Below are 144179 nucleotides of genomic sequence, written 5' to 3' on the forward strand. Positions count from 1 at the left end.
CATATGCCTATTTCAGTACCAGTACCATGCAGTTATCAGCACAATTGCCTTGTAATATAGCTTGAGGAGAGGGATAATGATTCCCGCAGATGTTTTTTTGTTGTTGAGGATGGATTTCGCTATTCTAAGTCTTTTGTTATTCCATATGAAATTGCACATTGATATTTCCAATTCCATGAAGAACTGGGTTGGAATTTTGATGGGGATTGCATTGAATCTGTAGATTGCTTTTGGTAGGATGGCCATTTTTAAGATGTTGATTTTTCCAATCTATGAGCATGGGAGATCTTTCCATTTTCTGAGATCCTCCTCAATTTCCTTCTTTAGAGGTTTGAAGTTCTTGTCATACAAGTCCTTCACTTGCTTAGTTAGAGTCACACCAAAATATTTCATAGTTTTTGTAACGATTGTGAAGGGTACGTTTTCCCCAATTTCTTTCTCCACATGTTTGTCCTTTGAGTACAGGAAGGCTACTGATTTGTTTGAGTTAATTTTGTATCCAGCAACTTTGCTGAACTTGTTTATCAGCTGTAGGAGTTCTCTGGTGGAATTTTTGGGGTCACTCAAGTACACTATCATGTCATCGGCAAAGAGTGATGTTTTTATCTCTTCCTTTCCAATTTGTATCCCTTTGATCTCCTTTTGCTGTCTAATTGCTCCAGCCAGGACTTCCAGTACTATGTTGAATAGGTAGGGGGAGAGTGGGCAGCCTTGTCGAATCCCTGATTTTAGTGGGATTGCTTCAAGTTTCTCGCCATTAAGTTTGATGTTGGCTGTTGGTTTGCTGTATATTGCTTTTATTATGTTTAAGTATGGGCCTTGGATTCCTGTTCTTTCTAGGACTTTTAACATGAAGGGGTGTTGGATTGTGTTGAATGCTTTCTCAGCATAAAATGAGATGACCATGTGATTTTGGTCTTTGAGTTTGTTTATATGGTGGATTACGTTGATGGATTTTCTTATGTTAAACCATCCGATGCTGCATCCCAGGGATGAAGCTTACTTGGGCATGATGAATGATCGTTTTGATGTTTTCTTGTATTCGGTTTGCAAGGATTTTGTTGAGTATTTTTGCATCAATGTTCATAAGTGAGATTGTTTTGAAGTTCTCTTTCTTTGTAGGGTCTTTGTGTGGTTTAGGTACGAGGGTTATTGTAGCCTCAAAAAATGAGTTGGGTAATATTCTATCTGATTCTATCTTTTGGAATCGTTTGACGAGTATTGGTGTTATATTTGTGTTATATCCTCAATAAAAGTCTGATAAAATTCTGCACTGAACCTGTCTGGACCTGGGCTTTTCTTGGTTGGGAGGCTTTTGATGACTTCTTCTATTTCTTTAGGTGTTATAGGGTTATTTAGATGGTTTACTTGGTCTTGGTTTAACTTTGGGACCTTGTATCTGTCTAGGAATTCATCCATTTACTCCAGATTTTCCAATTTTGTGGAGTATAAGTTTTTGTAGTAGGATCTGATGATTTCTTAAATTTCCCCAGTTTCAGTTGTTATGTCCCCACTTTCCTTTCTGATTTTGTTTATTTGGATACTCTCTCTTTGCCCTCTAGTTAGTCTGGCTAGGGGTTTATCAATCTTGTTGATTTTTTCAAAGAACCAACTTTTGGTTTTGTTGATTTTTTCAATGGTTCTTTTTGTTTCTATTTGGTCTATTTCTGCCCTAATTTTGATTATTTCTACTCTTTTTTTGGGTATATCTGCTTCCTTTTGTTCTAGGGCTTTTACCTTTGCTATCAGGTTGCTGATGTGAGCTCCCTCCAGTTTCTTTTTGGAAGCACTTAGGGCTATGAGTTTTCCTCTCAATACTGCTTTCATTGCATCCCATAGGTTTGGGTATGTTGTGTTTTCGTTTTCGTTGAATTCTAGAAAATCCTTAATTTCTTTCTTTATTTCTTCTTTGACCCTGCTATCCTTTAACAGAGCATTGTTTAGTTTCCATGTATATGTGGGCTTTTTGTTGTCTTTGTTGTTTTTAAAGACCAGCCGTAGACTATGGTGATCTGAGAGGATGCATGGGAGTATTTCAATCTTCTTATATCGATGGAGGCTCATTCTGTGTCCAATTATGTGGTCAATTTTCGAGAAGGTGCCATGGAGTGTTGACAAGAAGGTGTATTCTTTTACTTTGGGATAGTATGTTCTGTATATATCTATTAATTCTAGTTGGTTCAAAGTCTCTGCTAGTTTTGCAGTGTCCTTGTTCAGTTTCTGTTTCCCTGATCTCTCCATTGGTGAGAGTGGGGTATTAAAGTCTCCCACTATTATTGTGTGGGGTGAAATGTATTTTTTGAGCTTTAGTAGGGTTTCTTTTATGAATGTGGGTGATTTTTTATTTGGAGCATATATGTTACGGATTAAGAGTTCCTCCTGACAGATTTCCCCGGTAATGAGTAAAAAGTGTCCTTTCTTATCTTTTTTTGATAACTTTTGGTTGGAAATTTACTTTATTCGATATTAGAATAGCCCCTCCAGCTTGCTTCATGGAGCTGTTTGCTTGGAAGTTTTTTCCCAGCCTTTTACTCTGAGATAGTATCTGTCTTTGTCTCTTTGATGAGTTTCCTGTATGCAGCAAAAGGCTGGATTTTGTTTATGTATCCAGTCTGATAGTATATGTCTCTTTATTGGGGAGTTGAGACCATTTATGTTAATAGATATCAAGGAATAGTTGTTTCTGTTTCCTGCCATTATTGCTTTTTTGGGTTGAGTTGTGTCTGTGTTTTTTTCTTCTTTTAGTTTTCTTGTTTAGGAGTTTTCTTGTTCTTACTAGGCTGTATTTTCCCTCATTGTATTGGGTTTTCCACCCATAATTCGTTGTAGTGCTGGGTTTGTGGTCAGATATTGTGTGAATTTAGATTTGTCTTGAAATATCTTCGTCTCTCCATCGATGGTGATTGATAGTTTTCCTGGGTATAGCAGCTTGGGCTGGCACTTGTGCTCTCTTAAGGAGTGCATGATGTCTGTCCAGACTCTTCTAGCTTTCATAGTCTCTGTTGAGAAATCGGGTGTGAGTGTGATTGTTCTGCCTTTATATGTTACCTGACCTTTTTCCTTTACTGCTTTTAGTATTCTTTCTTTACTTTGGTTGCTTGATGTTTTTACTATTATGTGTCAGAAGGTATTTCTTTTCTGGTCCAACCTATTTGGAGTTCTGAAGGCTTCTTTTATGCTGGTGGTCATCTCATTCTTGAGGGTAAGAAGTTTTCTTCTATGATTTTGTTGAAGATATTTACTGTGCCTCTTAGTTGATACTCTTCTCCCTCTTCTATTCCTATTATCCTTAGGTTCAGTCTTCTCATTGTGTCTTGGATTTCCTGGACATTTTGGGTTAGGAGCTTTTTGATTTTTACATCTTCTCTGGCTGTTTTGTCTATGTTTGCAATGTTGTCTTCTGCCCCCGAGATTCTCTCTTCGATCTCTTGTAATCTATTGGAAATGCTTGCTTCTGTGACTCCTGATTTCTTTTTTTTTGTGTTCTGACTCTAGGGTTATCTCTTTTAGTGTTTTCTTTATTGTGTCAATCTCTGTTTTAATTTCCCTCTTCCATTCCTTTATTTCTTTGGTTCTGTTTTCCTCTAGTTCTTTGAGTTCTCTGAGTGTTTTTTTTTGTTTCTTCTTTAAAAGCTTCTGAATCTTTTTGCTTTTCCTCTCTTTCTTGTTTAAGTAACTCTATCAGCGTCTTGAGGCATGATTTTAGGTTTGTGTCTCCTTTTTCTGGAGTGTTTGGAATTCCGATGTTTGCTGTTATGGGAGAGCTGGGCTCTGGTGTTGCTAGATTGTCTTGGTTCCCTTGGGATATACTCTTTCTCTTTCCTCTTGCCATTTTGTTGTCAGTGATATGTTCTTGCCTTTCCCTTGTATCTGGTCTGTGTCCGTGGTTCTCCACTGGTTGAGGTGTCAGATGGTTCGAGCCCTGTTTTATGCCTCAGAGTCGTTGGGTGTGAGCAGAAGTTTCAATATTCTGTTTCTGTTTGCTGGATCAGGCACGGCAGGGCAGGGCAAGGCAGGGGGTGCACTTTCCGTGTGTACTCCACAGAGATCTTTCTGCTCCCCTGCAGCCCAGGTCTCCCACCCACCAGTTTCTGAGCCTCTAAGAGCCTCCTTCCAGGTGGCAGATGGGCCAGGCTCTGCTTTGTGTCCTAATGTCGCCTCCGGGCAGAAACAGAAGTTCTAATTTTCTGTTCCCAATCGCAGTTGCTCAACCTCTATGAGCTGCCGATCCGGGTGGCAGGTAGGCCAGGCTCTGCTCTGCATCTGGAAGTCGCCTCCGGGTGGAAACAGAAGTTCTAATTTTCTGTTCCCAATCGCAGTTGCTCAGCCTCTATCACTTCTTCTATTTCTTTAGGTGTTTTGAGATTATTTAGATGGTTTACCTGGTCCTGGTTTAACTTTGGTATCTTGTATCTCTTTAGGAATTCATTTATTTCCTCCAGATTTTTTCAGCTTTGTTGAGTATAGGCTTTTGGAGTAGAAGCTGATGATTTATTGAATTTCCTCAGTTTCAGTCGTTATTTCTCCACTTTCCTTTCTGTTTTTGTTAATTTGGATACTCTCTCTTTGCCCTCTAGTTAGTCTGGCTAAGGGTTTTTCAATCTTGTTAATTTTCTCAAAGAACCAGCTCTTGGTTTTGTTGATTCTTTCAATGGTTCTTTTTGTTTCTATTTGGTCTATTTCAGCCCTAGTTTTCATTATTTTTTGCCGTCTATTTCTCTTGGGTGTATGCTTTCTTTTGCTCTAGAGATTTCAGCTGTGTGCTGTCAGGTTGCTTTTGTATGCTTTTTCCAGTTTTTTTTTTTTTTTTTTTTTGGAAGCACTCAGAGCTATGAGTTTTCCTCTCAGTACTGCTTTTTTGCATCCCATAGGTTTGGGTATGTTGTGTTTTTATTTTCATTGAATTCTAGAAAATTCCCAATTTCTTTCTTTATTTCTTCTTTGACCCTGTTATCGTTTAATAGAACATTGTTTAATTTCCATGTGTATATGAGCTTTTTGTTGTCTTTGTTGTTATTAAAGACCAGCCTTAGATTATGGTGATCTGAAAGGATGCATAGGAGTATTTCGATCTTTTTGTATTGATTGAGGCTCATTCTGTGTCCAATTATGTTGTCAATTTTTGAGAAGGTGCCATGAGGTGCTGAGAAGAATGTGTATTCTTTTGTTTTAGGATGATATGTTCTATAGATATCTATTAATTCCAATTTGTTCATAGTCTCTGTTAGTTTTACAGTGTCCTTGTTCAGTTTCTGTTTCCATGATCTGTTCATTGGTGAGAGTGGGGTATTAAAGTCTCCCACTATTATTGTGTGGGGTGAAATGTATTTTTTAAGCTTTAGTAGGGTTTCTTTTATGCTTTTGTATTGGAGCATACATGTTAATCATTGAGAGTTCCTTCTGACAGTTTTCCCCTATAATGAGTAAAAAGTGTCCTTTCTCATCTTTTTTGATAACTTTTGGTTGAAAATCTATTTTATTTGATATTAGAATGGCCACTCCAGCTTGCTTCTTGGGTCATTTGCTTGGAAGGCTTATTCCCAACATTTTTTTTTCTGAGATAGTGTGTGTCTTTGTCTCTGAGATGAGTTTCTTGTATGCAGCAAAATGCTGGATTTCGTTTATGTATTCAGTCTGATAGCCTATGTCTTTTTATTGGGAGTTGAGTCCATTTATGTTAATAGATATCAAGGAATAGTGGTTTGCTGTTTCCTGCTATTGTTGCTTTGGTAGGTTGAATTGTGCCTGTGTGTCTTTCTTCTTTTGGTTTTCTTGCTTAGAAGTTTTCTTGTTTTTACTATGAGGTGTTTCCCCTGAGGGGAACCACCTTATATACCTTTTTCTGAGAAAGTCTCTGAACCTCAAGGGGACTGTGATGTAAATGCCCTATTTAGGATTGACTACTCTGAAGTTTCATACTCTCTGAACAGCTGACCCACCGGTTGTGGGTCTCTGAGTAAGTCATGAACTACTATAAGAAGAAACTTATGCGTGTTGAGAGATGCTCTGATCTATGGGTAGAGTGATCTATTTTTAAGTGTCATTTTAATGCTATGTTTCTTTAGCAGAGCAATAGTAATCATGGGTTTTCTATTAAGGCCAATGATGCTTGACCTTTTTACCAGTGCTTGGTTTGTGCTTCGCTTCATCAAATAGTCCTTAAATTAATTTAAAAAGTACTTGGTTACCACTATACCATTCATGCCATTGTTTCACCAATGAAATTGGCTTGCCAGGCAGTATAGCTTATAGTACTCATCATTGGTTAGATTGATGATTACTTTTCTTCTTCAATAGCATGCCTAGCATGTTCCAGCTCTGTGAAAGTTGCCAGTGGGGATGAAGCTTACAATTCAGTGCTCACTTGATCTCTCCATGTTTATTACTCAAATGCATTGTACAATGATAATTGGATGAATGTATTTATCACCTGTGGACATTTTCTGGTAGGGTCATTAGGGTCTTTTACATGAAGAATAACATTATCTTAAAATAAAGATACTTTTACTTCTCTAATATTTTTTTTTTGTCTCCTTAATTATTTAATTGTTCTAATTAAGATTTCATGTAGTATATTAACAGAAATAGAGAGAGTATACATTCTATTTGTTTAGCATGATATTGGTAGTAGGGTTGGTATTAATTTCCTTTGTTTAGATAATCTCATGTATCCTTAGATTCCCAAGAATTTTTATTAGAAAAGGACACTGAATTTTATTAAAGCCTTTCTGCCTATAATGAAGTGATCAAATAGTTTCTGGCCCTTTCTGCTTCTATGGTTGAAGCCAATTTTGATCATGTCAGATAATACCTTTTGTGTACTTTTTAATAATTAATGAATTTATTCACTTTAAAGCCCAATATCAGCCCTTTCTTTTCTCCCAGTACCCCTTCCACCCATTCCACCTCCCCCCCTTTTTTTGATAAGGCAAAACCTCGCTGTGTGTGTTAATTCCTCCACTAACACCGCCTCCTCCCCAGCACATCAAGTTGCTGCAGGACTATGTGCATCCTTTCCCACAGAGACCGTATAAAGTGATCTATTTAAGGGTGTGGGATCCACAGACAGGCAGGCTAAAGGCTCGGGGATAGACTCTGCTCCAGTTGTTAGGGGACCCACATGAAGATCAAGCTGCTCATCTGCTGCATCTGTGCGGTGATCTAGGTCCAGCCTGCGCATGTTCTTTGGTTGGTGATTCAGTCTCTGGGAGCAACTAAGGGTCTATGTTTGTTGACCCTGTTGGTCTTCCTGTGGCTCTTTGCTGTTCTTTTTAAATGTGGTCTGTGAGTATTTTATTGAGAATTTCTGCACCTATGTTCATTGAGAAATTTGCCCTTCATTTTCCTTTGCTATTGCATGTTTGTCGATTTTATTATCATGGCAATGCTAGACTCATGAAAAGAATTTGAAGATAGTCTTTACTTTTCTATTTACAGGAAATTTTGAGGAGTGGTGGCTTTTCTTTGGAGATTTAGTAGAATTCTCTGCTATATCCTCAGCTTCTTTTTGCTATACCCTAACCTCCTTTGAGTTGGAAAACTTAGTTGCTGCTTCCATCTCATTGGTTTTTGTCGATCTTTAAATTATTTACTTCACCTTGATTTAATAGGTGACATATATCCAGGTGTTTATTTACTGCTTGCCGGTTTATCAGTTTTGTGGAGAAAGTTTTTATAGTATATCCCTTGTCTCTGAATTTTCCCAATATCTGCCTGTAATGTTTTCCCTCTTGGTCTGTGCTCTTAATTTCTGTCCTCTCTTTCTTCTTTTGATTAACTTGGCTCACAGTTCGTGAATATCATTGATCATTTTCAAGAATTAGTCCTTCTGTTGATTGTTTCTTTATGTTTCTTTTCATATTTATTTCGTGTTCTGTGTATTTGATGTGTTGTTTTCATTTTTGTTCAGCTTTAGGAATTTTTAAATTTCCTCAGTGACTCCCTTGATCCAATTCCTATTCATCAGTGGGTTGTTTCATTGTCATAACTTTGTATATTTTCTTCCACATCTATGGTTGTTCAGCTCCAGCTGTGCCCCTGTGTACCCATAGGAATCATGGTGTCATTTTATTTTTTCTCTACACGCTGAGGCTTGTTTTGTGTTCTAATGTGTGGTCAGTTTTAGAGAAACTTCCAAGAAATTAAAAAAAAATTATTTATTTTTACATTCCAGATTTTATCCCCCCCCACCCTGGTTTATCTTCCAACTGTTCCATATCTCATACCTTCCCCCATCTCCTCTCGGATATCTCCACCTTACCTAGACCACCAGACCTCTAAACTCCTTGGGGCCTCCAGTCTCTTGAGGGTTAGTTATATCTTCTCAGATTGAACCCAGAGCTTTGCTGTATACATGTTGACCTCATATCATCTGGTGTATGCTGCCTGTTTGGTGATCCAGTGTCGGAGAGATCTTGGGTGTCCAGGTTAATTGAGACTGCTGGTCCTTCTACAGGGTTACTCTGCTCCTCAGCTTCTTCCAGATTTTCCCCAATTCAACCACAGGGGTCAGCAGCTTCTGTCCATTGCTTGGATGCAGATATCGTCATCTGACTCTTTCAGCTGCTTGATGTGTCTTTCAGCGAGCAGTCACATAGGTTCCTTTTTGTGAGCACATCATAGCCTCAGTAATAGTGTTAGGCCTTGGGGCCTCTCCTTGAGCTGGATCCCACTTTGAGCCTTTCCCTAGATCTTCTTTTCCTCAGGCTGTTCTACATTTCTATCCCTGCAGTTCTTTCAGACAGGAAAATTATGGGTCAGAGTTTTGACTGTGGGATGTCAACCCCATCCCTCACTTGATGACCTGTCTTTGTGTTGGAGGTGAGCTTTACAAGTTCCCTCTCCCCACTGTAGAGAATTTCGTTTAGGGTTCCTCCCTTTGATTCCTGCCAGTCTCTCACCTCCCATGTCTGTGTTCAATTCTGGATGGTCCTCTCAATCTCTTACCTCCCGAGGCTGTCTGTTTCCATTCTTTCTGCTCGCTCCCAGGGCTGCAGTTCTTTTTCTTCACCCAATACCAGCTCATGACCCCCCCAACCTCTGTCCATAGAATTTTTAAGAAGAAACTCTATTTGTTAGTGTTTTGGTAGAATGTTCTGTAAATGTTATCTTCATTTGATTTATGATGTAATTTATCCCAAGATTTTTTTACTTACATTTTGTCTGCATAACATGTTTACTAATGGGAGTGGTATATTAAAGTCGCCCATTACCAATGTGTTAGGATCAATCTGTGGTTTTATATCTAATCATGTTTCTTCTTATGAAACTGGGTGTTCAATGTTTGGAAGATAAATGTTTAGAATTGTAGTATTATTTTGACATTTTTTTCTTTACTTGGAATGAAGTGTTCTTCCGTATCTCTTTCCACTAGTTTTGATTTTGAACTTTATTTTCTAAATCAGATATTAAAACAACTATTCTTGCTTTTTTTTTTTTTTTTTTTTTTTTTTAGTTTTGTTTTCTTAGAATATACCCTTTTATCTCTTTACACTAAGGTCTATCATTGATGGAAAGGTCTATTTCTTATAGTCAATAAAAAGATGAATCTTTAAACAATGTTTATTAATTCTTATTATTTTGTTACTATTGTTGCTGGTGATGGTGGTGATGGAGGTATGTGTATGTTTACATTTATTTATTTATTTATTTATTTACTTATTTAATTTCATGTGTGTGGGTACACTGTCGTCATCTTCAGACACACCAGAAGAAGACATTTGGTGCCCATTACAGATGGTTCTGAGCTACCATGTGGTTGCTGGGAATTGAATTCAGAACTCTGGAAGAGAAGTCAGTGCTCTTAAATGCTGAGCCATCTCTCCAGCTCAATGTGTGTACTTTTTTTGGTTGACTGTTGTAAAATTATTTATTCCTTGTGCCTTCCTGAGTGTTTTAATCTTTTGCTCAGATGAAGTAGTCCCCTTAGTTTCTTCTGTAGAGTTGGCTTTAGTGGACATAAGTTCTTTATATCCATTTTATCACCAAACACTTTTTCCTTGATTACAACTAGTTGTTTGGCTGTATATCAGGGCTTGCACCTGTGACCTTTCAGAATTTTTAGAACGGTAGCCCAGTCTATTCAGGCGTTCAAAATTGCCACTGAAATGTCAGGTATTACTCCAATGCACCTGCTTTTACCTGTGACTTGACCTCTCTCTCTTGTTTTATATATTGTTCTATACATTTAGTTTTCTTTAAAATTATGTGTTGTGAGGAGTTTTATTTTTGGTCTTTTCTATTTGGTATTCTGTATGCTTCTTGCACCTAGATAAATTTGGGAAACAAAAATTATAGAAGAAAACTATTAAAAATATTTTCTCTCCCTTTTACTTGGGTGTTTCTTCTCCTCCTCATCTCTCTCCCCTTTCTCCTCTTACTCCCTTTCCTCTTCTTCTCTCCTCCTCCTCCTTCTTTCATAGTATCCCAGAATTTTTGGATACTTTTTTTCTGTTTAATTTATTTAATTTTTAATAAAAAATTAACATTTTTGATTAAGTTATTTCTTCTATCTTGAGGACCTGAGAGTTTTTCTTCTATTTAGTCTAATTAGCAAGGATTACTAGTAATCCTTTTAAGTTACAAGTTATAGCTATAAGTAAGTCTATTGGTAAGGATTTCCTCTAAACTTCTTTGACCTTTTATAGTTTTCATTTCAAGTTTTAGTTCAGTTTGGATTTTTTTCACAAATTCTATTTCTTTATATCATTTTCATATCTTGAGTTGCTTTCATCCTTTCACTTAACTGTGTGTTCAGTCTTTATCCGTGCATTTATTTATAACTTCCTTGAGTTCTTTGAATATCTTGAATTCATTTAAGATAAGTTTGATTTCTTTACAGAGAATATTCAATACTGGTACTAATTTCTGGAGAAGACTTATTGTCTTAATTATTCATGTTGTCTGCATTTTTGCAATGAAATATAGATATCTGGAGTAAGGTACCTGGTGGTATTTTTTGATAGAATATCCGGTTTTGTTTCTGTTGAGTAGGTGTTTGTACCTTCTTTTCCTATTATGTTTAGCTTTTTGGTTGTGCATCACTGTGTGAATGACGCTTTGTTTTCAGTACTATGGCCACCTTGGGGTTCTTGGTGAGATTCTTGGAGCAGTGAGTTTGGGGAGTTCATAATCATGTGGGTGTGGGGACTCAGTCTAGCACTTTTTACCTGGCATTCTGGTTTAAATTCCATGAGATAGAAGGGCTATCCTTATTGATATGGATATATCCTTATCCAATATGCAGGGCTGTTGACTGGCAGGTGGGCAAGGCAATGGGGGACTGACTGAGTTGGAGTACACATAGTTTGGACCTGAGATTTGGATGGGGTGGTTTATATGTAAATGGTTAGGAAAGTTGGCTCTGGGGTGTTCTTACTGTGCATTCTATCTTTGATCTGTATCAGATAACCCCTGTTATGTTCATGTCTCTGTTTCATGGTCTGTGAAATTACCTGACATGCTCCCATACCTAGTATTTTATGTGGGTGCTGAGGATTCTCATGCTTACACAATAATCACCTTACTCTCAAAATCATCTCCCACGGAGATAATTCTAAAGACAGGAAGTAGAAAGTTACTTCAATGAAATTAATCACTTTCATCTATTTTATTGTTTGCTTTTTGAATAAGATTTAGTTAGGGGTAGCAAGAATTTCCTTAGTTATTTAAAGATATTTTATTACAAGCAAACAAAATTCTTTGATTAACAGTCTTTTTGAGATTGTCTCCTTAAATTATGCAAATCCTTCTCTTTCTTTTCTACTCTCATTAAACATTTTTTTAGTGGATATTCTCTGTATTTACATTTCAAATACAATCTTCTTTCCCCCAAAACTCCCATCGCCTTGCCTCCTACACTCTCTTCCATGAAGGTGCTCCTCTCCCAATCACCCTATCTACCTCAGTGCCTTGGCATTCCCCTACCCTGGGATAATGCACCTTCACTGGACCAAAGGCCTCTTCTCCCATAGATGCCAGACAATGCCATCCTCTGTTACGTATGCAGCTGGAGCCATGGGTCTCTCCATGTGTGCTCAGTGGTTGGTGTTTTAGTCCATGAGAGTTCTGGACAGTTTGTTTAGTTGGTAATTTTGTCCTTCCCATGGGGTTGCAAACCCTTTCAGCTCCTTCAATCTTTTTTCTAGCTTGTACATTGGGGTCCCTGTGTTCAGTCCAATGGCTAGCTGCAAGCATCCTCAACTGTATCTGTATGACTTTGGCAGAGCCTCTGAGGAGGCATTCATATGCAAATCCTTCTTAAATAAAAATGGGAATCTTGGAACCAGAATAGAGAGAGTCTAGTCAGAAAATAAATTCAAACTCAAGATGAGTAGTTGATATGTCTTAATAATTTTAGTGTCTTAACTTAGTTTTGTTCATTTACTGACACTTTGTTGGTAGTCATTGTTCTTGACTTTAGAGGAAGGTTTAGAGGTTTCCTGAGACTTCTTTAAATTCAAATATTTTACATTTGAAAACAATCAAGCTCAATTTCAAAAATGTTACAATGTGCAGAAAATTTTGATGTGCACTTTTTTCTAAATATGAAGTATCAGACTACATAATTTTGGTGTAAAAAGAACAAGCAGAAGGGGTTCTAAATATCAATATCTAGAAATATATTAAAACAATGTGACCTACTGAGATTAGGGTCCATCTATTGAGAGATGTTGGGTCCAAATCGGCTAGTTGGCTTTTATGTAACTGAGCTCTTTTGTGTTCATAGAAAAAGAAGTCTTATTTAACACTCCCAGGGCTCTCTTTCTCTGCAACATTTTCTTCTCTCTGTGTATAATGATGAGTTCTATGCATAAAATCAGGGCAGACCTTCCTTTTTTGGCTCTAAGTCCTGTTGTCTTTCTACTTATTTGGATCCTCATCTACATGTCTTTCTTCTCAAGCCTTCTTCTCTTCCTCTAGTGTTCTATGCCCTAGCAAATGGCAAACCTAAAAATCTGCAGACTCACTATGACTCTCACTCACTAGTCATATCCCATTGTTTAAAAGGAATTTGACTGTATCTAAGCTAGTTTCTTCCACTCTTATTTCTTCTTTCCATCTCTAGTGATTTAAGTTCATGGCCTCATTATCTTTCATTAAGATTCAGGAAGTTTCTTCTCCCTGGGCCTCATGCTGTTTAAGATTAATCACTACTATTGGAAGAATGTTTCTTCTAATTCATTCTGTGTCAAAAATGTATTTGGAAAGTTTTGGTGGTTTCCAGTGTCCTAGTTAGGTTTCTTCTTCTTTTTTTTTAAAATTGAACAACTTCATTTTAAAAAACAAAGATAAATGTGCAGATTTTAAAAGCATTTTTTGCATAAAAGTATATGAATACATTTTTTTCAGTACTTGATTTTTTAAAAAAGATTGATAGTATGCCTTAAAATCTTACTACTTACAATGAGCAAATAGTACATGTAAAACAAGATATAACCTGGAATTAGTAAAAGTTTTCTTGGTGTGTTAGGATTGAGCATAATGGTTTTTCATTTTATTTTATATTCTTGAATTTCATATAGTCTGTGAGTTGTTTCTGGGATGTTCAGAGCTGGCTGGGGTTAGTATCTAATTATCAGTGACTGCATATTATGTCTGTTCTTTTGTGACTGAGTTATCTCACTCAGGATGATATTCTCTAGATGCATCCATTTTCTTAAGATTTCATAGTCATTGTTTCTCATAGCTGAGTACTACTCCATTGTGTAAATATACCACAATATTTGTATTCATTCATCTACTGAAGGACATCTGGTTTCTTTCCAGTTTCTGGCTGTTATAAATAAAGCTGCTATGAACATTGTGGTATATGTGTCTTTGTTGTACGCTAGAGCTTCTCTGGGGTATATGCCCAGAAGTGGAATAACTGGGACTTAAGGTAGTACTATGTGCAATTTTCTGAGGAACTGACAGACCTATTTCCAGAGCAGTTGTACCAGTTTACAACCCCACCAACAGTGGAGAGGTGTTCCTCTTTCTCCACATCCTCGCCAGCATCTGTTGTCATCTTAGTTTTGGATCTTGGCCAATCTGACTGGTGTGAGGTGGAATCTCAGGGTTGTTTTGATTTGCATTTCACTAATGGCTAAGGATGTCGAGCACTTCCTTAGATGCTTCTCAGCCATTCAATATTCCTTAATTGAGAACTTTTTGTTTAGCTCTGTACCCCATTTTTAATAGGGTTGTTTGATCCCCTGGTGTCTAACTTCTTGAGTTCTTTGTATACCTTGAATATTAGGCCCCTCTCAGATGTGGGGTTGGTAAAGATCTTTTCCCACTCTGTTGGCTGCCGGTTTGTTTTCTTGACAGTTTCGTTAGCCTTACAGAAACTTTGCAATCTCATTAAGTCCCAATTGTCGATATTTGACCTTAGAGCACGAGCCACTGGTGTTCTGTTCAGGAAATTTTCTCCTGTGCCTATGGGTTCTAAGGTTATCCCTACTTTCTCATCTAGTAGTTTCAGTGTATCTGGTTTAATGTGGAGATCTTTGATCTACTTACACTTGAGCTTTGTACAGGGAGATAAGAAAGGGTCTATTTTCATTCTTTTCCATGCTGAGTGCCAGTTGGACCAGCACCATTTGTTGAATATACTGTCCTTTTTCCATTGAATGTTTACTGCTCCTTTGTCAAAAATCAGGTGACCATATATGTAAGGGCTCATTTCTGGATCTTCTATTCTATTCTATTGATCCACGTTCCTATTTCACTACCAGTACCATGCAGTTTTCAGCACAATTGCCTTGTAATATAGCTTGAGGTCTGGGATAGTGATTCCCGCAGATGTTTTCTTGTTGTTGAGGATGGATTTCGCTATTCTAGGTCTTTTGTTATTCCATATGAAATTGCACATTGATCTTTTCAACTCAATGAAGAACTGGGTTGGAATTTTTTTAGGGATTGCATGGAATCTGTAGATTGTTTGTGGTAGAATGGCCATTTTTAAAATGTTGATCCTTCTAATCCATGAGCATGGGAGATCTTTCCATTTACTGAGATCTTCCTCAATTTTCTTCTTTAGAAGTTTGAAGTTCTTGTCATACAGGTCCTTCACTTGCTTAGTTAAGAGTCACACCAAGGTATTTCATAGTTTTTGTGACTATTGTGAAGGATATCTTTTCCCTAAATTCTTTCTCCACATGATTTTTTTTTGAATATAGGAAGGCTACTGATTTGTTTGAGTTAATTTTGTATCCAGCCACTTTGCTGAACTTGTTTATCAGCTGTAGGAATTCTCTGGTGCAATTTTTGAGGTCACTTAAGTACACTATCATGTCATCTGCAAAGAGTGATGTTTTTACTGCTTCCTTTCTGATTTCTATCTTCTTGATCTCCTTTGTGATCTAATTTCTCCAGCCAGGACTTCCAGTACTATGTTGAATAGGTAGGCGGAGAGCGGGCAGCCTTGTCGAGTCCCTGATTTTATTGGTATTGCTTCAAGTTTTTCACTGTTAAGTTTGATGTTGGCTGTTGCTTTGCTGTATATTGCTTTTATTATGTTTAGGTATGGACCTTGGATTCCTGTTCTTTACATAACTTTTAACATGAAGGGGTGTTGAATTTTGTCAAATGCTTTCTCAGCATCTAGTGAGATGACCATGTGATTTTGGTCTTTGAGTTTGTTTATATGGTGGACTACATTGATGGATTTCCTTATATTAAACCATCCATGCATCCCAGGGATGAAGCCTACTTGGTCATGGTGAATAATCGTCTTGAAGTGTTTCTGGATTTGGTTTGGAAGGATTTTGTTGAGTATTTTTGCATCAATGTTTATAAGTGAAATTTTTCTGATGTTCTCTTTCCTTGTAGCATCTTTGTGTGGTTTAGGAACGAGGGTTATTGTAGCCTCAAAAATGAGTTATGAAGTATTCCATCTGATTCTATCTTGTGGAATAGTTTGGAGAGTATTGGTGTTATGTCCGCAATAAATATCTGATAAAATTCTGTACTGAACCCATCTGGACCTGAGTTTTTTTTGGTTGGGAGGCTTTTGATGACTTCTTCTATTTCTTTAGGTGTTATGGGATTATTTAGATGGTTTATATGGTCTTCGTTTAACTTTAGGATCTTGTATCTGTCTAGAAATTCATCCATTTCCTCCAGATTTTCCAACTTTGTGGAGTATAGGTTTTTGTAGTATGATATGATGATTTCTTGAATTTCCTCAGTTTCAGTTGTTATGTCTCTACTTTCCTTTCTGATTTTGTTAATTTGTATACTCTCTCTTTGCACTCTAGTTAGTCTGGCTAGGGGTTTATCAATCTCGTTGATTTTCTCACAGATCCAGCTCTGTTTTTTGTTGATTCTTTTTTTGGTTCTTTTTGTTTCTATTTGGTCTATTTCTGCCCTAATTTTGATTATTTCTTGCCATCTACTCCTCTTTGGTGTATCTGCTTCCTTTTGTTCTAGATCTGTTAGCTGTGCTGTCACGTTGCTGATGTATGCTCTCTCCAGTTTCTTTTTGGAAGCCCTCAGACCTATGAGTTTTCCTCTCAGTACTGCTTTTATTACATCCCATAGGTTTGGGTATGTTGTGTTTTCGTTTTCATTGAATTCTAGAAAATCTTTAATGTCTTTCTTTATTTCTTCTTTGACACTGCTATTGGTTCACACAACGTTGTTCAGTTTCTATGTATATGTTGGCTTTTTGTTGTCTTTGTTGATAAAGACCAGCCTTAGACGATGGTGATCTGAGAGGATGTATGGGAGTATTTCAATCGCATATCGAGTGAGGCTCGTTCATTGTCCAATTACGTGGTCAATTTTTGAGAAGGTGCCATGGGGTGCTGAGAAGAAGGTGTATTCTTTTACTTTAGGATGATATGTTCTGTAGATATCTATTAATTCCAGTTGGTTCATAGTCTCTGCTAGTTTTACAGTGTCCTTGTTCAGTTTCTGTTTCCATGATCTGTCCATTGGGAGAGTGGGGTATTAAAGTCTCCCACTATTATTGTGTGGGGTGAAATATATTTTTTGATATTTATTAGGGTTTCTTTTATGAATGTGCGTGCTCTTTTATTTGGAGCATATAAGTTAAGGATTGTGAGTTCCTCCTGACAGATTTTCCCGGTAATGAGTAAAAAGTGTCCTTCCTTATCTTTTTTGATAACTTTTGGTTGGAAATTTACTTTATTCGATATTAGAATAGCCACTCCAGCTTGCTTCTTGGTGCTGTTTGCTTGGAAGTTTTTTTCCCACCCTTTTTCTCTGAGATAGTGTCTGTCTTTGTCTCTGAGATGAGTTTTGTGTATGCAGCAAAATGCTGATAACCTTTGTCTCTTTATTGAGGAGTTGAGACCATTTATGTAAATAGATATCAAGGAATAGTGGTTGGTGTTTCATGCTATGATTGCTTTTGTTGGTTGAGTTGTGTCTGTGTCTCTTTCTTCTTTTGGTTTTCTTGCTTAGGAGTTTTCTTGTTTTTACTAGGATGTAGTTCCCCTCCTTGTATTGGGTTTTCCCCCTATAATTCATTGTAGTGCTTGGTTTGTGTTCAGAAATTGTATAAATTTAGATTTGTCTTGAAATATCTTCATCTCTCCATCTATGGTGAGTGATAGTTTTGCTGGCTATAGCAGCTTGGGCTGACACTTGTGCTCTCTTATGGTCTCCATGATATCTGTCCAGGCTCTTCTAGCTTTCATAGTCTCTGTTGAGAAATCGGGTGTGATTCTGATTGGTCTGCCTTTATGTTACCTGACCTTTTTCCCTTACTGCTTTTAGTATTCTTTCTTTGCTTTGGGCACTTGGTGTTTTGACTATTATGTGTTGGGAGAAATTTCTTTTCTGGTCCACCCTATATGGAGTTCTGAAGGCTTCTTTTATTCTCGTGATCATCTCATTCTCAAGGGTAGGGAAGTTTTCTTCTAAAATTTTGTTGAAGATTTTTACTGTGCCTCTTAGTTGATATTCTTCCTCTTCTATTCCTATTATCCTTAGGTTTGGTCTTCTCATTGTGTCCTGGATCTCCTGGATATTTTGGGTTAGGAGCTTTTTTGTTTTTTCATCTTCTCTGGCTGTTTTGTCTATGTTTTACAATGTTGTCTTCAGCCCCCTAGATTCTCTCTTCCATCTCTTGTAGTCTATTGGAAATGTTTGCTTCTGTGACTCCTGATATCTTTTTTAGGTGTTCTATCTCTAGGGTTATCTCTTTTAGTGTGTTCTTTATTGTGTCAACTTCCGTTTTAAATTCCCTCTTCCATTCCTTCATATCTTTGGTTCGGTTTTCCTCTAGTTCTTTGAGTTTTTTGAGTGTTTTTCTTGTTTCCTCTTTAAAAGCTTCCGATTCTTTTTGCTTTTTCTCCCGTTTTTGTTATCTCTATCAGTGTCTTGAGGTATGATTGTAGGTCTGAGTCTTCTTTTTCTGAAGTGTTTGGCATTCCAGTGTTTGCTGTGATGGGAGAGCTGGGTACTGGTGTTGCCAGATAGTCTTTATTTCCTTGGGATATGCTCTTTCGCTCTCCTCTTGCCATCTTGTTGTCAGAGATATGTTCTTGCCTTTCCCTTGTACCTGGTCTGTGTCTTTGGATCTCCACTTGTTCAGGTGGTGGATGGTCCAAGCACTGTTCTTGCTCCAAAGCCGCCGGGTGGGAACAGAGTTTCCAATGCTGAGTTCCTGGTCCCTGGTTTAGGCAGGGCAGGGGCACGTTTTCCCTGTGCACTCGGCAGAGATCTCTCTGCCCCCTGGCTGCTCAGATCTCCTCCTCACCCAGCCTTAACCTTTGGGAACTCCTGCTCCAGGTGGCATATGGGCCAGCCCTGTTCTGCACCCCAAAGCCGCCAGGTGGGAACAGAGGTCCCAATCCTGGGTTCCTGGTCCCTGAATCAGGCAGGGCAGCGGCATGCTTTCCATGCGCACTCGGCAGAGATCTCTCTGCTCCCTTGCTGCTCGGATCTCCTTCTCACCAGGCCTTAACCTTTGGGAACTCCTTGCAATCGTTTAATAGAGTATTGTTTCGTTTTCCTGTGTTTATGGACAATTTTATTGTCTTTTTTGTTATTAAAGACCAGCCTTAGACTATAGTGATCTGATAGCATGCATGAGAGTATTTCAATATTCTTATATTTAATTAGGCTTGCTTTTTGACTGATTATATGGTCAATTTTGGAGAAGGAGCTGTGAGGTGCAGAGAAGAAGGTATATATATATATATTTTTTTTGATGAAATGTTCTGTAGATGTCTGTTAATTCCAGTTGGCTCATAACCTCTCTTAGTTTCACTCTGTCCTTGTTCAGTTTCTGTTTCCACTGATTAGAGCGGTGTGTTGAGGTCACCCCCATTATTGTGTGGAGTGCAATGTAATTTTTTGAGGTTTGGTAGGGTTTCTTTTATGAATATGGGTGCTCTTGTATTTGAATCATATATGTTAAGGATTGAGAGTTCATCTTGACAAATTTTCCCTGTAATGAGTAAAAAGTGTCCTTCCTTATCTTTTTTGATAACTTTTGGTTGAAAATCTACTTTATTTGATATTAGAATGGCCACTCCAGCTTGCTTCTTGGGGTTGTTTGCTTAGAAGGTTTTTTCCTAACCTTTTACTCTGGGATAGTGTCTGTCTTTGTCTCTGAATTGAGTTTCCTGTATGCAGAAAAATGCTGGATTCTGTTTATGTATTCAGTCTGATAGCTTAAGTCTTTTTATTGGTGAATTGAGTCCATTTATGTTAACGGATATTAAGGAACAGTGGTTGCTGTTGTCCCTGTGTGTCTTTCTTCTTTTGGTTTTCTTGCTTAGGTATTTTCTTGTTTTTACTAGGATGTAGTTTCCCTCCTTGTATTGGATTTTCCACCTATAATTCCTTGTAGTGCTTGGTTTGTGGTCAGAAACTGTGTAAATTTAGTTTTGTCCTGGAATATCTTGGTCTCTCCATCTATGGTGATTGAGAGTTTTGCTATGTATAGCAGCTTGGGCTGACACCTGTATTTTCTTAGGGTGTGCATTTTTCTGTCCAGGATCTTATAGCTTTCATAGTCTTTGTTGAAAATTCGGGTGTGATTCTGATTGGTCTGCCTTTATATGTCACATGACCTTTTTCCTTTACTGCTTTTAGTATTCTTTCTTTTCTTTGGGCACTTGGCGTTTTGACTATTATGTGTTGGGAGGAGTTTATTTTCTTGCCCACTCTATTTGGAGTTCCTTAGGCTCCTTTTATGTTCATGGTCATCCCATTCTTAAGGGTACAGAAGTTTTCTTCTACAATTTTGTTGAAGATATTTACTGTGCCTCTTAGTTGATATTCTTTGCCCTCTTCTATTCCTATTATCGGTAGGTTTGGTCTTCTCATTGTGTCCTGGATCTCCTGGATATTTAGGGTTAGGAGCTTTTCCATTTTTGCATCTTCTTTGACTGTTTTGTCTATATTTTCCATGTTGTCTTTGGCCCTTGAGATTCTCTCTTCCATCTCTTGTAGTCTGTTGGAGATGCTTGCATCTGTGACTCCTGATTTCTTTTTTAGATTTTCAACCTCCAGGGTTGTCTTTTTTAGCATTTTCTTTATTGTTTCTGTTTCTATTTTAAATTCTTTCTTCAATTCCTTCATCTTTTTTGTCTGTTTTCTTTTAATTCTTTGAATTCTTTGAGTGTTTTTCTTGTTTCATCTTTAAAGATGATGGGGTTACCTACAGTGTGTTGAGCCCTCTTACACTAATACCTAATCGAGAAAATGTACTAAAAACTTGACATAGGCAAATCTTATGGAGGTATTTTCTCACCCAAGAGTCTCTCTTTCTAAACTTATCTCTCTAGTTTGTACCAAGCACTAAAACCTCAATACCTAATAACATAAACACTAAGTTTATTTCATGGCATGTAAAGCCTTTTCTGAGCAGTCTTTGTTTGCTGGCCCATAATTGTATTTTTCTCCTTCTCTTTAGTATTCAATGTCTGAACAATGTCAAATTATTTATAAGTTTCAAAGTATAATAATCTGTTGCTCAAATGTTAGTTCCTCAATCCCTTCCTGCCCACTACATCTCATACTGTTAACTTCTGTTTACCTCTCCCTTTCTGTGTTATCTCCTTTGGTCATCACTATTAACAGCTGACATACTTTTACTTGTATATTTTTCCAGTGCTGGGGTCTTACATATTCTCCCACAAACCAAAAACAACAAAACAAAACTAAAGAAAACAAAACAAAAAAAAACCCCAACAAAACCCTCTTCCACTAACTCATGTATCCAGTCGAATAAAGCTTGCATGCTCCCTATTTTAATTAGATATTCCTTTTTCTATAAGTTCATAAACTATAGTCATCAGAAATGCACAAATTTCTCATCAGTTTTGTTAACTGGTATACTACCAGTACTTGAGAGTGGGCATTAAATCAACATGGATCTAAAAATCAATTGTTTCATGAAACCCTTCTTTCTATTCCTTCCTTCCTGCTTGACTATGGGAAATGCAGCAGGAGTTGGTATCTTAGCAGTCAAATAACTTCTCATTAAGTTGTCTTGTCTTGCTACAGACATAGTCTATTTCTATGGTACAGTATGCCTGCACGTTGGGATATTTCTGTATTCCTGACAAACTGACTCTAGGGTTTCAAGTGCATTTTCATTAGCCTCTTTCGGAACTATAACATTCTGTCACAGAGGCTCAGAAGGCTTGCTTGTCACAATAATTCTGTAAATTGCTCTCATTCATTGCCCCCTCCAGGCCGAGCAGACTGAATCCACTGGACCTCTCTGAAAGTCCCCATTCACACAGTGAATTTCTTTCCCCTTGTAGTTAATCCTGAAGCTGATTGGTGTTCCAGTTCTCCAGTCTGCCTGCTTGAAAGTGGAAGCATACTTTGCTCTGTGTGGATAAAAATTGTCATTGATGAATGAATTAATTTATTAGTTAGAAACACATGTTAGCTCCATATCGAGGCATTCATAATAGCAGAAAAGGGTTGTACATTAGGATTTTAGTTATTTTGTAAATACTGCCATGGCAGTCTGACTAAATCAGCTGCTTAATCTTGGGTAGTAGGTAGTGTGCTGTAATAGGAAAGGGATGTGTCAGGAAGATGGTCATAAAGTTGAGTTCTGATATACCATATGACTTTGGGATGATCGAATAATCTTCCTTAATCCTATTTTACTGGTCATACCATATGACTTTGGGATCATTGCCTAGTCTTCCTTAATTCTATGTTACTGGTCAATTAACATTTAGATAAAAATACCTTTAGGGACTTGTGTTAACATTGCATATGATTATACATATATATATATATATCATAATTCATATATATGTATAGGCTCATACATTTTAAAAAACATTCTTTGTCAAAGATGTTGTAGCATTTATGCATAATGGTAGTATTTAAAGGGTTTAACTCTAGAAGAAAAGACCAGAAAGTAAACAATAAAATAAAATTTAAATTGGCTTACTGTGTTCTTTGTCTACTTGCAGGCTCTGTGGGCTGTAATACATTTATACTATCAAAGTTTCATTCATCTAGATGGGTATTATTCTTATGCTACAATTACAGAGAAATATACTGAATTCTTTTTATGACTTGCTTTTCTCATGGTCTCAACTATAGGAAGTAATGAAGCTTGTGCTTGAACTCAGACACTAGTAGTTCTCATAATATGAGCAAATATCCAAGGGCACAGAGACATATGTAGTCATGATGAATTATGTATATACTGCACCAATTTTCTACATGCTAAAACTTCTTGAAGCAGGTCAGTGAGAGCTTGCTGTCCCACAAGCATTGGCATTAACACTATAACATAGATTTTGCAAAGAATGGTTTATTCTAGTTCTACAGACACAGGAACAGGAAGCACATATAATTTTGTCTTGTTCACCGGCTGGTGGAAAAGAAATTTATGTCATCAGGGTAAGTAAAGAAACGGAAAGCTGATGGCTTGTAAATAGTAGAGTTGGTAGAATAGTCAGTGGTCAGTGCACAGGGACAATAGAAATAGAAGGCAGTAGAATTTTTCTGCCTTGCTCACTGTGGTTCTCCTACAAGTGTTGAGGGCATCTCTCTCTTCTGTGTGCCACTTTCTGCTTCTTCAGGTTGTACTTATTGGAGATTTTTGTTTCTGCTGCACTTTCAAGGTCATTTTTGCTCAGAGCCTGAGATTCAGCAACTGTGTTTTGAAAAGAACAATGTGCAATCAACAGAAGTGACCATTTTATGATCTGACTTTAAAACTAGTCTTATTTCTTACTGATACAAACCTGAGAAATTCCATTGTAAACCCACTGGATTAATCTGTCTTTATCCTCCATATGACAAGGGGTAATTTTTTAAAGAAAAAAATTTCATTGGATATTCTTTATATTTACAATTCAGGTGTTATTTCCTTTCCACCAATCCCATACCCCTTCCTCATCTAATTGCCTCCATGAATGTGCTCCCTCTCCCAACCTCCCTCTCCTAACTCAGCATTCCCCAACACTGGGAAAATGAACCTTCGCTGGCTCCAAGTCCTCTCCTCTCATTGATGGCAGAGAATGCTATCCTCTGCAGCATATGCACCTGGAGCCATGGGTCTCTTCATAACAACTCATTGGTTGGTGTTTTAGTCCCTGGGAGTTGTGGTGGGTTTGGTTAGTTGATAATTTTCTTCTTCCTGTGAGGTTGTAGACCCTTTTAGCTCATTCAGTCCTTTCTCTAGCTCCTTCACTGGGGTCCCTGTGTTCATTCCGATGCTGCAAGCATCCTCCTCTGTATCAGTTTGGCTCTGGCAGAGCCTCTGAGGAGGCATCCATATCAGATTCCTTCCAGTAAGCACTACTTGGCATCAGCAATAGTGTGTGGGTTTAGTGGCTGCATATGGGATGGATCCCCAGGTGAGCCAGTCTTTGGATGATCTTTTCTCCAATTTCTGCTCCTCTATTTGTCCCATTATTTACCCATGAGAGTTTTGTTCTCCCTTCTAAGAAGGACTGAGGCATTCAAATTCTGGCCTTCCTTCTCTTTGAGCTTCATAATTTCTGTGAATTGGTTTTTGGGTTTTCTGAGCTTTTTTGGCTAGTATCCACTTATCAGTGAGTACATACTATGAATGTGCTTTAAGTTCCATTCATTTGCCTAGGAATTTTATGAATTCATTGTTTTAGTAGATGAATAGTACTCCATTGTGTGAATGTACCACAATTTCTGTATCCATTCCTCTGCTGAAGGACATCTGGGTTCTTTCCAGCTTCTGGCTATTATAAATAAGGCTGCTATGAGCATGGTAGAGTATGTGTGACAAGGGGTAATTTTCTAAGATAGATGAAGAAGGGAGCTTCAAAGAGCTATTTGTTGTACACTTGATGAGTGCTGGACTGTGGCTTGAGCCATGTATGCCCAAACACAGGGACTGGGGAGTCAGTTATTTACAGCAGACAATGTGGCTTATGGTGAACATTTTGATGGCATAATCTGAGACTGTTCATCAATTCTAGAATTGAAAAGTAAAAATCAAGTAAGAACAATGTAGCAAATGCAATGGAGTAACATTCAAATTGAATACAACTGAGTGATGGGATTTATCAGGTTTGATATTGGATATACAAGCCAATAAATAAAACCCAAGCAAATGCTGGAGCATATAAAAGGGTCCTCTTTTAAATACTTAAAAATAATCACATGTGTGTATGTGTGTTTCTGTTTCTGTCTGTTTGTATCTATGTGTGTTTATGCACATATGTTCTCTCCTTCCACCATATAGGTCCTGGGATTTTTATGATTGGCAGAAAATACATTTAATAACAGGGCTATCTCACCAGACCCAAAATGATGTTTTTTTGTCTTCTATAGTAATAAAGCCTCATGTCTATTTGAGACAGAAATGCTAAAGGTAAAATTTGGTGAACATAGCTGCAGATAAGAGAGAAAGGTCATGGATATGAAAGATGTATACTGCAGGTGTTATTTTATTACTGAAGTTGTACTTCAATCAGTCTTCTAGGAGTGAAGGGGGAGAAGCTAGAGGTTGGTGGAAACTACATTTTATCTCAGAATTAAATGATTTACACATTTAAGTAAACATTCAACATATTAAGTCACAGAATGCTGCTAGCAATTTTACACATTTGCTTAATATATTTCTTGAATAACATCTAATGGAATGGCACTATCTTCACCAATCTAGTCACTGAGTTGCCCTGTCATGATGGTTGCTCCCTTTTGGTACACATATGCAGGTAACCAGCTTCATTCACATACAAGAATCAGATGCTGTATTGGGCTGCGAGTCATGAGAATAGAATTTTTGTTTTTTTTAAAAACCTTTTCCTATATGACAAGGGGGTAATTTTATAGCCACATTTATCTTACTTTTAGAGGTCACCATCCTTTCATGTCCTGAAGAGAACGGTTGAAGGCACAGAAGTTGCTGAGATCAACCGTTTCCTGTTAGCCCCCAAGAGGAAAGTGAGCTAACAGTGAGTCAGGCTGTACCTGCCCAGGCAAAGCTGGCTCAGCAGGTAGGCTACCAGATTGTTTTCTATTTATCTGCACCTGCTCAGCAAAGTTTAGTATTTAAAGATGTGGTATTATGTTCTACTGTTTTATTGTAAAGGTAGACTTAAAGAAAATATTTGAATGCCTTTCAGACTTCTGAGCCTCTAGATACTGATATGGTAGCAGACAATTTTATGACTGCTGATACTGTTTGGTTTTTGTTTTGTTTTGTTTTTTGATACTTTGTTGGACTAATATAAAACCATTGTTTTTATTGTTTATTTATTCATTTATTTTTAAGGCTTTGCAACCTTCGAGGGAAACTACAACTCATAAGGAGGTACCAGACACAAAGAGCTGCGAGACTATAAAAGGACACAAAGCCTGATGTTCCAAATGCTGCATCTCTACTTAGAAACTTTCACACAAAGCTCGAGAGAGGAAACTGAAATGAGGAGCGAGGAAGAGCTGCTAAGTAAAACACTTGCAGACTTATAAATAAACAAAGGCAGTATGAATTTCTCCAGACATTCTCACACTGTTATTACCTTTCCCTAACCCTTTCACCTGATTAGCATTCGGTTGTCATGCTAGCCTTAAGACATTGACACACAGGGGTTTTTCAGGACAATACTCTGCCTAAGATCATTGCAAAAATGTGCCAAATTTAAAAGAAAATCACAACGGAGACTGAAGAATAACAACATTTGGGCCATCGAGATTTCTGGTAGGCTTTTGTATTCCCCCTTTTCCCCCAAAGCAGTAGTTCAACTGCATTTATATTTAGGAACATGTTTTTTGGGGTCACAGAGTTTTACACATTCTAAGGCGATATTAGTGTAACTTGCTCAAGGTAGAATTTACATGTTGTAAGCTAGGACTCTTACAACACTTGCGGCAAGGCTTTGACGTGATTTTGTTTGAAGAACATGAAGAGTTTCTAAGAGCAAGTCTGCCTTTTACAAAATCCCAGGTACGAGGAAAAACGGAAAGGAAAAGGCTTCTTAGCCCATCCCTGTAAAGGGTGGCAGCATGCAGTTTCTTGTACAGTTTGTGTCATTTCAGGAATTGGTCCTGTTCTGCAAACCCTGGAGGTTTGATCTGATTTGTTAAATTATTCTGGCCAGTTTCTCCATCTTTGAGAATTAGGTCAGTGACACAGCCAGTGCCAGCAGAACATAAAAAGCAGTCTCCTGGCCATGGGTGATCTCCAGACAGTCCTAATAGTAAGGGCAGGATAACTTTGTTTTTAACCTTCTTCTTTTTCCATATCTTACTTATTGAGGTGGGGCTGGGTTTGACTAGGAGGTAACAAAGCTGAGGAAGGCAAGCCAGCAGGGTACCAAAAGGAACAAAAAATACAGTATACATTGTGCCCTGTCCTTGACAATGGTACTGAGGAACTAACCATACAGGAAAGCTGCTGACGTTTGGACTTCTTATTCTTGAAAAGCCTCCATTTAATTAAGTGAATGTTATCTTAGCTTCCTATTTCTTGAGGCTGAATCCATCTTCAAGCAATAACAGCAACTCTAGTAACAGAAGCTTATGATAACAAGGCAGTGGGGCTTTTTGCCAAGACTAACACCCTGAGGTCACACAAGATGGAAAGAGAGAAATGACTTCTTTAAGGCCTCCACTGACTTCCACACACTTGCATGCTCTGGTAGTCCTGTGTCTCCTAAACCTGTTAACAAACAGATAAAAGCAATAAAAAAAATTAAAATACTCCATTAATTTCATTGTGTTGCTTTATTCATGACTAATGTGCAGTAAAAAGTGACAATGTACAGTCTAAGAACTTGAAACTTCTCTCAGTTTATGTAGTAGTTACCGACACCATTCGGACATAGGGAGAACTCCAAACCTCTCTCCCGATGTCCCTTTAAAATGGTAATCTCTTTTCCCTATCTCCAAAACCCAGTCTTGTGTTTAACCGTAGGTTTGTGTTTTGAGACTGTAATAAAAATGGGATTATGTAATATGAAACTCTGAGAGTGGCTGAATTAGTTCAGCCAGTGTTTTTGGAGATTGATTCAAATTGATATGGGTATTACGTTTGCTTCTATTTAAAAAATTAATTTATGGATATCCAATTTGTTTAATCAGTTGTTGTTAAAGGGCATTTGTTCCAGTATGGAGGGTGTGGTTATTGTTCTTAATTGTCAGCTTGTGGGGATTTAGAGGCAATAGAGCTGACATACCTCTGGGTATTCTAATGGAGATGTTTTCAGAAAGGATTAACTAAGTGGAAGAGACTCACCTACAAAGTATGTGGCACCTCACAAAGTTTAGTCCAGATAGAAAGAGACTGAAGGAAAATGTGTTTTGTGCCTGCCAGCTCTTCTTCCTATACCCCTGTCTCTGCGCTGCCATGGTCCCCTGTTGACACAAACCTCGGGCATCATCAGCGTTCCAGGCTGGACCACATGTCACTGGTCCTCTCCATGGCCTTCAGCAGTAGTCTGCAACTGCTGCAGCATCTAGCTTCAAGAACTGAGCAGCCAGTTTTTCAGCCTCTCTGCTCTACAAACAGCTTTTACTGAACTTCTCAGCCTCTCATAAGAATTGCTTTGTGTAAGATGTGTTATTGGCTCAGTTCCTCTAGAAATCCTGTTGAGCACAGAGGAACAAAGGCTTTTGTAAACAAATGAATACCCAAGGTCCAAACTGTTGAATCACATGGTAAATAATATTTTACTTTCCAAGAAGCTACCAAGCTATTTTTTAAAACTTTATTTTAAAAAACAAAGATTAAAGAAAAAGAATTTTAATAAATGTATACAAATATATATTTTAATAAATTATACAAATGCATAAATGTATACAAATACAATTGTGTCAGTGCTTGGCTTTTTTTTTTCTTTTTTTTTAAGGCTTTTTTCCCCTTTTTTTTAAGGTTTGATACTCTGCATTAAGGTCTTACTAGTTACAATGAGCAAAAAGTACATATAAAACAAGATGTAACCCAGAATTAGTCAATGTTTTCTTGGTGTGTAAGGATTGAGCATGACTTTCTCTTTTTTGTTTTGTTTTCTTTTTTTCTTGAGCTTCACACAGTCTGTGAGTTGTTTCTGGGGCAGTCTGAGTCTCTGGGGTTAGCATCCCACTATCAGTGACTGCATATTATGTCTGTTCTTTTGTGACTGGGTTATCTCACTCAGGATGATATTCTCTAGATGCAACCATTTTCTTAAGAATTTGGTTAAGTCATTGTTTCTGATGGCTGAGTAGTATTCCATTGTGTAAATGTACCACAATTTTTGTATCCATTCATCTACTGAAGGACATCTGGGTTCTTCCAAGCTAGTTTTCAAAAGGGCTTTTCTTCTTGCATTGCAGTTGGCAACAGATGAGCATCCCAGTCGCTGTACACTCACAAGGCTTGATATGGTCTTAACGGAAACAGTTTATACCATTTACAAGTGGAATAATGTCAATATGGCTTTTTGCTTTTTCTGGACATGTTTGTTTTGTTTGTTTAAAACAGGGTTTTTCTGTGTAGCCCTGATGGTCCCGGAATTCACTCTGTAGACCAGGCTGGCATAGAACTTGAGATCCACTTGTCTCTACCTCCCAAGTGCAGGCATTAAAGGTGTGTTCCATCACACTCTGGCAAAATCCACTTTGGACTTTTAACTATTACTAATTTTAGTTTTTGGTATGCAAGTGTTTAATATATGCTCCAGATTATATAGAAATACTATATCCAATAGTTTTATAGTTTTGTAAGAAGTATTTTAAGTTGTATTATTTCCAAATTTTGGGATTCAGTTGTTTATTTTATAACTACTATTACATAAAGATATTGTTGGCCTGTGTTTTCTTTGTATCTTGTTATCTTGCTCAAATAATTTATTGGTTATAGAAGTTTTAAAAACTGATTTCTCAGGATCTTTATTTTTAATTTTTTCACATAAACAATCATTAGATCCATTAGGCTGGTTAGTTTTATTTTATTTTATTTTTTTATTAACTTGACACAAAATAGCCCTTATTTTGAGGCTGGCCTCAAACCCCTGGCCATCCCTTCACTGCCTCCAAGGGCTAGGATTGCAGGATAAAGTTAACTTATTTGTAGTATCTTTTCAAATTTTCATTCATTTCTATAGGTTGCCACTTTTCCAATATTTTAAAAGTAGAGTAAGCAGAGTTTAAATTCCACATAGAAAGTTGTTATGTTTATGCTAATCTTACAAATAAAATAACTGTATTAACAGCAAATAATTTCTGTATAAGAACTAAACAGGGTTTTTATATGCAAATTGAGGTTTTTCTCTTTCTCCTTTTGAAATTTAAATTTGAAGTATACAATTTAAATAACTTGTGATTGTATCCTGGATATTTTGTAAAGATTCTTTTGGAGATTTAAGACCTTTTCTCCTGACAAGATGGTCCTGTTGGAGAGAAACCAATGCTGTGTATTCCTGTTCATCCACAGAGCAGAATACCAAGGTGTTCTTCTACAGAGCATTTGTTTGTATTTTACTTTTAAAAATTAATCGATAATTAATAAACTTATTTTAATTAATCCTTGATTGCCTGGTTCAGAATTTCTAAATACAATCAACCAGAACGGTCAGATTGAGCATACTTCCAACATCATATATGGAACTGAAAAAGCAGTATTGTGTTTAATAGCTGCTACAATGATTGATATTCACTATGTATATAGTACCATGGTGTGCATTTGGCTTTCTATGCATCATTTTTCTCTATTTCTTAGCTGTATAAAATTAAATGGCGTCCTTTCGGCCATGGCAGCCATCTTCCAGTTAATTCGTCAAAATGACAAACACAAAAGGAAAGAGGAGGGGCACTAGATATTTGTTCTCTAGGCCTTTTAGAAACATGGAGTTGTTTCTTTGGCTGCCAATCCACAAGAAGGGTGATCTTGTAAACATCAAGGGAATGGGCACCGTTCACAAAGGAATGCCCCGGAAGTGTTACCACGAAAAAGCCGGAAGTCTACAACGTTACCCAGCATGCCGTGCGCATCACTGTAAACAAGCATGTTAAGGGCAAGATTCTGGCCAACAGGATCCATGTGCAGATTGAGCATATCAAGCAGTCAAAGAGCAGAGACAGCTCCCTGAAGTGGGTGAAGGAGAACGATCAGGAAAAAAAAAAAAAAAAAAAAAAAAAAAAAAAAAAAAAAAAAAAAAAAAGAAAAAAGCCAAAGAGAAGGGCATCTGGGCTCAGCTGAAGCGCCAGCCTGCAAATTCATGGCCTAATGTGCAAAAGAAAATAAAGGACCCCAACTGCAAAGTATTTTCCTTAAAAAAAAAATTAAACGCCATTTTTTGTTTTGAGATGGGAAAATTGAAACTTGACTGAATTAAACCATACCTTCAGGTTTACACAGTTAAAAAAACAATGTTCTACCAAAGCACCAAGCTATCTTAATGGGACTCAAACATTTATTGTTAGTTATTCAAAACTATCATTAAATTGTCACTAAGAGTTTACAATAAGTCACAAGAAGAATACAGCCATATGTTAGTGAAATTCAGGTGCAGCAAACATTTTGCTGAATGGTCTTTGCAATTCATATTGGGTTACTAAAGAATTTCATGTTGGAGATTGTATTAGCATATAAGAGTATTTCCTTATAAAAGTTATAAAAGTTGAATGTTTGAACTTTCTGTATAGCTAGCTCCTACTTTTCTCTTTGTATTTTCTCCAACGGATTTCTGTAAAAGTTCTTCTTCTCATCTCTTTTGTGACATTTTCAGGCTGTGTGTCACATGGTGTCCACCATGTCAGTAAGTAAGGAAGCAAACATGACTTACTACAACCTAGTGTGTTGTCGTGCATTTTGATACACTAACTAAGACATGATTCTGAAAGTTCTGGTGAATGTGTTGATGTTTATTTGCTCAGTCTTTGATGACCTTTTCATCAAAATATAACTGGGCAGCATCACCTTTGTCAAATTTAACCTTCCAATGAGTCTTTAGTCAGAAGGAAAGCCTGCTACTTCATACATGCAAGATCTGTGTCTGTTTCTATACACACAGACTAATGTGAGCAGAGAGCAAGGCAAGATGGTACATGTCTGTAATCCTAGCATTTGTTACGGAGAGGCAGAAGGGTCAGGAGTTCAAAGTCAATCTCTATTACCAACTGATTAGATGCTTTCAATACTCCTACCATAGAAGATAAGACACAAGCTCTCCAAGACAAAAATCAAAGCAAAATTGTACAAATACTGGGACAGAGAATATGGGCTTCAATTCAGTCCTGTCTTCCTCATGAGTGGCCTTGGGTAATACATTTATTTCATTGAATCTGGTTCTTTTATATCCACGGAGTTATGGTAATGTTGCCACATTTCTCATAGTTTAATATTTAAGTGATATCACACATGTTAAACACTTTGTTTCATGCTTGGACCCTGAGTTATTAAAACACACATTGTTTATCTGTTAATTCTGGCTGTGCCAAGATGAATTTTGCCCATAGTTCTGTATTCCTGTGACCGTCAAAGTAACAAATTGATCTTATGAAAGCAAACAAGTACATCTATATCTATAAAGTGTGATTGCAACTAAATTAAAAAATGTAAAAAACATAATTTCTTGGGGCTTATCAAATTCAAATTCAAATCGAAATTAATTTCCCCAGAGGCTGTCTCAGCTTGTGTTTAATAAAGTGTGGGGTGTTCACACACAATGACCCTGCAAAGTAATTTGTTTTCTAGCATCAAACAGCAGTCACAGTTAGCATGGAATCAGTCATTAATTCTGTCTGACAGACATGAAGAGAGTGTGGGAATGAAGGTTCAGTCTGCCTTTCACATGCTCCAGCTGACTTAACTAATGACATCATTCTACCTTCTACTGTCCAATCGCATTTGTTCTGAATTCTGACCGATTCATGCCAGCCCCAGAAAAGTAATTTTCCAAATGACCTATAGCATGACAAATAACATTTATGTCTGAGGTTTCCATCTGTCTTGCATGCCAAATATAGGCAGAAACTGATTAATATTTTCCAACTTGTGCTGGCTACGACTTGTAAGAAATAACTAGACTTTATTGAAGAAGACCTGGTGTTTATTACTTAATGTTGTCTCTTCTCCTTTTCTTCTTTGTAAAATTGCATATTCATTGTGAGAAAAAGGCCTAATGACTGAAGCAACTATTTTATCTCTCCAATTTATTGCAATTTAGCCATTTAAATTATATAATATATATTCCAAATCCACAGGTATCATGTTATGTTTTTTCAAAAGCTTCTATTAAAATGATGACATTAATATGAATGAAGGACACTTCAATAGGGCCCACAGCTGCTGAAGATAATCTGTTAATTAAGTTTTATAACAGAGTGGCTTCTTCAGTCAAACATAACTGAATGTGGGAACAGAAAAGTATACACGATAACTTCTCTGTTGTTGGAAGAGACACCATTAAAGAAAACTTTAAAGGCTTATGCCTAGATAAGTAAACTTCCTCTGAGGAAATGTATTAATAGAAAGAGCAAGTGGTGAAGGGAGGAAGGATGGGAATTAGAAAGGGAGGCTGGGAGGAAGAAGGAGAGTTACTACTGATGTCTGAAAGAAAAGCAGGTTTTACTTAATCTCACAACCAGCCAGTATCCGGGTAGGACTCATTGTGCTTTAGGCACTGTGAACAAGACTCACAACTTGTGCACAGGTGGAATTTAAAGTTCACTATTAACTTATGAAGAGTTTAGTTTGTTAGGTATCTGAATGGAGCCACGGAGTCAGCCCCAGCTAGAAGAGAAGGACGTGTAAGAAGGAAGTGGATAATGGAGATGAGAATACTGGAGTGGTACTGTGTGCTTCATCTCCAGCAGCTCCCAGCCTTCCCGTCTCCTGCAGTCAGATAATCGTATGCTTGCACACCACAGAGACCATGCTTCCCCTACATAGTCAAAGTTCAGGTTATGATTTCCAATTCCCATCCTCTTTTCTTGTAATCTGATTGACTTAGGGTCCCAAGCCTCAGTGTTTTATATTGGGGCAGCATGGCATTCAGCTTCCTCTTTTTTTCTTTTCCCTTTTTCTTTTTATTAGATACTCTTTGTATTTACATTTGACATTTTATCCCCTACCTGGTCCCATCCCCCTCCTCCCCATTTACCTTCACAGCACTCCCTCCTAATCACCCTCTTCATCCCATTGTGTTGCCATGCCCCTGCATTGGGAAAACATACCCTCTTTAGACCAAAGGCCTTCTCTCCCATTGATGCCAGACACTGCTCTCTTCAGCTACATATGCAACTGAAGCTACAGGTCCCTCAATGTGTGCTCAATGGTCTGTGTTTTAGTCAGTGGGAATTTTGGAGGGTTTGGTTGGTTGATAATGTTATTCTTCCCATGAGGTTGCAAACCCTTTCAGCTCCTTCAGTCCTTTCTTTAGCACCTTCATTGGGATTCCCGTGCTCAGTCCAATGGTTAGCTGCCAATATGCTCAGCTGTATCTGTGTGACTCTGGCAGAGCCCCTGAGGAGGCATCTCTATCAGCTTCTTGTTCAATAGCTGTCCATCTAGGGGCAAACATGATTTAAGATAAGAGACGTATTATAGTCTTACATTCTTAGTTTACTGAAGACAGTAAGTTCTTTGTCTTATCTGCTTTCCAACAGCAACTCACTGTTCCCCATTTCAACTAGTTTTCAAGGTACAAGAAATATAAACCATGAATAGCACTTAATAGTTGAGGTCTTGGCAGTTTTCCACATTGGGGTTTTCCCGGGCCTCAAAACTATCCTCAGAAGACTGATCCTCACACAAGCAACTTCAAATTTTATGTTCATACTTCATTTTGTTGTTTATACTTCTCCAATTGGTTACTAGCTGAAATTAAAGATTAATGAAAAACATCAGCAATTTAAGTTGTAGGTGGCCCAGATCATTTATACATTAAAGTAAATAGTAGAATAACAATGCAAATGTACATTTTGTCTATTTTTCCTAAGATTATGCTGACATTTCAGGTTATAGGTGGCATCTTTGTTGCTACGCTATGTTTCTAGACTCCCTAGGGGTAATATTTGTTTATATGCACTCAGTGAAAAGTTGGAGGGGAATATTCCAGGGCTTCTTGATTTAAGAAATAAAGTGTAGCCCAGATAATTTGCATCATCCACTCTACACCTTTAGTGGGTAGCTAGAGAGCTCCAGGTCCTTCCTTGACCCCTCTGACACTTTTGTGGTCTCCTTTAGAGGTGTGACCAAGGACTCCAGGAGAAGCACAGGAGCTGAACCATTAGCCACAAGATACAGGCACAACTGAAGCAATTTTCTATTTCTAACAGTCATCCCTGGAACACCAACTGAAAAAAGCCTAGCACATGCTCTGATTTTCCCCAAGGATTTCATCTAGTGTGCTTAGTAAGGACTATGCTTTTTCATTATAAAGTGTCTTGATTTTCAAATTTTCTCTTGGGGTTGGAGAGATGGCTCAGCAGTTAAGAATGTGTCCTGTTCTTGTAGAGGATCTGAGGTTGTTTGGAGCATCCATGCATGTTCCCCACTCAAAAGCACTTGCATATTCAGCTCTAGAATATATGATGATCCTCTTCTGGACTCTGTTGGTACCTGTAGGCACATGTGGGCACGTATATGTACGTAACAAATACATACCTCACAGATACATGTAACAAAAAATAAAATAAACCTTATATTTTTAGTAGTTTAAAGGTTTAATTTTTTTATTTTATGTATATGTGCACATGTACATGTGTGTGTGTGCATGTGCATGCACACTCATTTGTGTATGTGTATAAATATTACAAAATGAATAGGAGCCATGATTTTAATAGAGAGAATTTCAGTGGCAGTACATTGAAAGAACTGGAGGGAGAAAAGAAAAGGGACGTATGATGTAATTATATTTTAGTTAAAAAAGAATTTTATGAAAATAGAAAGAACTACTAAAATTAGAATTGTACTTTGATTCTTGAGTTAGTGGCAAGGGTTGGCATGGCAATGGTGGAAGATGGAGGCATAAGAGATGTGCTTGAAATCTCTTGTGGAATGATTAAGAACACAAGTTTGCTTAAGTTGAATAAAATTCTTTTGACTCCTGGCACTTTTGTTCTAGATCTAAAAGAAGTTAGCTAATAAACAAATAAATTGAAGATGACGAAATATTCTCTCTAAAATTAACAATATCATTATTGTACATAAAATTGTCATAACTAGCTAATACAACCCAACATAATTCAGTTCCATTTAAAATTCCACAGTCACTTCAGCATGACTTCAGAGCTTTTCTTGTCCACTTATTACTAAATTTGTGGTATAATAAATGAATCTGGGAACCCAATGTTGGCATAGCTTGAGTGTTTTTTTTTTAAGGAGAGAAATATGAGCTGCATATTTGATATTTGAAATTCTGTTTTCTGAAATGTCCGACTAAAGCTTATAGTTATGGAAATTGGCACAGAACATCTGAGATTTGATTATAATTGACAGGATGTAATTGGAGAAAAGTCATAAAGCTACATTGGTACTCAAGGCAGCAATAGAAAAACCTTCTGAATGTAGCCTTATTTAGGACCGAATGGCATGAATCAATCCTGGTAGTTATGAGGTGTCCGCTCTGACTGTGAAGATATAAGGGCACTTTGGAAGGTCATACCTTATACACATTATCAGACAAGCCATTCCTATTTAATGCTATGCCATAAAGCTTCTAGGCTGCATATAAATTGTGGCAACACGCATAAGCTCTTGGGGTCCTTTCTATCATTGCTTGCCCTAAAACTGCTTAGTGCAGCCCTCTGCTCTCCATCAATGCCATCTACTGATGACTGAAGACAAATTGCTATGGTGCCTATGCACAAAGTGCTGTGTAGCTCTTAAGAGAAGCCTTAGGCGGGTTTCCAGATTTTTCCATCCCGGCCCCTTCACAGCCTTTGCTATCATCAGCAGATACTCTGTGATTCTTTCTCTGTAATTTTCCCTACTGCTCTGACTCAAGGTGGAAACCGCCATCACATGGCAAGCCTGTGGGAGGAAAGTACCTCATTAGCAATATTATTTTCTACTCAGACACAAGGATAGAATAAAGCAAAAACCAGCATAGCACAGCAGCAAAAATCTTCAGTGAGATGGTGTGATTTAAAAAGTGGCTCAGGTCGTCGAAGCATTAACCTTGGGGAGAAGGCTTCATAAAAATGTTTCATGACGCTTCTGCTTCAGCACCTATAAAATTGGAAGTAAAACACTGGAATTTCCCAGGAAAATAGAAATCAGACGAGCCAAGCATCTGACTATTTTATGTATTATAAATGGCTTCATATAAGCATAATATTGGGGGGGATTTCTGACTACCATGGCCAGCAGAAAGTCAGCTCAACCTGACTCAGTTACAAGTGTTAGTTCAGGTTCCTAGAATCTTACACCAATTTATTTTTAGCATATTTCGATACAGCACAATTTAGAAACTCCTGAATCCCCAGTGTACATAAAGCCTGAGATGTGACTACACTGAAACTCTTCAATTTACTTCGTGTATGTGGATACACCATTGCTAGTCTTCAGACACACCAGAAGAGGGCATCAGATCTCATTACATGTGAGCCACCATGTGGTTGCTGGGAATTGAACTCAGGGCCTCTGGAAGAGCAGTGAGTGCTCTTAACTGCTGAGACATAAACTTCATCTGGGGAAGGATCTTGTATTGACTCAGTCATACAGATTTCACAGAGATCACCAGGCTGTTAACAACCCATAATGATGGCTTCTAATGACTGAGACAATGCGCACTATAAAAGTCTAGGAGTGTGACTGAGATAAACATAAGAATATGGGGAAGCCAGGTGTGATATTGTCATGAAGACGATAACGCTGAGATCGCCAGGCTGGTAAGCACATCCATCTCCAGCCTTCTGGTTGGAAAACAGGTTCTACATCTCTTCTTTTGAAGATACAATAATGCATGTCAAATATTCCTGATTTCCCTTGTGCTTATCTTTGAGCACAAAGACTTCTGTGCTCCCTACAATATCTTAGTATTATCAGCATGATTCTGAGAATTTTATTCAGAATAGAAAAAAAGTAAAAAAAAATGTCTACATGGCTCTCTCAAGATATTTACATGAATCAAGTTACATAGACTTCCAACACTTTTGTCTGGGAGACTTTCAACATATGGTGATGATTTTTCATGTCACTTCTTCAATTATGGGCCTTGGAGTATTTTAATGATTCAGAAAAGATCTTTGCTATATTTTATCTATTGGGAACAAAGCAGTTGATATGAATCTATCTAATATAAATGGACATGGACTCTGAAGCAAGAAGAGGTAGAGAACCTAGCATGTTGTAGATGCAGTCATTTGGCTCAGACCTTTTCTGACAAGACCCACCGACACAAGGAGGATTCCCTTAAGTGCTTTACAGAATGTGAAGCTGTTTATTGGCTCCTAGGTAAGTGTTGGTTATTCCTTGCAGTTTCCCCAAGCAAAGCCTGGATTCCAGAAGGGAAACAATTCTGTAACCCCCAAGCAAAAATCTAAATAATACTCAATCTAACCTGTTCACCAAACTCAATTGAGAATTTCACTGAGTGTCCTGGTAGAAAGCTAAGAAAAAGCAGGGCCTTTACTTAGGTGGTTTATGGGGGGGCTTAGAAAAGATTAGATAATAAAAAAGTATGAAATGAATCATATGTGGTAAGAGGTTGAAATCAAACTCTTTCAAGGAGAAAGTCTCTTAGCTCTCATTTGCTGTGCTGGAAATCCTCAACATCTGATGTCAAATCAAGTTAAAGGATGCACTTCAGACAGAAAATTGGATTCTCCGGTGACTGAATGTTTAAATCTCTAGTTCTGCTGTTTGGGGAGGAAGCAGAGAGGGAGAGGGAGAAAAGGACAGGAACGGAAAGAAGAGGAGGGAGGGAGAGAGAGAGAGAGGTGACAGAGAGAGAGAGAGACAGACAGACACACACAGAGAGAGAGAGAGACAGAGAGAGGGAGAGACAAAGACAGAGACAGAGAAACACACGCACAGAGACAGAGAGACAGAGACAGAATGAACAACAAAAAGTGAACCGGAGTCACGTGGACACCTAGGTAAGAGCAGGTGGAGACAGGTGGCTGATCAGAGATACTACCCAGTGCTCTAATTTATCCAGACAATAAGCTGCATTGTCTGGGTCAAGGCAGAAATAAATGAGTGTTTACACAGAACAACGTTACAGCCTTTCATTTAGCTATAAAACCGAAGTGACAGCAGCATTTAGACTTTACAAATAAAGAGAACAGTCTCACTGTGATAACACCAGTACTCACCTCATTCACTGCACTCTTTATTTTACTTTATTTTAGGTTTTGGATCAAAGCTTGTAGATCCCAGCATGTCAGCCCTGGCAGTCTTCCTGCCAGGTTCATGAAAACAAGGGCAATATGGTAGAAAGGACAAAAAACTAGGCTTCCCAGGGGTTGGTGAAAATCGCTGGTTGGGAAGCAGAGATTTAAAATTTCCACAACAGCTCTATGCAAACAAATCCTCTGGTCAGGATTATGCAAGCTGGATTTGCATACCTTGGGTGAGCTCATTAGGAATCAGATGTCCTTCATGGGACCATGGATTTGCTGTTGTTCTGCACCTGGTCAGTACCCTGCTAAGTCAAATGAGTGGGCCAGTCTAGGCTAGTGGCTTTTCAGTTTTATGCTATGATTCATTAGTCGATCAAATCAAGTAGAAAACAAGTGAATATTCTTTTTAAAGCAGATGCTTAGTTTCTTGTTACATTTGTATAGATTTTTGAGGGGTTTAATTGTTCTCCAACAGAAAGAAATGGGCACATATATATATCATCTCCATTTAAATGCTACCAATTCTAAAACTAACTTGTTCCGTCTTCTAAAAAATCTCAGCCTTCTGGCTTCATTTTCACACAGGTATTCTCCTGTCTCCTGTTTTGTTTTGTTTTTTTCCTTTTCTTTTTAATGTGGAGGGATGTTTTGTTAGCTCAGAGTAGGCTGCTTTCATCCCACAATCCTCTTCCCACTCCCCATTCTCCATCCTCCTTTCTTAGCTAATACAGAGCTGCCTGCCCTTGTTCTCTTTTGCTCTCAGCCCTTCTCCATTTAGACACTGATCAAAAGAAACTCACACCCAAAGACTGAACTGTTTACTACTTTCCTCTCCCCTAAACCTCAGCCCACAGACCTTCACAGCAACTTCTCTCAGGTATCTCAATGTCACCACAAGGCGAAGTTTCCTTCTTCACCTCTCACACACGTGTCTTTCTTCTTTTGCAGAGTCAATTTTAAATATAATGTGGAGATGCTGACTTGTGCTTTTTGTACCAAGAATTCCTTAAGTGGTTTCTTCTGGTTTTGCAAATATAAGGCAAATAGACACCTGGTGGAAAAGTATAAATGACCTTTTCTATTTGCTTGCTTATTTATGCCCCCCCCATTTGGAGGCTTAGCACAGTGGTTCTCAAAGGGTAGACCCTACACCAGCAATGTCAGCATTACTTGCAGAGGTGTTAGAATTACAAATCGAGAGGTATTACCTAGAATACCTCTTGGAAATATGGCCAAGCAAATTATGATTTAACAAGTCTCCCACCGATTTCTGATAAATATGCCCTAAGGTTTGAATTTATTGATTCATTCTCCAGAAATGTTATGGCCTCATGGGAAAGATTTCCAGAATGCCTAGCTTTACTTTCTGTGCTGGTAAGGTCTTGTCAGTTTGACACATGGTAGTGTCTTCTGGGAATAGACCTACTTGTGTTCATTTAGTGTTGTGTATGTGCGCATGTGCATTTGTGAGTATGTGTTTATGGCAGATCACTTGGGATTGAACAATTTATCAGGGGGCTTGTGGGATTTTTCCCATCACATTAGCATGTCAGCCAGGGTTGTCATTATTCAGGTTCAGTCAAATGTACTGTTGAGATTTTTCTTCTTGCATGCAGTTTCCACGTCATATATAGAAGACACTGTCTCACAGCAGACATCCTGGTCCACTAGCACTTATTGTCTTTCTGCTCTTTCTTCCATGATGTGCCCTAAGCCTTACGTAGGGGTTTGTAGTATAGAAGTGACAATGGATGTGAGAAAGGATGGTCATCCCACGGATATGTAATCAGGATGCATTTAGACATTTATATTGGTTTTGAAAATTTGTAATAGTAGATTATCCTCTGTGGTTCACGACCTCACCTGGCACTGGTAGTTGGCCTGGTTCACAGTACCAGCCATGAATTCACTCCTATTGATTGAGCCTTAAACTCAATTAAACAGCTGTTGGCTGTTCCCAACACGAACATGCCACTGATATACTCTTTGGGACATCTTGATTCACGGACTTTACAGCGGGGTAGGGCTATTGATTCCTTTTTCACTTTTAGCAGTTTGTTTAGCACCTTTAGATACTGTTAACAAGAGGGAGGAGTCTTATATAATACTAAAGATGCTTGAAAACCTCATATGGAAACATTGTTTTATGTTTACCCAAATCTGTAATGTATATTATACAACTACATCTACATACTTTGAAGTAATTTTTGCCACCTGGGGTCATAATAGTGCAATCAAGAGTCATAGATTACCTAACAAAAACTCTAGTGCTGAGCATGAGAAACCTCATTACAAGTCATTGATCAGGGAAATTAAAGAGGCTCCCAAAATAATGTATGCTCTTGCTTTTGCACTTGGTTGCCTTCCAGAACTTGGAGTGAAGGCCCTATTACTGAAGACACCACACACGTCAGACCTGAGACTTGGAGGAATCAACCTAGGACTGGTGTGGCACTCCTCCCTGATGATTCATTCTCATAGTATCTGAGGTCATTATTGTTAGAGTGATCTATCCAGACTAATAGAGTGGACCTACTTTTTTCCCTGGGCACATGGTCTTTAAAAAAAAATTTAGCAGTTATTCTAGAAAAATCACTTGGCTAAAGCTCAGTCTTATTTATCCAACCACTCATCTTCAAAGTTGAACTAGTGAGGACCACATGCCCAGTACATCACTGCAGCATCCTGGTGAGGACCACATGCCCAGTACATCACTGCAACATCCTGGTGAGGACCACATGCCCAGTACATCACTGCAGCATCCTGGTGAGGACCACATGCCCAGTACATCACTGCAGCATCCCAGTTCAATACCTCTTCTGACTTTGGGTTATCGTCCCTTTTGTGTTGGTGTGATCTTTAATTTTATGACATCTTAATATATTTTACCTATTTAATGTTGAATGTTATTGGTCTTTGTAGAGTGGCTCTGTAGTTGGTGGGAAAGAACATTCATTCTATGCACTGCATAGGAGAGGTGAACCACACATTCATTATTTCTCTTCCAGGTCGCTGCCAGTTGGCACCTATCCCCAGCTTCAGAGAGTCAGTGAATGAGCTGAAACCCTCTCTCTTTTAAAATAACACTTAGCAGAAACAATGAGCAGAAAGATATATTTTATTCAAGAGGAAGTATAATACCTTTCTAAAAAGAGAATTTGGTTAGAAATTATTTCAGTTTAAAGCTCACTAGGGATTAATTAACAGTGAAGCTGCTTCCCCAATGGACTTATTTTTACAGCAAACTCCAAAGCACAGTGTAATACGTTTGTTTTCCAGTCTGTTTTTATTTAATCAGCTCCATGGTTTTGATTACTTTTTAGAAAGTAATTTTGTTTCCTGCTACCAATCCTCTGGATCATTAGTTTGAAATGAAGAGAGCAGAAAAACCGATTTCTTAGATCGTGCATTTAAGTTCCATTATTTATTCTCACCACACTTGTGCTTGGACCAGCAATATGACTGAGGCAATGGGCTTCCGGAAATAAAGATTTTTCCTTCTGATAAGTATGTATACTTCAAGCTGAAAAGAGATGTGTGTGCGTGCGTATGTTTGAGTGTGTATGTGTGTGTGCGCACTCGCGAGCATGTGTATGTGTGTGTGCCTGCGTGTGTGTGTGAGTGTGGTTTAGCCCTTAAATTTTAGACTCATCTTTTATTCTGTCTTGAACACCCTGTTCTTATAAAAGACAACTTTCCCAGAACTGCTTTTTGTATTTCTTCCTTCAGTATGAGCAAGGCACTTATTGAAGCTGGGAGCTGATATGTTGTCTTGTACTTTAGCTTTAAACAGCATATATGAGCAACATTTTTTCAGTGCTTCAGAGAGTTCTAGTTTTTGGAGTGTGTATGTGTGTGTTCCCTGAAAACTCACATACTTATATTATCTTCCAGTGTGATATGGTCTGTCTCTCTGTGTCTGTCTACCCCTCCCTCTCCCCCTCCCTCCTTCTCTCCCTTCCTCCCTCCCTCCTTCTCTCCCCCCTCCCTTCTTCCCTCCCTTTTTCTCTTCCTCCCTCTCTTTCTTCACAGTGAGAGATAGGCTATTTACAAAGGAGAATGAAACTCCATAGGAAAAAACTATAGTCACTGTGAGATCCAATGTTCGAACTTCAGAATGGTCTACAAAGTTTCCTGCTGCTTAAGGAATGCAGTTTGTGATGATACAAAAGCAGACTTCTAAGTTGTACCTTCCATAACTGCATAACTTCTGAGCCTGAGGGCTGCCACAGCTTCTTGAAGTTGTAGCTGTCTGACTGTGTTCTCTCGTCTTGTTAGACAGTTCAGCTTTTTCATTATCTGTGTAAATAATCAGTCCATCAGGATGAGGAGATGTAAGGCAGCAAAGCCACTGTAGGTCTGGAGAGATTTGCCTGGAAGATGAATGCTCCCATACTCCAGATATGGGAGTTTCATGTCGGTTTCATCCTTTCATTTCTTAACAGCATTTTCCTTGTCCACAGCCCATTATTGTATAACACAGAGATGCCTGTTCTGACTCCCCTAGACCTTACCATTTAGACATTGCTGTTAGCACATCTCACTGTTTTTATTTGTCATTAAATCTTCCTAGGTCTTATGTTCTTGGCACTGCAGTACAATTGACAGGAAATTTCTATTTTCTTCTACCGTTTTCAGCCTTGGATTTTATCTTTACCACATCTGGGTCCTATCAGAAATATTTCTCTTACCCTGTACTTTTGGTCGCCTTTAAGTGCTGTCTGATTTATTTCTGATTATCTATCTTCCATTTTGATGTTTTGTCTACATTCTGATGGCTTACCCAAAGAAATAGTGAGATACCTACTAGATGTTTGTCAGCAATCAACTTTATGATAATTTCTTACACATAAAGGTAATGTAACTGTAGACATTTTTTTCAGTTGTCCATTAAAAATGCCCTTCTCTGTATCTTATAGACTTCCTTGTGGTTGTCTATTATCTCACATTCACTCTACTCCAACCAAAAGTAGCTTTTTTTCCCTCCAAGGGATTTTTCCTTTTTATGTAAGTGTTTTCTTAAACATACTCTCAAGAGTCTTCTCTGTTCTGCTCATTCTCCTCAACCCATAAGTCACCAGATGTTGTAAAATTTGTCACAGAAAACATTTTAAAATTATTTCAGACCATTTATCATGTTGTTGCAATAAATTGCAGAGCTTTTTTCTGGTCCTGATTTTTTACTGATTGTGTATAATTGCACAAAATGATGGCTTTCATGGTGATGTATTACATGTGTATACAATATACATAGCATTCACCTCCACATTACCCTCCTTTTCTGCTAATTCTCCCTTCGTTTCCCATTTCTATGTTACAGGGATCCATAATACACTTATATATACCCACACCTTCACACAAACGTGTTTCATGTTTAGATTATATATATGATGTAAAACATGTGTTATTTCTGTGTCTGGATTATTTTGATTAACATGATGACCTCTATTTCCATACATCTTTCTGTAAATGACTTAATTTTATTCTTTATTATTGCAGACTAAAACACAAACCAGGCCATCTGAGGACCATATGAAAACCAACCAAAGAAAATTTCTTCTCCCTTGTCCCCAACAAGACTTAAAATAATACAACAAACAAAATTTAAAGAAATCAAATATCATTACGTTGACTTTCCTCTTGGATAATCTGATTGAATTTAAAAGGTTTTAGATAAACAAAGAAAGTTATACATTTTAATAAACACTTTTAAAAGGTTTTATATTTCAGTCTTGTGAAGTTATTCTATCAAGGACTTCTTGGGGAAGTGGAAATAACATTAAAATATGAACAGCTTCAGAACAATCTGCAAGGACCTGATGGGTTTAGTGCAGAATTCTATCAGACGTTCATAGAAGACCCAATACCAATATTCTCCAAACTATTTCACAATATAGAAACAGAGGGAACACTACACAACTCATTCTCTGAAGCCACAATTATGCTAATTTCTAAACCACACAAAGATCCTTAAAAGAAAGAGAACTCTAGACCAATTTCCCTCATGAATATAGATGCAAAAATATTCAATAAAATTCTTGCAAACTAAATCCAAGAACACATCAAAATGATCATTCACCATGATCAAGTAGGTTTCATACAGGGATGCAAGGATGATTCAATATATGAGAATTTATCGATGTCATTCACTATATAAACAAACTAAAAAAAAAAAAAAACCCACATGATCATCCTAGATGCTAAGAAAGCATTTGACAAAATTCAACACTTCTTCATGTTAAAAATCCTGGAAATGTCAGGAATTCAAGGTTCATACCTAAACATAGTAAAAGGAATATACAGCAAACCAGTAGCCACCATCAAAGTAAACCGTGACAAACCTGAAGCAATTCCACTAAAATCAGGGAAAAGAAAGGTTGTCCACCCTCCTTACCTATTCATTACAGTACTTGAAGTACTACCCAGAACAATAAGAAAACAAAAAGAGGTCAAAGGGATACAACTGGAAAGAAAGAAGTCAAATTATCACTATTTGCATATGATGTGATAGTGTACTTAACTGACCCCAAAAATTACAGCAGAGACCTTTTAGAGCTAATAGACACCTTCAGGAAAGTGGCTGGATAGAAAATTAACTCAAACAAATGAGTAGCCTTCCTCTACTCAAAGGACAAACAGGCTGAGAAAGAAATTAGTGAATCAACACCATTCACAATAGCCACAAAGAATATAAAGTACCTTGGTGTGATCCTAACCAAGCAAGTGAAGGATCTGTATGATAAAAACTTCAAGTCTCTGAAGAAGAAAATCAAAGAAGGCCTCAGAAGGTTGAAAGATCTCCTGTGCTCATGGATTGGAAGAATCAACATTGTAAAAATGGCCATCTTACCAAAAGCAATCTACAGATTCAATGCAATCCCCATCAAAATTTCAAATAAATTTTTCATAGAGTTAGAAAAGGCAATTTGAAAATTTATTCGGCATAATAAAAAACACAGGAGAGCAAAAACCATTCTCCACAATAAAAAACTTCTGGGAGAAACACTATCCCTGACCTCAAGCTGTATTACAGATCAATTGTGATAAAAAGTGCCTGGTATTGGTACAGAGACATGCAAGCAGATGAATGGAACAGAACCTAAGACCCAGAAATGAACCCACACAACTATGGTCATTGATCTTTGACAAAGGAGCTAAAAACATTCAATAGAAAAACGACAGCCTCTGCAAGAAATGGTGTTGGTTCAACTGGCCGTCAGTATGCAGAAGAATGCAAATTGATCTTTTCTTATCTCCTTGTACAAAGCTCAAGTCCAAGTCAAAAATCCCTACATAAAAGCAGGCAAGCTTAAACTATTAGAAGAGAAAGTGGGAAGAGCTTAGAACACATGAGCACAGAGGAAAATTTCCTGAACAGAAAGAATACCAATGGCTTATGCTCTAAGATTAAGAATCAACAAATGAAATTATAAAGCTTCTGTAAGGCCAACAACATTGTCAAAAGGACAAAAATGGCAAGCAACAGATTGGGAAAAGATCTTTACCAAGCCTACATCTAATAGAGGGCTTGTATCCAATATATACAAAGAACTCAATAAGTTATACTTTGGAGTATCAAATATTCCTATTAAAAATGGGGTACAGAGGTATACAAAGAATTTTCAATTAAGGAATTTAGAATGGCTGAGAAGCACCTAAAAAATATTCAACATTCCTAGTCATCAGGAAAATGCAACGTGAAACAATTCTAAGATTCAACCTCATACCAGGCCGGATGTCTAAGATAAAAAACTCTGGTGATAACAAATGCTGGAGAGGATGTGGAGAAAGAGGAACACTCCTCCACTGTTGGTGGGGTTATAAACTGGTACAACCACTCTGGAAATCAGTCTGTCATTTTCTCAGAAAATTGGATATAGTACTACCTGAGGACCCAGCTATACCACTCCTGGCCATATACCAAAAACCAAGTTCCAACATGTTACAAGAACACATGTTCCATCATGTTTATAGCAGTCTTATTTATAATATCCAGAAGCTGGAAAGAACCCTGATGTCCTTCAACAGAGGAATAGATACAGAAATTTTGGTACATACACACAATGGAGTACTACTCAGCTATTAAAAACAATGAGATCATGAAATTCCTAGGCAAATGGATGGAACTTTAAGGTATCATCCAAGATGATGTAACCTAGTCACAAAAGAGTACTTATGGTATGTACTCACTTATAAGCGGATACTAGCTCCCAAAGCTTGGAATACCCTAGAAACAATTCACAGAACTTAAGAAGCTCAAAAAGAAGGAAGACCAGAATGTGGATGCCTCAGTCCTTCTTAGAAGGAAGAACAAAACACTCAGGGGAATAAATATAAGCTCAAAAAGAGGAGCAGGAATTGAGGAAAAGAGCTACAAAGACTGCCTCATCTGAAGAACCACCCCATAGGCAGCCACCAAACCCAAGCACTATTGCTGATGCCAAGAAATGTTTACTGGCAGGAACCAGATATGGATGTCTCCTCAGAGGCTCTGCCAGAGTCATGTAGATACAGAGGAGGATGCTTGCAGCTAACCATCAGACTGAACACAGGGACCCCAATGAAAGAGCTAGAGAACAGACTGAAGGAACTGAAAGGGGTTGCAACCTCATGGGAAGAACAACATTATCAACCAACCAAAGCCTACAAAACTCCTATGGACTAAAACACTGATCATTTTGCACAAATTGAGAGTCCTATATGCCTTCAGGTGCATATATAGCTGAAGATAGCAGTGTCTGGCATCAATGTGAGAAGAGGTTTTTGGCCCATGGAGAACATGTTTTCCCACTGTAGGGGAATGCCAAGGCAATGGGTGGAGAGGGTGATTAGAGGGTGATTAGAGAAGAGTGCAGCTTTGTGAAGAAAAGTAAAAGGGGAGGAGGGATGGGAGCCAAGTAGGGGGAGTGGATAACATTTCAAATGTAAATACAGGGAGTATCTAATAAAAAGTGGAAAAAAACTGACTCAATATGTTAAATCAGATTGTATACAATTGTGCATCACTTTTGAATATCTGCATAGTTTCTGTGCAATTACTTCGCAAATAACTAAAAACATAGTGAAACTAGCTTAGAATAATATAATTTAATAATATTTTAAAAGTTAGATTTCATTAATTTTATATGTAATATAACTGATTTTTACCTAAAAATTAATTGTTGGCTATGATTTGGCAAGGAATTTTCTAGCTTACTAGGCAATACTAAGATGATTTTTCTGAGTTTTCTAAAATGTTGGTAGAATTTCTATTCTATGGGTTTGCATGAAATAATCATGTTGTATACAACATGTATTGAGATGTATATATCCCCCTCTAAGGAAAATATTCTGCTTTATTTTGCTGAATTACTGATTCCAAACTTCAAGATGAAATCAAGTATTATAATCAGCTTGAAAACATTTAGAGAAATGTGTATCATCAGACAGACTTAAAAGACGGCATACACATTGTTGATCTAAGTTTTAGACACAACTTTATATAGTGAACTTTGAATAAATGCAACAATGAAAATTGTTGTGGTAAGTTTAGAGTTCAACAGCATTTTTTTCTTCCCTTGACACAGGACACATAACAGCTGGCAATCTTTAAAAAAAATGGCAACGTTGATTGTTTCCTGAAAGCACTTATGTGACAAAGCATTAAGTAGCTTACCTTCACAGACAGTGATAGGAAACTATAGAAACTCTAGAACTTCAGAGCGTTTCTATAGAAACCTCAGGGTTCTTGCAGTGTTTCTGGTCATGGCAAAATTGATGAAAATGAGGAAGCTCAAATAAAGCTGCAGAATGTGACTTGCCAGTTTGGTTGGAGGGACTATTTGCATTTTGCTTATAAAAACAATGTTTTTTTAATTCAATGTACTCAAGTACAGATACCAAGGGGTAGTAACTACTTAATAGCCCAGCCACTGTTCAATTCAAAGAAACTAATTCTTTTCATTTGAAACTTTATTTCTCTAGTCACCAAACGGTGACAGTATATTGTGTGTGTCATTTTTCATTTAGAGATGAAGTCATCAGCCAGTAAATTTTTTTGACATTCCCAGTCTCGTTTAATTTGGAAAGAGTTTATTGCTAAACTTAAAAATGTTTTTTCTTCACTTATTTTTTAGTACTTGTATTGTTTGCATGACTGCAATTAATCCAACAGTACAGATTTGCTTTGCATATGACATACTAAATAAAACTTAAGTAAGTTTTTAAGTGAATTTAGTCTATTTTTTAAATTTTCTATTGGATATTCATGTATTTCTATTTCAAATGTTATCCTCTTTCCCGATTCCTCTCTCTCCCATTTTCCTCTCCCTACTTCCGTGAAGATGCTCTTCCTCTTCCACCCATCCACTCCCACCTCAACATTCTGGCATTCCCTCACACTGTGAAATCGAGCCTTCTTAGAAACAAGGGCTTCTCCTCCTGTTGTTGCCAGACAACGCCATATATGGAGGAACATATACGTTTCTCCATGTGTACTTGTGTACTTTTTGGTGGGTGCTTTAGTTTCTGGGAGCTCTGGAGAGTCTGGTCGGTTGATATTGTTGTTCTTCCTATGGGGTTCCAAACCCCTTCAGTTCCTTCAGTCTTTTCTCTAACTACTTAACTTTTATGAATGTGAAATAGTTTATACTCATTACAATGACCATGTGCATGTGTGTATTTAGTCATCATATAATAACACTTTTGTTATTAATATCATTTCCCTTTTCTTATTTCAAAAATTGTTGTCTTGATTTATGCATTTGAAGTCACTAAGTCTCAGGTATAGTGTGGTACATGCCTTAATTCTGGCACTTGGGAGTTGGAGACAGGCAGATATTTATAAGTTTGAGACCAATCTGCTCTAGGTGGTGACATTCAGAACAACTAGAGCTACATAATGAAACTTTATCAGAAAAAAAAGCAAACAAAATATTTATTGAGGCTATATTGCTTATTCATAAAGACATCATATGAATAAGAGTTTAGATGTATACATTATATATATATATATACACACACACACATACTTGTACACATATACATTGATTGCTCTTATCCTACTTAATCTGACTCATTCTCATTTGCATGAACACTCTGAGACAGTGCTATACACTTATTTTTTTTCCCTAAGAAGGACTGAGGCTTTTACTTTTTGGCCTTTGTTATTCTTGAGCTTCATATGGCCTGTGAGTTGTTTCTGGGGTATTCAGAGCTTTCTGGGGCTACTCTCCAATTATCAGTGATGCCTATTATGTCTGCTCTTTGTGACAGTGTTACCTCACTCAGGATGATATTCTCTAGATGCATCCATTTTCCTAGAAATTTCATAAAGGCATGACTTTGTAAACTTCTTAGGCAAATGCACTCACTGATAAGTAGATATTAGCCCAAATGCTCTGAACACCCAAGATACAATTCATAGACCACATTAAACTGAAAAAGAAGGAAGACCAAAGTGTTGATGCTTCAATCCTTCTTAGAAGAGGTAACAAAATACTCAAGGGAGGAATTATGGTAACAAATTGTGGAGCACAGAGTGAAGAAATGTCTGTCCAGAGACTACCCCACTTTGGGATCCATCGCATACACAAATACCAAATCCACACATGTTTGAGGATGCCTGGACATGCATGCTGACCACAGCCTAATATTTCTGTCTTCTTTGAGCCTCTGCCAGAACCTGACAAATAGAGAGGTGGATGCTCACAGCCAACCATTGGACTGAGAACAGGGTCCAGGAGGAGTTAGAGAATGGAGTGAAGGAGTTGATAGGGTTTGCAGTCCATAGAAAGGACAACAATATCAATCAACCAGGTTTCCAAAAGTAAACCGCCAACCGAAGAATACACATGGTGTGATCCATTGCTCTAGACACATAAGGAGCAAAGAATGGCCTTGTGGGACATCAATGGGAGGAGAGGCCCTTTGTTCTGGGAACGCTTGATGCCCCAGTGTAGGGGAATGCTCAGGCAGGGAGGTGGGAGTGGGTGTATTAGTGGGGGAGCACCCTTGTAGAACCAGTGAGAGGAAAGATGGGATAGGGGTTTCCAGAGGGGAAACCTTTAAATGGGATAACATTACAATGTAAATAAATAAAATATTTAATAATAAAATCCATTTAAAAAGCCTCATCACATTAAGTTTACATGTAGTTTTTTTTCCTGTGTAATTATAGCTACTAAAATTAGCACAGTCATGTTGAAGAGTAATTTGCAGTAAACCTGTGACAAGTCTTTGGCTTGTAGAGATGAGTCAGCATGACAATCACAGATCTGATTAGTTCCCATGCCCTTGAGTTTTTTCACTTTTATGTATGCCTTGTAGTGTTGAACAATGATGTCCAATGACAATATTACTTTTTTATAATTGTATAACACACACACACACACACACACACACACACACACACACAGTGTCTTTATATGTATTTAGTGTCTTGAGTTAGTCTGTTGGCAAACACCACCACCAAAATGGTACTATGAGGAATTTCAGAGGAATAAAACAGACCCCCAAAACAAAACAATACAAAACCAAAACCCAAACCCATCACCACCACCAACAAATGACTTTTTGTTTGTGTCTCTGCTCTCGGAGGACGTGTTTTCATCAAGAACATACTGCAGAAGAGCTTACAATGAGAAGCTTCCTGTTTGAAGAAATGCTCTTTTGTCAGATCATTACTGTAACAAACTGATGACATACATTCAAGGTGAGGCTTGAAGTGTTTTCTTTAGTAAGCCATATTTGGGATCCTGTGCTTTTGGTTTGGAAAGTTTGTCTCCCACTTTGCATAGTCAATGCTCTGCTTTACCATTTAATGACACAGTGCACATTCTAGATGGGTCTTTACATAATGGTGGAGACTTTTCCTTAGGCAGCAGAATAGTTCCAATGATGACCTGAATTGGATTGAACAGATGGTCATTTTTTAAAGTTCCTTTTGTATTTTTAAACATTTGGCTTTAGGTATCAACATTTTGTCTGGCTAGGCAGATATATTGGACACTTGGGGTAATTGTCTGATAAGAAAATCAATGACCATTTTCACTCCTTTACAGGTGCAGACAGTGAGGTCTGTCCTGATGTCACCGAGATCTAAATCTCTGATTTGGTAACAGCCACAAAATGTGCTTAGATTCACACATCAGGCAGCTTGAGAGAGTGATGGGCCTAACCGCCCTGAGAGGTGTCTTTCTGATGATTTTTCCTATGTAACTTCCTATGTAACTTCTTAAAAAATGTGTATGTAATCCAATTGCCTGCCTTAAAATGCTTTAGTACTCTGTTTAATTTAAAGTGATATGTCTATTGCTCAACCTGAAAATCCAGGCATGCTTCCTAAGACATGTGATACCTCAGTGGGCTAGTAGATTTCCATCATCATATGACTAGAATCTCAACTGTGTTGTTGAACGCAACCTTGACCTGACTTGAGCCACACTAATGAAAGTCATGAGAGAATCATGACAAACCGTAAGACCAGCTTAGCAATTTATAATTAGAAATAAATAGATCTGTCAAGATAGTAAGTCCAACTGACCAGCATACTCTATTTCAGAATAGAATAGCTTGGTGGATTATAAACAATGTAGAGTCTGGGCTACTCTGCCAGATTCAGAGGCTCCTTCTCACATGGTAGAATAAGACCAAACTGATGAAACGCTAGATCAAGCTGTATCTTTGCACATTTTCATATCAGCTTTTTAATGGTATATGTCTAGGATTATGTTTCTTTACATTAATGATATATTTATGTTATTTTCTGAATAATCTTTAATTTTCTTTATTTGAGGCTAAGCATGTTCTTGTTTAGTTGGCAACATCTTATTTATAATCTATCCTTGTGTTATTTGGGACAGGCTAGTGTCCTGAACATCTTTTATTACCTTCTATTTGCTGATTTTGTGTGTATGTGTGGGCACTCACATAGTGCAGTATGGATGTAAAGTCCAGAGAATAGCTTCTGGGGGTCAATTTACTCCTTATGACATATGGGTCCCCTGGATAGAGCCCTGGTGGTCAGGGCTGGTGGCAAAGCCTTTCTCTGCTGAGCTATCTTGCTGGCCCAACTTACTAATTTCATTATTTATATTTCATTCTGCTAGTAGAAGTATTTATATTCTGGAGGAAAGAATTATGAATTAGATGGATTCATATTATAATGAATATTTTCCATTGATGGTCAATCCCACTTCCAAATAGAGGAGATACTACTGAACATTTTTATACTTTTATACTGCTACTGTTGATTTGGGACTTATGATGCTTTGTGAATATTCTTTCTGTTAGAGCTCATGTGGCATATGACACAGAAGGGAAGAAGAGTATCTGTGTGGACAATTCCCCTCTTTTCCTGGATGGTGACACACTTCTGGTGTATTTGAGGAGCACTGAGAATTGGGGAAGTAAGTTAGGTGAGGTTAAAGAATCATGGTACTCCTAATAGCCATATATGAAGGTTTGAAAAGATGTGATAATGTAAAGTTTTTCTGTTCAAAACACACACACATACATACAAACACACACACACATACAAACACATACACAACACACATACAAACACACACACACAAACACACACATACAAACACACACACATACAAACACACACATAACACACATACAAACACACACACATACAAACACACACACACATACAAACACACACATACAAACACACACTTACAATCTGGGGGCATGATTCAGTGTTAGAGTGCTCATCTGCTATGCTCAAGGCTTATATTTATATTTAATTTCCTACACTAGATACACACAAACACACACAGAGAGACACACACACACACACAGAGAGAGAGAGAGAGAGAGAGAGAGAGAGAAAGGGAGAGGGAGAGAGAGAGAGAGAGAGAGAGAGAGAGAGAGAGAGAGAGAGAGAGAGAGAGAAACACACAGAGAGAAAGAGAGACATTGAATGTTTATACCATTAAAACCATCAAAGTATAATTATTTTCTCTTCTGGGTGACAGAAAGAATTCTGGGGCCAGTATTATGAATATATATTAGAACTTTAGGTCAATAGTCCTTGACAATGCACTGCCTGGTCAAGGTACTTGAGAAGCCAAGAATATTAGTCAGCTTCATAGCAGGATTTTAGCATATTCACAGGTGACCTATGGGTTAAAATAAATTACTAAATATCAATGAATGCTAAAAATTTAATTATTTCTTAAGGAGATACTCTCATCTTATAAAAATAGAGTTGTCACTTTTACATTATGAATTTGCAAATATTTAGATGTTTAAGATAAATATGACCTAATATTGATCTCATTTTTAAAATTATAACAAATAATTGCCTAAAATCTTCAATTATTTTTTTGAAGATTATGTTTTGTATACAATTTATTCTTTTGTTTCATTTAAAGTAAGCACCTTCTATCTTTGTGGCTTTAGATAGCTATTTAGGGCTGGTATGCTTTTTACATTTTTAATCAGAGATTAGTAACATGTGAACAGAATTTTTTAAAATGAGGCAACTAAAAGTTCTAGAAGAGGGATTATTTTTAATTCTTTCGAAATCTTTTTCTACATTTTGGCTTTAAAGATGAATCATGCGTAACACTGTCTATGTACGGCTCCAGTCTATGGATCCCACTTATAAGTTCAGATCCATTTAATGAGCAATCAGATAGTTACTAAGGACCATCTGAAAGTTGCAAACAGAGAGATGTGTCCAATATTCTGTTCCCTGTTCATCATATTCTAGTGAGGGGAAGTCATCAAAAGTCATAGGAAAGGACAAAAAGTACACTGGAAGGGGGGGAACAGTTAACTCACACTACCATGTGCTTGTTCCCGTGTCCCCTAGCCACATTCCTGTCCTTCAGCTCTGTGATATCACATTGTCCCTACTGGCATCTCTCCAGCTTACGAAGTTCTATGTACTTAGCAAAGCCTAGGTAACAGAAGCATTCTGTTGGATATGCACTTTTACAGAACAGCTGGCTCTCCACTTCTTTTGGAGCACACAAGAGTCAGCAGAGAGGCCAGAGGAAACTGAAGACATGGTTCACTTACACTTACTGTGATATATGTCCTCTGGTTTCTACTCTCCAAATGCATAGACACTTTTGACTTTTACTAAGAGAGATGATTAAAAATCACTGTGTTAGTTGGCAGGTTCTCTGCTTTAAATGACATCAGAAGCAATAAACTAACTCGCTGCTAAAAATGTTTATTGACATTTGTTAGTGTGCTTCATATTTTTTATGACTTAAATGTAAATCTTATCTTCACACCCCTGTACATATTTCTATCCTGGGTACAGCTTCAGTGACTTTGAAACTGAATGAGGAATAGCTCACAATAGAATTCTGTACAAGTTACATGCCCCAGCCAATACGAACACCAAGTAAATATTTTGTTAACAAAACAAAATAAAACTAAGCAAAATAATTAAGCTTCAGGTTTGAGTATGTTCTAAGTAAAAATTGTTTTATCATAATGCATATATATATAATACATAATCCATAATAATCAACTCTAGATACTGGGACACTATTTTTAACCACTGTTGAAACAGCAACTTCTCAACAGGTTTTTTTCTTTTTTTTGTAAATCTTAGGTTTTTTTTTTTTTTGTGCTGTTTCCAATTTTGCAAGAAGCATAACACTTTTTACTGATTAAAAAAATAGCACTTTCCCAGACTAGGAATGCAAGTCAGTGACACAGCATTCACTTGCTGCAGTGAAGCCTTGGGACAGGGAGAGAGACAGAAAGATACAGACACACTGAGAGAGAGAAAAAAGAGAGAGATGAGACACAGAGAATGAAATCTGAGGAGAAGGAAAATAAGAGTGTGAGGCTTCTTGGCAGATTACTGCTGAGGTCAAAGACGGACATACTCTATAGTTTTCACAAGGAAGACAGAAGAGAGCCCAGCATCTTGCTCTTCTCCTCACTCCCTGTGTACTTTCCTCAAATCAGAGGCTTAAGAAAAAAGATAATTTTTTTACTGTTGTTCATGGTTCCTGCAGCTGGAAGTATGTCAGCTGGACATCCACAGTGACTTTTGTGTGCACGTGCTTAACTCTTCAGTTTCTGTAGGGATTAATTTCCTCAGAGAAAAATTGGATCTTCATGTGCACGTGCACACATATCCATGTGGAAGCCAGAGGCCTCAGCTTTCTTCATTAATCACTGTCCACCTGATTGCTACTGCCTCTACCTTCCAAACATCAAGATTACTTGTTTGATTTACCATAACTTTTACATAATTTTTGAGACAGGTCTCTCACTCAATTTCTTGCTCATTCATTTAGTGAGGGCAGCTCACCATCACTCCCCAGGGACACACCTGTCTCCACAACTTTGTGCTGGCACTACAGATATGTATGACTGTGCCCAGCCAGGGTGAAAAGAACCTACCTCAGGTCTCCAGGCTTAGTTAGGTCTCCATGGTTACCCTTAGCACTTTACCAACAGAGGCATCTCTAAGCATTTTTCTTGTTTAAAATCATTCAGTGTGTGTGATAAGGTACTAAAATACTTTTCTTAAAAAGTATAGTTCAGTGACTTTTGCCAAATTTTCAGAACCACATGAAAACTGCCAATCCAATTTTGGACTCTTCTAGTATGCTGACTTCTAGAAAGCCTTCTATGATGGAGCCGGTGTTACTTGAAGATTCACTGTCTTCCTCAGCTACATAAATCTCATTTGCACATTGACATCGCTGACAACCTGTAAATTTATTATTTTACACTCACCTTCACTCTGTTCAAATACGTTTCAGGGAAAATTCCATATGATTTATTTGACCCATAGGTTATTTTTAGAAATTTGTTAGTTAATTGAGAAATGTTTTCCCTGCATTTCCTGTTCTAAAATAAAGCTAATGTAGTTTTGTTCTAATCAGAAAAATTTCAGATGTTATATCCATCCCCAATCCCTTCTCCTTCTCCCTCCCATTGCCTCCATGAAGGTGCTCCCTCTTCCAACCACCCTCTCCCAACCTCAGCACCTTGGCATCCCCCTACACTGGGAAAACTAGCCTTCACTAGACCAAAGACCTCTTCTCTCATTGAGTCAGAAAATGACATCCTCTGCAGCATATGCAACTGGAGTCATGAATCACTTTCCATGAGAACTCATTGGTCCCTGGGAGCTGTGGTGGGTTTGGTTAGTGGATCATGGGGTTGTAGACCCTTTCAGCTCCTTCAGTCCTTTCTCTAGCTCCTTCATTGGTGCTGAAACTCTTTAGTAGCATGAAATCAGCTGTATTTCATTGTGTTTGTTTAAGAGGCCACATATAAATCAACCTTCAAAATTCATATTGTTTTTCTGTTAAAAATAATTTTGACATGGATATGCATTAATAAACAATATATTGCTTGGGATAGGTGTTTTGAATGTTTCATTACTTGGGATAGAGTTTACAATCTTCAGCAAATTGATTTACATCCCTCCAATTCTCTCTTAGAATGCACTGAAGGGAACTCAAGAAGGCTTTGGATGTGTTCTCTGAACTTCTGCTTTTGCATTCTAAGCACAGACTTTTCTATATCCCACCCTGGAAGCTTCATCTTACGATCCACTGGAACTGGATCCTTAGAACTGAAAACTTCCTTGCGTTGGTGGACATTTGTCTTACAGTTTCTTAAGCTTGAGGCCTTTCTTGACAGGCTTCACTTCTCTTTGGATCACAGAGTGGCCTGAAGCGTTATGACCTCCCACACGGGGCACTGGGTAACAGCAAACATGAAGACATGATCAGAAGACCTGGCAGCCTTTATGGAAATGTTCAAATTGGCAACAAGAAATCAATTTTCTTCCAGTCTCACACATGTTGAGCCTTCATTTTGATATTAATCTTATTTTTAAAATGTAAGCTTCTGACGTGCTAATTCAGTGTACTCACTGGCTATTTGGGACCAAATAGTATTGAAGAAAATGCATGGGATGGATAAATGTTACTGTTTTACATGTAATGCAGAAAAGTATACTCCATTACCAAGTTTAGTTCAGTGTCATTCAACTATGTAACTTGAATTAACTTTCCTGGTAGAAATGGAATGTCTTTACATTTGATAATCTTAATTTTTCTGGAGTCTGAATATACTGGATAATGTAGTTAATTCATACTGACTTGTATGCACTTAAGAATATTTTTGGACTTCAGCAACAAATGTTATTTGTTTTCAATTTCTGTTGGCTTTGTGATTGTCACCTTAAAATATTTCTCCTCTTTTTTTCATCAACACACTAAAACTCAAAGTGAACATATGCCTCTGTAAGTAAACATAAATTCAGTTTTCCAAAAATTCAGAGTTAAGGCTAAATATAAGCCTGGTTTGCACCCATCAGATGTTTGACATCTGTACTGATTTTACACTTACAAACTAGATATTTCTTAGAAAATTCTCATGCAAGAAAGTGATACATTTGAAGACACTTAAAATACCCACTGCTTCTTCAGCTGTCTGAGAGAAAGTTAACTTTCTTTAGGGTTAGAATCCACAGGAGGTTGTCCTTGCCTCAGTGGGCAGATAAATATAGGCAAAATTTATTGGCCTCAGTAGGTTTTAAGTATCTCTCTCTCTCTCTCTCTCTCTCTCTCTCTCTCTCTCTCTCTCTCTCTCACACACACACACACACACACACTTGAGAGGACATGAATTTAAGAGGGGGAGGATTTGGTCAAAATAAAATACATTTGATTATGAAGAAAAAAGTAAAAAGTTGGGATTAAACAAAACAGTGTTTCTGAGAAACGGTCTCCCTAGTGCATGACTTTATAGTTCTGACCACTCCATTTTCTCACAGATTTATTTTTCTTCATGTGTATATGTGTGGCTGGTCTGTGTATGTGTGTTTACTCTTGTGTGGGTACATGAGGGTTCACACACATATTTGTACACTTATGTATATGGAGGCCTGAGACTGATATCAGCAAGCTTCCCCCACTTCTCTTCCATCTTATTCTCCTGAGGAACTGTCTTTCAGTCAAACCACCATTGCAAATATGGCCAGTGTCAACAGCCAGCTTTCTTCATGGACACTGGCTCCACCTTCTGAGGCTAGAATTAGAGAGAGTTGCCACCACATCCTGTGTTTATGAGGATTCCAGATATTTGATTCTGGTTCTCTGTCTTGTTTGTTATGGCCACTGAGCAATCTCTCCAGCACCATGGCTCTGTCTTTAATGAGTGATTTAATCTGGCAGCCTTCTATACCACTCAAGAACTTTGCCAGCTTTTATTGTTCTCTCATTGCCTCACTAGCTACAATTTTTCCAGTAATCTATATTGATCCTCCAAGTATTAGCATAACAATTAATATAGAAAAACAAGTAAGTGATAGAGAGTCTGAGCACTTTCAAAATTTAAATAAATCATTTAGTATTATGTTTAAGTAAAAAGCACATCATTAAATGAAAATCATGGAGTGATTTTTTTTTGTTCTAGTACTTCCTTTATTATAAAAATGCCCTTGAATATAATGTGCTTTTCTCTGTATCTCCTTTGTATTTACTCTGACAGTCTCCGCTAACCTAGGAATTCTACTGTCTATTATGGCTTAGGCTTTAACCTTTCTTTCCTTTTGCTTCGCCACCTATGCTTTGACTCCTTCTCCAAAATTAGTATGAATATATTTCGGAGAGGTCAAATATAACTAATTTGATATTTTAGTGGTAGGCCGTCTAAGATTGACTGGGATGTTTCTGCCTTTTGATGTTCCCCCTTGCTGGATGTTAAATTGTCATATTCCTTGTTCATATTAAACTTCTTCACCAGCATCCTGTTCTTGTTCGAAGTCAGCTTCCCACATGGCTTTCAATTTGTCTCCAAAACAACACGGCACTGGCATTTAAAGATTCAATACTTTTTGTTTCTGTTTATGAGAGTTTTGTAAGTGTTAATGTGAGTCACAGGCATATCTGGTGCCTTCAGAGTTTATAAGAGGGTCCTGTATCCTATGAAATTAGGGTTTCAGGTGGTTAGCTGGAACAGATCTGTTTCTCCAAGAATAGCAATTTCTTTTAACCCTGATTCACATTCCAGACCCCAAACTGGATTTTAAATGTCTTTCCAATCTCTTCCAAATTCAGTTGGGCATCTCACCTAAGTTACGCTAATCATAGATTTGATCTGGATTTACTTTTTTCTACTACTAATTAAAATATTGGACCAGTATAGGGCAGGGCTGTTTGTGCACACATTGGGGGCATTCTTTTGAGTTTTAATTTTTATCTTAAATGGATATTTGTAACTTGTAACTTTGGTGGGTCTATTTCCATGTAGGATATCACACCCTTTCCTCTACATAGGAAGGATGAAAGCATACTAGACAGTACAAGCTATTATTGATTATATACTTTATAATAAATATCTTCTGTGAAGTGAACAGACCTGAACTTTTTTCTCTTCTAGTGTTAGGAAAAATCTTTGCGATGATAACCGGAGCTGATTGACTGGTATTTGCAAACCACAACCATCTCAGAGAACTACTGTGTCTCTGTTGTTCTCAATGTTTGTTTGCTGTGTCCTATCTAGACAGTTTATCCAGAAAGCTTAGCTCTCAGGCCAAAGCCCAGTCTTTTATTTATATATCTGTTCAATCATTACCCAATATTCCCTTTTGATTATCCCCAAAAATCAGTGTTTAATGACCTTAGCCCTTTACTTCTTAGAAAACCCAGCGAGTACATTTTTTTTTAACATAGCAACTGAATTCAAAGGATTTTGTAAACACAAACAAAAAGTTAGCGGGGTGGGGTGGGATACTGTTCTGAAATTGTCATTTCTAACACACCTAGACTAAACTTGCTCTATCTCAGGCTGACCTTGAACTCAGGAATCTGCCTACCTTTCTATCTTCCTGACAAACTGGCTTATTAGTGCAGCTGCCTTTTTTAGTTTAGCTTTCATATAATTCATATTGTATCCTTATATTTTACATAGTTGAGAAAGCCTGTTTATATATTTTGAACGTATATTTTCAGAGTTGTTTCCCACAGCCTTAAGGGCTGTCCTGAAGGTTGCAGTGTTTGACATTTTGGTAAGGACATTAGACACACTCTTGTTTCCTGGACTTCTGCTGCTTCTAATTATCATGGAGTCATTAACCTTTGTAGAGAGAGCACTCTACAATAACATTGGAAGTTAGAATATTTTTTAAGGAAGAAATGTAAGTAAATTATGTACATTATAATTTTATATTATTATATAAATAAACTTCAATACTAGAAACTGTCAATACTTGGAGAAATTTAAATTCTTTTGGCTCTGCTCCAGAGGCAGGAACCTGTATCATGCCATCCCTTCTAAGGTCATACAGGATATGGCAGTAGTGTACCAAGTAAAAAAATCAAATCTATATCTAAGGTCCAATGGGAGACTGACCCAACCTGTCACTCACATATTGTATATTCTTGTTTTTTTTCTTCTTATATTTAAGTTTTTTTTTGTTAGCGTTTAAAAGAAAAACTTTAGGGCAGGTAAACTATAAACTCAGCAGCTGTCTAAAGGACCACTATGGAGAAGAGAAGGAAAAAGAGCCTACAAAGTGTGAAATAGGTTACATAGAGGTTAACTACTGAAGGACCCTAGGGGCTTTTGCCAGCCTTACACCCACTGCCATAGTTCAAGATTAGGCCAAGTTCTATGTTCCATCCACAATTCTCTGGAGGAGCAGGAGCATTATTGAAAAACTGCAGAATGTCCCAGATAAAGTTCAAATGTGTGTCATATGCTTGCTAACCAATAGATTCAAAGGTCAACATGCTTAGCCAATAAGTTTAAACTGTAAACTTGCTGATGTGACCTGTACCCCTAAAAAGTATAAAAAACTGCTTGTTATGCCCATGGATCGGAAAAATCAACATTGTAAAAACGCCCATCTTACCAAAAGCAATCTACAGAATCAATGCAATCCTCATCAAAATTCCAACTCAATTCTTCATAAAGTTGAAAGGAGCAATTTGCAGGTTCATCTGGAATAACAAAACACCTAGAATAGCAAAATTCATCCTCAATAACAAGAAATGTTCTGCAGGACTCACCATTCCTGACTTCAAGCTATATTACAATGAAATTGTATTAAAACCCACATGGTACTGGTACAGAGATAGGAAGGTTGATCAATGGGATAGAATAGAAGATCCAGAAATGCTGTTGGCTCAACTGTCAGTCAGCATGTAGAAGAATGAAAATAGATCCATTCTTATCTCCTTGTACAAAGCTCAAGTGCAAGTAGATCAAAGATCTCCACATAAAACCAGGTACACTGAAACTATTAGAAGAGAAAGTGGGGAAGAGCTTAGAACACATAGTTACAGGGGAAATTTTCCTGAACAGAAAACCAATGGCTTGTGCTCTAAGATCAAGAATTGATAAATGGGACTAGATGAGATTGCAAAGTTTCTGTAAGGCCGAGAACACTGTTAAGAAAATAAAACAACAACCAACAGATTAGGAAAAGATCTTTACTGATCCCACATCTGATAGGGGTCTAATATCCAAATATATAAAGAACTAAAGAAATTAGACTCCAGAGACTCAAACAATCCTATTAAATTAAATGGGGTACAGAGCTAAACAAAGAATTCTTAATTAGAAATATTGAATGCCTGAGAAACACCTTAGGAAATGCTTGATATCTCTAGTTATTAAGGAAATGCAAATCAAAACAACTCTGAGATTCCACCTCACACCAGTCGCAATGGCTAAGATAAAAAACTCAGATGACAGCACATGCTGGTGAGGATGTGGAGAAAGAGGAACACTCTTCCACTGCTGGTGGGGTTGTAAGCTGGTACAACCACTCTGGAAATCAGTCTGACAGTTTCTCAGAAAATTAATGATAGTCCTACCTGAATACCCAGTTATTCCACTTCTGGGCATATACCCCAAAGATGCTCCACATACAATAAAGACACGTGCTCCACCATGTTCATAGCAGCCTTAATTATAATAGCCAGAAGCTGGAAAGAACCCAGATGTCCTTCAGAAGATGAATGGATACAGAAATTGTGGTATATTTACATAGTGGAGTACTACTCAGCTATTAGAAACAATGACTTTATTAAATTCCTAGGAAAATGGATGTATCTAGAGAATATCATGCTGAGTGAGGTAATCTAATCACAAAAGAACAGACATAATATGCAGTCACTGATAACTGGATACTAGCCTCAGAAAGTTCTAAATACCCAAGAAAACAAATCACAGACTATATGAAGCTCAAAAAAGAAAAAAAAAATGGCCAAAAAGTGGAAGCCTCAGTCCTTCTTAGAAAAAAAAATGTATATTACCCTCTCAGAGTGGGGTACACCTAGACCTTAAACCATTAATAACTCAAGAGCTAAGAATATAGCCTTGTGGAAATTTTTGGTAGTTAAAAATCATTATGTTAAATCTTTACACACCAAAAACTTTGACCATTTTCATGTTACATTTTGTTTTACATATACTTTATAATCTTTGTAAATAGTAAGATTTCAATGCATATTATCAAACCTTTAAAAAATCAAGTACTGTGAAAAATATATTCATATATATTTATGCTAAAATGCTTTTAATTATATATATATATATATATATATATATATATATATATATATATATATTTTTAAATAAAGTTGTAAAAAACAACCTGCTTGCTAGAGCCAGTCATTGTCCAATTCTCTTCACTTGCCATGAGGGGCTGGTTGAGGGTTGACCCTGATGTGCTGGAAAATAAACCTAGTGCATTTGTATCAAACTCTGGTCTCATGTTTCAATTTGAGCATCTCTGGGTAGTTAAGACTCACTTTGAGTTTTACACTATGAGGTGGTGGCAGGCAGCAGCAAGTTGAAGAGAGGAACTTTAGAGATTGAGGAAATAACAGATAAAACGAACTTTTGGGAGCCATGCCCACCCCCTAAAGGGTTAGCTGAACTGCCTGCTTGTGTGCCAATGTTCTTCTTACTGACACAGGTTACAGACTCACTTCAGGGGATGTTGTTTCCACCAAGCAGCTAGGGAGTTTGCATACTGACTTTGTAGCTGTTTATCTTGAGAGCTGAACTGAGAGAGAAAAGCAACATTTTGTGTTGTATCTTTCGTTTTTACACCCTCAGACCTTTGCCTGATTCAGAATAGAATGGCAGGTGCCACTAACTAACAACCATATTTTTGGTCTGGGCAGAATCTGGAATAATTAGAAAGAGAAGAAGGATCAAAAGCAAGCAGGGCAAACAGAATCTCGTGAACATAGCAGGGACTGCTTTTGGTGGTTATTCATATGGTCTACAAAAATAGAGACTCAGTAAAAAAGAGCTTTTGCTATGCAGAAGTTGACTCAGAATTATCTCACCAAAGGTGAAGATTGTTTGACTATCTCCGTATATACTGTAGTCTAGAAAAGAGTAAATTGAAAAATCCCCTATGAAATGGAGCCAGTCAAAGCAGACAGTACCCACCATCATTGAGGATGATTATCATAGTAGCTTTAGGAGACAAGCTTTCCTCACAGAACTGCAAACTGGCAGCTGAGTTAATATAAGGTTCTAAAGTTTAATATTCTTAGAATTAGTGGTCAGAACATGGATGTTTCTATGTCTAAACCAATAACGGCTTAATACAATGACACATTTACAGTTTTTTTTCCATTTTCTCAGACTTATTTACAATTATTAGAATTACAAATATTGTATTCAAAGACCAGGATAAAGCCTGACCCCCTAACAGGTAAAGTAGAAGACCCCTAGCAGGTAAAGTAGAGCCAAAAATGTAGGCTAGCCAGTTCTGCAATACTATCCTTCTGTTCCAGGAACTGGCTGACCATAAAAGAATTCATGGCCCTAAGGTCAGGGTGACTCTGCTTCAGACACTGACTGACCGTAAAACCATAAAAGTTAAATAACACATCATAAACAATCTTGAGAAACTTGATGTTCCCCTCACAGTTCTTCACTGGTAATTTTCACCTTATAGGCAATCTTGAGAAACCAGGTATTTCCCTTATGATTCTTCACTGGTATTTTTTGGTATTCTCCAATGACGAACTCCCTCCCCCTTGGTTGTGGTTTTTTCCATTTAAAAACCCCCTCTCCCAGCCACTCTGGGTCAGACTCCTCTACCCCTGGTGGGATATGAGTCTTGACCCCAGTGCACTGGTTCATTAAAAACCTCGTGTAATTGCAGCAAGGACGGTCTCTCGTGAGTTCTTGGGGGGGGGAGTCGTGTTATCCCGAGACTTGAGTGAGGGTCTCCCCTCTGCGGGGATCTTTCAGTATCTGTTAAGTCAGTACTCTAGCTTTACTGCCTGTCTTAGGGTTTTCACTGCTGTGAAGAGACATCATGACCATGGCAACTCTTATAATGGAAAACATTTAATTGGGCATAGCTTACGGTTTTAGAGTTTCAGTCCATTTTCATCATGACATGAAACACTATAACATGTAGGCCCACATGATTCTGGAGGAGGTGCCAAGAGTTATACATTATAATTTTAAGGCAACCAGAATACTCTCTCCTCTCCTCTTGGTGGAGCTTAAACATAGAACTTCTAAGTCCACCCTCATAGTGTCCCACTTCCTTCAACAAGATTACTCCTATTTCAGCAAGGTTACACTTCCTAATAATGCCACTTCCCATGGGCTAAACATAATGAAACAACTGCAATGAACACCCTGGCCCCCTTAAACTTGATCAAACACAGGAGTCGATGGGGCCATACCTAGACATAGCATAATGCAAAATATATTTAGTCCTATTTGAAAAGTCTCCGATGTCTATAACAGTCTCAGCAATGTTAAAAGTTTAGAGTCTTTTCTGAGATTCATGAAATCTCTTTACTGTCATCCCCTCTAAAACCAAAATAAAAAGCATATCACAGGATATGCATTCTATTCCAAAACATCATAGGAAATATTGGACAAAGCAAGACCAAAACCAGCTGGGCAAACTCCAAACTCTGCACCTCCATGTCTGAAGTCCAACTTCTTTTCATCTTTGCTGGTTCCACTCCCTGTTAGCAGCCTTCGTCAGCAGATATCCCACAGCTCTAGCACCTCTAACATCTTGGGCTTTCCAAGGCAAATTCAACGTTACAGATTCTTGCTCTAGCATCTAGGATCCACACATGACATTCAGGGCTCCTCCAAAGGGCTTCAGTCACTTCTCCAGCTCTGCTCTCTGTAGCACTCTGGCTCTGGTTGATTCCACTTCACTGCCATGGCTGTTCTTGGTGATCGTCCCAAGATGAGGTGATTCAATATGGTGGGGTTTTCCACTACAGCCAGGTTTCACTAGTAGCCTCTCATAGGCTCTTTTTATGGTGCTAAGCCACAACTTCTTTGTATGACCCCCTTCAGTCCTGGGCCTTCACCTGCTACTGATGCTTCACCTTCACCAACGACCTTTCCTGCCCTCTCACTGTTCCAAGCCTCAGCTGTTCTCCATGACTCCTTTATGTCTTCAAAATCAGTACCACCTGGGTGATTCTTACACATTACCCAATCCAGCTGCAGCACAAGGTTCAACCTTGGCAATTTCTGGAATATAGCTTCCTTGTGCTCTCTGAAAACATTTTTCAGATTTCACTTTTGTGACTCTAGTCTTTTCTTAATCACTGCTAATTTCTTAGTTCCAGATGACCAGTATCAATTGTCCTAGTAACCCCTTCTACTATTTATCCTAACACCAGAGCCACATGGCCAAAGCTGCCAAGTTCTGCTGTTTTTGGAAGATGGAACATGGCTCCCCTTGTTGTATTACACCACACCAGCTTTCTGTCTTCCAACTAGTTTACTGTTTAAGCGTGACTGTCCTGGAACTTGCTCTGTAGACTTACCTTGATCTCAGAGATCTGTATTCTGCTATCTCTTGAAGGCTGGGAGGAATGATGTGAGCCACCATGCTTGGGTCAAAGTTTATCTTTACCTGGAACTTGCTGTGTACCTGTTGGACTCGAATTCACAGATCTGCTGGCATCTGTTTCCTGGGATTAAAGGTGTGTACCACCATGCCTGGTTCTAAGTTTTTCATGGCCACTGTGCTTCTAGAAGCTTGTGTTTTCCACCCTATAGATCATAGTCCTGCATTTCTGGATTGGAGTTCATTCCAGATCTAGTCAAGTTGACAACTAAAACTAGCCACCACAATCCATCCCTTTTAAATTTGACACACAATAATATCTCTTTATGTCCAAATGAAAACAATAGCCATGTCATAATGCCTAGAAATAACTATCCTTTGTTCATTGGAAACTCATAAACAATAAGCTTATCTGGTTGGGATCTTACCTGGAGGTTAGCACTCCCTTAATTCTATTTTATCCTAGAATATGGGGTTTAGCTACATTGCACTTTCTGGTTCCCCTCTAATACTTGACCATACTTTGCATTTTTCATTTCTAAGCTTGCTATTCTTGATCAAAACTCTTTTTTGTATTTTTTTTCTTTCTTACAACTTTATTTAAAAAAAGAGGGGTACATATACAGATTTTTAAAGGCATTTTGGCATAACATATATGAATGTTTTGTCAGTACTTAATATTTTTAGAGGTCTGATAGCCTGCATTGAAATCCCACTAGTTACCATAAGCATAAACTACATGTAGGACAGAGCGTAACCTGGAAACAGTTTTCTTGGTGAGTATAGGTAAAGCATACTGATCTTTGAATACCAAAAATGGTGGCAAACACCAGTAGGATTTACTGAAGGAGGTAGAGGCAGGATCATCAAAACTCTCTATGAGAGTAAACCAGAGGACAGAATCTAAGTTTTTGTTTTTTTTTTTTTTTTTTTTTTTTTTTTTTTTTTTTTTTTTTTTGTGATCTCCTTCCTCAGTGTAACCATTTTGAATCTCTTTACCTTACCCCCATGCAGACTCTAATGAAACATGCAAAAGGCAGCCACTTACTTCACTAAAACATTGTAAGAATGATCTCCAGGTAACATACTAAAATTCCTCTCCTGAAACCTCTTAAGCCAGGCCCCCACAGTTTAAACAATACCTCAGTGTCTGGTACTAACTTCAGTCTTAGGTTTTTATTGCTGTAAAGTGGCACTATGACCAAGGCAATTCTTATAAAGAGAAATATTTAAGTAGGGCTGGCTTACAGTTTCAGAGTTTCAGTCTGTTTGCATCATGGCATGAAGCATGGCAGTGTCCAGGCAGAAGTGGCTCTGAAGGAGGAGCCAAGAGTTCCGCATTGTAATCTGAAAGCAGCCAGGGAAAGAGTCTCTCTTGTGCCCTGGGTAGAGCTTCAGTATAGGACCTCAAAGCCCACTCCTGCAGTGACACACTTCCTCCAACAAGGCTACACCTATTCCAACAAGACCACACAACTTAATAGTGCCACTTCTAATGGCACTGTATTCAAACCACCACATTGCTTTTGCTACCCTGAACTTGATACTGACTCCCAAAGGAGGATGAGTTTCATTGGGTTACTTCTTTCTCTGGAGCACATATTCCTTTTTGTAGGTAGATTTTAAAATAAATTTCAGAAACATATTACATACTGTAAAAGCAGCTACTTGTTTTCTATCCATTACCAAATATTATACATTAACCTAAGTTCTACCCACACCAATATGAAATGTTATTATCTGGATCATTCAAAATGATGTGAAAGAAATTAAAGACATAAAATACTGTGTAATACTGGGCAAGTCTCTACCCAGGATATCCAGTAGGGCTTTCCATTTATCTTTTTATTGCTTCCTCTCCAAGCACCGGCTTATTTTTTCCAAGGTACATACATTGGCTTTATTTTAGAAAATTTTCATTGACTATTATAAGTGAAAACTAAAAGTAGTACATTAAATAACAGATTGTCTGCATTTACACTCATTTTCTGTTTGTGGATTTCTTAGGTCAAGTTAGTTAGGAGCGCTACATCCCATGTCCCCCACCAAACTCAAATAATTTCTATTGGTAATTCCCAGCAACATTTGCTCATTGAGATGAGTATTGTTTCCTTAGGAGCATTGTATGAAGGCATACTGTATTCTTTTATCAGCACAGTTAGTTTTAACAGCAGGAATCATATTTCCTCTCTGAATGCTTTTGTCACCCTTGTGAAAATGCCATTTGAGCTCAGTGATCTTCTTACATATAACATGTCAGTTGTCCCCAGATGCGCTGTGCCATGGCCTTGAATTTGTTCTGCAGTCAGAAAGGAACCTATTACTATGACTATTACTATTAAGTAAAGATTTATCTTTTAAACTGTATGTTTTATCTGATGATTGAAAGTTTACAAGCAGCATTCTGATTTTTCTTAAATTACTGATCTCTTTAAATAAATGTTTAGTGAAATTTAGTCCAGCATGAAACAGAGATGTTGGGAGAATATCCTGATAGGTCATTTTCATTGGAGTTTCTTCCACTCCTTTAGATAAACTATAAAAATAAATTTCTATAAAAGCCTCATTTAATAAGTGTTATATAATGAGTTAGTACAAATGTATTTATTATTACTTTCTAGTTCCTAATATTATACTAGTATTTCTATAAAACAGTGGTTTTTAATGTCATGATTATGGACAACAGAACATTTAAGAATGAATATTGTGTTTGAAAATTAATTTTCCAAAGTTCTTTATATAATCGTAGTTTTTTGAAGTGTTAAAATTTGTTAGTTCAGGTAAGCACTTTGTTCTGTGACTGGTTGACTTGATTCAACACTCATTACTCTTTTAGGTTGACTTTTTCTTCATGGATTTTTCTTTGTTTCTCTCTCGTTCTTTTTCTCCTTTTCACCTTCTTGCCCTTCCTCCTCTTTCCCTGTCTCCCTATTTCACTTAAACTCATCCTCTTTTGTAACTACAGAATACTTTGTTTTATATTGATATACCAGAAGACAGTTTCTAATGTGGTCTGGGTTTGCTGAATAACGGCTTAAATGTAGATTAATTTATTTTTCAGAAACACAGACTGTCCTAGAACCATATATACGCTCAGAACATTCTGTGCTTTGCAGTGTTTACTCTTTTGTTAATGCCACACGTGAATCATTGCCCTTTAGAAAATTCAGTGCTGATAAGAATCTGGGAATATTCATTATATCAAATGGCAACCACAAGTTACAAAATAGAGGATGTTTAAAAAGAGCATTTTGAAGATCAGCTGAAGATCAGTTAATCTCACTGGGCTAGTTATAGTAATACCGTTGATAGTACTGATCAGGGAGTTAGCCTTCTGTGGCCTCTGCTCTGGCCTTGGGTGTCACAGCAACTGTGTGAGCGAGCATCCCTCCAGTGTTAAGTCAGTTCCCTTCTGCTCTTGATCCTTGCATATTAAAAGTGACCTCAGGATGGAAGTCTCACTCCATAGTACATTTTTCACCATGTAACACATTTTGGTTCATATTCCTAACTTCTACCACAATTGTACAAACAAGAAAATAGGACAACTTGTCCCTCTACTTGGCTCATTATTCCAAAGTTTTATCCAGCACCAATATGAGCATAGGACAGAGAAAACACTAGGGAAAAGTCCTGACAATCCTACTGTACACTGAAGACCAGGTGGTTTAACAGGCAAAGAACTTTTTGCACAAGTCTGAGGACTGGCGTTTCCCGGGACTCACAGTAAGGTGGAAAGCATCATTTGACTTCCACATGTGTGTCCTGGCCCATTACCCAACTATGATAAACGTACAAAATAAGTAAATTAAAAATGAATTCCAAATAATCATGTAAATAATCAAAAATCAAAATATTTAAACCTTATCTTAAACATTTATTTTTAAAATACTTTTTATTTTATTATTTTTATTTTATTTTTTTAAACGACTTTATTTTACAAAACAAAGATCAATGTACAGATTTTAAACATTTTTTGCTTAAAATTATACATTTTTGTCAGTACTGTTTTTTCAGACATTAAAATAATTTTTACATAAAACCATGTGAATATATTTTTTAGTCAGTACTTGATTTTTTTCAAGGGCTTGACAGTATGTATTGAAAACCTAATAGTTACAATAAGTGTAAAGTACATGCAAAACAAAACACAACATGGAAATAGTCAAAGTCTTCTTGTTTTGTAAATATATGTATATTTTTTTGTTTTCTTTATTTCTTGGACTTCATACAGTCTGTGAGATGTTTCTGGGGGAGTGCAAGCCTCTGGGGTTAGCATCCCACTATCAGTGACTGCATATTATGTCTGTTCTTTTGTGACTGGGTTATCTCACTCAGGATGATCTTCTCTAGATGCAGCCATTTTCTTAAGAATTTGGTTAAGTCATTGTTTCTGGTGGCTGAGTAGTATTCCATTGTGTATATGTACCACAATTTTTGTATCCATTCGTCTTCTGAAGGACATCTGGGTTCCTTCCAGCTTCTGGCTATTATAAATAGAGCCGCTATGAACATTGTGGTGCATATATCTTTGTTGTGTATTAAAGTGTCTCTGGGGTATATGCCCAGAAGTGGAATAGCTGGGTCTTCAGGTAGTACTATATCCAATTTTCTGAGGTATCGCCAGACAGATTTCCAGAGTGGTTGTATTAGCTTGCAACCCCACCAACAGTGGAGAAGTGTTCCTCTTTCTCCGTAGCCTCGCCAGCATCTGCTGTCATCTGAGTTTTGGATCTTGGCCAATCTGACTGGTGTGAGGTGGAATCTTAGGGTTGTTTTGATTTGCATTTCCCTGATGGCTAAGGATGTCGAGCACTTCCTCGGATGTTTCTCGGCCATTCGGTGTTCCTCAACTGAAAATGATTTGTTTAGCTCTGTACCCCATTTTTAATAGGGTTATTTGATTCTCTGGTGTCTAGCTTTTTGAGTTCCTTGTACACCTTGGATATTAGGCCTCTATCTGATGTGGTGTTGGTAAAGATCTTTTTTCATTCTGTTGGTTGCCGTTTTGTTTTCTTGACGATGTCCTTAGCCTTACAGAAACTTTGCAATCTCATTAAGTCCCATTTGTTAATCTTTGACCTTAGAGCTTGAGCCATTGGTGTTTTGTTCAGGAAATTTTCTCCTGTGCCTATGTGTTCTAAGGTTTTCCCTACTTTCTCATCTAATAGTTCCAGTGTATCTGGTTTAATGTGGAGATCTTTAATCCACTTACACTTGAGCTTTGTACAAGGAGATAAGAACGGGTCTATTTTCATTCTTTTGCATGTTGAGTGCAAGTTGGACCAGCACCATTTGTTGAATAGGCTGTCCTTTTTCCATTGAATGTTTACTGCTCCTTTGTCAAAAATCAGGTGACTATATACATGAGGGCTCATTTCTGGATCTTCTATTCTATTCCATTAATCCACTTGCCTATTTCTGTACCAGTACCATGCAGTTTTCAGCACAATTGCCTTGTAATATTGCTTGAGGTCAAAGATAGTGATTCCCGCAGATGTTTTTATGTTGTTGAGGATGGATTTCGTTATTCTAGGTCTTTTGTTATTCCATATGAAATTGCACATTGATCTTTCCAATTCCATGAAGAACTGGGTTGGAATTTTGATGGGGATTGCATTGAATCTGTAGATTGCTTTTGGTAGGATGGCCATTTTTAAGATGTTGATCTTTCCAATCCATGAGCATGGGAGATCTTTCCATTTTCTGAGATCCTCCTCAATTTTTTCTTTAGAGGTTTGAAATTCTTGTCATAGAGGTCCTTCCCTTCCTTAGTTAGAGTCACACCAAGGTATTTCATAGTTTTTGTAACCTTTGTGAAGGGTACCTTTTCTCTAATTTCTTTCTCCACATGATTGTCCTTTGAGTATAGGAAGGCTAATGACTTGTTTGAGTTAATTTTGTATCCAGCCATTTTGCTGAACTTATTTATCAGATGTAGGAGTTCTCTGGTGGAATTTTTGGGGTCAGTTAAGTACACTATCATGTCATCGGCAAAGAGTGATGTTTTTATCTCTTCCTTTCCGATTTGTATCCCCTTGATCTCTTTTTGCTGTCTAATTGCTCCAGCCAGGACTTCCAGTACTATGTTGAATAGGTAGGGGGAGAGTGGGCAGCCTTGTCGAGTCCCTGATTTTAGTGGGATTGCTTCAAGTTTCTCGCCATTAAGTTTGATGTTGGCTGTTGGTTTGCTGTATATTGCTTTTATTATGTTTAAATATGGGCCTTGGATTCCTGTTCTTTCCAGGACTTTTAACATGAAGGGGTGGTGGATTTGTCGAATGCTTCCTCAGCATCTAGTGAGATGACCATGTGATTTTGGTCTTTGAGTTTGTTTATATGGTAGATTACATTGATGGATTTCCTTATGTTAAACCATCCCTGCATCCCAGGGATGAAGCCTACTTGGTCATGATGAATGATCGTATTGATGTGTTCTTGGATTCGGTTTGCACGTATGTTATTGAGTATTTTTGCATCAATGTTCATAAGTGAGATTGGTCTGAAGTTCTCTTTCCTTGTAGGGTCTTTGTGTGGCTTAGGTACGAGGGTTATTGTAGCCTCAAAAAATGAGTTAGGTAGTATTCCATCTAATTCTATGTTCTGGAATAGTTTGGAGAATATTGGTGTTATGTCCGCAATAAATGTCTGACAAAATTCTGCACTGAGCCCGTCTGGACCTGGGCTTTTTTTGGTTGGGAGGCTTTTGATGACTTCTTCTATTTCTTTAGGTGTTATAGGGTTATTTAGATGGTTTACTTTGTCCTTGTTTAACTTTGGGACCTTGTATCTGTCTAGGAATTCATCCATTTCCTCCAGATTTTCCAAATATGTGGAGTATAAGTATTTGTAGTAGGATCTGATGATTTCTTGAATTTCCTCAGTTTCAGTTGTTATGTCCCCACTTTCCTTTTTATTTTGTTAATTTGTATACTCTCTCTTTGCCCTCTAGTTAGTCTGGCTAGGGGTTTATCAATCTTGTTGATTTTTTCAAAGAACCAACTCTTGGTTTTGTTGATTTTTTCAATGGTTCTTTTTGTTTCTATTTGGTCTATTTCTACCCTAATTTTGATTATTTCTTGCCGTCTACTCTTTTTGGGTATATCTGCTTCCTTTTGTTCTAGGGCTTTTAGCTGTGCTGTCAGGTTGCTGATGTGAGTTCTCTCCAGTTTCTTTTTGGAAGCACTTAGGGCTATGAGTTTTCCTCTCAATACTGCTTTCATTGCATCCCATAGGTTTGGGTATGTTGTGTTTTCGTTTTCATTGAATTCTAGAGAATCCTTAATTTCTTTCTTTATTTCTTCTTTGACCCTGCTATCCTTTAACAGAGCATTGTTTAGTTTCCATGTGTATGTGGGCTTTTTGTTGTCTTTGTTATTGTTAAAGACCAGCCTTATACCATGGTGATCTGAGAGGATGCATGGGAGTATTTCAATCTTCTTATATCAATGGAGGCTCGTTCTGTGTCCAATTATGTGGTCAATTTTCGAGAAGGTGCCATGGGGTGGCGAGAAGTAGGTGTATTCTTTTACTTTGGGATAGTATGTTCTGTATATATCTATTAATTCTAGTTGGTTCAAAGTCTCTGCTAGTTTTGCAGTTTCCTTGTTCAGTTTCTGTTTCCCTGATCTGTCCATTGGTGAGAGTGGGGTATTAAAGTCTCTCACTATTATTGTGTGGGGTGAAATGTATTTTTTGAGCTTTAGTAGGGTTTCTTTTATGAATGTGGGTGATTTTTTATTTGGAGCATATATGTTAAGGATTTAGAGTTCCTCCTGACAGATTTCCCCGGTAATGAGTAAAAAGTGTCCTTCCTTATCTTTTTTGATAACTTTTGGTTGGAAATTTACTTTATTCGATATTAGAATAGCCACTCAGGCTTACTTCTTGGACCTGTTTGCTTGGAAGTTTTTTTCCCACCCTTTTTCTCTGAGATAGTGTCTGTCTTTGTCTCTGAGATGAGTTTCCTGTATGCAGCAAAAGGCTGGATTTTGTTTATGTATCCAGTCTGATAGTCTATGTCCTTTATTGGGGAGTTGAGACCATTTATGTTAATAGATATCAAGGAATAGTTGTTTCTTTTTCCTGCCATTTTTGCTTTTTTGGGTTGAGTTGTGTCTGTGTTTTTTTCTTCTTTTAGTTTTCTTGTTTAGGAGTTTTCTTGTTTATACTAGGGTGTATTTTCCCTCATTCTATTGGGTTTTCCACCTATAATTCGTTGTAGTGCTGGGTTTGTGGTCAGATATTGTGTGAATTTTGATTTGCTTGAAATATCTTCGTCTCTCCATCGATGGTGATTGATAGTTTTGCTGGGTATAGCAGCTTGGGCTGGCACTTGTGCTCTCTTAAGGAGTGCATGATGTCTGTCCAGGCTCTTCTAGCTTTCATAGTCTCTGTTGAGAAATCGGGTGTGATTCTGATTGGTCTGCCTTTATATGTTACCTGACTTCTTTCCCTTACTGCTTTTAGTATTCTTTCTTTACTTTGGGCGCTTGATTTTTTTACTATTATGTGTCAGGAGGTATTTCTTTTCTGGTCCATCCTACTTGGAGTTCTGAAGGCTTCTTTATGCTCGTGGTCATCTCATTCTTGAGGGTAGGGAAGTTTTCTTCTATGATTTTGTTGAAGATATTTACTGTGCCCCTTAGTTGATACTCTTCTCCCTCTTCTATTCCTATTATCCTTAGGTTCGGTCTTCTCATTGTGTCTTGGATTTCCTGGACATTTTGGGTTAGGAGCTTTTTGTTTTTTGCATCTTCTCTGGCTGTTTTGTCTATGTTTGCAATGTTATCTTCTGCCCCCGAGATTCTCTCTTCGATCTTTTGTAATCTATTGGAAATGCTTGCTTCTGTGACTCCTGATTTCTTTTTTTTGGTGTTCTGACTCTAGGGTTATCTCTTTTAGTGTTTTCTTTATTGTGTCAATCTGTGTTTTAATTTCCCTCTTCCATTCCTTTATTTCTTTGGTTTTGTTTTCCTCTAGTTCTTTGAGTTCTTTGAGTGTTTTTCTTGTTTCTTCTTTAAAAGCTTCTGAATCTTTTTGCTTTTCCTCCCTTTTTTGTTTAAGTAACTCTATCAGTGTCTTGAGGCATGATATCAGGTCTGTGTCTTCTTTTTCTGGAGTGTTTGGAGTTCCGATGTTTGCTGGTATGGGAGAGCTGGGCTCTGGTGTTGCTAGATTGTCTTGGTTCCCTTGGGATATACTCTTTCTCTTTCCTCTTGCCATTTTGTTGTCAGTGCTATGTTCTTACCTTACCCTTGTATCTGGTCTGTGTCCCTGGTTCTCCACTGGTTGAGGTGTCAGATGGGTCGAGCCCTGTTTTATGCCTCAGAATCTTCGGGTGTGAGCAGAAGTTCCAATGTTCTGTTTCTGTTTGCTGGATCAGGCAGGGCAGGGCAGGGCAAGGCAGGGGGTGCACTTTTTTGTGTACTCCACAGAGATCTTTCTGCTCCCCTGCAGCCCAGGTCTCCCACCTACCAGTTGCTCAGCCTCTATGAGCCACCGATCCGGGTGGCAGGTAGGCCAGGCTCTGCTCTGCATATGGAACTCGCCTCCGGGTGGAAACAGAAGTTCTAATTTTCTGTTCCCAATCGCAGTTGCTCAGCCTCTATGAGCCGCCATTCCGCCTGGCCGTTAGGCCAGGCTCTGCTCTCTTAAATACTTTTAAATTTTGTGTCAATGCATGTTTTTGAGTGTGTGTATGGGAAAGGCAGTTCCCTAGGGGGCCAGAGGTGTCAGGTGCCCTGATGATGATGGTCTGAACAGGAGTGAGCTGCCTGCTATGGATGCTCGGAGTTAAACCTGATGTGAGCCAAACCTGAACCTGGGCCCTCGAATAGAGCAGCAAGCAACCTTAACTGAGTCATTTTTGTAAACTTTGTTTTTACCTTCTTGTGGGGACACAATGTTATGAACATGTTTCTTACATCTTAAGAGATAGGAAATTTTGTCGGGTCTGCTAGCAAAAGTTAATAATACCCAAGTCTATTTGCCTCTAAAAGAACAATGGAACACCTAACCTTAATTGACTTAAATTTCCCATGTAATCAACTTTCACAACATAAGTGAATGCATATTTTAAATCTTAAGTTATATTTTCTATGCCCCTGACTTAAGAGTAATGCATGCATCTTTGTACATGTGTTATGAAGAATTGTTTAATGTAAACAGACAATGGAGGCTGCAAACATTCTTTAAAATGAACACCTATCACTAATGTTGCAAGCAAAACATAGACATTGATTGATTAACAATGAGATTTGTTATCTGTGTTAGTTGGAGCCACCTACTTATCCCTTATATAAAGCTCTGTTAAAGATTTTGGTAAAGTATTCCTTAATTCTTCCTCCTGGGATGCTTCTGTGCTGTGCAATAAACACCGAGCAGTGTCCTTTGTTAGGGACAGACGGATACACACACACACACACACACACACACACACACACACACACACATACAACCACCCACCCACACACACACATACACCCACAGATAGAGAGAAGGGAGAAGATATACTAACACAGGGATAATTCATAAAACAACATTCAAGCAAGCACAGATTTATACAACAAGACAAAAGAAGATGGAAGGCATAGAAAGAGAGAAGCAGAGAGGGAGGGCATTCTAGGCTTGGCTAAATGACTCCAAGGGGTAAGTGCTCACTGCTTACTCTGTATTTATCATGCATTCAAATCAACTGCAGTACAATGTTTCCTGATAGGAACATGAGAGGAATCTTAAAATGTGCTTAATTTACACACATTGGTGCCCCATGTGAAGAATCTGCAAGGTTTTAAATTGATCCACTTTCTTACAAACCATTAATTATGGCTGGCTCACATTTCTGTTTGGTGTTTACATTAAACCCACCCAAAAACCGTACCCAGACTACATTACATTACTAGTGTTGGGATTTTGCAAACCCCACCCCTCAATTCCTAGCAACAGCCAGAGATACCCCACCCCTCAATTACCCAGCAGTAGCCAGGTATGCTCCGCCCCAGTGACCTGACACTATAAAAGGGGCTGCTTTACCCCTCCTCTCTCTCTTGCTCTTGCACTCCTGCAGCCTTGCTCTCCCACTCCTACCCCTCCTCTTCCCCTTCCCTTCCCCCCTCACACTCCATGTGCTCATGGCCAGCCTCTACTACTCTATTTCTCTCTCTCTCTCTCTCTCTCTCTCTCTCTCTCTCTCTCTCTCTCCCTCCCTCCCTCCCTCGCTCCCTCCCCCCTTCTCTCTCTGCCTCTACCACCCTCTTAACTCTCCCATAACCTGAGTAAACTCTATTCTGTACTATACGGTCATGTGTCTGGTCCCTCAGGGGGAAGGGATTCCTAACATAGACCCCCCAGGCATCTCCCTTGTCCCCAGACCTCACCGCACCTCCATGGGCCATATGCCCCCCACTCTTTTCATCCTTCCCCTAACATTGGTGCCGAAACCCGGGACGTCATCTTTTCCTTTCAATTAGTGTTTTATTTTATTTTATTTTATTTTATTTTATCTGAAACTTCCAGGAACATATTGAAATTTACATAACTGCGACTGTATCCGTCTTTTCCCTCTCCTAAACTAAGGAGAATTCTGCAGGCTTCTTCATTTTCCCTGTTGTCTTAGGAGATACAGCAATGTTAGTTCATGGATAAATAGAGATGACTCTGGGAGCTGAATTTCTTGCGTAGGAAAGGACACTCATTTATAGTATGTATGGCTTAATTTTCAGCCCCCCTCTGTCCTACTTTAAAATCCTTGTATTCTCTTACTCTCTCTACACTCCCAGTTTATGGGACTATGGCAGGCCTTCCTCAGGCTGAAGGAAATATTTTATTTGTCAGAGTTTTTTTCTCTGCATACTCTTTAATCAACACTCCCTCTTGCTGCAAATTGATTTTGCAGAGCTCTCAGACTGACTGAGCCAAGGTGACTGTACTGTTGATGGAACTTTTAAAAATTGCCCTCATTTCTCCCCTGTTCCCAGCACAGTTTCTATGGGCTTGTGCTATCAATACATACCTTCCTAGTGAATCACTTCCTTTGTGTGTCTGGGTCAGAGTCTCTTTCTGAGGGGCCTAAGCTATGGAGGGAGTGTGAACCACAAAGGCAAGGGGTATGAGGGATTGAACAGTAAGCTTGTGAGTGTGGAGGGAGGGAAGAGAAAATAAGAAGCTGAGGATGTCTCTGAGAATAAGAGCTTTTTCCTTAAAGGAGAAGAACACTTGAATCATTTTGTTGACATAGTCAATGCAGTGGTTCGGTTTTATACTAAGACGGTTACAGGCAGCCTGACAATGTTTGTCGTAGGGAGACTTGTCATGAGATACAGTTTTTCCTGTCCTCGTTTTTCCTGGGCTGGCATTTCTTTTAAGTTAGAAGGCATTATAATCACAGAGTTGCTATGTAACCTAGTTTTATGTGGCATACTAAAAGATTCATTTCTATATGAAACTGATGAAGAAATATGAGGTTCAAATAAATATCCTCTAAGTAGTAGAGGCTAAAACATCTCCATAAAGATACTCCATACTTTCTGATTGCAATGCTGATGGACTGAATATGTCTCAGAAATTAGAGGATAGTATGTCAAAACCGAGAAGAAACTTACATTCAAGTTATACACTTTAAGAATGGCTATGCAATGCATTCAGGCATTTGAAACCCGAGAGAATGTCGGTAGATTTAGAAAACTATTGAGGAGATTGGTCAGTTGCTGGTTGATGTCATCTCTAGGCTGAAGGTCTATATTAATCTAAAATGGAATCAAGCAGTGTAGCATGATTTTTAACCACATTAGTCTGTGTTATTCTGAAGCACCTATCTAAACCTGACTATTTCGATTTTTCTTTAAAATATCTGGACTGCCACTTATGGATGAGGTTCCATTCTTTGCTGATGAGTTATTAACTACTGACAGACCCTGGAAATCATCTGTGTGCCCATAAATGATCCCACCTGGATTCAGAGGATAGTTCCAAATCCATGATCAGAAAGACAGCCTCAGGGCAACTCAGTGGGGCCACAAAATGTACCCAAATGACAGATGTGGGAAGAGTGTCATAGAAAAACAAATGGGATGGGTGGTGATGGGAGCGAGACAAGAGAGGGGAAGGTGTGAGTAGTCAGAATACATTTATAAACCCATGCAATTGTCAATGAGCAACTTTAATAAAAACATTTGGACCTGGACTTTGAAGTGTTTGGTGTCTCCTTGAGAAGCTGGTTTAAAAAGTAAAGAAAACACTAAAGCATGTAGACTTCTCTTCCAGGAAGAGGTGAGAAGAATTCTCTCTGAGGGATGTACTGGTACCAAGTTGCGGGCAGAATACCCACAGAGATGGTTGCTGTTTCTGAGAAAGACTTCCTCTCACAGTGCTTAAAGCATCGAACCCGTCCTCAGGTCTCTTCAGATTGTCTGCAGAAAGAGGAAGTGGCCTTCAGATTTATACTGGAATCAGTTCAGAAAGTGGCTCTTAAAAAACCATTAAAAAAACAGGACTTAGGTTTTGAGAACATATTCAGGAGAGATAATCTTGTCCTTGCTGTTCCTAACACTGCTTTTTATCAAAACAGAGCAAAACAAAACAAAACCATACATAAAAACTACTGTGGTCTGTGGTCTATATATGAATCTCGAGGATGATAAGCATAAACTATCATACTTGAAAAGTTCAGTTTTATTTACATAAATTACATTTACATCAATGTTCAAAAATAAATTTAATTCATGATACTTGAAATGAAACTAAAATCTCACACAATATAAATGATATCAATTAGTTAGATTAACATGAGGAAAACCATACATTTCTACCAATGGGCATTAAAATTTTCAAATGAAGTCCATGGATTAGGACTGTCAGTATTCAAAATGTGAGCATGTTCCTTTATATAATTCTATTTTCAATGCGATTTCAATAAGTTTTGTTTTGATGTTTGGGATATGTTTAATAGGCAATTCAGGAATTTATAGAAAATTACACAGCTCTTTGAAATTAATAAAGTTTCTTGGAGAGAAAAACGAGAAGACATATTCTCCCACAGTTCAAAGCATACTATAAAGTTGTAATGCCTTTGGTACTAGAAAAAGCATGGTTTCCCTTCCTGATTTTCAGAGAGTTTCCACAACTCTGTATAAATGTCAGAATAATCTAGTAAGCACATTTATTTTCAATATAGTTTAAATTTAATTTTTATAAATGGACAGAATTTTAAAACAAAACATTTATGTATGAACTCTTGTATAATCCAGTGCTTTCTTTTTCTCAATCCTTTTTACATGAGTGATGTTTGGCGGAGACAAAACACTTCTGGGGAACTTAAAAGACATTAGTTCTTAGCATTTTGGTTTTTAGATCAAAGGTACTGACTGCTTTTATTCCACAAAAATAGAATATAATGATTTAAACCTCTTACTGTTTCCTTATTTTCATGACTATGTTGGAGTCTACTGTTGTTCAATTGTAGCAAATTTAAAACATTTCTCGGCAGTAAGCTCTTTTCCAAAATCATAATGAAATTCTTTTAATTGACTCTTGGTGTTGAAATTTAGTATAATTCTCATTTACTCTCTCCATATTTTTTTCTAGATCTTCCAACTTTTATTTTTTAAGAGTAATGCCAATAATTCAGTGTACTCCAGGAGAAGCCATGGAAAGCCCAGAAGACAGTGACTGTAGGAAAAGTCAGAGAAGAATTGCACACAAAATTTTCAAAGATCACTTGTTATTACCTAACAGTTTGATCTAGTTTATAAAGTATATTAAAATCAACATTTACCCACTTCATTTGTAATTTAGATACTTACATATTAAAAATGAAAAAAAGATTTTGAAAAAAAGGAAATCATTTTTATTTGTGATTGCCTTATATTCTGACATAGATTGGGAAAGTATTAAAGCTTTGCTTTTATGTGTATGATACTAAGGCTGGAGAGAAAGATGGCTCAGGACACCTCAGGTACCTGTCGTCTGACAGTATTAGTTTCTAGACCAGCTTGATACAGGTGACTCACATGATAGGAGAGAACCAACTATTAAAAGAAGGTTGTCCCCTGATCTATATACAAGTATATCCCCTCCCTCCTCCACCTGAATAAATACATATAACAAAAAATTTAAAAAGCAGCACTGTCCTGTTAGGGTGATTACGTGATCATCTTTTCTCTGTCTCAGCCAGCTCGCAAATAAATATAAGATTTATTTAAGCAAGCTTTAAGGTACAGTAGCTGGGCTGCATGAATTTATTTTGATCATCTAAACTAATCTGGCTGCCTCCCAGTGAAAATTCCTGGGATACTTGCATTTTAATATTGTACTGGCACTCTGCTCGAGGCGTGTTCTCACGATGCTTTTTCCACCCTTCCCTTGGTGAATCCTGAGTTCTCTCTTTCCCCCTCTCTATCCTTCCCCTTGCTGGGATCAGAAGTCCAGCCCAATTCTCTCTTCTGCTCAGCCATTGGCTGATCAGCTTTTACTGGTAAGTCAGAGAAGTGGGAGCAATGTTTACACAGTTAGTTAGGAGATACTTAGACTAAGCACTACAGTGCCAAGTCTAGATTACAACCAGACACCGGGGCAGAGAAAACAGCAATAGAAAATCACAAGGATACTCTTTACATAGTGCACAATAACACTATGTGGACGCTGTCCCCAAGACGGCTTATTTGTTCTGGCTAGATGCTCTTACTAACGTTTAACCGGAACATGGTTTCCATTTCCAAAAATCCAAAAGGATTTTAAAAATTTCTAACTTAAGTCAAAGTCAAAATGAAGTGTCTAGGTTATTGAATATTAAGTACTAGCTAACCGAGAAAGCAATTACAATATGTTCTAAATGATTTGTTTCAATAAAAACCACTCAATTCAATAGAGACGTGATATGTCTCAAATAATACAGAATACATTTCCATTTTTCTGTGCGTTTTTATACTAAAAATTCATGATTCACACAATGGTCCTAATAATACATGTGGTTATTGAGCTATTTAATTTTCTGGTTATGTAAATGTATTGCATTCTATTTTATATACAATAGCTGTATGAACAATGATTTATTTCTTACAAGCTAATAAAGCCCAGGAAGCTGAGTGACAAGTGAAGGTGATTCTGGAAACAGAATTGGGTAAAGCTGTTGCAAAGCTGAAGTTTATTTCTTAATACGGAAGTGTGCAATGGTTTGCTTTAGCATAACTCAGGAATTCATCCTTTTTCTCTACTTGGTTTCTTTGCTTAGACTTCATTGCCAAAGCCTGTCAAGGAAGCTCCACAGGCAGAGGCATTTGTGTGCAGGCCAGAGTATCTGAGTTCAATCATGGATACCACTGAATGTCAAGAAAGAACTGGCTCCCAGGAGAGTCAGTTCTGGTCTCTAGTCTGTCTTCTGGCCTCCACAAGTGGTCTGTGGCAGCCAACTATAGCGCGTACTGATAAATGAATAAAACAAACAAACAAACTTCTGCAAGATTTCCTCAGATCGTGTTTTACAGATCAACACTACAAGCCACACTCATTCAATAATATCCCACATTATTCTCTGTAAGTGTATAAAGTTGCAAGTGTATATATGAAAAGTGCTTAGTACTTGCTAGCTGTTATACATGTTAATTCAAGAGAACTAGTAATTGTTCTTTTTTTAATTAGATAGTCTCTGTAATTAAATTTGAAATGTTATTCCCTTCCCCCACCCTGCTACCATGCCCCCTCCACTTCCACTTGTCTTCATGAAGGTGCACTCACTCCTAATCACCCTCTCCACCTCAGTGGCTTGACATTCCCCTAGGGAAAATGTGCCCTCCCTGGACCAAAGGCCACTTCTCACATTGATGCCAAACACTGCTATCTTCTGCTAAATATGCAACTGGAGTTATAGGTCTCTCAATGCATGCTCAATGGTTGGTGTTTTAGTCCATGGGAGTTTTGGAGGATTTGGTTGGTTGATAATATTCTTTCTTTGAGCTTGCAACCCCCTTTGGCTCCTTCAGTTCTTTCTTTAGCACCTTCATTGGGATCCCTGTGTTCAGTCCAACGGCTAGTGGCAAACATGCTCAGCTGTATCTGTATGAAGCTGGCAGAGTCCCTGAGGAGGCATCTCTTTCTGGTTCCTGCCAATAAGTATGTCTTGGCATAAGCAATAGTGCTTGGGTTTGGTGGCTGCATATGGGGTGGATCCCTGGGTGAGGTGACATTGGGATGATCTTTTTTTCAATCCCAGTTTCTCTATTTGACCTTGTATTTCCTCATGTGAGTGTTTTGTTCTCCCTTCTAAGAAGAACTGAGGCATCCCCATTTTGGCCTTCCTTCTTTTTGAGCTTCATAAGGTCTGTGAATTGTTTCTTGGGTATTCAGAGCTTCCTCAGGCCAGTATCTGCTTATCAGTGAGTGCATACCATGTGTGTTCTTTTGTGACTAGGTTACCTCATTCAGGATGATAGTCTCTAGTTCCATCCATTTCATCCATTTGCCTAGGAATTTCATGAAGTCATTGTTTCTTTTTCTTATTTACAACTTTATTTTAAAAAGAGAGATACATGTACAGATTTTAAAAGGCATTTTGGCATAACACTATATAAAAGTATTTTGTCAGTACATAATTCTTTTAGAGGTTTGATACTATGAATCGAAATCTTACTAGTTACTGTAAGCATAAAGTACATGTAGAACAGAATGTAACATGGAAACAGTCAGAGTTTTCTTGGTGTGTATATAATAAACATAATGATTTTTGAATACCAAAAAGTGCCACAAGTCTATATTCTTAGCTCTTGGATTATTTTTTTTAACAACTTTATTTTAAAGAACGAAGATAAATGTACAGATTTTAAGCATTTTTTTATTTTGGAAGTGTGGGTTTAACATGGCCTATAATGTTTTTTTTTTTTTTTTTTTAACGACTTTATTTTACAAAACAAAGATAAATGTACAGATTTTAAACTTTTTTTGCTTAAAATTATACATTTTTGTCAGTACTGTTTTTTCAGACATTGAAATAATTTTTACATAAAACCATATGAATATATTTTTTTCGTCAGAACTTGATTTTTTTCAAGGGCTTGACAGTATGCATTGAAAACCTAATAGTTACAATAAGCGTAAAGTACATGCAAAACAAGACGGAACATGGAAATTGTCAAAGTCTTCTTGTTCTGTAAATATATGTATATATTTTTTTGTTTTCTTTATTTCTTGGACTTCATACAGTCTGTGAGTTGTTTCTGGGGGAGTGCAAGCCTCTGGGGTAAGCATCCCACTATCAGTGACTGCATATTATGTCTGTTCTTTTGTGACTGGGTTATCTCACTCAGGATGATATTCTCTAGATGCAGCCATTTTCTTAAGAATTTGGTTAAGTCATTTCTCTGATGGCTAAGGATGTTGAACACTTCCTCAGATGTTTCTCAGCCTTTCGATATTCCTCACCTGAAAATGTTTTGTTTAGCTCTGTACCCCATTTTTTAATAGGGTTGTTTGATTCTCTGGTGTCTAGCTTTTTGAGTTCTTTGTATACCCTGGATATTAGGCCTCTATCTGATGTGGAGTTGGTAAAGATCTTTCCCCATTCTGTTGGCTGCCGTTTTGTTTTCTTGACAATGTCCTTAGCCTTACAGAGACTTTGCAATCTCATTAAGTCCCATTTTTAATCTTTGACCTTAAAGCTTGAGCCATTAGTGTTTTGTTCAGAAAATTTTCTCCTGTGCCTATGTGTTCTAAGGTTTTCCCTACTTTCTCATCTAGTAGTTTCAGTGTATCTGGTTTAATGTGGAGATCTTTGATCCACTTACACTTGAGCTTTGTACAAGGAGATAAGAAAGGGTCTATTTTCATTCTTTTGCATGCTGAGTGCCAGTTGGACCTGCACCATTTGTTGAATAGGCTGTAGTTTTTCCATTGAATGTTTATGGCTCCTTTGTCAAAAATCAGGTGACCATATACCTGAGGGCTCATTTCTGGATCTTCTATTCTATTCCATTGATCCACGTGCCTATTTCTGTACCAGTACCATGCAGTTTTCAAGACAATTGCCTTGTAATATAGCTTGAGGTCAGGGATAGTGATTCCTGCAGATGTTTTCTTGTTGTTGAGGATGGATTTAGCTATTCTAGGTCTTTTGTTATTCCTTATGAAATTGCACATTGATCTTTCCAATTCAATGAAGTACTGGGTTGGAATTTTGATGGGGATTGCATTGAATCTGTAGATTGCTTTTGGTAGGATGGCCATTTTTAAAATGTTGATTCTTCCAATCCATGAGCATGGGAGATCTTTCTATTTTCTGAGATCCTCCTCAATTTCCTTCTTTAGAGGTTTGAAGTTCTTGTCATACAGGTCCTTCACTTGCTTAGTTAGAGTCACACCAAGGTATTTCATAGTTTTTGTGACAATTGTGTAGGGTACCTTTTCCCTAATTTCTTTCTCCACATGTTTGTCCTTTGAGTATAGGAAGGCTACTGATTTGTTCGAGTTAATTTTGTATCCAGCTACTTTGCTGAACTTGTTTATCAGCTGTAGAAGTTCTCTGGTGGAATATTTGGGGTCAGTTAAGTACACTATCATGTCATTGGCAAAGAGTGATGTTTTTATCTCTTCCTTTCCAATTTGTATCCCCTTGATCTCCTTTTCCTGTCTATTTGCTCCAGCCAGGGCTTTCAGTACTATGTTGAAAAGGTAGGGGAGAGTGGGCAGCCTTGTTGAATTCCTGATTTTAGTGGGATTGCTTCAAGTTTCTTGCCATTAAGTTTGATGTTGGCTGTTGGTTTGCCGTATATTGCTTTTATTATGTTTAGGTATGGACCTTAAATTCCTGTTCTTTCCAGGACTAGCTCTTGGATTATTAATGATTTAAGGTCTAGGTGTACCACACTCTGAGAGGGTGCTATTCACTTATTTATTTTCCTCAGAAGGATTGAGGCTTTCACTTTTTGGCCTTTGTTTTTCTTGAGTCTCATATGGCCTGTTAATTGTTCCTGGGGGGTATTCAGAGCTTTCTGGGGCTAGTATCCAATTATCAGTGACTGAATATTATGTCTTTTCCTTTGTAACTGGGTTATCTCACTCAGGATGATATTCTCTACATGTATCCATTTTCTTAAGAATTTTATAAAGTAATTGTTTCTGAAAGCTGAGTAGTACTCTATTGTTTAAATATACCATGATTTTTGTATTCATTCATCTACTGAAGGACATTTGGGTTCTTTTCAACTTCTGGCTATTAAAAATAGGGATGCTGTGAACATTATGGTGCATGTGTCTTATTTGCATGTTGGAACTTCTCTGGGGTATATGCCCAGAAGTGGAATAACTGGGTCTTCAGGTAGGACTATGTCGAATTTTCTGAGGAACTGCCAGACTGATTTCCAAAGAGGTTGTACCAGTTTACAACCTCACCAAACAGTAGAGGAATGTTCCTGTTTCTCCGCATCCTCCCCAGCGTTTGCTGTCATCTGAGTTTTTGATCTTAGCCATTCTGACTGGTGTGAGGTGGAATCTCAGAGTTGTTTTGATTTGCATTTTCGTGATGACTGAGGATGTTGAGCACTTCCTTAGATGCTTCTCAGCCATTCGATATTCCTCAATTAAGAACTTTTTTTTAGCTCTGTACCCCATTTTTAATAAGGTTGTTTGATTCTATGGCGTCTATCTTCTTGTGTTCTTTGTATTTATTGGATATTAGACCTCTATCACATGTGGGGTTGGTAAAAATTTTTTCCCCAATCTGTTGGCTGCCATTTTGTTTTCTTGACAGTGTCTTTAGCCTACAGAAATTTTGCAATCTCATTAAGTCCAATTTGTCAATATTTGACCTTAGAGCATGAGTCATTGGTGTTCTGTTCAGGAAATTTTCTCCTGTGCCTATGTGTTCTAAGGTTTTCCCTACTTTCTCATCTAATAGTTTTTGTGCACCTGTTTTAATGTGGAGTTCTTAGATCTACTTGCACTTGAGCTTTGAACAAGGAGATAAGAAAGGGTCCATTTTTATTCTTCGGCATGCTGAGTGCCAGTTGAGCCAACACCATTTGTTGAAGCTGCTGTCTTTTTTCCATTGAATGTTTTCAGCTCCTTTGTGAAAAATCATGCAACCATATGTGTGAGGGTTCATTTCTGGATCTTCTACTCTTCAGAGATGTGAAGTTCTTGCCATAGAGGTGAAGTCATTGTTCCTAATAGCTGATTTGTACTTCGTCCAGTAAATTCACCATATTTTCTTTATCCTTTGGGTCCCAAAATCAGGTGCAACAACTCAGAGGAGACACTGGTTGTGTCTCTGTCTTCATTTCAAAAAGGCATTCAACAAGGCAGGAAGAATATTATTCCTGGAAACTGGAGAAGACAGTCTCTCCTCCATCATTAAACCACAGAAAACAGCTGTTGAAAATTATTACAAAAACACAGATGTAATTAAAAACAAAAACCACAGAACCAACCATGAAGACTTCTTGACTTCCGGGGATTCTTCTCTCAGGTCTTAGGTTGAAGACCTGGCAATACTTGGGTGGTCACAAAAATAGCAAAATAGAATTTTTTTGGCTAAAAAATAAAGATGATTGAGGTAGATAAATTAAAGTTTTACATCCAACACTTGCTGGTCTCAACACTTGAAGGTCTTCATCTTCATGCCCACAGGGGGTGGGTGGGTGTGAAAATCTTCAGGACTTGGAATAATTGAAATAAACAGAAAGGATAGCATGTGGAAAGAGAGAGAGAGAGAGAGAGAGAGAGAGAGAGAGAGAGAGAGAGAGAGAGAGAGAGAGAGAGAGAGAGACCCTCTTGGTTCTGCTGGGAGTTTCTCCCAAAGAAGAAACAAACAGTTCCCCAATGCAGCAGACACTGATAACAACCACGTAATATTTTCTGAGGTGCCCACTCTGGTGCCCATCTACCCCGGGAGTTTGGGAAGAAGGTGATTTGTGGGAGATGGGGGGGTGTAGGTGGCACTTAAGATCTGAACTTATTATATAAGCAGCATAAATTGTGTATCCCCAGGGACCTCTATGTGTGTGTGTGTGTGTGTGTGTGTGTGTGTGTGTGTGTGTGTGTAGGATTTTTTATCAAAGGTCATAAGGTTGAAGGAAGTGGGTTAATTGAACCAGTTTAATTTTCTGGCATTCTTCTTCTCTAAGTATATTTTAAATACAAAACAAATAAACAAACAAACAAACAAAAAACAGAAGAGGAAGTCAGAGTCAGGAGGCATAAAACCAGATCCCTACATCTACCCGCATTAGTCAGCATGGAGGGACACAGCACTCTCTCCCTAGGTCCGGGTGTAATTGTTCATTTTTTTTTGATATTACTTAACCTGTGTATACTTGGATGTAGTGGTTAAAATGCTGACCAATACACATCACTGAAATAAACTTTTAAATTTTATTATTTTAATAAATTACAATAACACTTTTATTTCTAATAGTGGGAAAAAATCTTGCACATTTTGTTTTGTAATGTAGTTTAAAAAGCCTTAAATTTGAGGTGGGGGCAAATTATACATACTTGAAAACCTATATCAAATTTAGACTTTTCTCCTCCCGATTTCACTAGAAATCTTCTAATCTTTATTTTTCAGACATTATTCTACTTTACTCATTAGCTTTTAGTTTCAGACAATATATCACCTGTTTTTTCCTTAGATGTTTACAGGAAGCATCTGAACATTATCTAATTACAGTGTTAAAATAGGCAGTTTTGGAGTTTGTTAAAATTGTTAAATGTACAAAACAGATGAAGAAAATAAGTCCAAACTTGCTATGCTATGTTGTTTCTGAATCTTTTTAATTGTTTGAGGTTTTTATATGTACATTATCTATCCATCCATCCATCTATCCATCCATCTATCTATCCATCTACCTACCTACCTACCTACCTACCTACCTACCTACCTACCTACTTATCTATCTATCTATCTATCTATCTATCTATCTATCTATCTATCATCTATCTATCTATCTATCTATCTATCTATCTATCTATCATCTATCTATCTCCCTCCCTGTCTATCTATCTATCTATCTATCTATCTATCTATCTATCTATCTATCTATCCATCCATCAATATATCTCTACATCTATCTACATATATATGTCCACATCTATCTCTCTATACACCTACCTGTTTATCTATCTATATCTGTCTATCTATCTTGATCTATCTATATCTATATAATGTGTTTTGATCAAGCCCACTTCCTTTTCCTTCCAATCCCGTTTCTTCTATGTTCCTGTGTTGGTTAGTTGATATCATCTTGATATAAGTTAATGTCTTGGTAAGAGAGATTCTCTATTGAGAAAATGGTTCTATAAAACTGATCTATAAGGTGATCTATTGGACATTTTCCTAATTAATGATTGAAGTGAGATAGCCCAGATCACTTTGGATAGTGCAAACCCTGTGCAGGTGGTCTTCCTAGGTTGTACAAGAAAGCACACTGAGCAAGCAAGCCAGTAGGTGGTGTTTTTCCATGGTCTTTGCTTGAGTTCTTGCCTCCAGGTTTCTGCAGATTTTCTTTACTGGCTTCTGTACATTATTAACTACAATTATAGGCTTAAATAACCATTTCCTCCCTCAAACTGCTGTTGGTCATAGTGTTTTATTACAGCAATATACACCTAAGACAATTATCTACCTTTTTTTCTTCCCAACTTCATGTATTAGTTTTTCTCCTTACCAAGTTCACTTAGTGTGGTTTGTGCAGCAGGGCAAGGCAGCATGTAGCATGGCTTCTTAGGGAACTCTAATGGAAGTAATTTGGCTTTCTCTTCCTCAGTGGACATTGATTGTTAACAAGGGTGGCACTTCTTCACAAATCATTCTAGGCTTTGGTTTGGCTAGAGCTTGTGCAGATCTTATGCAAGTAGTCATGAATTCTTGGTTTATGTATGAAAAGGCCTTACCGTGTCTGAAAAACATAGTTTCACTCTAGTTACCCACTATCCCTTACACCTACAATTTTTCCCTTTCTGTGATGTCCCTGAGTCATGGGGGGGGGGGATGGTATGATATCAATGTCCTGTTTAGAGCTGAGTACCCATAATCTTCTATTCTCTAAATACTAACCAGCTGTAGGGATATGCATGAATCATTTTCTTCATCTTTTAACCACATTGTTTGCGTGCTTTTACCTGCTGCGGAAAATGACTAAATCTTAAGGTGAATGAACTTTGATTCCTATTTTGAGTAAATTTTACATTGCTGTCAGTTTGTTGTAGATAGACAGAATTCTAAGTTGGGAAAGGCATACATTAATGTTTTAACTGAAGCTATTTTCTATTTATGAAATTATATAGATTTTTTTACTGCTCTGATCGTAACTTACGTTAAGTCAGTCAGTCCTCCTTTCTTGACTTTGGTTCCAAATCTTTAAATGACTTCACTGTGCTATGGTATCAGGTAATGTGGGTTAAATGAATCATTGTTAATGTTGTTCCACTGGGGCATCTCTATCTGCACCGATGCTTCTCAGTACTTCCTGTTTCAGTGAGCATGTAAGATAATGCGAATGATTATTTACATCAAAGATTCTCTCTCCCTCACTGACAGTCAGGGCTGCAGAGAACCGTGAACTGTCTGCAGTCCTGTCTACATTTACCTATCCCAAATTTATTTCCTGGGGACTTGGAAAAGCTTTAATGATGAGTCATGTCTCTGGTCAGGAATTGAGATTCAGATCTGTCTGTTTCATTCCAAAGCCAAATAATTCTATGTGCTCAAGTAAATATCAAATACCATACACATAAACCATATATCAAATGCACGGATTATACATTTTGCACTCCTTTCTGTGTATTGGAAGCATCTCTGGGAGGCTACAAGTTGAATTTAAGTGATTAATAAAAATGGGTTTTCATTATTAACATTTTATTTTTGGAGAGCAGTGCATAGTTGGGATGTTCTGTACACATGCCTTAAAATGTTACTCAACACAGAGTCATATTCATGCAGTGATAGCATTTAGTTTTAGCTTAGACAACGTGCAAAATCTACCTAAATCCTAAACAAAGGATAGATTATGCTACTTTAACAGTTTTAAGAAAGAATACTTTACAAAGCTCTATCAGAAACTTAGGCATGCATATAATTTTCCAGCTACCCCCAGACAAATAAATGAATAGAGCCCACAGAAACAACCTATGTTTACAAAGCCATAATGGGAATAACATGGGAGATGGAGTATCTTGTGCCATTTAGTTAGAACTGAAATTTGCAATTTAGTTTGAGATCATTGTCCGGTCTCAAGAATGTATGTTTTTAATGAAACGGAGATCGATTTTAAAAGCACACAGGAAAATACATTTCTGTCCTCATTTTCTGAAGTAGCCACACCATCTTTGCACTTGAAACACATGTTGCTGCTCATGGAAAACCTTCTAGTGGAATCTACATGATTCTCCTCAATTATTTTTCTTTTTTTCTAAGCTTATTGATGAAGCTATTTAGTAGAGAGTGTGATCTCACCTGTGAATAACCAATGCCAAAACCCATATCATTTTACCTGTGCAGGGTCTTAACTTGACACCGAAGTGCAGTCAGGCAAATAACACCATTGTTAGATGAAGAATTAGAGAGCCTATCCGTTAACAGAGACCCAGTGGTTTTCATTCAGGTTGAACTGCTTTACATCTCAATTTGAGCTTATTTTAGTAATGAATCATACAAGCCAGAAACTGAGCAGATTATCACAAGCAGAAACCCAGAAACAAGCTTGGTAAATTATACATAGGTGCACATCTGCACAGCCACTGGCGTGACATCAATACCAATTCGCTCCCCAGTTGACAATGCCACCTGTGTGGCAAACACTGGTGCAGCTTTGGAACTTGACAATATTCTTTGGTGTGCATATTAAACTAGTAAAATTATAAATCTCCAAATCACATAGCATTTACTTCTGAGGTTATTTCTGAGTGAGGCCGACACTCCAAACACTAAGTTCTTTTAGCTTCAGGGAAATTAGTCATGAAACTTACTTTTGATGGTAACTATTGTATGTATTCAGTCAACCATTGAAAAGAATATATATATATATATATATATATATATATATATATATATATATATATATATATATGTATTGAAAGACCCCCGGAGGGTATCTTCCGTCTGAAGAGACCCGTCCCAAGGAACAGCGAGACCACTCACTTCGGATGCAAGTAGCAAGAGGTTTATTTACACAGGTACCTGTGGGCACACAGTCTCTCCGAGGACTTGTGCGCCGGACAAAGGGGCAGTCCCCTTTTTATAGGGCTTGGGGGGCAGAAGCAAGGTACAGAAGCAGAAGCATAGCAACAGGGTTCTAATTGGTTAGTTTAAATGTGGCCAGGAAGTGAGCCCAAGGACAGGGCTCTAAGGAAACAGCTCCTGATACCAGCTGGGGCTGCAGCTCCTGAGAATAGTTGCCTTGGGCTTATCTAAGTGTGGGAACTATGGCAGAAATATGGCTTTAAGGAGGCAACTCCTGGTACCAGTCAGGCTGCAGCTTCCAAGGATAATTGCTTTGGGCTCATCTAAGTGTGGGGACGGTGGCAGAAATATGGCTTTAAGGAGACAAATCCTGGTTCCAGTCGGGGGCTGCAGCTTATCTGAAAGCTGGGCTTGTCTGAGTGTCTCCCTTTCTTTGTCTATTGCTAGCTGGCCTCTCACCGGTATCTTGCTTGGCCACCTGGGACCCTGACCTAGCCTGCCCTGTGTGTGCACAGCCTTACAGACATGGCATTTACTGTTGCTAAGCGGGGGTCTTTCAATATATATATATATATATTCCTGGACTGGTACAGGTGGATTTTAAACATAACACATTAAAAGAGGTATTGTGGTGTGTGTGTGTGTGTGTGTGTGTGTGTGTGTGTGTGTGTGTATGTGTGTGTGTGTAACACAGATAACTAGTGTTTTTGATATGATAGCTTTAATGTTGAGGCTAAGCAACTCAGTTGTCCTTCATCCTTCAGATGAAGCTGAGAATTTGACAACTAAATTGTAATACAAAATGATTTAGTGAAACATCCCCATAAAATAAGTATATACCTATATCAGTGAGTCAAAAAAAAAAAAAAAAAAAAGGAACAAACTAGTTTCAGAACGGCTAATTCTAAAATGTATAGATGGAGATTTACATAAAAGATGCCCTTTGAATAAGTCTGCACTTCAAAAATGCTGGTAAATATTTGTTGCCCACATGGATCTGAACCTGAAATGTTAAATATCACGGGTTGAAATGTTATTTCTATTTTAGAAAAAGTAATTATGGAAAGCAGATAGTTTTCTTCTTATGATATTGACTTATAATTGTTTAGGATTTGATTATCACCTGCATGAAAGGTGAAAGTCCTCACTCTCCAGCCTTTTCATCTTGTAGCTCATTAGCACCTGTACCAGGCAGAGAGCAAGAGCCAGGGAAGGAGATAAAGCTCCAGGCAATGTTCCAGCTTGTTACTAATGATCTGAAGGGGAGAAGAGGACAATAGAAACAAGGTTTAAGGTCTCCATTACCCTATGTGACTCCCTGCAGAAGACAGAAAGCAGAGTGGTGCCTCATAGCCCCTTTTATTAAGGGTGGTATGTATGAGCTTGTTAAAGAAAACGACCTTGTTAATGACAGAAACATAATACCCTGTGATTTATAGTATGACATTAGCTGCTACTTCTGGTTATTTATGTTATTGCTATGATGCTTTCAGAGGTAAAGCTGAAGTTGACAGTCTTTCTATTGCAAAGCACAAAAAATTTAGAGAGAGAGAGAGAGAGAGAGAGAGAGAGAGAGAGAGAGAGAAGAAGAAGGAGGAGGAGGAGGAGGAGGAGGAGGAGGAGGAGGAAGAGAAGAAGAAGAAGAAGAAGAAGAAGAAGAAGAAGAAGAAGAAGAAGAAGAAGAAGAAGAGAGAAGAAGAGAGGGAATGATGTTCAGATAGAATTCCTTTTTCAGGTTCACATTTTCACATTCGTGGAAAATATTGGGCCAAGAATGAGTTTTATGACATTGCTGTAATCAGTGCATTTATTAAAAAAAAACAGTTTTAAGTGGGAAATGAATGAACTGCCTGATTAGTTTCCAGAGAAAAGTTTTATAATGGATGATCCAAATATGTGCAATAAAGTGTAGGGAGCCTTTTGTGCTGCACCCAAACATGGCGCCAGCTTCCCGTCGAGAACTCAGCAAACAGAGCTGTTGCCCAGCCAAGAGACTTAATGCGCATGCGCCACATACATCATAGCCCGATCTTGGGGCATACTATTGAGTTACTGGAGGGCTCACCAATCAGGTAGTGACACGAGTCTCCTAGGCATATATAGCAGTGCATTTTCTCCCCCACGTGAGGAGAAGAGGAAGACAGTGGAGAGATTGTGGTAGACCCCACGTAGAGGGATGGCGGAGAGATACCACGTGGAGAGAAACCCGATAGGAGAGATTGCGGGAGATCCCACGTGGAGAGACTCGGTAAAAGAGATTGCGGGAGATCCCGCGTGGACAGAGACTGGACAGAGAGATCGCACGTGGGGGACTGCGCGTGAGAGGTCGCCTAGACAGTAGAACCCGGTAGGGAGTCCCCAGCTCAGAGAGAAGTTTCCTGCTCAAGAAGCCCCTGCTCAAAGTGCTGGACAATAAAGGTTATCCCCAGAAGAATCTGTTTGTTTGTTGCACGCCTGTTCCTACCGGCGGAAAGCGTGGGCGTGTGACAATAAAGTCTTCTAGTATGTCCATCTTGATGCATACTTACAGACAGAAGACAATTTTTTTGGATGGAAATTCAGGCTTATAACTTAGGTTTTCTTTTAAGGTGAAAAATGCATTATAGAACCTTCCATAGAAAATTAAACTTCCTCACATCAATCATCCTTCTCTAAATTACTTGGAGAACAGCATACCCAATGCCATGGTATATAATCTTGATCATGCTCATCTCATTCAAACAGCAGTGCATTCAAACAGCAAACCAGTTACACATCAAATTAATAATTTTGATGTCTCAAGTCAGACAGAGGTGCTAAAGTTTTGAATAAGAAACCACCATTTCCTCTTTCCTAAGAAGTGGGATTTTTTACCTCCAAGTAAATGGAAATAAATTTATGAAATTTATCTGCCTCCTCTCTTCTTCTCTCTTCTCTTCTTTTTTCTTCTCTTATCCTCCTCTCTATTTGTCTTCTTATAGGAGTCTAAGGACAACCTTAGGTGTTTTGTTTTGTCTTGTATGCAAGCTGCAATCTTCATTCTCCCTCTTCCTCTTCCTCTTCCTCTTCCTCTTCCTCTTCTTCTTCTTCTTCTTCTTCTTCTTCTTCTTCTTCTTCTTCTTCTTCTTCTTGTACTTTGTCTTCTTCCTCTTTTGACACAGGATCTTTCAGTAGGAGCTAGGGGTTGCCCTGGCACTGGGAATACAAATGGTCATCATCATCACATACATTTTTGTTTATTTTGATAAGAAATCTGGTGGTTGAACTCATGTTCTCAGGTTTGCACAGCAAGCACTTTATTAGCCCTCACCTGTGCCTTTTAAGTTGGGGTCTGCTAGTCCTCTTTAAGACAATCTTCAAGGGCTGGAGGGATGGCTCAGTGGTTAGGAGCATTGACTGCTCTTCCAGAGGTCCTGAGTTCAAATCCCAGCAACTACACGGTGGCTCACAACCATCTGTAATGAGACCCAATGTCCTCTTATGTTGTGTGTGAAGACAGCTACAGTGTACTCATATACATAAAATTAAAAAAAAGACACTCATCAAAATAAAAATGAAGATATGATCTCCACAAATAAGCCAAGTTTACCATTGTTGGTTACTAAGCCATTATCATAAACCTGTCATCTATTCGGATTAAAGCAATCATGTTTTCCTTGGCTATCTTCTCTTACTAAAATCTAGGTCAATTCAGAAAAGTAGAATGTATTTAAAGTTCCCTTTTTGTTATGAATTAGACTTACTTTATTAAAGTACATCAGTGAATGCTTGGCCTACTCATGCTGATTTTAACACAGTCACCTTGAGGATAAGATGATCCTAAGGTGAGCAAGCAGAGCTCAAAGGTTGAATAACCTCAAATAACATTCCTTTACTGAAATGCTTTGATGTTGGTAATTGTTCATCTTTGCCTTGGTTAATATTTAGGGAGGGCAAGCACAAGATAAGATGAGGGCTGTGATTGGACAGTGCAAAAGATAGGCAGGGAGAAAGTTTTGGAAAGGAGGAGAAAAGCCAAGAGGGGGAGAGGCAACATGGAGGAGGACAATGAGGTCCAATGTCCATGTGGCTTTAATTATCCACAGGTAGCTATGAATATCCTATTAGGGATAGCTTAGTATAGAAGTTTTTCTTATCTATGTGGGCATATTATATCTTATCAATTGGATCTGAATTTATTTTGTGAACTTTTTGTGGAGCATAAATTTACTGAAATAAAATTCTGAGAAAAATCTGATTGTTAAATTACAACTTTCTGAAGTTATGGTTTTGTTGGGTTGGTGGGAGTTGTTATGGTGACTGCAGGGGGGTGGTTGCTGGGAGTGTGGGCAGAGTCTGCAGCAAGGAGCCACTAGATAGATGGAGCTACTCATAGAGGCAAAGAGTTCGCCAATAGGACCAGAGAGTATCCAGTGTCAGAGAGCCAAGAGGGCATCTGCTACAGAGATGAAAATACCCTACAATGCGGACCATAGTGAAGGTAAATACTTCTCTTTATTAATATTTACCACTGCACATCATCAACAGAAAAATGATACTTTATTATAAAACTAAATCTTCTATCCTCTGCAACCTTAATTGTATAAACTAAAATGGTTCTTAACAACTATTCTTCTATCAACATAAAGAATTCTACTTTGCATATATGCGAAGAACACATAAAGTTGTCAACAACCCTCAGAATAACATGGAATAATAGAATGCTTTTGGTCAATTGTTCATACATTCCATTATTCTAATTTTTTGTTTATCTTTTAAAAATTATTTATCTAATCTATGAGATTTTACATAAACCCTTACATTAGATATCATGTCACATTGGTTATAGAGTTGAGAAAAATTAAAATAATTGCACCCAGAGCAATGTAACAAAGGACAGTAGTGATTCCCAAATGCAGGGCATATTAATACTAAGAAGAAGACTCGTTAAACTCAAAACAATTTAGGTGCTACTCCAGAGGGTTTGATTCACAAGGTTTGGTAGATGCCACATGATTGTCTTCAGACAGTTTGATTCATCTTGAACTACACTGGGAATGATGGAGCTAGAGTATGGCTTTCTGCTAGTGATGGGGAGGAAAGAGTTTAGTCAGTGGGATAAAAAGGAGTACTGCCTATATAGTATTTCTTTTTCCCCCTTGACTTCCAAATCCCCTCTGGAGGTGGGGTAAGTTATCTCAAGGGGTGCGTGTGGGGAGGTTAGGTCAGTGTTTGTGCTCTTGCAATTCAGAATAGAATATAAACTTAGCAAAACTTCTTCACAATACAATGGAGATTATTTACCCTACACAGCTTTCCAGTACTTTAATTTGGAAGCACAAACGAGTAAAATATATGATAAAATATTGCCATGGACTAATTTAGGTTCAATTACTCTGAACATGACAACTGTCTATTCTCTAACTCTCCAACATGGAGTATTGAATATTTTGTCCCCAGTGAGTACTGTTTAGAAAAGGCAATTGTTCTCCTTGTCCCCAGATAACCTAATGTTGTCCTTATGATTGCTCTGACTTTACCTGTTCTGGCCCTCATATATTTTGTTTTTCTTCTCTTGACTTATTTTTGTTATGTGTGTAGATGTGACTGCAAAACATCAATATGGTGTGCCCTGTCATCTTTATTGATTACATGGAAAGATTAGTTCATAGATGACTCAATAAATCATTTTACCCCAGATTTCTCATTGCTTCGGTACCTTGTCTTTTGGTTTGATTGTTTTGTTTAAGGCTTGTCACACCATGGCATATTTTCTATTACTGAAGTTTTGGAAAACACAAATAGTCCATCATTTTTGACTTCAAGTGGGGGTTACTATGCGGAGAAAATAGCCTATTTTCTTTTTGGGAACACAGAATAATAAGGCACTGGATTTTAATTAAAACAATAGATGAATAGCTACCACATAAAGCAAACCTGGCTTCCAGTATGTGTCCAGTGACCCTAATGACGGGAATGTCCAGTCCCTGGCTGTCTAGTCACAGAACAGCTATGGGAAGCAGGAGAGGGTTATTGTAATGCATCTTAGTTTTTCATGATGAAATTGTCGAAATATTTTTGCATAACTAGAAACATTAGAATTAGCTGACTTTTCCCTCTACACATACAGTATGAAACCTCTGCTGTCTTCCTTCTATAAATGCAAAACTGTGAGTAGTGTGTTTGTGAAACCTTAAAACCCATATTTAGATTACACTTGAATCCTTTGAAAAGATACCACATGAAACCATGTATCAGAGAATACCTCTGTAATATGGGAGTGACTTGGTTTGAGGAAAAAGCCCTTGCTCTTTGTTTTAGTCTCTAAATGAGCAGATTATACATCAGTTTACAGATAAAGGAATGGACCTAATTCTTGTTCAATCATGAGACACTATGTTAGGCACTACTAAAATAGTGAAAGAAAAAGGAAAACCTGTCAAAGATGGCATAAAGCTTCTCACATAGCCTTTCTCACAGTAGACTGAGAGAAAGTCTGAGAAATTTGAAGTTGGTTAAAGGGTTAAAATGAACATATGTGGAACAGAGAAGAGGTGGATGTCAGTATGTACTGAAAATAAAGAGTGGGAGACAATGTGTGCAAATCCAGTGAGAAGATGATAGTTCTGCCTCAGACATGTGACACTGCATCTGGGCTGAAGGGTGGGGTCATGTATCAGAGGAGACAGAGATGGTAAGAGAGCCTTGGGGACAGAATCTGGAAGAAAACCTTGAATTTCAAACAATAAATTTTGAGTATAATTAGGCAACGTGAAGAAAATGTGATTTGTTTAGTCACTCATTTTTCTGTTCTCAGCTTCTTGTCCCTACACAAAATTAAGAGCAGAGGCTGGTGACATGGCTCAGTGAGCAAGTGCTTGGAATGTGAGTTTGAGGCACTGTGCTTAGATGCCAAAACTCAGAAAAGCAAAGCATGTTAGAAAATCTGTAGCCTCTGAAGTGTGTGGTGTGTGTGTGTGTGTGTGTGTGTGTGTGTGTGTTTCCACCCATGTGTGTGTATATGGTAGATCCCTGAAGCTCATTAGTCAAACAGGCTGAATAGATGAGCTTTAGGTTTAATAAGAGATGTTAAATCACAGGTTGGAGGTTGGAAATGTAGTTGAGAAAGATGTCTAGTATCAATCTCCACCTTCCACACTTACCAGTATGAGGCAAGCATAGGTGTATGCACACACACATATACACACACACATGCATGCACACGCATGCACACATGTGCATCTTTTGCTACCAGCTATTTGGTGGTATTTTCAGCAAATAACCCTCTGGAAATTTCCTCAGCTTGAGCACAAAGCCTGGCTTACCACTGGCTTTTCAAAGTCTTCCTTTGAATGGCTGGATACAAAGATTGATCTATTTTGCACAACTTCTAAAAAAAATTTTCCTCATTTTCTAATTCCCTTTGCCTGCCTGGCAAAGAGTACATTCTGCCTTTGGTACCCATTGGTAATCCTTTCTTTAAAAACTCAGCATTTGTTAGGAGAAGGTATTGAAAGAAGACCATCTCTATAGATTATGGATGCACAGTATTTCCAAGAATTTACTTTTGTGTGTATGTGTAAATTTTCATGGATATCCACAATGTATTTTGATCATATCCATTCCCCATCCCTACTTCCATGTCCTGACATGAAAGTTCACAACTGTTTTTTTTTTTTTTTTTTTTTTTTTTTTTTTTTTTTTTTTTTTTTTGCTTTGAATTTCTTTGCAGTTAATTTTGCAAATTAAAGATATTTGTACCTTTGTAGTAGCTAGTTGTTGGATTAATCACACTATTAAATTCAGTTCCTTAAGAATGATTCTCATTTTTATATTTAGCTCATTGCTGCCTCTCATAGATTTAAAGCAACAGAATTCTGTGTCAGTTCATTGAGCTGACTAAAGTGCTGCTCAATGTATCCATCATTGCACAACTTGCACAAATAAGGCCTGACCTATAGGACTTTTGGAGAGGTCATATATGACAAATAATATCTAAATAATAGTGCCAAAGCAATAGCCTTAGAAAAGATTTAATGAAAAGAATCAATTTAAAAAATTATAAATTTTCAACAAAATTAATAGATACAAATATGTCAGTCACAAGTACTTGTTTACGTAAGCCAAGATGCACGTTCTCTCATCAAAGGCTCCTCATCCTGATGACTGTTTTGGCACAAAGCGGTTATTCTTTGTTATAAAAAAGTGAAAGGATTGTGGCAGATAAACAAGAGAGAAGAATTGAGACAGAGCATGGTAAAGCAGAGACAAGAAGGATTAATAGATGGTTGACCAGAAAAAAGAACAACAGAGAACATACTTAAGAACTGAGAGGGGGCTGAAAAAATAGCTTAGAGGTTTGAAACCTCTAAATGGCTGTTCTTCCAGAAGACCCAAGTTCAATTCCCAGATCCCACATGGCACCCATGATCATCAGTAACTCCATTTTCTCTTCTGGCTCCCAAAGGTAGACATACAGTTAGACCAACAGCTTTACACATAAAAATAAACAAAAAAGTCTTAATAAATTAAAAGTGATTGGGAATGATAAAATGAAGACTAGGGTTAATGAATTATTCTTTGCTCTTGTATAGCAACCAAACTCAGTTCCCAGGATCCATTTTGGGTGGCTCTGAATGGTGTGTAATTCCAGCTACAGTGAATCCAATGTCCATTTCTGGCCTCTGGGTTAAGTACATTCACACAATAGGCCAACTCCTTGCACGCACACACACACTCACACACAATTGTAAAAAAAGAGATCATCTTTAGTACAATCTTGAGTTAATAAAGATGTATATTAATTTTATAAATAATTCTCAGTGTCATTCCTAGCTTATACTTTTGGTGTATTCATAGATTACCAGTATTAGAAAACTTTAAGAAAAATTGAAATTCCTTGGTTTTTGAAATTCTGTTTTGTGTGATTTTGCAAAGCAATAACTGCAAAATAAAATAAAAAACTTCCTCTTAACATTTTAAAAATATGTAAACATATGGTGTAAAAATGTTTTTCAACTTTTGAAAAGTTGTATTTTGAAAATACAAACCAAAGTAAATAGTTTTCATTTTCCACATGTTCAGATTATTCTTTCTAAGATTAAAATAAAAAATGCTAAAGATAGTTCTTTTTGTCACAGATTAAAATAAATTACAGCAAGGTTTATTAAAAACTACTGAAGTAGTGTGTTATTTGTTGAAAGGGTTGTTAATCCTAATTATACCTCTAATGTCTGTACATTGTTTATTTTCCTAAGCATTTACACACAGACACACAGACACACACAGACACACACGTAGAGAGAAAGAGAAAGAGGGAGACAGTGAGAGAGAGAGAGACAGAGAGAAACAGAGACAGACAATGACAGAGAGACACAGAGAGAGAGACAGTCAGAGATAGAGACAGAGAAAGAGATATTAAGGTTAAGAAGGCTTTAAACAAGGGCACCCCTTCAACTGAGTTTTGAGAGGTTGAGCAATCTCCATTGCAAGCAGAAGTAGACTGACTGAGGGCAGTGTTTGTGGAAATCTTGGCAAATGTAATAGACATCCATGACTATCAGCAGGGTGCACAGGCAAGGGGTTTGCAACTCCACAGAAGGAACATTATCAACCAACCAGAGCCCCTAGAGCTCACAGGGACTAAACCACCAACCAAAGAGCACACATGGAGGGACCCATGGCTCCAGTAACAAATGTATCAGAGGATCGCCTTATCAGTCATCAATGAAAGGAGTGGATCTTGGTCCTGTGAAGGCTTGATACCCCTGTGTGTAGTTATTCTAGGGTGGTGAGAGAGGAGTGGGTATGTGGGTGAGGAAGTACCCTCATAGAAGCAGGGAAGTCAGAAGATGGAATAGGAGGTTTGCTGAGGGGAAACTGGGAAGCGGGATAACATTTGAAATGCTAATAAATAAAATAACCAAGATAAAAGAAAACAGAAAGAGTTAGTAGTAAACAAGATTTAGATGATAAGAATTAGATCAGGTAAACAATTACAGAGCAGATAACAGCAACAGACTATCTCAGAGCTCTGACAGAAACAGAGCCAAGCTAGTGTTAGTCTAGGCTCAGGTTCCAGACCTTCAGAAGATGGACCGAGATGGGGATCTTTAGACAAAGACACAAGGAGGACTAGAGAGCTTCATTTCTCTGAGGACTTCTAATCACAGACTACTTTTCTATTTGCTTTATCAAAGCTTCTCATTTCTGTCCTACCTATTTATATGGAATGGTTCTACTGTTTTAATTTTAAGATGATGTAATTGACACAAAGAGATGTTCAGTGATTGATTTAAGGTACAACAATAAAGAAAATGTCTATTTTAGGGAGCCTGGACTTAAAATGCACATTTTAAGTCAATTTCCTTTGCTAATTATTTCAACAACCTCATAAACAAAAACAAAAACAATGGTTATAGGGACTGTAGAAAAGTTCCCATATTGGATACCTCATCTACATAAACCTATTGCATTTCAACCAAACAACACCGCTAATATGCAGAGGAAGAAACAATGAGGCCATGTATGTCTTAACAGGAGGGAGCAGTGAAAAACCAAACAAAAGAAAAAACAACTAAAACACACCCTCCAGAACATGGTGGCCATCTGCGTGGACACAGGGGCACCATCATGAGGAACATTCCCAGGGGCATGGAAGTCACTCTCCACTGCACTAGAACCAAGGTAAAGGTCAATGTTACAAGATGTCACCTCCATGTAGTCTTCAGCCTTCCTAGACATGGAGCCTTGATCCTCTCTCAAACATTACTGCAGATGGCCAACCCCCATGTGCATTGTATCAGTGCAGACTTCATCAGTATCAGTTGAATCAAGAAAAAATTCCACACAGAAGCAAGCATTCATTGATTCATTTACGCATAAGGTCATTGCATGTTAGATTACATGTTTTTTTTTGTTTTTTTTTTTGTTTTTGTGTGTGTGAAACTAATTAATATTACATGCTGAAAACAAGAATGGTGAGAATGGAGACATGTTTTTATTCATATGCACGTAAGTGCCTTCTGTTTTTGGAAGAGAATAAAGAATCATAACAGCAATTGTGTTCAACCTGTGTACTGTTCTGGTTGATATGGAGTTAATACCCAGGCACACCCAGGCACGCATAGTTGTTGCCAAGTGTTTAGCTGCCTTTGGGAAATTGTACATACAATAACCAACTCAACATGCGACACTTTCTTGAGGGTTAGTTGTAGCGTGGAATATAAAATTTTATCAACATAACTTTTTCTTATTACATTGCATTAGAGCCCACTGAATTATGAAACATTCTGGAAATTTCTCTTGCTTGCCATTTCAGGGGGAGAATATTGGTTTGCTGTATTACACAGACTTTATGACTGTTGGCATATCTCATTAAGTGATAAAAACATTCTCAACAGCGGCACCCTGCTCTCAGTAGAAACCTGAGAACAAGCCAGTTTCATAGCTGGCAGCTAAATATTTCCTCAAATTCTAACTTTTTCCTTCAAACATCAATTTTTCTCAGTGGTAATTATAGTATGTTTTAAAAAGACAGTTATTTTCTTTGAGGAGCTCACATTACTTGGTTTTGAGTAAACTATAGCTTTCTGCCTAGGTTTGTGTTATGATGATCTGTCTCATTCTCAGTGACAACAGGGTTCCAGGGGAATGGTTCTCTTAGCATGCTGGTTAAACCACTCACAGTGGCTGTTCACTTAGATAGACATTACACTGTGAGTGGGGTGCTTTGTGCAAACTTGCTATTTCCAGACACAGAGTTTTTAAAAATCAGTAAAGCATGTACAGTCAAGTACTGAGATTTAATAATATGAATGAAACTTTTTCTTCAAAGATATGCAAAGAGAAGCTTGCTTGTTCATGCATGTGAGCATGTAAAAAGGATGAGTCTAAAGACAACTGAAGAATATTCTAGGGACAGCGATTCTTTTTTCAGGTTTTCAGCCATATTTGTAAAATTTGAAATTGAATTATACAATTATTTTATTTAATATTATAAAAACTACAATACCGAATGTTGTATAATATTGTATAAAATAAAATATTGTATAAATATACCATGCTAGATTATTTACTTCAGAGTTACTGTTAGACACTATGAACTTACAGCAAGGAAAAATGTCATTATATATACTCTACATATTAAAACCTTGAATTCTGATTCATAGACAACATAAAAATAAAATGTTTTTATTGTAACAACAGTACAGTATTATGTTGACCTTTGCAGAGGTTGTTCAGGCACTGACAGGGTGAGTAATTAATTCTCTGGAGCTACACTGTGGTTGTCAGGTAAAGCAAAAGTGCACATTAGGACAAAAGGCTCTTGGTATTTGTTATATTTGAGACAATTGTTACACAGGACCTTGACTGGTCAGTAACATTATAAAGTCATTAAATATGAGTCAACTTTCCATTGTGTTTTGAAGGGCTGAAATCTGGTACAGTAATAAAGAGTAACACTTGAGGATCTGAAGTATATGTAACAAACTAATATATACATCATGAAAAATAACAGAGTCTGAGTGTTGAGTTTAAGAACAGGCTCACCTGAAGAACTAGACCAGGAACCTCTCTAATGACACAAGGTAAATAAGTATGCACTGTAACAAATGGGGACTAACTGATTTCCAGCAATTTCAAGCAAATAGAAACTAGAATAGCAACTGCACTCCAGCAACAGTTAGTATAACTGGATCTATGTACCCTGGAGTTACGCTCGGCCATAAGTATGAATAAAACTGAACATGTTTAATTAATTGCAATTACAATAATTAGGTCGATGTACCACAAGACATTATTTGGATCCAGTTCTCTTTAGTTTCAGGTGCACTGTTAGCAATAGCAAATAGTTATTTAGCTGAAGTAGGTACAAGCAGAATACAGCATCACCTCAGTCTTAGATGGCTATTGTGAGGTTGAGTGTGTGCAGAATGGAGTAAAGGTTAGGAAGGTAGACCAGAAGTACTTCTGCAAAGCTAAGAGACAGAGGCTAAATTATGAGTGAGCTCCCATATCATGCCTGTAACTTCAAACTGGCTTACAGATAGTTGAATTAACTTCAGCAGGACAAGGAGATTAGTCAGCAGGCAGTTGAAATAATGTACATAGCAACCTATTGGTGAGTGATGTACTTTTGAACCAAAACATGTGAACATCATTTCATTTGTTGATAAGCATGCATCTGTTTCATATGTTACAATTGCCTAATGGTTGAACAGATTCTGACTCTGATTTGTAGCCTCTTTGCCTGACTACTGAGTTTTGAAAATAGGTGTTCTATGTGACTATTTTTTGTATACTGGTTCATAATGTTTTCAATAGTTGATAGATTAGTTGTGTTATATCATGTGCTCTTACAGCTCCGCATTGATTTCACCATTAAACTCAAACCAGTGTCTAGAACTTTCTTCAAGGTCAATGCAGAATAGCTTAATTTATTATCATGGAATTATCAACTCTGTTATAAGCATAGATGGGGTTACAGGCTAATTTTTCTCTTCTCCACAGAATCTGGCTATAGAAATTTTCATAGGATGCATTTCTAAAGATACATTATTAGTATCTTATTGTATTGTGTTATTTTAAGTGTGTGAATTTTAGATTTCTGGTTGATTTATGTGGAAAGCTTTTGGGGTCCCTTGGCAAGAATTTGACATTGGGCCAGGACAAGAAAGTTGGGTTACTCCAGGCAGGAATTTGATATTGGGCTAAGACAGGGAAGTAAGCTCAGAGAGAAATCTGATTTTAGGCTAAAACAAAGAAGTAGCCTTCAGGCAAGAGTATGAATTTGCCTAGGACAGAAAAGTAGGCTCAGATAATCCTGTTATCCTTACAAGCCTTAGAAACAGTGATTATGGGATTTTGCTTATGGCCTGCTTATTCCCTCTTTGTTTGTGTTCATTGTCTTGCTTTAACCTAGAACTGACCTTATTATCACTTGAAGGTAATTAAAAAGGTATAAAAGGAAACTGGAAAAATTAAACCCCACCTTTCAGCCTCAGAACTGGCTGGGGAGTCATGCTGTGGTTTTGTCTAATCGTCTCTTTCTTTTGTAACCCTAGTTCCTGCCCTGCAGAACCTGTTGTTTGACTGAGCTGGTTTTGGTCAGCTTTACATTGTACACAGAATTCTATACATTCTATGTCTAGTAAGGCATGCTGTACTATGCCTACTTTACCTCGTAAGGCAACACAGAGGAGTAGATAAGATTATTGTCTTTGTTTTCTCGGGGGCATTGGTAAAATTATTATCTCTTTTCTAGGGGAGAGGATTGAGGCTAAGTCTTGTGGAAACAACTTCCTAGATCCTCAGTAGTGGGACAGGGATGTGCATGTGGTGTGGCTGCTAACCTTGAAGCCAGATTGCTTCTGTAGGTCAGTCACACTTCTCTTTTGCTTTTCTGTGGGTGAACTGTTGAGTGCCTCTGAATTACTAATGCATTTCTGCCTGGGATACTGCATATCTACATTCTGGACGTCCACCTTTACCTCTCCCTGGGCTGGAATTCAGTGCACCCATGATGTGCTGGGGATCTGCTGTTTCTCTTTCAAGTTCACTGAATAGTCTTCTATACTATGACCTTTTCCTAGGTGTCTCCTCATTTCTTAATAGCCCCAAAGAAACACAGCAGGATATGAGAAGCAAAGGGGATAGTAAGATTAATGCATTTATTTTTTTGTTTCTCTCTGAGATTGATTCTCTGGGGTAAGCTGCTAATCATAACCCACCTGAAACAATTCCTCCTGCATAACTCTCTTCTGTGATGCTTTATTACTGCTGATCCTTTCCCTACTTATTCTGTCCTAATAATTAAGTGGCATCAGGTGTTTTGGGGCTATATATATATATATATATATATATATATATATATATATATATATATAGTCTATACACATATACACTTCTGATTTCAGTAGACTATGTTCATGTTCAGAACTTGGTAAATAGTCACTGTAAATATGGTAACTTCTTGAAATGTGATTAACAGAATTATTTTTCATTTGTGAATAATATGCATGTCACACTATGTACATTTATGCATATGTATATACATGGAGACATTTTCTTGCTTAGGGCATGTGCAACATTCTATAATAAAAGGCTAGGTAATAAGTCATGCATATATACATGTGCCTATCTTTTATACTTGACATATTTGTAAAATATTTTAACTTCATTATGCAGAAATCAGAGATGAAAAGTATTATTGATTCTAAATATGGAGACATGAATCATAGGGATACTGAAAAGTTATCTGACTGCATTTAAAATGATCAAGTGCTTTCTATTGGAAAGTTGGAAGAGTGTGTGCTATTGGATTATCTCCATTATAAGAATCCACTTAAAAGAATGAACAAAGGAAACATAAATGTAAAGAAATTGATCATTGTGACTATTTCCATTAGGGTAACTGTAGCCACAGTGGTTTGTGAAGCCTTTCTGCCTATGTCTATTTCTTCTGCTTTCTTTTTAGCTGACTCCTCACTCATTCAAGGACTCTATTTAGCATCCCATCTTCTATTTCATATTGTCCTCTGGGCTTGCTGACATCAGCTCATTCATTGCTGCTGGTTATTTTATATGTGGCCTAAAAGTGGTCCTGCATGGGAGCCCAGCCACCAATCACTACATTTTTTTAAAAATATACTCTTCGCTTCTTTTGGAAGCTCTCAGCTCTGAGTATGGGCTTTTAGTCCCCAGTAAAATTGAGGTATACAATATAATATATCAGATAAGTGTTCTAAATTGATGTTTCTACATAACTCATTTGCTCTGAGAATCACAGAAGTAATACTGCATACTTTTAGAGATCAAAGCATTTTCCAGCATTGTTGGACAGATGGTTATTTTAGATGATGCAGGCAAGTTTGATATTGCCACCACTTCAGATGGTGGGGTGTCTTCTCATGCAGGCAACTACTCTGAAGTTTAAAGAACCACTGTCTCTGGCCTCTTAGACAAACGCCTAGTGTGCCTTATCATAACCCTGCCAGCATCTTTCTTAGAGTCATAGGAAGCATATAGAAACTGTTGTTTTCCTTCTGAGACAGAAACACAACATGAGTCCTCCTGGGAATGTTAAAAAGTGTACACTTTAATCAAGTAAATTCATAATAAAAGTGACTTGCTGATTTTGGATGAGTGGAGTAAAATAATTGGAGGATAAAGGATGAAGGATGAACAAATGAATAATAATTTAATTGAATTTGAAATTCTTATCCTGTGTGAAATAACAATGGGATTTCTAACATATCTCTTTATATGCAAAAATATTCACAGTGGTAATTAACACTTATGGTTGTCTTGGGAGCTAAATAAGCTAATTTATGAAATGCTTATCCTGTTTATTCTTACACATAATTTCTTTTCTGAGTTTATTTTTTATTAATCATTTTATTTGGTTACATTTCAAATATTATCTTTCTACCTGGTCTCCACTTCAAGAACCCTCCACTCCATCCCCCTCTCCTTTACCTCTAAGAAGGTATTCCTCCACCAGTTCTCCCACTCCCACCTCACCCCTCTAGCATCCTCCTTCTCTGGGGCACCAAGCCTCCACAGGTCCAAGCACATCCCCTCTCTCTGATGTCAGATGAGGCAGTCCTCTGGTACATATGCAGCTGGAGCCATGGGTCCCTCCATGTGTATTCCTTGATTGGTGGTTTAGTTCCTGGGAGCTCTGAGGGGCCGGTTAATTGATACTGTTGTTCTTCCTATGGGGTTGCAATATCCTTCAGCTCCTTCAGTCCTTCTGCTAACTCTTCGTTTGGGGTCCCCGAGGTTCAGTCTAATTGATAGCTGTGAGTATCTTCATCTCTCTTAGTCAGGTGCTGGTAGAGCCTCTCAGAGGACAGCCATACCAGGCTTCTGTCTGCAAGCACATGTTGGCTTCAGCGATAGTCTCAGGGTTTGGTGTCTGAGTATAGACTGGATCGCACAGCAGGGCAGTCTCTAGATGGCCTTCCCTTCATCCTCTGCTCTATTTTTGTCCCTGCATTTTTTTTTTAGACAGGGATAATTCTGGGTTAAAATTTTTGAGATGGATGGGTAGCTCCATCCCTCCACTGGGGACCATTGTCTATCTACTGGAAGTGGTCTTTACAGGTTCTGACACTACTCTGTTGGGTATGTCTGCTAATGTCATCCTCACTGGGTCTTGGGAGCCTCTTGCATCCCTGCATCTGGGACTTTCTAGTGATTCTCCAGGTTTCCCAGCCCTCACTGCTACTTATTTCTGTTTGTTTTTATGGCCCTCTAGACTTCTCTCTTGTCTCCTCATTTCTTAGTATGTGATGATTATCCCTTTTAGCATTTTACTGACCTTCATTTCTCTTTAAGAATAAACACATATTGTTGGGAATTTTGAGATATACTGCCTGTCACTGACCAGCTCCTCCATCACTTAGAAGGTTATTAGTAAAATATTATATTTGTTGCTAAAGTAGTTTAGCTTTAGATTACTTTTTTTCAAATTTAGAAATAAAGTTCAAATACTGCAAAATTTGGTGGTATTTGGTATATTTACTGAGCTCAGCTCATGTAATCTAGTACATGTCCATTTTCCTTCCACCACACCCACTAACAGTCACTGAATTCTGTTTTCACCCTCTTCCTTAGAAATCACTGATCTCCATCCTGTTCCTGTGGATTTGTCTATTCTGAGTATTTCATATTAATTCAATTCATCCTTCATCAGAAACCTTCTTTTGCTTAGTACATGTTATATTATTTAATTAGTTAATTATTGCTTATTTGTTATTATTTATTAATAATTTTTAATTAACTTGCTATATTATTTAATAATTTAATTTGTACAATCTTCTTTTATTTGAATAATAGATGTGGGCTAGGAGTATTTTAGAGTTTAGATGTTTTTAGATTTTGAACATTTGCCTAAATGTTCAAATATATATAAATTCGCAGGCAAATGGATAGAACTTGAAAATATCATTCTGAGTAAGGTAAGCCAGTTACAAAAAGCACATAATTTTTTTGTCACTGGAAAACATATATATATATATATATATATATATATATACATATATATATATATATATATATATATATATATATATATATATATATATATAGTGATGCAACAGGAGATGGGATCCCACTATTTCTTTGTACAGATGCTGAAAATATTTTTTTTTTGCAGTTTGTTGTGGGATATTCTACTTTTGGCATTCTGTCAATGCTCAAAACATTTTTTTGATCCACACCACTTTGGATTATCTTTAACTTCTGAAGTAAAGTTCTCTAAATTTAGCTTCCACTGAATACTGTTTACTTGTTTGTTTTGACTTCTTTTTTTGAAACTTGTTAAATATAAATTTGATCTCTTATAAACAGCATATAGCTTTTAAAAAGTTTTCTACCTGTTTGTGCTCTAGTTGGATGATCTAATCTATTTATAGTTAAGTAATTAGAAATAAGTAAAATTCCTCAACAGAGGATGGATACAGAGAATGTGATACACTTACACAATGGAGTGCTGCTCAGCTATTTAAAACAATGGCACCATGAAATTCGAAAGCAAATGGATAGAACTTGAAAATATCATTCTGAGTAAGGTAAGCCAGTTACAAAAAGCACATGATTTTTTTGTCACTGAAAAGTGGGTATTGGCCAAAACGAAGCTCCAAAAACCCATGATACAACTCACAAACCAAATAAAACACAAGAAGAGAGAAGACCACACCAAAGTGAGGATGCTACAGTCCTACTCAGAATGGGGAAGAAAATAATCCTGGGAAGTAGAGGGAGGAAGGGATCCCAGAGGGAGATAGAAGGGGGAGGGAAAAAGGGTAGCTGGTTCAGATATGGAGGAGATGGGGGAGAAGTTCAGGGTCAGGAATTTGAAAGGAGGAGAGTAACAGTGGTGGAGGGGAAACTGGTTGTAGCTACTAGGAAGTTTTAGATGCCAGGAACCTAAGAGCTTTCCAGGACACATCAGGGAGAACACTGGATGAAATACCCAACAAAAGGGAGATAGAATCTGTAGAGACTATATCTGGAAAGCAGGAACAAAGGATGAAGCAGAGACTGAAAAATAGGCCATCAAAGGATGGAGCAGAGACTGAAGGATAGGCCATCCAGACTGCCCCACCTAGGGTCATCTGTCTCATCGGCAGACACTAAACCTAGACGCTATTGCTGATGTCAAGAAGTGCTTGCTGCCAGAGCCTGACCAATACAGATGTGGATGCACAAAGCCAAACATAGGAGTGAGCACAGGGACCCCAATGGAGAAGAGGGTTTGCAGCACCATAGAAAGAACAATTATTAACTAAGCTCCTAGGGACTAAATAACCAACCAACAAGTGCATATTGGGGTTGGGAGGGACCAATGGCTTCAGTTGCATATGTAGCAAAGGATGGCATAGTCTGACATCATTGGGAGGGGGCCTCTTGGTCTTGTGGAGGCTGAATGACCTCATGTAGGGGAATGCTAGGGCACTGAGGCAGAAGTGGGCAGGCAGGTGGGGGAGCATCCTCATAGAGGCAGGGAGAAGGAAGAGGGGGTAGGGGGTTTGTAGAGGGGAAACTGGGAACAGGGTGGGTAACAGTTGAAATATCAATAAATTAAAAAAAACAATTAAAATGGAAAAAGCAATAAAAAGATAAACTGAAACTGGGTAAATCATCAATTGATTATTGTGATGAGGCGCTGCATACATAATACTTAAGGAACGCTAATAAGCTTTCAAAATATGAAAAACATTCTGCCTGTCTGTGCTTTAGTAGGATGATCTCATTTATTTAAAGTCATGTAATTAGAATTAAGTAGGATTTTTTTTTTGTAAATTTTCTATTGCCCGAATGCCTTACTGACTTCTCTTTTAGTATATTTCTTTATTATTTTTATTTTCTTTTCATTTATGTCAAATATTTGTCTTCATTATTGTCCTAGGAAATAGAAAAAACAGATGTAGGAGGTTGTATTTATGTATTTGTGATTCTCTCTATCATTCTATATGTAACAAGAACAAAAAAAAAAGGGAGAATAGGGAAGAAGATAATTGATGTAATTATGCTTTATTACAATATATTCAGTAGAAAGAGAACATGTGATACCTAAAGTGAAAATTCTTAATTTTAGTTTGTATACACATTGGAACACAGATTCATTGCTTAGTAAGGCAATAGTCTAATGATGTCTTTTAATTTTAATTAATTAATCCATTTATTTACATCTCAAATGACATTTCACTTCCTGGTTACCTGTCCATCAACCCTCTATCACACATCTGCCCTCCCTCCTCTCCTTTGTCTGTATTAGGGTGCTCTCCCACATAATCGCACTCTCCCACCCCACCACTCCAGAATTCCCCTACAATGGGGCATCAAACCTTGCCAGGACTAAGGGCCTTTTTTCCTGTTGCTGTGAGGAAAGGCCATCCTCTGGTACATATGTATCTGGAGCCATGGATCCCTTCAGATACACTCTTTGGTTGGTGCTCTAGAGAGAACTGGGTGGTCAGTCCAGCCTGTGTTGTTCTTAAAGTGGGGTTGCAATCCCTCTCTGCTCCTCCAGTTCTGCCAGCTCCTCTACCAGGTTCCCTGAGTTTAGTCTGATGGTTGTCTCCAGGCATCTGTATCATTGGTCCGTTGCTAACCTGACCTCCTAAGGAAACTCCATGCTAGGTTTCTGTCAGCAAGCACCCCTTGACAATGGCAAGAGTGTTGGTTTTGGTGTCTGCAGAGAGGTGAGGCAGTCACTGGATGGCCCTTCTTTCAGTCTCATTCCACTTTTTTTGTCTCTGTTCTTTCCTTAGAATGGGATATTCATGGGTTAAAAAATTTTGAGAGGAGAGGGTGCCCCCATCTCTTAACCAGTGGTAGTGCCTATCTACTGGAGGTTGTCTCCACAGGTTCTACCTCCCCCTGCTCTGCACATTATGGCTAAAGGCAACCCGATTGGGTCTAGGGAGTCTCATGTTTCTCTGGTGTATGGTACATTCAAGTGGCTATTCCCAGTTCCTCAAACCTAGTTTTGTTTGATTTCCTGACCCTTTGTACCTTTCTCACATCTCCAGTTTTTGATACTGCCACCTCTCTTTCATCCTCCTCCTTTTTCCCAACCTTTGTCCCCTCTCCTTCTACCTCCTACAATCGTTCTTTTCCCTCTTCTAAGCAGTACTGAAGCATCCAACCTTCTGTTTTCCTTCCTTCTCCACTCCATGTGGTCTGTATGTTGTATCATGGGCATTGTGAGATTTTGGGCTAGTATCCAATTATTAGTGAATACATACCATGGGTGTTCTTTTGTGACTGGGTTACCTCACTCAGGATGATAGCTTCAAGTTCTATCCATTTGCCTACAAATTTCATGAAGCCATTGTTTTTAATAGCTGAATAGTATTCCATTGTGTAAATAGACTACATATTCTGTATCCATTCCTCTGTTGAGGAACATCTGGGTTCTTTCCAGCTTCAGGCTATTAAAAATAAGGTTGCTATGAACATTGTGTAGCATTTGTCCTTGTCATATGTTGGATCATCTTTTGGGTATATGCCCAGGAGCGGTATAGCTAGGTCTTCAGGCAGAACTATTTCTAATTTTCTTAGGAACTGCTAGACTGATTTCCAAAGTAATTTTACTAGCTTTCAGCTTGACCAGCATTGGAGGTGTGTTCCTTATTTTCAACATCCTCACTGTCACCCACTATACATACATACATACATACATACATACATACATACATACATACATACATACATACTTACATACTTACACTTTATTACTGGATATTTTTTACTTACATTTCAAATGTCACATTCAGGTATTTTAGATTACTTTTGACTATCGTGTAGAATTTTGTTTCCCCAATTTTGTTCTCAGCCCTTTTATCCTTTGAGTAGAGGAAGGCTAGTGATTTGTTTGAGTTATTTTTATATCCAGTCACTTAGCCAAAGTTGTTTATCAGCTGTAATAGCTCTCTGGTAGAATTTTTGGGGGTGGTTATGTATTCTATTATATTATCTGCAAATAGTGATGTCTTGACTTCCTCCATTCCAAATTGTATCCACTTGATCCCTTTTTATTGTATAATTGCTCTGGCTAGAATGTAGAGTATTATATTTAATAGGTAAGGAAAATATTGTCAATTTTGTCTCGTCCCTGATTTTAATGGGATTGTTTGAGTTTCGATTTAGTTTGGTGTTGGCTATTGGTTTGCTGTATATTGCTTTTGTTATATTTAGGTATGCACCTTGATTTTCTGATCTCTCTAATACTTTTAACATGAATGGGTGCTGAAATTTATCAAATGCTTACTCAGCATCTAATGAGATAAACATGTTTTCCCCCCCTTTGGTTTGTTTATATAGTGGATCACATTGATAGATTTCTGTATATTGAACTATGCCCGCACCCATGGTTTGAAGCCCATTTGATCATGATGGATGAGCGTTTTGAACTCTTCAGTTTTCAAGAATTTTATTGAGTATTTTTGCATTGAAATTTATAAGGGAAATTGGTCTGTAGTCCTCTTTCTTTGTTGGGTCTTTATGCTTTAGGTATCTGTGTAACTGTGGCTTCCTAAAAAGAATTGGGCAGTGTTCCTTCTGTTTTTATATTATGTCATAATTTGAGGACTATTGGTACTAGATTTTCTTTGAATGTTTGATAGAATTCTGCACTAAGACCATCTGGTCATGGTCTTTTTTTTTTTTTTTTTTTTTTTTAATTTGGGAGACGTCTAGTGACCGATTCTATTTCCTTGTTCCTTTTTAGATAGTTTACCTAACCTTCATTTAAATTTGGTACCTCGTATCTGTCTAGAAAATCAACCATTCCATCCAGGTTTTCCAGTTTTGTTGAGTATAGACTTTCCTAATAGAATCTGATTATTATTATTATTTTTGGATTTCATTGGTTTGTGTTCTAATGTTCCCCTTTTAATTCCTAATTTTGTTATTTGGATATTTTTATGTGCCCTCTTGTTAGGTTGGCTTAGGGTTTGTCTATCTTGTCAATTTTCTCAAAGAACCAACTCCCAATTTTGTTGATTATTTACATAGTTCTTTTGTTCCTTCTTGCTTGATTTCAGAACCGAGTTTGGTAGTTTCCTGCTGTCTACTCTTCTTGGGTGTGTTTGGTTCTTTTTGTAGTAGGGCTTCCAGATGAGTTGTTAACCTGTTAGTGTATGATCTTTTTAATTTCTTTATAGAGGCACTCGGAGATATGAGGTTTTCTCTTAATACTGCTTTTATTGTGTCCTATAAGTTTGAATATGTTGTGCCTTCATTTTCATTGAATTCTAAAGTATTTAATTTCTTTCTTTATTTTGTTTCTGACCAAGTAATCATTGAGTAAATAGTTGTTCAATTTCCATATGTATGTGAGCTTTCTGTTGTTTTTGCTGCTATTGAAGACCAGCCTTAGTCCATGGTGGTCTGATAGAATATATGGGAGTAATCCAATGTTCTTGTATATGTTGAGGTTTGTTTTGTGTCAAAGTATATGATCAATTTTTGAGAAGGTACCATGAGGTGCTGAGAAGAAGGTATAATCTTTTGTTTTTGTGTAGAATGTTCTGTAGATATCTGTTAAAATCATTTGGTTCTTAACTTCTTTAGTTTCACTGTGTTTCATGATCTGTTCATTGGTGAGAGTGGGGTGTTAAAATCTCCTACTATTGTTCTGTAAGGTTGTGTGTTTAGAGCTTTAATGACTCTTAAAAAAATGTGAGTACCTTTGCATTATGAGCATAGATGTTCAGAATTCAGAGTTCATCTTGGTAGATTTTTTTTCCCTTGATGAGTATGTAGTGTCCTTCCCCATCTTTTGTGATAACTTTTGGTTCAAGGTCTATTTTGTTAAATAACAGAATGGCTCCTCCAGCTTGTTTCTTGGGACCAATTGTTTGGAAAATTTCATCCCGTCCTTTTACTTTGAGGTAAAGTCTGTCTTTGATTCTGAGATGTGTTTCCTGTATGTAGCAAAATGCTGGATCCTGTTTATGTATCCAGTCTGTTAGCCTATATCTTTTTATTGAGTTTATTGATGTTGAGAGACATTAGCAAGCAATGATTGTTGGTTTCTGTTATTTTTGTTGTTAGAGGTGGAATTATGTTTGTATGTTTTTTTTTTTTGTCTTTTGGGTTTGTCATGATAAGATTAACTTCTTGCTTTTTCTTGGGTGCTGTTTCCCTCATTTTGTTGGACTTTCAGTCTCTTATACTCTATAGGGCTGGGTTAGTGGAAAGATATTGTTTAAATTAGATTTTTTTCTTTGAATATGTTGGCTTCTCCATCTATGGTTATTGCTGTGTATAGTAACCGAGTTTTGCTGTGTATAGTAACCTGCACTGGCATTTTACTTCTTTTAGGGTCTGTATGTCATGTGCCCAGGATCTTCTGGCTTTTATAGTCTCTGTATGTTGAGAAGTCTGGTGTAATTCTGATAGGTCTGCCTTTGTATGTTACTTGACCTTTTATCCTTATGGTTTTCAGTATTTTTTCTTTGTTTTGGGAATTTGTTATTTTAATTATTAAATGACAAGAGGGATTTTTTTTTTTTTTTTTTGGTTCTCTGTTGTGCTCTTTAGGATTCTTGAATGTTTTGGGGCATTTCTTTCTTTAGGTGAGAAAAGTTTTCTTCTATCATTTTGTTGATGTTTGCTGCTGCTTTGATTTGGGAATTGTCACCCTTTTCTATACCTATTATTCTCAGGTTCAATCTTTTCATTGTATTGTGGATTTCTTCAAGGTTTTGATATGGAAGCTTTTTGGGTTTTGAACTTTTCTTCACTGTTGTGTCAATTAGGTACTCTCTGTATATACATTTCAAATGTTATTTCCCTTCCCCTGCTCCCATTATCCCTCCTCATCCACATATTTTCATGAAGTTATACCCTCTACCAATCAACCTCTCCACCCCACTGCCTAGGCATTCCCCTACACTGGGAAAATGTGCTCTACCTGGACCAAAGGGCTCTTCTCACATTGATTCCAGACACTGCTATCTTTTGCTACATATGCAACTGGAACCCTGGATCACTCTATGTGTGCTCAATGCTTGGTGTTTTAGTCCATGGGAGTTGTAGAGGATTTAGATAGTTGATAATGTTATCATTTTCCCATGAGGTTGCAACCCTTTTCAGCTCATTCAGTCCTTTCCCTAGCACTTTCATTGGGGTCCTCATGTTTAGTCTGATGATTAGCTGCAAGTATGCTCAACTGTATCTGTATGACTCTGGCAGAGCCCCTGAGAAGGCATTCGTATCTGGTTCCTAACAGTAAATACTTCTTGGCCTCAGCAATAGTGCTTGTGTTTGGTAGCTGCATATAGGGTGGATCCCAAAGTGAGGAAGTTTCTGAATGATCTTTTCTTCCATCCCTGCTCTTTAATTTGACCTTGTATTTCATTTCATGAGTGTTTTGTTTTTCCTTCTTTTTTTCCCAAACATTTTTATTGGAAATTCTCTGCATTTACACACTATATCATCTGCAAATAGTGATAGTTTGACTTCTTTCATTATAATTTGTACTTTTTGACATCTTTTATTGTCTATTTGCTCTCACTAGGACTTTGAGTATTATATTGAATAGGTAGGGGGAAAGAGCAGCCTAGTCTAGTTCCTGATTTTAGTGGGATTTTTTTCAAGTTTCTCTCTATTTAATTTGATGTTGGCTACTGGTTTGTTGTATATTGCTTTTACTATGTTTCTTCATGAGTCTTGAATTCCCAATCGTTCCAAGACTTTACCATGAAGAGTCGTTGAATTTTGTCAAATTCTTTCTCAGCATTTAATGAGGTGATCATGTGGTTTTCTTCTTTGAGTATGTTCATATTGTTGTTTGCATTGATGGATTTCCATATATTGAACCATCCCTGTATGTGTACTTGATCATGGTGATGAGACTTTGATGTGTTCTTGGATTCGATTTGTGAGAATTTTATTGAGTATTTTTGCCTCTGTGTTTATAAGGAAGATTGATCTGAAGTTCTCTTTTCTTGTTGGGTCTTTGTGTGGTTTAGGTATAAGCATAACTGTGGCTTCTAAAAAGAAATCGGGTATGTTTCTTTCATTTCTATTTTGTGAAATAGTATTAGGTCTTCTTTGAAGTTCTGATAAAATTCTACACAAAATTAATCTGGTCCTCGGCTTTTTATGGTTGGGAGACTTTTGATGACTGTTTCTATTTCTTTAGAAATTATGGATCAGTTTAGATGGTTTATCCAATCCTGATTTAAATTTGATACCTCTATCTTTATAGAAAATGGTCCATTTCATCCAGATTTTCCAGTTTTGTTGAGTATAGACTTTTCTAGTAGAATCTTATGATTTTTGAATTCTCCCTGTTTCTGTTTTTGTATCTCTATTTTCGTTTATAATTTTGCTAATTTGGATAATGTCTCTGTGCCCCCTGGTTTGTCTTGCTTGGGGTTTATCTATGTTGTTGATTTTTTCAAAGAACCAGCTCCTTGTTTTGTTGATTACTTGTATAGTTATTTTTGTTTCTACTTGGTTTATTCAGCACAGAGTTTGATTATTTCTTGCCTGCTCCTCATTGTGAGTGTATTTGATTCTGTTTCCATGTTCTGTCCATTGAAGAGTGTGGGGTGACGAAGTCTCCTACTATTACTCTGTGTGGTACAATATATGCTTTTAGCTTTAGTAAAATTTATTTTATAAATGTGGGTACCATTGAATTTTGAGCATAGATATTCAGAATTGAAAGTTCACCTTCATAGATTTTTCCTTTGGTGAGTATGAAGTGTACTTCCTCATCTTTTTTGAAAACTTTTGGTTGAACATCAATTTTATTTGATATTAGAATGGCTCCACCAGCTTGTTTCTTGGAACCTTTTGCTTGAGAAACTGTTTTCTAGCCTCTTACTCTAAAATAGTGTCTGTCTTTGTCAATGAGGTGCTTTTTCTGTATGTAGCAAAATTCTGGGTTTATGTATCCACTCTGTTATTCTATTTTTATTGAGGAATTTATTCTATTGATGTTAAGATATATTAAGAAATAGTAATTGCTGTTTTCTGTTATATTTGTTGTTAGAGGTGGAATTATATTTGTGTGTATATCTTCTTTTGAAGTTGTTGCAAGATTATTTTCTTGCATTTCCTAGGCTGTAGTTTCTGTCATTGTGTTGATGATTTCCATCTATTATTTTTTGTAGAAATGGATTTGTGGAAAGATATTGTAAAAAATTATTTTTGTCATGGTATATTTTTGTTCTCCCTGTAAGGTAATTGTGAGTCTTGCTGGATATAGTAGCCTGGGCTGGCATTTATGTTCTCTTAAGGTATGAATGGCAACTGTTCAGGATCTTCTAGCTTTCATGGTCTCTGTTGAAAATTCTGGTGTGGTTCTGATTGGTCTGCCTTGATATGTTACTTGACATTTTTTCCTTCCTGCTTTTAATATTCTTTCTTTGTTTTATGTATTTGATGTTTTGAATATTATGTGACAAGAAGATTTTTTTTCTGGTCCAATATATTTGAAGTTCTGTTTGCCTCTTGTATGTTCATATCTTTAGGTTAGGGAAGTTTTCTATAATTTTTGAAGACATTTACTGGTCCATTAAATTGGGAATCTTCACTCTATTCTATGCCTATTATTTTTATGTTTGGTCTGCTCATTGTGTTCTGGATTTCCTCATTTTAGGAGGTTTGTGCATTTTATATTTTCTTTAATTGTTGTATCAATGTTTCCTACAGTATCTTCTGCCCCTCAGATTCTCTCTTCTATCTCTTGTATTCTGTTGGTGATGCTTGCATATATGCTTCCTGATTTGTTTCCTAGGTTTTCTATCTCTAGGACCATCTTCTTTTGCAATTTCTTTATAGTTTCTATTTTCATTTTGAAATCCTAGATGGTTTTGTTCAATTACTTCTTTTGCTTGGTAGTGTTCTTCTGTATTACTTTAAAAGTGTTATTCATGTCCTTTCTCAAGTCCTCTATCATCATCATGAGATATGATTTTAGTTCCGAATCTTGCATTTAGGTGTGATGGGATATTCAGGACTAGCTGTAGTCTGAGAACCAGGTTTCAATAATGCCAAGTAGCCTTGTTTTCTGTTGTGAATGTTATTGTGCTTGCCTTTCACTGTCTTCTTGTTTCTAGTGCTACCTACCATAGCTGTCTCTAACTAGAGCCTGTTCTTCTTGAGATCCTGATTGTTTTAGAACCTCTCAGAGTCCAGGTATCTCAATGATCCGGTGATTCTGTGATCCTGAGATCGTGAGTGTATCAGAGCTCCTGGGAGTCAAGTGGCCTCTGAGATACTGAAGTCTCAGTGTGATGAAGCTATTGATGTCCTTTAGTATGTTAGAGCTCCAGTGCTCCTGAGTGTGTCTGATCTCCTGGGAGTCTCAATTCCTATGTCATCCTGGGCCTGTTAGCTCACCTGTGTTCCTGTGATCCTGTGATCCTGGGCATGTCAGAGCACTTGGGTGATGGGCTTCCTCTGGATGATGTGGGATTGGGTACTGTACAAGTCTCCAGGGTTTGCTTAGGGCTCAGGATCAGACAAAAAGGACCCAGACTAGATCTGAATCTCATTTTAAAGGTGAGTTGAGGGTATCCAGCACTTGCTGTGGTGGGAGAACTGGGTTTCAATGTTTTCAAGTCTTATTGGCTTCTATTGCTTATGCTTTTATACTTGCCTCATGTCATCTGGTTATCTGGTGTTATCTGGCCTCCCTGTCTGTGACTGGAGCCTGTCCTACCTGTGAGACTGTGATCCTGAGATCCTATGATCCTGTGATTCTGTATTTCTGGGGGAGTTGAGCTGCAGCTGGGGTGTGGGCAATCTGGGATCAGCTCCCTTACCAGGGATCTGCTTCTGGCATGCACAGGTTAGAACCAAAGCGTGCTTGGGTTTCAGCTGGGAGAGGAATCTGCTTTTCTGGGTCACAGAGGTCCAGGTAAGTCAGGTCTTGTGGCAGGTTTAAGGTCTCACCTGTGAAGCAGCATATGTCTGAATACCCGGGGAGTTGAGCTGCAACTGGGGTATGGGCTCTGGAGGATTGAATCCAGAGCTGGGGCTCTGCTCACAACTGGCACAGGTGGAAACCTGAAGCCAATACTGTTTTAATATTCCAGATACTATAAGATATATTAGAGAATTTCACAGTTTCATAAAGGTATCATACTGCTCAATGTTTTTTTGAGAATTTCATTAAAAACACTCAAATTAAAATTTGATAATTTCCTATATGTGAGCAGTACATTCTGATTACTCTCATCCTCCCTCCATGAACACCCTCTTTGACTAATCTGTCCCTTTCTCCTCATTCCATCACTTCATGTTCTTTTGTTTTGCTTTGTAACTTGTAGTCGTAATGGGTCATTTATATAACTATGGGTTTGGAACTACTAACTACTTCCTGTAGGCACATAGCTGAAGATAATATTTTTCCTAACAGTCTTCAACCCATAATCCAAGAGTAGTTTTTAATTCAGCATGGAGAGAGAAGGCCTCTCCAGCAAGACACACTGTTACCTTTTGACAGGCCCAGTTTTACATAGGCCCATTGCAGGTAGTCATAGTTGCTGGGTGATCATAACTGTTTTGCTGATTTTATGTCTAGAAGATAATTCACAGTCCTCCTCATTTTTCATATTTTACATTTTTAAGCTACAGCAGGTGATATTGATGTACTATTTAGAGGTGAGCACTCAACTGCCAGTTATTCTTAACACTTGATCATCCAATAAATTTTCTTAGTAAGATTGTTGTGTGATTTAGTTGTTAATTATTGTTAAGTTAACAGAATCAGTTAGTATTTATGCCTTGTGATTTTTAACTATTGTTCCTGAAGAAAAGGCTGCTTGCAACCTGCAAGCTTCAGGGTTGTCGACAGTCTTGTATACTCAATTGTATGCTGTCATGTTGATGAGAGAGAGAGAGACACAGGGGAATGACATGGTAGGCCTCCCAGGGACTATAAGGCAGGTCAAGTCACAACACTTGTCTAAGAACAGGGCTTTGAAGGAATTCCTAACCTGTTCATTCTTGTTGACTTGAGACCAAGTTGTTAGTTGTCATTATGGTTGGGAGTTGCTAGAATTGGAGGCTGCTATAGAACTGATAGATGTGGGAGAAATAATAAAGTGATACTCATTGTTGGTTTATTTTTCAAGCTAACTCTTTTTAGATGACCACAATTTGATTAATTTTTACAATTCAAAAAAAAAAAAGATTGATCTTTTGCTAGTATTTCTGTTGTCTTTTTTTTCCTTTGGAAGAGATTATTTTTTGAGCTATCTATTTTTACTGGTAGGACCTTTTCAGTCTTAGTTTTAATGTCACTGTATTTCTGTAACACTTTGTAAGAAATCTCAGGTTTCTTCTTTTAGCAATGTAGCTGAAAATGTTTGTATCAGATTTTCTAGCTTACTAATTTTTGTAGCAGTTTCCTGAATGAGACTTTCTGACTCATTAGTTATTTATGCCCACACTGAGACAATAGGTACCCATGATGCTCTTTGTGATTGGTGGCTCAAGCGAGGGGAAGGTGAATGGAGCTTAAACAAAGCTCAGTGTGAGCTCCCAAGTGTCATTAGCTCTTGGGATTAGAAGAACATTAGCCTCTATCATCTTGTGTTTCTGCATAACTTGATTATGTGCCTCTGAAGCATCTTGATACATCTCTTAGATATTGATTCAGTTCATTCACTCAAATGAGTAATTAAAAATCTAATAAACACATAGCTTCCAGAGGACATGTTATTTTTTTGTCATTAGGCCACTAGACAACCTTCATATTTGTCCCAAGAATTAATTTCTACATTTGTATATCCATGCTACACAGGGTACTTCTCTTTCATCAAAAGATGGAAATGTTTCACAAAGAACATGTGCTTTGCTTAATGCAAAATAAAGCTATAATGCATTAAACAGATTACTGTGAAATCAGAAAAGAGTAACAAATGATTAAAGCAGTGGTATTTTGGAGAGAAGGCTCGCTTGAAATGAAAACTTGGCTTCATCCACTGTTCCAATCTATGTACTAAGTATAGAACCAATCACCATCTGTCCTTCCCTCATTCATTTGATTTGCATCAACATATAGCTGTGTGTGAGTTCAGAGGAGGGTTAGGCTGAAGTATCTAAATTACCTCTTCCTCTCAAGGTGGCAAAATGTTAATACTAACATTTTTTTAAATAAAAGAAACAATTAAGAGAATAAATAGATTCATTTATTCTTCCATAGAACCGAAGAACATTTTGAAAAATTTATTTGCTTATTTTACTGTAAAATATTGTTTTAAAAGGTAAACAATTTTTGAAAATTATAAAATAGAATACATGGAAAATATTGAAATGGATTCTCATCCTTACATCTACAGCAGGTATTATCAAAAATACTCCAAATGTTACTCAAAAACACTGAGGAAAAAAAATTGAATCTTATTTCTTGTTTCCCCTGAGTTTTAAGTTTGCTTTTATGTATCTATTTGACTTATTACTGATTTGTCTTTGGTTTGCTGAGATTTTTTTCTATTGATATTCTTTTATTAGACACTCTCTGTATTTACATTTAAAATGTTATCTTCTTTCCTCACCCCACTTCTCTCTACCCTCCTCCTCCACTTGTCTTCACAAAGATGCATTCACTCCTAAATACCCTCTCAACCCATTGCCTTGGCATTCCCCTACATTGGGAAAACATGTCCTCCATGGACCAAAGGTCTCTTCTTACAATGATGCTAGAGACTGCTATTCTCAGCTATATATGCAACTGGCGCTATAGGTCTTTCATTGTGTGCTCAATGATTGGTGATTTAGTCCATGGGAGTTTTGGAGGGTTTTGTTGGTTGATGTTGTTCTTCCCATGAGGTTGCAACTCATTTCATCTCCTTCAGTCCTTTTTCTTTTATCACTTTCATTGGGGTCCCTATGTTTAGTTAAACGGTTAACTACAAACATGCTCAGCTGTATCTGTATGACTCTGGAAGAGCCCCTGAGAAGGCATCTCTATCTGTTTCCTGTCAGTAAGTACCACTTGACATCAGCAGTAGTGTTAGGGTTTGGTGGCTCTATATGGGGAGGGTCCCTAGGTGAGGCAGCCTCTGAACCATCTTTTCTTCAATCCCTGTTTTTCTATTTGACCTTGTATTTGCTCCCATGATTGTTTTGTTCTCCCTTTTAAGAAGGACTGTGGCACCCCCATTTTGGCCTTGCTTCTTCTTGAACTTTATAATGTCTGTGAATTGTTTCTTGGGTATTCATAGCTTTCTGGGGCTAGTATCCACTTATCAGTGAATGCATACCATGTGAGTTCTTTTGTGACTGGGTTACCTCACTCAGGATGATAGTCTCTAGATGCATCCATTTGCCTAGGAATTTTATGAAGTCATTGTCTTAAATAGCTGAGTCATATTCCATTGGTTAAATAAATGTACCACAATTTCTGTAGCCATTCCTCTGTTGAAGGACATCTAGGCTTTTGGCTATTATAAATAAGGTTGACACAAACATCGTGGAGCATGCGTCCTTTTATATGCTGGAGTATCTTTGTGGTATAGGTCCAGGAGTGAAATAGCTGGTTCTTCAGGTTGTACTGTTTCCAATTTTCTGAGGAACTGCCAGTCAGATTTTCAGAGTGGTTGTACCAGCTTACAACCCCAGCAACAGTGGGGGAGTGTTCCTCTTTCTTCACATGCTAGCCAGCATCAGATGGCATTTGAAATTTTGTTCTTAGCTGTCCTGACTGGTTTGAAGTGGAATCTCAGGGTTGTTTTGATTTGCATTTCCCTGATAACTAGAGATGTTGAGCATTTTTTTAGGTGCTTCTCAATCATTTGCTATTTTTCAGTTGAGAATTCTTTGTTTAGCTCTGTACCTCATTTTTAAATAAGATTTTTTTTCAGTGTGTTTGTCTTTTGTGTAGAGAAAGGCTATGAATTTATTTGAGTTAATTTTATACCTAGTCCCTTTGCTGAATGTGTTTATCAGCTGTAAAAGATCTCTGGTGAAATTTTTGGGGTCACTTAAGTATTCTATCTTATCACCTACAAATAGCAAAATTTTGACTTTTTCCTTTTCAATTTGTAGGCCTTTAACTTTTTTTTTTTGTTGTCTAATTGCTCTGACCAGGACTTCCAGTACTATATTAAATAGGTACTGGGAGAAGAGGCAGCCTTGTCTAGTCCCTGATTTTAGTGGGATTGCTTCAAGTTTTTCTTCATTTAATTTGATGTGGGATATCAGTTTTTTGTATATTGATTTTACTATGTTTAGGTTAGAACCTTGGATTCCTAATCTTACCAAAACATTTAAAATTAAGGGGTTTTGAATTTTGTCAAATGCGTTCTCAGCATCTAAAGAGATGATGATGTTTTTTTTTTTTTTTCTTTGAGTTTGTTTATATGGTGGATTATGTTGATGGATTACTGTATAATGAACCATTGCTGCATTCCTGGGATGAAGCCTACTTATCACAGTGAATGATTGTTTTGATATGTTCTTGAATTCAGTTTGCAAGAATTTTATTGAGTAATATTGCATCGATGTTCATGAGAGAAATTGGTCTAAAGTTATATTTCTTTGTAAGGTCTTTGTATTGTTTATGTATGAGCATAATTGTGGCTTCAAAGAAAGAGTTGGGTAGTGTTCCATCTGACTTCGAAAGTACTGTTATCTGTTATATCAAAGTCTGATAGACTTCTACACTGAACCCATCTGGTTCAGGGCTCTTTTTTGTTTCAGAACCTTTTAATTACTGCTTCTAATACTTATATGGGATTGCTTAGATGTTTATCTGATCCTGATTTAACTTTGTTACTTGGCATCAGTCTTAAAATTTGTCCATTTCCTCCACATTTTCCAGGTTTGTGAATATAGGCTTTTGTAGTGGAATTGGATGATTTCTTGAATTTTCTGTTTCTGTTTTTATGTCTCCCCTTGCATTTCTGATTTTGTTGATTTGAATACCATTTCTGTTCCCTCTAGTTAGTCTGGCTAAGTGTTTACCACTCTTGTTGATTTTCTTAAAGTACCAGCGTCTGGTTTTGTTGATTCTTTGGATGGTTCTTTTTGTTTCTACTTGGTTGAATTCTGCTCTGAGTTTGATTATTTCCATCCATCTACTCCTCTTGGGTGTATCTACTACTTTTTTTTTTGTTCTAGTGCATTCAGTTGTGCTTTGAATCTGCTAGTGTATATTCTCCACAGTTTCTTTGTAACTGCACTCAAAGCTATAAGTTTTCCTCTTATTACTGCTTTTATTTCGTCATATAAGTTTGGGTATCTTGTGCTTTCATTTTCATTAAATTCTGAAGAAATCTTCAATTTCTGTCTTTATTCCTTTCTTGACCATGTTATCATTGAGTAGAACATTCTTCAGATGTTATGTATATTTGGGCTTTTGTTGTTTTTGTTGTTATTAAAAACAAGTCTTAGTCCATGGTAATCTGATAGGATGCATGGGAGTATTTCAATCTTTTTATATGTGTTGAGTGACTTATGGTATGGTCAATTTTGGAGAAGGTACCGTGAGGTGCTGAGAAAATGGTATATTATTTTGTTTTAGGATGAAATGTTCTGTAGATGTCTATTAACTCCAATTGCTTCATAACCTTTGCTAGTTTAGTTTGTTTCTTCTTAGTTACTGCTTCCATTATCTGTCCATTGATGCGAGTGAAGTTTCCCACTATTATTTTGTGTGGTTCAATATATTCGTTGAGCTTTAGTAGGGTTTCTTTTATGAATGTCGGTGACTTCATATTTTTTTCAAGGCTTAAAAACAATTCTTTTTTTAATAAATTGAACAACTTTATTTTTAAAAACAAAGCTAAATGTGTATATTTTAAGCATTTTTGCATAAAAGTATATGAATACATTTTTAAAAAAGGTTTAATAGTATGCATTAAAATCTTACTAGTTACAATGAGCATAAAGTACAACTAAAACAAGATGTAAGCTGGAAATAGGTGCTTTCATATTTGAAGCATAGATGTTCAGGATTGAGAGTTCAACTTGATATATTTTTTCATTTGATGAGTAAAAAGTGTCCTTCCTTATCTTTTTGATAACTTTTGGCTGCAAATCTATTTTATTAGATATTAGAATGGCTATTTCAACTGGTTTCTTGGAACTATTTGCTTGGAAGGTTTGATCCCAGCCTTTTACTTTGAGGTAGTGCCTGTCTGTCTCTGGGATGAGTTTCCTGTATGTAGCAAAATGCTGGATCATTTTTTTCTATCCAGTCTGACAGTCTATGTCTTTTTATTGGTGAGTTTAGTCTATTGATGTTAAGAGATATTGAGGAATAGTGATTGTTGTTTTCTGTTATTTTTCTTGGTACAGGTAAAATTATATTTTTTGTTTTCCTTCTTTTGGTTTTCTTACATGATTATATTTTTGTTTTTCTTGTTTGTTTTTTCCAGATATTAGTCTTTGTACTGCTGGATTTGTGGACAGATATTGCATAAATTTGCTTTTGTCCTAGAATATCTTGTTTTCTCCATCTATGCTAATTGAGAGTTTTACTGGCTATAGTAAACTGATCTGGAATTTGTGTTCTTTTATTGTCTGTATGATCTTTGCTCATGACTTTCTAACTTGTATATTCTCTGTTGAATAGTCTGGTGTAATTCTGATTGGTCTGCCTTTATATGTTACTTATCTTCTTTCCTTTACTTTTAGGATTCTTCCATTGTTTTGTGCCTTAAGATTTTGACTATTATATGTTGGGAGGAGTTTCTTTTCTGTTTCAATCTATTTGGAATCCTGTAGGTTTCTTGTATGTTCATGGTCATCTTATTCATAAGGGTAGGGAAGTTTTCTTCTATGGTATGGTCGTCTGCCTCTTCTCCTGTACCTATTATCTTTAGGTTTTTGGTCTTGTCATTGCATTCTTGATATCCTACATATTTTGGGTTAGGAGCTCTTTGGTTTTTGCATTTTTTATGACTGTTTTGTCAATGTTTTCAATATTGTCTTCTGCCCCTGAGATACTCTTGTAATCTGATGCTGATGCTGATGCTGATGCATCTATGATTCCTGTTTTCTTTCATAGGTTTTCTATTTCTAGCGTCGTCTCTTTTATTTGATTTTTTTATTGCTTTTATTTTTGTTTTCAATTCCTTCATCTGTTTGGTTGTGTTTTCTTATAATTCTTTGACTGATTTTTGTGTTTCTTTTTTAAGGGCTTATATTTGTTTATGTGTGTTCTTCTGATACTCCTGTAATTGCTTAAGAGATTTATTCATGTGCTTCTCAAAGATCTCTATCATCATCATGAAGTATGATTTTAAGTCTAAATCTTGTTTTTCTGGTGTGTTGGGTAATCCACCACTTGCTGTGGTGGGAGAGCTGAGTTCCGATGCTGCCTGTTTGTCTTGCTTTTTATTGCTTAATTTCTTGTGATTTCCTCTTGCAATCTTGTTATAGGTGATCTTGTTGTCTCTGCCTGGAACTTGTCTTTCCTATGTGTCTGATGGCCTGTGGGGTCACGAAAAAAATTGCTCCTGCGTGTTTGGTTCTTTGTGGGCAGGAAGTGAGTTCTGATGCAAGTGACTTGGTTCTGTCTCGTGGGCTCAGATGAGAGAGCATTTGTGAGGCTGTTCTGAATGCTCAACCATCTGCATGCAGGTCCTGGGTCCATCCCTTTGGGCTGGATAAAACCAATCCCAATGTGCACCAAGCTATTTGTGCTCCAAGAGTTCCTGGAGTTCCCTCCCCAGATAGCCAGTGAGTACATGGCAGACTCACTGTGTGCTCTCGTGTGAGAGTGTTTGTGAGGCTTTTCTATGTGCTCAGCTGTCTGCATGTAGGTCCTGAGTCCTGATGGCAGTCACCTAGCTTTCTCTCTAAGCCAGAAAGTCTTTCCATTGATTTTTATCCATTCTTCTACGAACAATAAATATCTTCTTTCTCTGAAATATTTAACATTGAATATCAGTGATTGAAGTGTCTTTATTTCTTGGCTAAGAAGAATTAATAGGAATATATGTGGTTCTTGAAAATAGTAGGTTACTTTTTCGAGAAGAACTGGCAAGAATATTTATTTTATAAAATTTGGTATATAAATACTTGTAAAACATATAGCTTTTAAAAACTGATGGGTATGCTCTCATTTCAGAGTAAACCTTGAGTCAGAACCTGCAGCTATATTCACAGTTACTGGTGAGTTCATTGGCTTCACACCTACAATACAAACGGCAACTCTAGGTGCTTTGCTTATCAAGTAGGAGTCTGTGGACTATGTGTCAACTTTAGGTCCAGTATGAGAAAATAAGAAATTTAATATTAAACACTGGCAGTTATTCCAAGTGTGGAGTTAACCACAAAAAATCTTAAAACTAAAAATTGCCACCAATGAAAACACTGCTCACTCTTTTTTCTTTTTCTTTTCATATATATATATATATATATATATATATCACTCTGACCAAAGCTTGTCCCCTTTTCACTCATCCCAATCCTTCCCTGTCTTTTCTCCTTCAAATCCACTTCTCTTCTGGAAAAGAACAGAACTCCTTCCCAGGAATATCAAGTAAGCATTGCATAAAAAGACTCAGAAAGACTAGGCATATTACCTCATATCAAGGCAGAACAGTCAGAGACTGCTCCTACTCCAGTGATTAGAAATCCTATAAAAGCCAAGCTTCACAACTGCAACATAGATACAGAGGACATAGGTCAGAGAAATGCAGACTCTGTGATTGTCACTTCAGTCTCTGTGAGTCCCTGTGAACACAGGTTAGTTGATTCTGTGGCTTGTGTTCTTGTGGGAAAATACTGTACACTCTTTTGAGGATTTCCTTAGACATCAGCGACAGCAGCATCAACAACAACCCCAAAGCACTACAGCAATTGTAACTTGTGGTCCAGTCTTCTGCAGAATTTAACCATTCATAAGTTCTGGTTTGCAGTCATGGACCTGGACTAATAACTGCCATTTTTATATAGTGTCGTGAAATCACTTAACTGACTTTCAAAAAGAACCAGCTTTTGCATCTATACTTTGGTATGCTGAGTGGAAAGATACTTCCCATAAGAACATTTTCAAGGCTGAAAAATCAGCTAAATAATTTAATTCTAGAATTGGAAAATATAGGGAAAACTCAGTGTAGTTTATATTTTACCACCGTAAGTTTGCCAAAATTGTTTTATAATGACAACTTGTTCTGACCCAGTTAAGAAATGAACAGGAAAAGTGAGCAGAACATATAAGAATCAATTACATAAAGTTATAATAGGTTTTCTATGGATCTGCTTCCAATTCCTTCTTGGTTAAGCTTTTCTTCTTTATTCCAGTAAAACTCAATTACCTTACCAGGCTATTTCCCTTTGATGAACAAATAGTTGTTACTCTAGGAAACAGATTTGTTTAAGAAAAGAAATGATTTCAATTGACAATATAGGATAACACTAACATGTTTGCCTGTGTTACCTTCATCAATTTTGCTTAGTTCTCATCTGTAACTCATCTAGTTTTAACAACTTGAGGTGGCTGAGCAAAATTTAAAAGTACTTCATTCTTTAGAATCCTCATAAAATCCATAATGTAGAAGGGCAATCTGAATGAAATCTTCAAATAACGGGGCACGTGGAGCCCCAGATGGCTTCTCTTGTAAACAAACTTAAGCTGATAGCACCAGGAATAGTTTATATCTAGTTATGTGATTTGCCAAAGGAGCCATGGAAACCCTTAAACAACTCAAGTTACTACTAAGCCTGTTGGTGGTGTTCCACACTGAGGGTAGGATGGGCCTATTGCTGAAGACAACATCTACTCAACTCACTACCCAGGGAAGTCTCATAATACGCATGTAGAGCCTTCATGCCTACTGACTAGTGTTCATTTCACTGAAAGGTACTTTACATGCTTGAAAGGATAAAGGTATACACCAGTTGAGTCTGTTTATTTACTTTACATTCTTATCGCTGTCCTCCCTCCTGTTTGCCTTCTTCCACAGTCCCTCCATCCCCTGCCCTTCCCTTCTGAGAGTGGAAGTCCCCCTGTGTATTCCCACTGATTCTGGCAAATCGGGTCTGTGCAGGATTAGGACCTTCTTCTCTCACTGAGGCCACATAAAACATCTGAAATAGGGGAACAGATTCTACAGACAGGCAACAGCTTTAGAAATAGCTCCTGCTCCAGTTGTTGAGGAGTCACATGAAGACCAAGCTGCACATCTGCTACATATGTGTGCAGAATAGGGGGGTAGGGAGGCTAGGTCCAGCCCACCTATGCCCTTTGGTTGGTGGTTCAGTCTTTAGAGGTCCTAAGAGTCTAGGTTGTTGGTCTTTCTGTGGAGTTTCTATCCCCTTCAGTTCCGCCAATCCTTCCCCTGACTCTTTCATATAAATCCCAAAGCTCCATTCAATGTTTGGCTATGTATGTCTTCATCAATCTTAATCAGTTGATAGATAGAGCCACTAAGAGAACAGATAGTCTAGGCTCCTGTCTGCAAGCATAACAGAGTATCATTAATAGTGTCAGGTATTGGTGCTTGCACACGGGGTGGGTTTCTGGTTGGGCTGGATATTAGTTGGCCATTCCCTTAGGCTCTGCTCCACCTACCTTCCCTGCATTTTTTTGTAGGCAGGATAAATTTTGGGTCAAACAATTGTGCATTAGTTCCTGTCCCTATCTCTCCACTGAGGTTCTTGCCTGGCCGCAGGAGGTGGTCTCTTCAGGATCCATATCTCTATTGCTGTGGGTCTCTGCTACGGTCATCCCCACGATTCTTGAGGGCCTCCCTTATCCCAGATGTGTGGTACATACTTGAAATGCTCCCCATACTACTCCCACCAGCTGCAGATTCAGTTCATTCTCTACGTCATCAGGTCATTTCCCCTGTCTCCTCAAATTTGATTCTGCACCACCCTTATTCTCCTTTCCACCCCTTCTCCCACCCAATTCCCTCTCTCCATATGACTCCTACAACTATTTTATTACCCTTCCTAAGTGAAATTCAAAGTTTCTTGCTTGAGCCCTTTTTCTTGTTTGGCTTCATGGATATCCTGTATTTTATACCTAATATGCACTTATATATGAGTAAATACTGTGCATGTCCATTGGGAGCTGAGTTACTTCACTTAGGATGATATTATAAATTTCCATCCATTTTCCTGCAAAATTTATGATGTCTTTGTTTTTAATAGCTCTTTTATTCTGTCTTTTTTCTCCTATTCTGATTTGTTTGTTTTTGTTTTATCTTCTTCTATTTTATTATCACTTTGATGTTAATTTGTTGTCTTATTCTTAATATTTTTATTATTTAAACCAATTTTTAAAATTTAAATAGATTCTAATCATATTCTTTTTTTATCCCCAAGTTACTCTATCTCCTCTTAAAATTCATGTAATTTTCAGTTCTTTCTCTTGTTTTTTCAAGTACAACATCCAGGGTAGTTTGTGAAAAGTGAGAGTTTTCTCAGTTTATAGTACTGAAGTCTGAGAAATTCAATATTGATGAATGTTTCCCTTTCGTTTTCTTTGCATTTTTATTGGATATCTTATGTTTTCACATTTCACATGTTATCCACTTTCCCCATTCCCTCCCTTCTCCCCTTGCTTCCATGAAAATGCTCCCACTCTGAAATACCGACTCCCACCTCATTGATATGGTATTCCTATACACCGGGGAAATGAGCCTTCACAGGACCAAAGACTTCTCTTCCTATTGATGCCAGACAAGACTATCCTCTGCTACGTACTCAGCTGGAGCCACAGGTCTCTCCACATCTATTCATTGGTTGGTGTTTGAGTCCCTGGAGCTCTGGGAGGTTTGGTAGGTAGATATTGTTTTTCTTCCCACGGGGTTGTAAACCCTTTCAGCTTCTTCAGTCCTTTCTTTAGCTCCTCCATTGGAGTCCCCATGCTCACTCTGATGGTCAGCTGCAAGCATCCTCATCTGAATTGGTATGGCTCTAGCAGCACCTCTGAGGGCACATCCATATCAGGCTCCTGTCAGCAAGCACTTCTTGGCATCAACAATAGTGACTGTGTTTGGTGGCTGCATATAGGATGGATGTCTAGGTCTCTGGATGACCTTCTCTTCTGTCCCACTCCACTCTTGTCCCTGTATTTCCTCCCACAAGTACTTTTTCAAATTAAAATTTGCCTTTTTAAAAATTTATCTATAGACTCTGTACACATGGGATATGATTTGCTATCAATAATACACGGGTTACAAGTAAATTAAGCCTTTTAACTTGGCCCTAGTTCACTTTGTCCCTAATAAAATTAAACTTAAAAATTGTTATGAAAAAACAAAAATATATTTAATCAATATATTCACACAGGTAAAATAAATATACAATGATAATATGGGCCTAAATGTTTCTTTCAAATAGGTAACATGAGTATATACAATTCAATTTTAATGTCCACTTTAAAAAATTTGATATATGTAAACACACAGTTCTGGTCACAGTGATATCTCTTTGAACCCTAACCCAGTTCTAGTACACAACATGGTCTCTATGCTGTAAGGTTCTAAATTACTTTTAAAGAGTTTACTACTCCTAGACCAGGAGATGTTATTCATATTGGACATTGTTCTCACTCACATAAGAATAACATATCTGAGCTTTGAGTATTTTGTTCTTCCTCCTAAGAAGGACTGAAACATCCATATTTTGGTCTTGTTTCATTATGAGCTTCATATGGTCTATGAATTGTTTCTTGGGTATTCTGAGCTTTTGGGCTAGTATTCGCTCATCAGTGAATTCATACCATATGTTTATTTTTGTGACTGGGTTACCTCACTCAGGATGATAGCTTCAAATTCCATTCATTTGTCTAAGAATTGCACATAGTCATTGTTTTTACTTGCTGAGTAATACTCCGTAGTGTAAAGGTTCCACATTTTCTTTATCTATTCCTTTGTTGAAAGACATCTAGGTTCTTTCCAGCTTCTGGCTATTATAAATAAGGCCATGGAGCATGTGTCCTTGTTCTTGTAGAACAGTCTAAATGAAAAAAGGTATAAAATGGTGAAGCATCTCAGGAGAGAGAGAGAAGTACATCCTTCCCTTCCAGCAAGCCCTCTCTCAGAGCAACTAACAGCTCTAATCTTTACGTTAAGCTGTGCCAGCTATTCAAATTAGAAGACATCAAAAATATTTCATCTCCTTTGAGCATCAGTTAGTTAACTTACCTCTGAGAAAAAATACTGTCAATTACTCAGAGCTGAAAATAGTAATTTCTATCTGTGCTGAGGTCTCTATTAGCAGTCATTGAAACTTAACGACTCATTCCTACATATTTCACAATGTGACTGTTTGGAGAAAGGACTCTTTAGGAGGTAAGCATGACAAAATGAAGCCTTTAGGCCAGTATTGCTGGAGAAAGGACTTAATTGATGTCCTTATCAGAAAAGTAAAATTGAACACACAGTCACCAGAGAAAAACATAAATAGGGAGAGGCAAACAAAAAAGCCCACAAACACCATAACCATCTGCAAGCTCTCAAGAGAAACCACATCATAGGAATATTGAGCTTTTCTTTCTAGCCCTCCAAACTGTGTGAAGTGTTTATCTATTGTTCAAATCACACAGTCTTTAAGAATTTTAGTAATCTTTAAAAACTAATACAATAAAAAGTTAAAATCTGTAAGTTTTTCAGAAGAAGGGATTATGAAATAAAAAAATACCCTGGGCACAATGGCTCACACCTATAATATCAGCATTTTCAAACCTGAGACCAAAGGGTTAGGCAAATCTGAGGGCCAACCTGGGCAGCATAGTGAGTTACAGATCACCCCTTCCCCACATCCTATGAATGAGTGAAGATTTCCTCTTGGTTCTTTTATTATAGGCAAGAAATTCATAAGGGACAAAGAGGGTAAGCAAGTCTATTTGACAAAGCAAACCAAATCAAGATATTATCCCTCAGGGGAACTGGAGTGAGCAGACCTAAAGATAGAGCAAGGTCAAGTATTGCATTGAGTTCTGAGCTGTAGAATTTTAAAGTCATTTTTGAGTGTTTATGGGGTATATAGAATATTCATAGGGTAACATGGACTTTTTCTCATTCCAAATCATAGATTGGATCTTCCTTTCAGTGTACTTCTTGGGGGCCTATCCAAATAAGGCTAATATCATGACCAGTCAGAGCATTTGAAGATACAGACCCTTTTTGTGAATATATGGCAGTTGGGATACGTTTATGATATGGCTAGATGAGAGTAACTGAAAATTTAATGATGCTTAACTACAAAGAGGTATGAAGAGTATCATGAGACACAAATACCCAGGTACAGCTCTAGATGTCTTACATCATGAATATGCAAATGTGTATTTGTATGTTAGCATGTGAATATGAATATACCAACATATTCTCTCCTAGTTATTCTAAAATATACTTATTATTTCCTTCAGAGATCACACATGTGCATGCATGTACACACACACAAACACACACACACACACACACACACACACACACACACACACACCACACAAATGGTCCAGAAATGAGTTCAGCTGTTTATTGAGACGCACACAGATAGTGAGTTACAAAAGAAGATGCAATGCCATAATGCTTTCATCCCAGCCTCGTGCTTTTTCAATGTTGCCCTGCTGTGCCTTGAACTAGTTCTTTTTATTGACGTGATTTCCCACACTGTGTGAACAGCTAAACTTTACCTCCACCTCTTCTGTTTCCCATATTTCCACTGCCTTCATGTTTTGAGAGTTGGATAAATGGTTTATGCTAATTAGCATCTACTTTATAGGTGGAATAAAAAAAATTACAAGAACATTTTTATTCAACCTTGCAAAACAGAGTCCCTTTTAGTGTGGTGAGTAATTGGAGCACACCTGTCAGCATTATGAAAACACTCCTTTGAAACTTGTACCTTTTTAAAAGGACATCAGAAAAAGCACCAGGCTTTTTAAACTTCATGTGGCAATACCTCATTGCCATGACTCAGCAGGTCTCTTTAGGACTCCTTAGGCACAAGATCGTTTTTTTTTTGGAAATGATTGCATCAGACATTCCAACTCAGCAATCCCCTAAAGAAATCATTTTAAATTAATTTAGGTGTTATTTAGTTAGTTTGAGAGGTCATTTGGCTTGCAAACAAGCCATACAATAGGAAACATTTGTCTTAATCAAAATTTACACAATATCTGACCACAAACCCAGCACTACAACGAATTATAGGTGGAAAACCCAATACAAAGAGGGAAAATACAGCCTAGTAAAAACAAGAAAACTCCTAAACAAGAAAACTAAAAGAAGAAAAAGACACAAACAAAACTCAACCCACAAAAGCAATAATGGCAGGAAACAGAAACAACTATTCCTTGACATCTATTTAAATGAATGGACTCAACTCCCCAATAAAGAGACATAGGCTATCAGACTGGATACATAAACAAAATCCAGCCTTTTGCTGCATACAGGAAACTCAACTCAGAGACAAAGACAGACACTATCTCAGAGTAAAAGGGTGGGAAAAAAAACTTCCAAGCAAACAGCTCCAAGAAGCAAGCTGGAGTGGCTATCCTAATATCGAATAAAGTAAATTTCCAACCAAAAGTTATCAAAAAAGATAAGGAAGGACACTTTGTACTCATTACCAGGGAAATCTGTCAGGAGGAACTCTCAATCCTTAACATATATGCTCCAAATAAAAAAGCACCCACATTCATAACAGAAACCCTACTAAAGCTCAAAAATACATTTCTCCCCACACAATAATAGTGGGAGACTTTAATACCCCACTCTCACCAATGGACAGATCATGGAAACAGAAACTGAACAAGGACACTGCAAAACTAGCAGAGACTTTGAACCAACTAGAATTAATAGATATATACAGAACATATTATCCTAAAGTAAAAGAATACACCTTTTTCTCACCACCCCATGGCACCTTCTCGAAAATTGACCACATAATTGGACACAGAGCGAGCCTCAATCTATATAAGAAGATTTAAATACTCCCATGCATCCTCTCAGATCACCATGGTCTACGGCTGGTCTTTAACAAAAACAAAGACAACAAAAAGCCCACATACACATGGAAACTAAACAACACAATGTTAAACGATAGCAGGGTCAAAGAAGAAATAAAAAAAGGAATTAAGGATTTTCTAGAATTCAACGAAAACGAAAACACAACATACCCAAACCTATGGGATGCAATGAAAGCAGTACTGAGAGGAAAACGCATAGCCCTAAGTGCTTCCAAAAAGAAACTGGAGAGAGCAAACATCAGCAACCTGACAGCAGAGCTAAAAGCCCTAGAACAAAAGGAAGCAGATATACCCAAAAAGAGTAGACGGCAAGAAATAATCAAAATTAGGGCAGAAATAGACCATATAGAATCAAAAAGAACCATTGAAAAAATCAACAAAACCAAGAGTTGGTTCTTGAGAAAATCAACAAGATTGATAAACCCCTAGCCAGACTAACTAGAGGGCAAAGAAAGAGTATACAAATTAACAACATCAGAAAGGAAAGTGGAGAAATAACAACTGAAACTGAGGAAATTCAAGAAATCATCAGATCCTACTACAAAAACTTATACTCCACAAAATTGGAAAATCTGGAGGAAATGGATGAATTCCTAGACAGATACAAGAACTGAAAGTTAAACCAGGACCAAGTAAAAAATCTAAATAACCCTATAACACCTAAAGAAATAGAAGAAGTCATCAAAAGCCTACCAACCAAAAAAAGCCCAGGTCCAGACGAGTTCAGTGCAGAATTTTATCAGACATTTATTGGGGATATAAAACCAATACTCTCCAAACTATTCCAGAACATAGAATCAGATGGAATACTACCTAACTCATTTTTTGAGGCTACAATAACCCTCGTACCTAAACCACACAAAGACCCTACAAGGAAAGAGAACTTCAGACCAATCACACTTATGAACATTGATGCAAAAATTCTCAACAAAATCGTTGCAAACCGAATCCAAGAACACATCAATACGATCATTCATCATGACCAAGTAGGCTTCATTCCTCGGATGCAGGGATGGTTTAATATAAGGAAATCCATCAACGTAATCCACCATATAGACAAACTCAAAGATCAAAATCACATGGTCATCTCACTAGATGCTGAGAAAGCATTTGACAAAATCCAATACCCCTTCATTTTAAAAGTCCTGGAAAAACAGGAATCCAAGGTCCATACCTAAACATAATAAAAGCAATATACAGCAAACCAACAGCCAACATCAAACTTAATGGCGAGAAACTTGAAGCAATCCCACTAAAATCAGGGACTCGACAAGGCTGCCCACTCTCCCCCTACCTATTCAACATAGTACTGGAAGTCTTGGCCGGAGCAATTAGACAGCAAAAGGAGATCAAGGGGATACAAATTGGAAAGGAAAAGATAAAAACATCACTCTTTGCCGATGACATGATAGTGTACTTGAGTGACCCCAAAAATTCCACCAGAGAACTCCTACAGCTGATAAACAAGTTCAGCAAAGTGGCCGGATACAAAATTAACTCAAACAAATCAGTAGCCTTCCTGTACTCAAAGGACAAACATGTGGAGAGAGAAATTAGGGAAAACGTACCCTTCACAATCGTTACAAAAACTATGAAATACCTTGGTGTGACTCTAAGCAAGTGAAGGACCTGTATGACAAGAACTTCAAACCTCTAAAGAAAGAAATTGAGGAGGATCTCAGAAAATGGAAAGATCTCCCATGCTCATGGATTGGAAAGATCAACATCTTAAAAATGGCCATCCTACCAAAAGCAATCTACAGATTCAATGCAATCTCCATCAAAATTCCAACCCAGTTCTTCAAGGAATTGGAAAGATCAATGTGCAATTTCATATGGAATAACAAAAGACCCAGAATAGCTAAATCCATTCTCAACAACAAAAAAACATCTGTGGGAATCACTATCCCTGACCTCAAGCTATATTACAAGGCAATTGTGCTGAAAACAGCATGGTACTGGTACAGAAATAGGCATGTGGATCAATGGCATAGAATAGAAGATCCAGAAATGAGCCCTCATGTATATGGTCACCTGATTTTTGACAAAGGAGCCGTAAACATTCAATGGAAAAAGGACAGCCTATTCAACAAATGGTGCTGATCCAACTGGCACTCAACATGAAAAAGAATGAAAATAGACCCTTTCTTATCTCCTTGTACAAAGCTCAAGTGTAAGTGGATCAAAGATCTCCACATTAAACCAGATACATTGAAACTATTAGATGAGAAAGTAGGGAAAACCTTAGAACACATAGGCACAGGAGAAAATTTCCTGAACAAAACACCAATGGCTCAAGCTCTAAGGTCAAAGATTAACAAATGGAACTTAACGGGATTGCAAAGTTTCTGTAAGACTAAAGACATTGTCAAGAAAACAAAACTCAACCAACAGAATGGGAAAAGATCTTTACCAACACCCATCAGATAGAGGCCTAATATCCAAGGTATACAAGAAACTCAAAAAGCTAGACACCAGAGAATCAAATAACCCTATTAAAAACTTGTGTACAAAGCTAAACAAAACGTTCTCAGTTGAGGAACACGGAATGGCGGAGATACATCTGAGGAAGTGCTCGACATCCTTAGCCATCAGAGAAATGCAAATCAAAACAACCCTGAGATTCCACCTCACACCAGTCAGATTGGCCAAGATCCAAAACTCAGATGACAGCAGATGCGGGCGAGTCTGCGGAGGAAGAGTTACACTTCTCCACTGTTGGTGGGGTTGCAAACTAATACAACCACTCTGGAAATCAGTCTGGCGATACCTCAGAAAATTGGATATAGTACTACCTGAAGACCCAGCTATTCCACTTCTGGGCATATACCCCAGAGACACTTTAATACACAACAATGATATATGAACCACAATGTTCATAGCAGCTCTATTTATAATAGCCAGAAGCTGGAAAGAACCCAGATGTCCTTCAGAAGATGAATGGATACAAAAATTGTGGTACATTACACAATGGAATACTACTCAGCCACCAGAAACAATGACTTAACCATGTTCTTAAGAAAATGGCTGCATCTAGAGAATATCATCCTGAGTGAGATAACCCAGTCACAAAAGAACAGACATAATATGCAGTCACTGATAGTGGGATGCTAACCCCAGAGGCTTGCACTCTCCCAGAAACAACTCACAGACTGTATGAAGTCCTAGAAATAAAGAAAACTAAAAAAATATTTACAAAACAAGAAGACTTTGACTATTTCCATGTTGCGTTTTGTTTTGCATGTACTTTACGCTCCTTGTAACTATTAGGTTTTCAATGCATACTGTCAAGCCCTTGAAAAAAATCAAGTACTGAGAAAAAATATGTTCACATAGTTTTATGTAAAAATTATTTTAATATCTGAAAAAACATTACTGTTTAAAATCTGTGCATTTATCTTTGTTTTGTAAAATAAAGTCGTTTTTTTTTAAAATGAAACATTTGTCTTTATTTTGCTAAGTCTATTATGTCTAAGGCCTTTCCTCTAGGTATCATATGTTCTTCACAGTGTCCTCGTCCTTCCTAGAGCAGGACAAGGAGATGGACCGCTCATATTCAGAGGAGCATAATAACACAATGACATCATCACAATTTGATTTTTAAACACCAGATAATGAATCTTCTCTGAAACAGATGTTGGTAATGGGAACTTGCTACTTATTGGGGTTCCTTCTTGTCCCCTTCAAATTTATGTTTAAATCCATTTTCCTGTCTTCAGTGGTAGAGAGGGGATGTAGCACTCTTTCTTCCACAATCGTTTAGGTTCTATTCATAACTATTCATATCTAACCTAAAATCACAACCTATTGATAAGATTTGCTGTTTTATAAAACTGGTGATGATTATTTCATATCTGGTTATAATCTAGGGATATTGTTTTATTGAAGAATTAAACATTAGTTTTATTGTCCTATATTTAAAAAGTCCTAGTGTTTCTTCAATGTTTCTTTTTTGTGTAACTATTTCCTTATATGTATTCCTTACTAATGTCATTCAAACTTTACTGTGAAAATGAAATCAGGAGTATAGTCAACTAAATTTTTGTAGGGTTGAATTCTCTGCTAGTTAGAAGGAACCAAAACACATTTTTTTTGATTTATTCATCAATTAAAAAAAATGCTCAATCCCCAGTTTGGGCCCAGGGATTTTCCTTCCTTCCACACTTGCTCATAGAAAAGCAGGACTGTGCAGATGGGTTCCGTAGCTGCAGCAATTTTCTGGTTTGCATCATGATATTTGGCCTAATTATTTGTCTCTTTTTTCAGGCAAATCACATATTACACACTCTACAATTCCCACCATTAGCCTTGCTTCTTACTTTTTCTTTTTAAAGGAAAACAATCTTCTTTATTGTACACAGTATAGAATATAACATGGGCTGTACACAGCTCTGTGCAGGGAATGTAGTTCTAGTCAACTGGCAGGCTAAAGCCTTTCTGCACTGTAGACGTCCACACTCTGGAAAAAAGCAAATGCATGAAAGAAGCCCCACACCTTGGTGAGGACAGCTCTCTGGGAGGTACAATGAGTCCAGTGGGAATGCATTGTCCTTTGTCAACTGGTGCTGTCACAGCGAGGGAGGGGCAGCTCAGGCTACAGAAGACTCTTCTCAACCCCCCCAAAACAGCATAAATTCATTAAAAAAACCAAAACAAACCCCAAACCAATATAAGTAAAGAGAGGAAAAACAAAGGAAGAACCCCCAAAATTTATACAGCATTTACAGCAAATAAATCTCTAGCTAGCTGGGGTAAAATAGGCATCTATGTATAGACCGTCTATAACTTAGAAAGCTATAAATAAGTGTCTTAAAGAGTCCTTTCATTAGAGTACAATGGTAAGTAAAGCCCAAGCATAGGGTTTGACACCTCTGTGGGCTGAGTAGCTTTCAAGAGGGAAAACCTTAGGTTCTCATAACTCTAAAACGTAGCCCCTCATTCCCATGAATCTCTTTTCCCAAGTTATGAGAAAGCTGTGGAGTGCCTCATTAGTGGGACAGCAAAGAATGTCCATGCTCGCTCAGTCAGCTCTGTGTCCTGCATGTGAGGAACACGGTGTGTAAAGGGTGTCAAGGACAGCAAACTCCTGTCAACAAGGAGTTGGGCGGCGAAGCACTAAAGCATCCTGCTGACTTTCCCACCACGCCAAACCCAATTTTTATACAACTTTAGTGTGGTTCTTTATAACATTTCCAATATGATATAGCAATCAGAATAAAAAAATAAAAATAAAAAGGTAACAAGAAGCTGGAATGCCAGCTAGCACTCTTTTACTGGTAGGTGACAGGTAAGTTTCAGACTCCAGGGAACCACTGTGCAGGGTTCAAAGTCCGAAAGTGAAAAGGGAAAAACAAAGCAGATGCCTGGGTTTCCACCAGGTGACCAGTTGATAAATTTCTTATCACGGTAGTTTATGGAATTTCAGCAGACTTTTGGAGATTTTTTATTTTTGTCAATGTTGAAGATCAATCTCATGCTGGGCAAAAGCTCTACCACTGAACCACAACTGGTATAAATCCATTTGGATTAATCTACATGCATTCATCCATTTTGACCATCACCCCTTGCCATTTGTTGAAGATGTTTCCCAATCTCATTTGCATGTATCTATCTTTTTCAAATAAAAAATTAAGGTATCCATAGGTGTGTAAATTTAGGGCTGTGTCTTCAGTTTGATATGATTGATCAATGAGTCTAGTTTTGTGTCAACACCATGTAGTACTGTTTACGTTTTCTTGTATTTTTTGCAACCTTGATTTTGAGTATGTGATCAGTTTTAGAGAAAGTTATCTGAGGTGCTGAGAAGAAAATATATTCTTTTCTATTTAGGTGAAATGTTCTGTACATATCTATTAGGGCAATTTGATTTAAAACTTAAATTAGTTCTAGCATTTTTCTGTCTCTCTGTCTCTCTCTCCCTCCCTCCCCTGTCCTTCCCTTTGTTCCCTCCCTCCATTCTTCCCTCTCCCTCTCTTTCTCCTCCTCTTTATCTCTTTCTTTCTGTCTCTGTTTTCTGTATCTTTGTCTCTTTATTTCTAGTTTAATGTAGAGTTTTAGATTTAGATGACTTATAGATTGGCAAAAGTGGAGTATTGAAGTCTCCCACTATTGGTATGTGAAGGAGATCTGGAACTATTTATTCCTATATTTTTCTGGGTATGATTATTCAGTTTTCTTTTTTTAGGTTAGAGTTTTATTTTTATCACCTTGTATGAGACTAGATTTCTAGATTGATAATGCCTATTTTTTTTTCCTATGGAAGGTCTTATTTTCTCCACATAGTGGAATAGAAAAATTGCTGGATATAATATTTCCTGCTGGTATCTGTGGTCTCCTAGAGTTTACAGAACATCTAACTAGGCCCTACTAGTTTTAATTTCTTCATTGAAAAGTCAGGTGTTATTCTAACAGGTCTGTGGTTTTTTGTTATTTCATCTTTCTTCTTGAAGTTTTAATTATCCTTTCTTTGTTCTGTGTATTTAGTGTTTTGATAATTATGTGCTAAGAAGAATTTATTTTATTTCCTAGTCTGGTTTTCTGCATGCTTCATGTACCTTGATAGGCATCTCATTCTTTAGGTTGGGAAGAAATTCTTTTATAACTTTCTTAAACACATTTTTTTTGTGTGTCTT

This window comes from Micromys minutus (genome assembly GCF_963924665.1).
Source record: "Micromys minutus genome assembly, chromosome: 20".
Classification (NCBI taxonomy): domain Eukaryota; kingdom Metazoa; phylum Chordata; class Mammalia; order Rodentia; family Muridae; genus Micromys; species Micromys minutus.